This window comes from Nesoenas mayeri, assembly GCF_963082525.1.
Source record: "Nesoenas mayeri genome assembly, chromosome: 6".
Lineage (NCBI taxonomy): Eukaryota > Metazoa > Chordata > Aves > Columbiformes > Columbidae > Nesoenas > Nesoenas mayeri.
Genome location: NC_137545.1, coordinates 7,481,837 through 7,626,015, shown reverse-complemented (window position 1 = coordinate 7,626,015; position 144,179 = coordinate 7,481,837). Strand labels below are relative to the sequence as shown.

General features: G+C 44.5%; 2 protein-coding genes across 2 annotated transcripts; one reads left to right on the top strand and one right to left on the bottom strand.

Moving 5' to 3' along the window:
* Window positions 1-35,983: 35,983 nt before the first annotated feature.
* Window positions 35,984-88,655, top strand: KLF7 (KLF transcription factor 7; the record flags this gene model as incomplete). The annotated part of the gene is made up of 4 exons (XM_080347121.1): window positions 35,984-36,759; window positions 65,244-65,856; window positions 81,649-81,772; window positions 88,604-88,655. The coding sequence occupies exons 1-4, from the start codon at window positions 36,658-36,660 to the stop codon at window positions 88,653-88,655; spliced, it is 891 nt and encodes a 296-aa protein (XP_080203247.1). The 5' UTR covers window positions 35,984-36,657.
* A 34,730-nt stretch (window positions 88,656-123,385) lies between these two features.
* Window positions 123,386-136,070, bottom strand: CPO (carboxypeptidase O; the record flags this gene model as incomplete). Its single annotated transcript, XM_080346666.1, has 11 exons — window positions 123,386-123,654; window positions 124,881-124,965; window positions 125,890-126,092; window positions 126,655-126,745; window positions 127,205-127,315; window positions 127,927-128,031; window positions 128,777-128,878; window positions 129,838-129,952; window positions 132,499-132,623; window positions 133,011-133,086; window positions 135,991-136,070. 11 exons carry the CDS (start codon window positions 136,068-136,070, stop codon window positions 123,386-123,388), a joined length of 1,362 nt encoding a protein of 453 aa, XP_080202792.1.
* Between the last annotated feature and the right edge of the window lie 8,109 nt (window positions 136,071-144,179).

The following is a 144,179-nucleotide window of genomic DNA, read 5'->3' as shown; positions in this document are numbered from 1 at the left end:
GCCACCGGGAGTACGGCCACGGCCACTGCTGTGTTGCTGCCAGCATCTCACACTCTCAGGCACCTTCAGTGGTTGATGAACCTTTTGGGGAGTAACTGGGACAGCTGTACGGGATGAGAAGTCTGTACTTTGGTCAGACTGCGGTTTCCAGTAGCTCAGCTGGGGGATGCATTTGGGGGTGGGTGTCTGCTGGAGGGGGTTCAGATCCAGGGAGGCATCTCATTGCCAGTGTGCACGAGGTGGGGCTGCCTGTGCTCCATGGCACGCTGAGCGCTTTCCACCACGAACCAGACAATAAAGAGATAAAAGCTGAAAGGTGGTCTGCTAAAGGGCTATGGAATTCCTAAGTAGGCTGTTCTTTTCATACGTGTTGGCGGATTTTGGCCAAATCTGAGAGGCTGAGTCCTGCTGATAACCCCTGTGCTGCTTGTTCTGTGTTCCCAGCCTGAGTTCCCTGCTGCTGGCAGGGGTGTTGAAACAAGCAGGGAATGATCGTTTTCAACCAGCAATGATAATTCGGAGCCCTTTTCCCTGATGGGCGAGATGCAGCTCATGGCTAAAGGCCCAGCGATGTCTGTGGGGGGAGCCTGGACCAGCCCCGGCGTCTGACTGGGCGTCACAGCTGTGTGCTAGACTGAAAAAAAAAGAGCTTTTTTTCCACAATAAGTAAACCATGGCAGCCCACGATTTCCAGTAGGAATTATATGAGTGCTAGGGAGGGGATTTCCCAAGACTTCGGTGGCAGCCTGTCAAGGAGCTGATACTAAAATACCCCTTGGCATGAGCGGGGCAGAGCTGACCCCCTTGGTGAGGGATGGCGCCGTGATGGCATCGTGATGGCATTCCCGGCTGTGGGAAGGATTCTTCTGTTTAACCCAAAGTCCAGATTTCTGTGTGAGGGTTCCCATGGCAACCAGGCTGCGAAGATTAAATATTTAAAAATATGGAAGTGATGCCAGTGAATGCAAGAACTTTGGGGCAAGCGGTATCTCCCCGCTCCAACCCAAGGGAGGAGCGTACGCTCCTACAGCAAGCCAGGCGCTTATGGCGTCTTTCCAAGTGTGGCTTGGTCATGGTCCACACCGGTGTCCCATGGCCCTGCCACTGTCATCCCCCCTGCAAGGCTTCCCCTGGCTGGAGAAGCCACCCCATCCTTCGCTCCACTCATCACCCTGCCCATCAGTCTCCGTGGGGCATCTCCCCCTTCTCCATGTGATTTTCCACAGGAGAAAGTGCAGGGCATGAGGCCAACCCCTTTTTGGCCATCAGTCCTGCTGCTGCCAGCACTTCTTAGCAAAGGAGTGGGGAAAACGCCTCTGCCCAGTGAAACATCAAGTGTGGAGAACTTCGAAGTCACTCCCGACAATTCGAGGTGGGGAGAGCTGACCAAAGACTTGCCTTCGCTTTTACAGCACTGCCGTTGGAAAGCGCTGTTTAGGAAAAGCAAATGCTCTGTGGGAAGGGATTTGTTGTATGATATTTTGATGTAAAGTTTCTAATCTGCTGGAAATTGGTAGGGTTTGTTTTTTTTTTCCGGACATACTGCTTTACCCAAAGATCGTTCTTCAAACCTAAACGGTTCCCATCCTACGGTAAACGAAAAACCAGGAGTAACAGCGATGCAGGATCTTTACTGGGAGTTGCACATTTTGAGTTTAAGGTAGTCACCTCTTTTCCCACCAGTCAACATTAATTTATCGATACAGCGATTAATAGCGGTAATACTAAAGGAAGGCGGTGCCAGCATCCCGGTGTCTGCAGAGAGGTACAGATGGCGTCTCCAGACACAGCGGAGCTTTAACGGCACCGCAGTTTCAGCTCCCACCTCTGGAAAAGAGATGTCTCATTTCTGAAATCACTGGAAAGTTAGGGAAGTTGAGTTTTTAATGGCACCCACCATACCTATATCCACGTTTAACGTTTCAGCCTTGTCTCTAAGGTAAAGAAAAGTGAGGCTCATTAGAGCACTTTTTCTAATTAGCTGCTGAAAACAGATTTTCTTTTATAAATGCCTGAATGTAAAGTTATTTGTGTACCTAATTTCTTTTTTTATGTTACATTTATTTTTAAGTGTAATTCACTAAGGCTTAACATTTGTAATTCTTGCAGGGGCATTACAACCAACGATGCACATTTATTACAACCCCTTAAATTGCTGCATTTTATTTCCATATGCTTTTGAATTGCTATTGAGCTTGTTTTGTGCTCTTCCCGTCGTTAAAGTGTATTTTTTTATTGTACATAAATGGTAAATAATTGATACCTGCCATCTGGTGTTAATCATCCTGCCAGCCCTATGTCTCTACCTTGTCCTTTTATTCCTTCAAGCTCTCCCCCTTTCTTTCCCGGTTTTCTCCACATCTTCAGCCCTTTTCTCCCCAGAGGTGCTTGCAGCAATGTGGTGCTGAGAAATGCGCTGCCCTTCACCTCTGCTCAGCCCAAAGCCTCCTCCTCCTCCCTGACAACTTTCAGGGGAGGCAATTCCCCCCAGGGACGCTGGAAAAAAGCAGCTGTGCATTATAGCAGTTAATGGCAGCAAACCTCAAGTGCTGGTGGCTCTGGAGCAGTGAGCCAGAAGCCACAGTGACAAGGTGCTGTGAAAACCTCCTGTGTGGAGGACTACGGTGGGTCCGTGGATTCCCTGACGGAGGGCATGGGAACAGAAATAAGCCTTGAAGATATGAAGGCCTACCCATGAGAAAGAGGAGAGTAAAGGAGTATCCAGAGATGTTAAGGATGTACCCGTGAGAGAGAAGGGAGTAGAAGAGTAACATTGACGATAGCAAAAATAGCCAATGACATGTTGCTGCTGTAGCTTGTAGCCAATGGTGAAGAGACACATGAATTGGTAAAACTGTATAAAAATGCACTTGTGGCAATAAATGGCATCTACTACTTTCATCCTGGGAGAACCTGGTCTATGTCGTTTGTCCGTCTCAACCACGACACTCCTGCCCTGTCAGAGGAAAACACAAAGTCCCTCCAACCCCTGAGGTTGCTCAGCAGGGAGTTATATGGGTTATGTATGGTAAAAACCACATTTGCAAGGTATCCAGTTGCCAAAGCCAAAGTAGGGAAAGCCCAGAGCTGCCTGCAACCAGAGTGCGCTTTCCATGAGCAAAGCAATTTCTTTCTCTTAGCCTGAATTAAATCTTTCCAGACACAAAAAACTCCCTTGGAGGCAGATTCTTAGGATGGAGAATTTCTATCCAAACAGCTGAAAGTTCGGCAATGCTGTGTGTGACCAAAAGCAAGGTATTAAAACGGCAAATACCAGGGAAAATTAGTAGGCAGCATTATCACCAGTCCAGCCTGTAATAACAGCTTGCGCTGTGCAGAAATGTGACCATCCGTGCTGAGCTAATTGTTGATGAAATCCTAGGAGTTATAATTAGCCCTGGTGGGACTTCTCCTGCGGCTAAACCGAAATATGTGCCTCCCTGTTTGCAGAGGGGCTGGTGGCCCAGCACCCCCAGGGCACAGGATGTGACCCAGCGGTGCAGACCCTGCTGGGCAGCACCTGCCCCAGAGGAGGGGAGGACAGAGACGTTTAGGGGATTTGGGAATAAATGAGCCAGCGCTTCAACCTGTGCCCTCTTTCCCACCTTTGCACGTGATGGCTGAAATGGGCTGTTAGATGGCAATTTTGCCATTCTGCCCTTGCCAGAGCGTGAGCCCTCCCCCTGCCTCTACTGCCTGTGGGACAAGGAGGTTTTGGGATGCTGTACCTGTCCATCTGTCTGTCTCTCTGTCCTGAGCACTGTATGCCCAGCCCAGATGTGTGACTGCTCCTATCTGCCCTGGGCAGGGTCGCGGGTGCAGGTACATGGTGCCTGAACCCTCCAGCAGACCCAGGACAGCAATGTCTCTGGGGATGGGGCTCTGCGGCAGGGCGGGTACCAAGGGCACCTCAAAGGGTGATGGGTGTCTTTTCTCCCCTACAGTGCATACATCCTGGGCTGATCCCCCTGCAAAACTAGGAGAGGGGTGGGAGGTGGCAGGAAAAGAGAAGAGAGGCGAGGAAGGTCTGTGCCAGCGCTGGGGCTCAGGTAGCCTGAGCTCTGTGTAGGGGAGGTTGCTGCCAGCCATGGGTCAGAAGCAGCAGTCTTTGCCTCTGAATATTGATGACCAGTGGTCCTAGGAGATGGGAAATACACTGAGGGCTAAAGGCATCCCTCCTGATGGACTGATGCCTGCAGTGTGTTTAGTAATGAACTGAGCTCCTTTCCATATTACCTGTATTTTAGTGTACAGGGAACAGCCCTACCAAATGTGCCTCGAGCAACTCACTCCAAGAGAGATGCAGATGGGCTTTGCTCTGTCCTGAAACCCTCTTTTTGGAAATCTTGCTTCACTGAGGGAACCAATCGATCAATAATTAAAACATAGGATAATTAAAATCTCATTAAAACCTTCTCTAAGTCCTCAAAGTGAAAGGTATCAGTGACTCCACTAGCTACATCGCTGGTCCCGATTTTGTGACGTCCCTCAAGCACAAAGATGCGACCACGGTGTCTCGCTGCTGCAGAGATCTGGAGACAACAGCCTCCGGGAACACCAGTCGCTGGTGGCTCCCCTGGGGACCCTGATGCATTTCCAGCATCGGTTGCATCATTTGTGGTGCGGGTGCGTGCAGGGATGTGGGCACATGCTTGCCAGCTTTTGTTTGGAAAACAGGGCGGTTTTAGCTATTAATAGTTACAGCCACCAGAAACTGGAAGCCTTGGGTCCCCTCACAGTTGGGCAAATGCACCCGCCAGAGCAAGAGTCACTGTGAGGGTCCAAAGTCCAGTGAAATCCCAACACGGTGCAGGAAGACTAAAGGAATTTTACCTGTTTGCTGCCAGGTAGAAGGTAACCATTGTACAAGTGGAACCTGTAAGCTGGGTTCTTTTTTACGTGTTCACGAATCTAGTGATGACAATATATTTGCAGTTTTCCTACAGAAACACAGACTTTTTCTGGGCATCTAAATGTTAAAGCACATCAAGCAGCCTTTCGTACCCAGAGCAGCCCCGCTGCCCCTGGCAGGGCTGAGCCTCTCTGCCCAAGGACCCTTTCCCAGGCCTTTGAAATGCTCCAGCTACACAGCATTAGTTCACGGGAATTTCTTTAGAGGAAAAAACCCCTCTGTACTGGAGCCAGGCGCCACCAGTGTGTGATTAATAGCAAGCGGTGGGGTCTGCACTCGCCAACAGGGAGAGAGGCAGAAATGCTCTTTCACTCTCAAATGTCTTTGGCACAAACCTTGGCAGCTCTTTCTAAGCTTTTCCTGAAAACTGGCTGTCTTGCGGGATTAAAAAATGCTGCGGCATCAACCACTGTGCTTATGGGTGCAGGTAAAATGTGACGTTTCTAGGTTGTCTGAGCCAGACAGTTCCTGACCATTGCTTTGAGTGGATGCTAATTTTGACGGCAGGACCACATTCCCCGCATCGTCCAGCTGCCTGGCCACAAGCCCACCCTTGCGGGTGTCCCCCGTGGGAGCCGGGGTCCCCGGGGCCACATCTGCGCCACCCTACAGCCTCTGCATCCCTGCGGGACACGAGCATCTGGAGAAATGGCCACTGCTGCCAAGGCTGCCGGTGCCCAGAGCTGGCGCCGAGGCCACAGACATGTCCAAATCCTCCCCCGTCCCCAGCGAGGCTCCGCGATGGCAGCAATACCCGCCGGCATCGCAGCGTGCCGAAGCGGTACTCGCACCAGCAGGACGCATGGCAGCACCCGGGCTTGAATTTTCTCGCTCATGTCTGATGGGCTAATTTTTATTGATTGACATTTTTTGAGTTTTTAGGGCACTTTGGGGGGGAAGAACAGAGTGTGGGAAGTGGAATATGTTGACAACTTTTTCACATAATCCTTTCCAGCCCCCTCATTTTTCAGTCAGCCATGGAACGTGGCCAAATCGCTGGGATTTTAATGAAATTAAAAGCAAGCAGACCCAAACCCCCCTTGAAAAACACAAGAAGAGCCACAAGTGGCTGTCTCCCTGCTCTCCAGCCCCCATGCTGCGTGGCTGGGGGGGTGTCCCAGGGGGTCTGGTGGTGATGCCGGGGCACTGCTCAGGCTTTTACTCCTGGCCCCACACTGGGGCAGCACTTCCAGCCCTATAGCATCACAAACCCACCCTGCTGGGGTGCTTGGGTGGCCTCTGGTGTGAGCATCTTTCCCTCCCTCCACCCCTCTCTCCACTGCTTGCCACCATGTCCCATGATAAGGGATATTGATATGACTGTCCACCGCCCACACTAAGAACCGCATGGCATCCTCAGTGCTTTTACAAGTGAGGGAACTAGTGGTTTTGGTCCAGCAGCCCTGTGTGCTGAGCTGTCTTAAGCAACAATTCAAGAGCCACAGCTGCTGGTGTGTACTTATCCGAAACCCCAAGCGAAACCCCACTGGGAGCTGCACCTCATCACACACTGTTCAGGATCCCCAAAGGGCTTCAAGCAGGCTTGTTGCAAGAAAATAAAGGTCTTTGTATTAATAAGTAACAATCTACTATAGCTTAACGGAACCAAAGCGAGCAATCTGTATCGCATGTGCTATAAAGGGGCAGTTAAAGGTGGTTACAAGTGACAAATGACTGTGTACTGGACACATCTACCTTAGCTGCTTTAAATGCATTTGCACAAGTTTAAACATCGCTGCTGGAGGTAATGCTGGTATTGTATTATGCACAATGCAAACTGGTGTACAGTAAATACCTAATTAGCAAGCTGGATTTTAAACTGGCAATAAATTTTCCTTGGAAACAACAACCTGAACTCCTCGCGTGGCTGGGCGGCATCACTGCATCCCCACTGCCACAGCTGCCGGCGCTGGGCACCGCGATGTCTCCAAAAGATGCTCCCGTTCCACATTAATACTGCCAAGGTACAATCCAGGCACAGCTGGAGCTCTGGCTCCTATGAGATATTCAAATCACAGTCTGCAAACACACACTCTTTGTATTTTTCTCGGGCAGCCTGCTTAGCCTTTAGGCTTCCTGGGTTTTCTATTGACTCTGCCTTTTGAGTGGGAGTTTTAAGAAAAAAACCCCAGCAGGTTGAAAGCGAAGGAGCTGGCTGTGCTGACTAACCATTTTGATTTAAGGTGAATGTGGGAAATACCAAGCAGAGAAGCGAAGCCTCCGCTTAGTGAGCAGCACATCGGCAGCCAGCAGCAGCATGTGCTTAAAATGAATCCTGGTACCTGCCGCCCTCAGTTTAAGATTATTAATGTTACTTAACATAAACAAAACTGGATGGGAGGATTCTCCCCTGGCACGGATTAGTGAGTCAGGAGAAAAACTAAAATCAGCAGAAATCCTCTTAGTCATTTTTATCAGGCGTAGATTTTCACATTTGAATGTCAGCTGCCAGTTTGCCTGGATAATCTCAGATTAGCTTTAGTCCATGGCTTTTGTTTGTTTGTTTGTTTCCCCCCCTCCTGAATAAGTGCAGTTTTGCAGTGACAAAGGAGACAAACAATTATTTAGCAGAACGTCTGTGACATCTAAATAACAATGATAAAAACGTCCATCTAAAAACGAGCAGCTCGGCAATTTTGTTTCCCCCCTCCTCACTATGCATTATTCATAGTAGAGAACAGGACCCAATGTGTATGCTCCCTGTGCAATTACCAGGAGAACATATTCAAAGACATATGCTAGTGCCTCTTAGTGAAAGGAGATGTGCAAGTACCCATTATTTACTAGGCGCTGTTATAAAATCTGCAAGTTTGACTCCAAGGTTGGAGTTTAATTGACTCCCCCTGGTAGCTCTTGTCATCCATCTAATTCAAGCCATGCGAAAGCATGGTTGTTGTTTTGTGTGTGTACAATACGCTGGCTGCTTTGGCACACGCTGGTGGAAAAAATGTGGTTTGCATCGGTTGGCCTTTTTTGCAGCAAGGAGAATGGCTGAATGACAGGGCGTCTGAGAAATGTGTAAAACTTCGGTGCTGCACTCACAGCAAATCATCACTGAGGTCGTCCATGTTATCACCACAGCTGCCTTGGGCCCTGCTCCTCCCGAGCACAGAAGCCTCGAAAAGGATCATCATCTGCTCAGCTTATTGCCTTCTTGATCCCATAAGTATATTTCCTGTGAGAAAACCCTTCTGTGGGATTTCCTTAAATCAGCCTCCCCAAATTCACCTCTGCAAACTTCCTTCCTCTTCCTCGCGCACCAGTTCTCTCTGCATGCCATCAGCTGCAAGGATCTCTGCACTGATTCCTTTCCATATCCCCTTCCCAGGCAGGCAGTAACCTCTGTGCACATGGCAGTAATTTCCCTCCAGTCACCCAGACCAGCCCACCTCTTTTTCTCCTCGAAGCATGTCCCCCCTAGAGACACGTGCCCCTTTAGAAATGATGTACTGATGGGTGCTGGCCACCAAAAGCACCAGAGGATGGTGCTTTCCTCCATCTCCTTTCACAATCAAGATGAAGAAATCAGAGGTTATTTATTTTTAGCAGAGGTGTTTGATTTTGGTGGTGCTGCCTGTCACTGCTGCGCCTCATTGTATTTTATCCACCGCTCTTCTCCCTTTCGCCTCCCATTCAGCTTTGCACCGAACGGTGTTTCCCCTGGGCTGCCATCTGTCAGGAGGTTCATCCTCTGGCGATGCAGAAACCTGTGAGCCCCTGGCACCTGGCTCTCCCCAGGCAGGACCCTGCAAAAAAGCAGCAGCAGTTGTGCCGAGGATGCGCAGGTGCGGAAACGTGGCACCTCTTTCCTTTTAAAGCGAGAATATCCCCCAAAAAAGAAAGGTCAACAGTTAACCAAGTTTTGGGATAACAGTATCATACTGTTCCTTAGCCAGTTAAATAATGTGTATGGAAGCGCTCATCCTAATTTTGAATTAGAACAAATTCAATTAAACAGGTGTGTTTTGAAGACCTCGTGTTAAATACACACACTTTTTTAAAAGCAGCCCTGCTCTCTGCAGTGCTTTGGGATGTAAAGCGTCACTTCCAGCTTGCCTAGACAAGGAGGAGCGACAGAAGCGGCGATCTGGTGTGCTTTCCACGCGAATCCTTAATGTAGACATGCTGCAGCACCGCAAAAGGGAATTGACTGAACTGCAATTGAAGCGGGGCCTTAAGTGCTTTGTTGAACAGCAGCCGAGCTCTTCGGTAATGAACAACAGTGACAAAAAGAAATCAAGAAGCAAGACGTGGCAGCCTGATGTGGTTGCGGTGGAGTAGCTGTTGCGATGGTTGCTGGCGTGTGAGATGACATGTGAATACAAGCTATCTCCGCGTGTTGCTGCAGTCTTTCACCAGAGGCTAGTTTAAAAACCTTGAAGACCTGGCAATTAAGGAGACCTCAAATTGAAACAGAACAACCGTAGCATTTTAATTGCCATGCAGCTCCCCTCCAGAGCATCATGGTCAAGCGGAAATCCGAGGTTTCTACAAGCAGGTTTTTAAAATCACACAGAAACCATGGCACACGTGTTCTTTGCCTCCAGAGCGGTTTGCATCAGAGGGGAAGGGATTAGCTACTCCACAACACAAACGTCACACATGAGGGTAGAAAATCCACGCTGCTTCAGTGGGTGACACTTGCCCTGGAAACTGTAGTGTTGGAGGAGTGGGAAATGAGATTCTGCAAGCACTGGGCAGTTTAAAATGCATTAGAGTTGAGCCTCCTTAAAACAAACCTTTGGCTGCTAACAATTAGCAGCTGGACAGGGACAGGGAAAACGAGCGTTGTGTAAACTGGGATGCTGGTGTTCTGATGTGCCTTATGGAGGTGCTGCAGAAGGTCAAGTTGCATCAAAGAAACAGAGAGAACTGGAGGTCAGGATGTTCCTTCCCATTACCTGGGTTACCGTTTGGTTTGGTAGTGCTGACACAGAGCTCTTCAAGGAGACGTTCATTCCTCCTATAGCTGGGAAGAGAAACGTCGCAGCTAACACTTAGAATGATAATAAATGGGATTACAGCAACAGTCTCAGCCCAGCACAGAGTAACTATAACACTGCGTGACGTGGACTCTTTGGGGAAGGAGGGAGATGCTGGAGGCACTGGGACTGGTGCCAGTGTCCCCTGTGGTGGGTGCCAGGGCTTGCATTGGGCAGGAGCTCCTGGCAAATATATCTTGTAATATATTAATACAGTTTCATAGTTCCTTTCATCTCTGAGAGCCCCAAGACATGCCACAGCAGATAATCCTGCTGATTAGCCAAATCAAAGCTTTGTGAGCAAAAATTGCCGACTATTGAGGGAGCTGTGCGATATGAAATCAATGTATTGAAAGAGCACTCTCAACAGCGAGCACTGCTGATTCACAACCCCCTCTTCTCCGCATTTCAAGGTAAGCGACATCCAAAGAAATGTCGTGGCGTTGTTTGCCATTGCTAATTAACTGCTGGTCCTGGGCTGGATGGCACTCGAGACAGAAAAAACACCATCCCTTCCCCAGGGAGATGAGGACCAACGCACAGGGTGAAAACTAAGGCCACGAGAAAAAGTTTCTGCTGCATCATCTGTGCAAGACACCAATCCCGGACTTAAGCCATGAATACCTTTTGGAACAAGCCTGCGAAAAATGGTGAGCAGGTGCCTGGCATGAAGGGGAGAAGAAACACAGAACAATGAATGGAGAATAAAGATCTTTACCCAAAAGCCATATCTGGAATCTCAGTCTAAAACCAGGTGAAGCCAAAGCCCTCGGTGGGAAGATGGGATAGGCCCCTTAGTTTTGCAGAAAATAGTAGTAGGTTGAGAAAGGTTCTCCTGCCCCTCTACTCTGCCCTAGTGAGGCCACACTTGGAATATTGTGTCCAGTTGTGGCCCCTCAGTTCCAGCAGGACAGGGAACTGCTGGAGAGAGTCCAGCGCAGGGCAACAAAGATGCTGAAGGGAGTGGAGCATCTCCCGTGTGAGGAAAGGCTGAGGGAGCTGGGGCTCTGGAGCTGGAGAAGAGGAGACTGAGGGGTGACCTCATTAATGTTTACAGATATATAAAGGGTGAGTGTCAGGAGGATGGAGCTAGGCTCTTCTCGGTGACAAACAATGATAGGACAAGGGGTAATGGGTTCAAACTGGAACACAAGAGGTTCCACTTAAATTTGAGAAGAAACTTCTTGATGGTGAGGGTGGCAGAGCCTGGAACAGGCTGCCCAGGGAGGTTGTGGAGTCTCCTTCTCTGCAGACATTCCAACCCGCCTGGACACCTTCCTGTGTAACCTCATCTGGGTGATCCTGCTCCATGGGGGGATTGCACTGGATGAGCTTTTGAGGTCCCTTCCAATCCCTGACATTCTGGGATTCTGTGAAATCCCAATGTTAGGTGCTCCCGTTTGCAGTTGTTTTCCGCTGTGTGTTTCAAAAGTAGGTCTTGGTCCTCCTTGAGGGGAAGCAGGTGGAGGTGCTGGGGCGAGCAGGGCCCCTCAGAGCCCCCCATACATTCCCCACTTTGCAGCGCCCATGGGGACACTACCAGCACCCTTGTTTTCATCCCCCCGGCCCCAATGGCACCGTGGCAGCCTGATACTCTGCCATGGGAAGGACCTATTAGATAATTCAGTGTATCCCCTGCCAAGGCAGGAGGTGGTCTCCTGACAGGCTGTAACAGATATTAAACATACATCTCTTGATCTCAGCAAAAAAAAAAAAAGGTCGCTGGAGTAATTTTTTTTAACCCACTAAGTAAAAGCTTTCTAGCTAATATTAATAGGTTTTATCTGATGAAAATGGTCCATTCATCAGGGAAGGGCTTTTCTTTTTTTCTCTCCCATTAAACTTTCGAAGAAATGTTTTAATTTTTTTAAGCTGTCATTGATTTTTTTGTGAGCAAAAATGGACATGTTCAAGTAGGAAAAAAAAAATCCATTTCATTGTAAACCAATTTTCATCCAGGAAAACATTTCAGCATAGAATTTCCAATTTGGTCTTGTCACATCCTCCTTGTCCTGCTGTTACATGGGTCAAAACGTTACTGGAGATTGACAAAAGTGCAAAAATGTGAGATTGTTTTAGCAGTAATTGGAACTTTTGATTGTTTCCAGACAGTTTTGTCTTGCTGCTTTACTCTTTTTACATCAGCCCAAGAGACTAATGCCCTCAGGTAGATGCATGTTGGCGCCAAGCCCATCATGGGGAGATTGGTCCCTTTCCTTCTTCCCATTTCTAAACAGCCTCTTCAACCATATGGAGTAAGACCCGTACTCAGGTGAGCAGGCACCAGCACCACCATCATGGGTGATTCGAGCCTGGATAACGTCAGCCGCCAGGCTTTTGGGTATTGCAATGGCCCCTTGGTGTCGGTAGATATACCAGCACCACACTTTTTAGCCCTGTGTGCCTTGTGGCCTCATTAGCCCAAAATTCTGTACAGCCAGCTCCATGAGTGAGCCAGCCTCCAGCAGCCAGAGCTTCCCACTGCCAGCTCGGTGTCTCTGCCTCCAGCCTCGGATGTGTTTTCCAGTTGTCTCCATTCGGTACCAGCTGAAGGAAAAGAGGGAAAAGGTGAAAAGCAAGGAAACAGGCTCCTGCATTGTTCATCTCCGAAGGAGGGAAGGAAGCTGCTGCTATAGCCCTCAGGGGCACCGTCTGCCGTGAGTCAGCAACCAGCCAGATTTACTGCCGATTGATTAAATTAACATTTGTTATAAGCCAGGGAAGGGAGGAAGGGGGAGAGAAATCCTCTTCACGGCTCTTGAATTATTTATGCCCTGGAAGCCTTCACACCATGCTTGGGGCAGGCGGCAGTGACACAAGCTGCAAGGCCCCGTGCATGGGGACAAGTAGGACCTCCTGTCCCCTGACAAATCACAGCAACACAGGGTGGTACAGGGTGTGCAAGATGCACTGCTGCACAGGGCATTTTGCTCCTGTGATTTTGGCTATGAGCTCTGTTTTCCCAATAACAGCATGATGAATGGAAGTGAAGCGCTGCTGTATTTTTAATGCCCTCCACTAAGTCTTCACTGACTGGTGCAAGAGCAAGGGCAGGTTTGTGTGAGCTGGGGTGGGCAGGGAACCAGGAATGGGAAAAAAATACACGCTGAATTCCCACCAGTTCAATGCAATATTTTTTTTCCAATAATGAATCTGGATGGAGTCAGCTGGATGCTCCTTGATCTCAGCAAAACCTATCTCCATGTCCAGCATATGTGACATGAGGTGCTAAATTCGAGACTGGGCTCGTGCCACTCTGCAGGGGCTTTCTGGGCTTGGCATGTGCCTGGTGAAGAGGTGGAGAAAACGTGGTGGCACTGCTGAGAGATGTGTTACAGGGGAAACGTCTGAGCGGGCTGGACCTGCCAGGAGAAAACATCCATGCAAAGCTGGGTGCACAAGCTGCCAAGCAGCAAGGAGCAGGGGCTGCAGGTCTTTTGTTCTCGTGGCTCACGTTGGGTTTCAGAGCCAGCCAGCTCCCACACCAGAGCATCGCCCTGACCGCAGCGGCCATCTATTTGCAGAGCTGGCAGCCAGCCTGAGCGAGAAATAAGGCAACTCTTCCCTTTCTCCTACAGACTGATGTCCTCTGTGCAAACACCGTCAGGATGTGTTGCCTTTCTGCCGGCTGACCTGCCGTATGGGGAGGATGCCATGAGCCCCCCATTCCCCTGCAGTGTGACAGGCGAGAAGCGTGCTCCCCACAGGGATGGGGACACATGGAGGGGTCACAGGAGAGCAGAGGAAGGAAAGGAAGAGCCACCAAGGTGCAGAGGCAGCAGCGGGGGTGGCCCTGGGAGCAGTGCCACCCCTTGTCCTCACAAAGCCCAGCCCCTTTGCAGGCTCCCACCTCACAGCCCATGCTGGCATGTGGGGGCACCCTGGCCCCCCATAGCCCTGTACAGCGCCCCCCAAGCCACCACACAGCTCCCTGGCATCACGGCTGGGCCATGCAGCAGGGCGGGCAGTACGCCTGTACTGGAGAATAAATTTAGGTATTTAAACTCCTCGTTACAGTCAGCCATCAAGTATTCATAGTAACAGATAAATGAGGAGAGGAGGGGCAAGCCTATTGCACAAGGGCTGAAAAGGGAAATAACATTTTACAACCAGCCAATTAAGTTATAAATCTGGAGACATCCAGGATTTATTTTACGTGTTTTCTGGATGTAAGCACGCCGCAGTTGCTGGGGGAAGCCTCAGCTGCAAGCGAGAGGAGGAGGTGTGTGGTTTGCACAGCCCTGGGACAGGACTCAGGGAGGGGCAGCAACACAAGAAGAGGAGCCCAGTCCTGGGGGTACGGGCAGAAAGAGAGGAAATCTAGGAAAGGCCTCTCACTACACAGGCTGCGAAGGAATATGGAGGTGCATGGCAGCAAGGGGTGGCAGCAGGGCTGATGCCCAGCAAGCTGAGTGCCAGGCCAGTCTCTCCCCTCTTTCTGCCCAGCTTCATCCAACCTGCAGGACACTATAGTCCTACCTGCCAGGATTTATGGTGAGGCTCTGGTTGCTACTGCAGCACAAGATGAAGAAGGCAGCAAAAGCTGAGAGGTGGGCTCAAGTCACCGAGCCCTTTCCTACAGGTGCCCAAAGGGCCATTGCCCAAGGACTGTTTCCTACCACTGTCAGGCAAAGTGTCTCTCCCTCCAACTCCTGCTGTGAGAAACGGCCCTGCTGTTCTGGTTTGCAGTGGTGTGGCTTGAAATATTGCAGGGGAAAAGCCATGTCCTTGACATGAAGAAATGAGACATGGCACCAGGGTGGGACTGCATTCACTGGCACCAGCTGGAGGATGCCCAGGCAGCCCCTCTGGTCCCAACTGCACAGCAGGGGTGGTTTGGGTTCCCCCTGGCTTCTGAGCAGCTGCTCAGCCTGAGCACAACCTCCAGCACATGGAGAGACACTGGCAAGGAGCTGCTTCAGCAGATTTTCAGCTATCAGAGAGACGACGGCACGCAGAGGGAGCTGCCTGCTGTCTGCTGCAGAGTGCCCAGCAGGTACACAGCAGCCCCAGAGGGTGATCAGCAGATTTCCCCCATCACTGATAGGAAAAGGGGTGGGAAGGCTGTTCTCTGGCTGCGCACTCCTTCCACAGAACCCTCTCCCCATCCCTGCTTTCTCCTGGTGGCTGTGTCTGCTGTGGGGGCACCGGATGGCGCAGGAGCCCCACAGCGAGAGGGGAACTTTGCAAAGCTTATTTCTGTGCAAGGATTTTCCCTCAGCCAAGCCAGGATTTTCCTAACCCCCAAAGGCATTGTAAAGGTCAGGGTATATCTCAGCAGCACAACGCATCCGGCACGACGAGCGGATGCTTGGACCGCTCTCCCAGCAGCCAGCGCAGATTCCCGGACAATACTGTGTCATGAAGCTCCAGGTTTTCTGTGTCCCAGGGAGAAGAGCCGGCAGGGACGGTTGGAGACATGCCAAGGGGAGTTCAGTCGCTGATGAAGTTTCCAGTCATATTCTATTTTAATGTTGAGATCTTCCATTTGTTCAGTTCTTAAAGGTGACCCACAAAGGAAAGTACAATTTGGGCTCATGCCCAATGTTCCCTTCCCTGTGCTGAATAAAAAGACCTGGAAGTAGGTGTTTTTATAAAGCTACTTTTTAGCACTAGAATTGTGGATCCTTGCTTTACCTGAAGACTCTGGGGTGACAAAAGGACTCACAAACAATTCGGTTACAAAAATGATAACAATGTGAGCTGAGCTGCTGAGAGGTGACCAGAGCAGGCTGTTTGCTGTTCCGTGTTTCTGTTTGCTTTTGTTATTAACATCACTTAACTTCAATGGCCAACTGACAGTTTGGATAAAAGGCCCTTGTTAAAGCCTCAGCATCCTTCCCCCTGCACAGCCTTCACCTCCTGGTACACTTTCCATGGCCTCATCCTCTATCTGCTTCAGCAAAACATATCGACTATCACTTCCATCAGCTAAAAGAGCAAACAGGAAAAATCTTTAATAGCCTTTCCCCTCCAGGACTTTCATCATACAGAAAAGATACCTATGAGACAGCAACCCAAATAAGAAAAACCCAGCCCCAGGCCTCAGGAGCCATCAGAGCCGCCCCGGTTGCATAGGGCACTCTGCTCTTCCAGAAGCTGCAGAAATCCACTGCCAGTGGGGCGGACACCACTCTTCACAGAATCACAGAATGTCAGGGATTGGAAGGGACCTCTTCTCAAATTTAAGTGGAATCTTTTGTGTTCCAGTCTGTACCCATTACCCCTTGTCCTACCACTGGTTGTCACCAAGAAGAGCCTGGCTCCATCCTCCTGACACTCACCCTTTATATATTTATAAACATTAATAAGGTCACCCCTCAGTCTCCTCCAAGCTCCAGAGCCCCAGCTCCCTCAGCCTTTCCTCACACGGGAGATGCTCCACTCCCTTCAGCATCTTTGTTGCCCTGCACTGGACTCTCTCCAGCGGTTCCCTGTTCTTCTGGAACTGAGGGGCCACAACTGGACACAATATTCCAGATGTGGTCTCACCAGGGCAGAGTAGAGGGGCAGGAGAACCTCTCTGACCTACTGACCACCCCCCTTCTAATCCACCCCAGGTACCATTGGCCTTCCTGGCCACAAGGGCCCAGTGCTGGCTCATGGTCACTCTGCTGTCCACCAGGACGCCCAGGTTCCTTTTCCCTACGCTGCTCTCTAATAGGTCATTCCCCAACTTATACTGGAACCTGGGGTTGTTCCTGCCCAGATGCAATACTCTACACTTGTTATATTTCATTAAATTTTTCCCCGCCCACGCATTTTTCCCTCTTCCATGCATCAAGGTTTTCCTTGTGATGCCCTCACCTTTTCCAGCCTTTGCTGCTTGGCCATGGCTACTGCCAGCCCCTCCGTGCTGGCCTGGGCGGCTGGCAGGTGTGAGCGGACAGCAGTGCAGGGCTGGGGACGCTGCTGCGGCTCTGCCTCTGCTGACTCACACCCGCTGGATGCTCCTGCAAATCCCTCTGTTTCCTACGCCGCTGGAAAGGTACCAAGAGCATTAGCATCGCGAGCCCAATCTCTGCAAAATAAGACCGGCTGATCCTTGCAGTAGCTCCTGTTACAGCCCATGGCTCCCTTCCCTGCGTCCTCCAACAACCCATCTCGCCTGGGTCAGGCAGCCTCCCTTCGGTGTGTGCTGCGTGCCTGATGTTCAAAGAAATATCCTTGGGTCTTCTCCAAAAAAATCCTCCAGGCCTGGTAAGCTGCTGCCACAGCTTGTTTACAGCCTGTTCTTCCTCCTCCTGTGCTCCTGTACTCTGGCAAGTACTGATGGTTCCTGTCTATTTGTCCCACTCCCATGGCACTGCCCAGCCACAGACAACACTATGTCCATGCAAGGACCAGACAGATGCTAAAGTGTCCTTCAGCAACACCAGAGACCCAGATGCTGGCCTTTTGTTGACACTTGCAAGCACAGGGGAGGCAAAGGGACTGGCCTGTCCTGTGCCCCGTGCAACTCATAACCCACGATCTCCCCTTCTCTTCAACCACAGGCAAGTGATTTACGGTCCCCATGTCTTCATTCCCTTGCCTGGGACTCGAATGCATATCCATCCTCCTCCAGGCTGCTGTGACTATGGCTGTGTTTAAAGCCTGAGGTTCATGAACACTATGGCAACAGGGCCATACAAATACTTAATGCTGAGCCACCCTTTGTTTGGGGTTTCTGGAGCTCTGGTGTGAGTGATGAGCTCTCACCAGACCAAAATCATCTTGAGCAGGCTCTGCCTGGGCCAGGCTCCTCTTGACGTCAATAGGATTTGGACTGGGGCCCATCTTTCAGAGGAGGCAAAGCCAAAGCTACTTTTAAACCACGCTGTTTCTGCTGATGGCAGTGAGTGGGGTGCAGGTCCACAGCATCCATGGTCAGGTCCTCGAAGGATGGAGCTTGACTGAACCCCCTTGCTTTAGCTGACCAGCCCCATCCAGCAGTGATTAACTGCTGCCACCACCACCTTTCCCCCAGGACTCCTGGCATGTGGCAGCAGACCCTACATGTTCCCTGGTCCAAGAGCCTCAACGATTGCTTGGGAAGATAGGGCTTCCTCTGCCCAGCTCCTTAGGCATCACCCATCATTCCTCCACATCTTCCTTTCCAGAAAAGTTTTCTAAAGGGACAAGGTTCCTGCTACCAGGATCTGCTGACACCTGGGGACTCAGGGTGACTGAGAGGCCACAGGACCAGCTCCAGTTGGCATTTGCACTGTGGAAAACACCAGTGAGACAAAACACCAGACCCTGTGATCCCAAAGACATCTCAATACTGCAAATACCAAATAACCAGCAGTTCAGGTTGTCCCAGGGAGTCTCCCCTTACTGTTGGGAATCTAAGTGTGTCCCTCCCAGCCTGGGTCACAGAATCACAGAATGTCGGGGACTGGAAGGGACCTCAAAAGCTCATCCAGTGCAATCCCCCCGCCGGAGCAGAAACACCCAGATGAGGTTACACAGGAAGGTGTCCAGGTGGGTTGGAATGTCTGCAGAGAAGGAGACTCCACAGTCCCACTGGGCAGCCTGTTCCAGTGTCTGTCACCCTCACTGAGAAGTCCTTACTATAGTGTCAGAGACAAGGTGAAGGTCTGTGCACAGAAAGAAATTCCTACATTGGCCATCACATCTCCTTCCCAGCTTGTCCTCCCCATGCCCCAGGGCTGCCCTGCTCCTGGCTCTGGCTCCTGCTCTCCTGTCTTTGGTTTGCATGGAGGCCTTTCTAGGCTCTCCCTCACCCAGAGGCTCCTGGGGCTGCTGGGCCACTAGCCCATCCCCAGGGCTGCCAGAGGGGCAGTGGGTACCTGTGAAGGGCCCTATCCCGCAGCAGGGAGCCCAGCATTGGTTTTCCATGGGAAGGGAGCGCTCCTCTCCCAGCAAGGCAGTGTCCCAAAGGAGGTGTGTGTCCATATGCTTGGTGCTCACTTTCGCTGTCCCCCAGCAGCAGGACTGCCTGTCACCCAAGTTCTGGAGGTGCTGGTGCTCAGCGCTCCCTGGTCCCCCGCTGCCTGGGCAGAGAGCACGCCAACCACAGGGTGCCAGGTTTTGGGACTGGCACATGCTCCAGGTCCTGCTCCAGGCTGGAGGTTCCCGGGCAGGACAGCAGTGTAATTAACTGCTAATCTTCCTCCTCCCTGGATCTGTTCAGCTCTACTAGGTCTCCCTGCCACTGCTTCCAGGCATTTCATTGTCTCCTGGCTCCTTCCTGCTCACCCTCTGACCTCCCAAGGCTGCTCTCCAAATCCACCAAAGCTGCTTCTTGGGTCTTACACCAATTTTAACAAAGGCTCTTCCCTACCCTGGGGATTTTGCTAGTGTCTCTGTCAAAGCTGCACTTGAAAGCTTTGCTACTCATGCTCACTAATAATTTAGTGTTTGGCTTCTGCATGGCTTCCTACTGTTTTTCTGGCTCCATCACTCTCCCTCCTGCTTCACTCGACTTCTTCCTGGTGCAGGGTGGGAGCAGGAACCAGTTAATATTTGATTTTCCCCCTGATTGCCATGTCTGGGACGCACCAGGGGATCAGCCACAGCCGCCCAAGGAAGGAGCAGGAGCCCCCCTAGAGCTATTTGCAGCCCTCCCAGATGTCTCAATTCGCCGCGTTTGTGCCTCCTGATGCCCCATCCCCTTGTCTCTCCCCACATCCACCGCCCGAAGGTCTGTTCTCCCTGTTGATAATCCATTATCTACATTTAATGCCTCGCTGACGTCCTCCTCTTTGTCTGATGGTGAAACCCTGACCAGATGTGAAGCTTCTTCTGTTACTAATAGCAAATCTTTTTGCAATAGCCGGTTGGAAAATGCGGAAACTGTTTTTATGAAATAAAAATTGAAACACTGGACTCATTTTCATTCTGCAAGCCTCACAAAGGAACAGGTTTTGTTTGGCGTTATTTGTCTTTGTGCAGAAAATCACTCTTTAGGACTGTAGCTCAGAAGATAGGTTTGTATTGTCAGTACTTATGCTGCTAAATGTTTCCTTAGCTGTCCCAGTGTAGTTACTATTGATCTCATGGTCCACTTGCTTCTGAAAAAAATATAGAGAGCAAGAGATGGAAGAAAAAAATGCAAATATTCTGTTCTGTGTTCAGACTTCAGAAAACAGAGGTCACCAGTAACATTTCCAGAAACACGATTGCCCTCTGTGCATGCTGAGCACACCTGGGTGGACACAGAGATGGGCTCCAGGAAGGAGTGAAGGACGGCTCAGGGGAAGGTCTCCAGTTAACCCTCACACTGCTTTTATAATTCGGCATCATTTCCAGAGTGCTTCTACAATCTTTGGTCTTGCATTTGGGCTGCATGTGCTGGGATGTGCATCATCTTTTTTTGCTGAGACAGGTGGTAAGAGGAGATCCTGGACTGCAGGAAGCCCAAGCGCTGCCATGAAACTGGGAGAGAACCATCCTCCTGACCAAATGCTTATTCCTGTCACCACAGATGTGCCTATCTGTGTTTTTCCTTCAAATGTGAGCATTCATTTGTGTAGCTAGTCAAGAATTCACTGACAAATGCCAGCCTGAAATGTTTCATCTCCCATTCAGTGAACTGTCACTGAACCAAAAAAAAAAGATCTGCAAGGACATCCCTGGGCTCCTGGTGGCTCTGCCCAGGGCCAGGATTTGAGGAGCCTCCCAGACTTACTTGTGACATTCTTCCAGTTGAGGGAAAATCTAGCTAGTATTTGTGTTTCAGTCTAATTCAGAAGGATTTTTTGCTTTTAATTTCTGAGTACGACAACATATCTTGTGACCTGGAAGGCTTGTGCACTAGCAAAGCTGTGCATTATACCCATGAAGGTTCTTGTGTCCTTTCACTTGGGATGAAGAAGATGAGGAACTCCTTTGATACCCCAGCGCTGAAACAGCAAACAGAACATGCAAACCGCAGACACACAAGGCAGCATGAACATCTACGCATCCAAGAGATTCAACAGGAGCTGGTGCAGCAAAGGTGTTGGGTTACAGCCGTGAGATAGCTGGGAGAGCAGCGGGGAAGTGTGAGAGCAAGTGGCTGAAAGTAGCTGAGGAAAATAGAAAACAGGGAGAGGTTTGGGACCATGCACCAGTAAAATCAGCCCTGGAGTCATCAGTAAAGATGTTTTCCCCATGTGATTTTTCCTAGGTGGAAGGAAACACTTCTTTGTAAAGGTACAGCCCTTGCCCTTTTGAAGCCATGGCACTGCATGTCGCTCTGCTGCTGCACCCACCTCTGGCAAAGGCTGGAGATCTCTGTGGGGATGCTTGGGATCTTGCAGGTTCCCCAGTGACCTGCTCCACTCACCTGATTGATAACTGAAGCGAACTCCCGAGCCCAGGGCGAAAGCAAATTGCAAATGCCCGTTGCCTCTGCAGGAGCCCAGGGCAGCGCTCTGCCAGCTGGTGTGGCGCCCAGACAGGGGAACAGAAATCACCAAATGGGGACCCCAAATACGCGACTTTGCCCTGTTAGTGCGCCGGAAAATCACCCATCAGGCTGCTGCCTCCCAAAGCAGAAGGAGTGCTCCTTTGTTTAAGATGCTTTCTACTGGATGTGCTGCGGAGCCACCACACGTGCCTTTCTGTGATGCCCACTCCAAAAGTCCTCTGAGTATTTGTGGAGCCCAGAACGCTGGGCTCTGGGACGGGACTACACTTGCAGGTCAGGGCAGCAGAGAGGATTTCTAACTGCCGAGGATTTTCACCTGGGGTCTGCAGGCAGAAGGGCTGGTGTCGACATGTGGCAGTTTTCTGGGAAGTCACCTGTGACGAACCACATGTAAGGGAGAGAAAATTTAGGCTTTGTGACCCCCAAAGCAAGTCAACCCACAGAGACCATGGCTGTGTTTTGGCAAGGTGAAGGTGGCAGCCGCTGGGGCTGGGCAGGCAGGGGAAGGACAAAGACCCTGTTCCCCATAGCAGCTGGGGCAGGCAGTCCAAGAAACACAGACACGGTCGGTCCCTATTGAAACTCCTGTCCCCAGCTGCCCCCCTGCCCACAGCTCCCCCCATGCAACTTTTTGGGGGCTAAAACCAGTGCTGCTCCCTCCTCGCTCCTGGCTAATTGCTTTAATGCATCCCGAGGCACCCACCCTGCCTCCCTCCCACCAGCGGCTCATCATTTATTCACAGGGCTGAAACCCCCCGAGCAGCATCCTGCTGGCCGTCACGCTGCGGGGGGCTGATGCGGGGCGGCTGGCCGGCCATGGAGAAGGATGACATCATTTTGGTGCTGGGGCCGGGGGGAAAGGCTTAGCCCACTTATCTTCCGACGTACACCTACAATTTTCCCTTTCAATCTCCTTCCAATCTGGCTACTCCCACGTGAGTTACTAATATAGGACACGCAACGGGGCTTCTCCCTGCCTGGCCTATCCTCATCTATTCGACTAATTAGCTCAGTTTTGCTGGGGGGGCGGGCGGTGTGTAGAGAGAGGAAGAGGGGATGAAAGGCGGAGGGGGAGATGTTGTCCAAAATCCACCCTTTTGCTCCTTCTTTCCTAAGCCCAGCCTGGTTGAGATGAGCACAGCCCTGCTGATGTTGGCCAGCAAAACTCAACGCAGAGCTGGTGCTTGGTCGCTGTAAAGCTATATCCGATGCCTTGCAAATCTCGGGGGCGAGTTGGCCCCTTCCCACCTGCCCTGCCAAAATACCTGCCCTCAGCAGCAGCCCTGCAGACTTTGGGGCAATATTGCCCCTGCAATTACAGCTCCCGGCTGGCTGGCGAGGCAGGGAGGGAGGGAGGAGAGGAGCAAATAGCACTAATTTGTATTTCTTCTGCCCCCTCCTGCAGCAGATCCACAACAGATGGGGGGTTTCAAGGGATGTCCCCCCCTGGGAGGGAGTCCCTGAGCTCCCAGCACCAAAACTATCTGCAGCCAGACACACTGCACATGAGAAGCTTTATGAATCGTTCGGCAGGGAACGAGTGGTTAATTACTATGTGCCACCACTGTTAACCTCTGCAAATAAGTCTAATTATCACAGATTAATGAACAGAGCGCAGGCACATACAAGGAGCTGTCGCTGAGGGTCTTTCTGGGGCCACATTTCATTATTTTTCTAAGCACTGCCGTCCTGTTTCCCCCACCAACCCCCCATCCGTGAGCTCCAGCAGGTCCCTGAGAAATCTGTCCCCCCAAACCCCAGGGGGTGCGCTGGGGAAGGCACAAAATCAGGGTCCCCGACACCTCCTGGAGCTTGTGCCATGGACGTTCACTGTGGTCCTACAAGGATGCTTACGGGGTGTTATGGGGATCCCCATGATGTTTGGGTTGTACCTACCCCAGTGGCACAAAGACGATCAAATAAGATCCTCCTGTCTGATTCATGAAAGAAAAAAAATAAATAAGGCATGTTGTTAGTTCTTGTGGTTGCAGGGAAAAGCTCAAGTGAATCTCACAGGCTGAGAAGGCAGACAAAGGAAAAAGAGCCCACGATTATTGATTTTTTTATTTAAAAACCCTTCCCCCCTCCACCCCCAGCTTATGAGAGCCCATGGCTGGGCAGAGGGGGGTCGGGGCACCTGTCAGCTCTTGGGGCACAGCTGTGGGACCAGGCTGAGGATGGCAGGAATGGCAGAAGGCTGGGGATAGTACGGGATGCAGCCTCAAAACGAGGAGCATTAATAAATAATAAGATTTTACGATCACGTCAGGAAAGCTTACACTTCCAGCCTTAAAATAAATAACAAAACACTTTTTCTTTTTTTTCTTTTTTTTCTTTTTTTTTAAGCTATTCTGGCTTATTTTCAGCACTTGCTGAACGGCTGATGCTTTGTTATGGTTGCTTACCCAGCACTCAAGAGCATCCTTTCAGATTTGAACCAATTAGCCCACGCTCACCTCGACAAGCGCTGCTACAACACACGCACACAACTGCCACACCGAGCCTCCCATGCCAGCAAATCGATGGAGCCTTTTTTCATTACCCTGCCTGAATTTAAGAAGTCGCTAGTCCCGTCTTCACGTGGTCTGATGCCAGGAGGGATTCTCACCAGCAGAGAAAGGAAATCCACGCACGGGGACGTGATGTCTTTGCAACCGGCATCTTATTGCCCCCACTGGCCTTGGTTGCGCTGGGATCGAATGTGTCCCATCATCTCCCTTGTAGCGGTTTTGCTGCTGAGCAGCACAAATGCATCCCCGGCTTCGACGTGCTGTCGCGGGGAGGAAACCAGCAGATGCAGAGGAAGCTGAATGGGCAAATGAATGTTAAAATAATTGGAGCTACCATTTCAGACTCGATGAATATGTTGCTCAAATTACAGCTCTGACTTGAAAACAAAACAAAACAAAAGCCCCGATGAATGTAACATTAATTTAATAATAGTGAAACTTGTAAATAATGTAACACTCATTTAAATGGTTGCTTATGCAAGATCTCTAGAGAGGACAGTAAGGGACTTTATAATTTTGGGGCTGGGATGACACATGTTCTGTAAAACGCGATGTTTTATTCATCAGCTCCCCCAAGAGCTGCCGGGGCAGTGGGGCTGAGGTGCCTCCTCCTCCTCACCGGTCCCTTGGGTGTCCCCAGCACCGTCCCTCCCTGTTCCCGGGTGCTGGCAGCTCTTTTGGGGCTCCCCCAGCCCGGAGCCAGTCTCCACCTCATGGATATCTGCGACCCCCACACGTCTCAGATGTCTCTCCTCCCTTTGCTGCGGCACTTATTTAAATGTTTCTCTTATCCTTCACCCTCCACCACGAGGTGGAATTAAATTCACAGAAAAAGAACAAATGCAGTCCAGGGCCAAACTAGTAATCACCATCAAACCCAGAAAAAAACAAAGCAGAAATACTCAATTTGACTCTTTGTCCCTTACATTTTTTTTTAAGTTGCCCCTTTTTTTTTTCCTCTTTTTACTGCTCTAACAGCCTATTATCAGTGTCTACAACTTCCTTTCACCAAGGACCTGGGTTTTTCCCTGCCTGCTTCCTCTGCTTTATTTATTGACATATTCAATAATTCAGAGAAATCTTATTTTAAATGCACAGGGCAGAACTCGCCCCCAGGTTTAAAAAACAAATCCTGTCACATTTGGCAAACAGCTGCACAAAGAAGGCAGACATCAAACATATATACCCAAATATGTAGATTCAAAGAACCAACAGATACGGTGTATTCTTTATTTTCATTTTTCATCTGGAAATAAAAGCTCACGCGTGACATTATCATAATATTGCCTTATTGATTTCCTTGCAGTAAGGAGCATCCTACGAGCCGTGCCCCAGCGATGAGCTTTCCTCCCGGAGTGAAGGTCAGCCCGCTGCCACGGGGACCGTTCTTACACAACCAAAAACGCTTGACGGAGAGCTGATTTGCAGGGCTGGGCTCTAACCCAGCGCAACCCGTCCTCCTCCTCCTCCTCCTCCTCCTCCACCCAGGAGGCACCCAAGTGCCAGCTAAGGGGCTTCCAGTGCAGGTCCTGGTGACACGGTGGGCTGAAGCCTGTGGATCGGCACCCACCATTCATCTGCCCCAGTCTGTATTGATCCCGCGCACCTCATTTATTCTGCTCTAATATGCTATTCAGAAGGTTACGTCTCCTCTTTTACAGCCTGTAGTATACTTATTTTTCAGTTGACCAGAGCTCTCTAGACATCACCTGCCACGTAATTGCTGCAGTATGCTTGTAGATAATTGAGAAAGAAATGTAAACGCACCAAGATGATTAAGATACACACAGCTGGTGGCACCAGAAATGGAGAAAAAGGAGCGAGCGCAGGGTATGTACAAGGGAGCAGCCCGTGCTGTTTCATACTGACTCATCCAGGGCCGTTTGCCTCCAGATGAAGCCAAAGGCAAAGAAGCTGCATTGCAAAACCGCCGGGCTGTGCCTCTGGGATTTCTTCATGCATTATCATTTTCATCTCGCTGCTGTCGGTTATAAAATAAATGTGTACATCGATACAGTAGCGGCAAGCAAGCGTCTGTTTTGAAGAGACGTTGGCATTGTCTTATAAATGTCAGCAGCTGAACAGCAGCGGGCTCCGTCACCTGCTACCACTTCTATCGCTTCCCTTTTATTAAAAATACATATTGACAATACAAGCTCGAGCTAAAAAAAGAAAAAAAAAATAAAAGCCCCTCCCTCCCCAGAAGAAAGACCTTGCTCTGCTCTTCTGAGAAAATCTTTAAACATGTGCCCTGTGAAATGACCTTAGACATCTTCTCCCCTCCTGCGGATGCCATTGAAGTACACTTTTAAATCAGGCAGGAAAAAGTGAGGCTCTGGTAAGCGGTTTAATAGCAGCACTTCTCACAGCCGCCCCACCAGCAAATGTTTGAGCTTTCTGGTATAAAACACTGCACTTTGTCCAAACCAGCCTGTTCCCGGCCAAGCGGGTGGATTAATTTTTAATTGAAAATTATTTTTAAAAGTCACAATCCTTTTCCTTTCTAAGTAATACAGGGGAGAGAATGTAGAAAAGCATCCCATGAAAGCAAATGGGCTTTATTTCAACAGACCCTGCCTAAAATGTCACTATTTGAGTTTCTGTTTCTTTTTCACTGCTTTCCTTTGCCAGGTATCTCCAGGAAAGAAGGTCAGTGACATTTCAGGAGGGTGGTTTACTGTATACAGCCCACTGGGTGATTCTGAATCCCATGTGTATGTTGGGTTTGCAGGGGAGATGCTGTTAAACAGAAGATGGTCACGCCTGCACTTTGCATCTCTTTACACCCCTGAATCAGGAAACCAGAAAGCTGCAAGTCCCAACACCACCACAGAAACCCCAAGGAAAATATGTTGTTCGGGAACATGAGCACATGAACAACACCACATAAATGTCAATCACCGCGAATCCTAAACATCGGCCATTTGTAAACTATCTGACTGCGAGTCAAATCGTTTTATGGTTAGAGGAGCATTTAATATACTATGAACAGTTTAAAGTTAGCATTTTGTATTCAGTGTGATTAATGGCACCATATTGTATTTCAATTACTATGAGATACTTCCCCATAATAAACGATGGCAATAATATTCACATTAAGTCAATAAAAAGCAACTTCAAAGTGTGATGTATAAGTGCCATTATCACAGCCTAACGTGAAAGCATCATACAACAAGTTAGCAACACTGATAACAGAAAACCCAGCACCCGAAGGTAGATTTTTGCGTGAGGGAGAGGTATTGTCCTCTAGCTTGGGAAGCCAAACCAGGTTCCCCATTGCTTCTAGGTCCAACTTCATAAACTCCAACCGGGGAGCGGATGAGATGGGGATCATGAGCACCCACATCCTACAGTCATTTCCCAGGCACCACGGCTGAGAAGAGCTGCAGACCAGGTCACACCAGAGCCTTTCATCCTCTCTTTCTTCCTCCACCTGAAATCTCATTAACTGAAAAGGGAAATGATTTTTGCTCATACTGTTTTAACTTGCTTGCTTGGTTTTTAATTGCTAGCACTGATTTATCTTGAGTGCTCAAGAGCATACTGACTGGGAACAGCTGCTTTCCACAGCATCACACCTAGAATACAGTTCCATTCCCCGTCAGGAAGCAGAAAACTGAAAAAAACATTAAAACCCAAGAAAATATTTGATTGCATTAAACAGTGAATTGTTTTGTCTTGGCATCTTAATTTAATCTTGTTTCATTTGACTAAAATAAAAAGACACTTGGCTTAGATGTCAAAACACAGCGGCATATACCAAAAAGTAGATATGGTATTAAACATAATTTAGAAAAATATAATGATAATTAATAACTGTTATGAACACTGTATTTACAGCTGGCAGAAAATGTGGTAAAATGAGAAGGTGGAAGTAAAACATTCTTGCATCGTAGAAATGACAATTCTGTCTCTGTCAAAATGAGACACCTCACCGTTACCAAAACAAAACAGAAAAGCCCAAATGATTCACTTTGACTTTCCCGTTGAAAATCATGTCCAGATTGGTACCTTCTCATGAAATGCTTCAATTTCATTAAAAAGCTGCAGTTCCTCTGCTCACTGGAGGTTCGACTTAATAGTCCCTCTGTTTCTAAGGTAAAATATAAGCAAGTTTGTCTTCCCACTCCACAAAGAGCAAGGGTTGCCCTTTGGTGCTGCCACTAAGAAACAATGAGCAATGCCCAATAACAGTGATATTTCATAAAACTCTCCAGGGACTTTCTTTAAAAACAAAAAAGGGGGGGAGAGAGAAAATAAAACATTTTTCTTCACAGGTTGGCTCTAACATAGCTGGTGTGGGGATTGCAGAATGTGCAAACCCACCGCAATAACATCAGTTGTATTAACTGTCTACTCTGCTCTGAATGAGAAAACAGCAGCTTCTTCAGCCAGCCTGTATTTAAGGTTTTCTTCCCAAAAACCACTCGACTTTGCATGCCTGGACTTTTCTACCAGCTTGTCCAAAGCAGGAACAAAACACACATGAGAAATACAGGGGCTGTGCACCCTGACACACGCTCTGTCCAAGCCAAATTTAAAGTGGAAATTACCAGTAGAATACAAAGAAACCTCCATGGTTTACCAGTCCTAATCCAATTAATGTTATTAATGTAGGTTACTAATACTAGTACGTGGCTGTCTTCAACGCAAATCAAACTTTTATGGCTTAGTGCATGGCTGAGAGACGGAGGCAGACGTGGTAGTAAAACACAAGTTGAGTCTCCAGGTCAAACCAGGCCATGTCCTGACCGTACTGCTCCTCGCTTTTCAAGTTTCATATTATTCATCTACTGAAACACATGTTCCTACTTAAGCCAAAGGGAAATTTGCCATTGACTTCAAAGGGACCCGGCACGAGCCCCTGCAGCAGTCGCTCTCCTTAAGAAGAAGGACTGTGCACCCTGAGTTCTGGCAGGGCACAGGCAATCCTGCCGGCTTATAAAGTCATAGTCACACTTAACACTGCAAGTGCTGGGTGAAAGTTATTGCAGGAGTGCTCTGCTAACCTTCATCATGGCACCTTATGAAAAACACACCCAAATTAGTGCAGAATTCAGCAAATGGGCTCATAAAAATGATTAATAAAATATATATGGATGCTGCAATATCCTGGTAATGCCACTGTGTCGTGCCAGCAGAGCCTGAATGATAAACCAGAGCAAGGACTCTGGCCTGGAGTTGTTTGGCTCCAGTCTCTTTGTAGGAAGCCTGATCACTCCTGTGGGGTATGTGCGTGCTTGTGCCAAGCCAGGTATTTCATTCTTAATGCACGTCTGTTGGGGAACATGAAAAGCTGGCCAGCAGGCGAGCAGCACAGCCTGGACACCCCCGTAGCCCAGCACGACTTGCTCTGGCAGGTGAGCTCAGAGCCTCGGTTGCTTCCCTGCACTCCAGCGTTTCCTTATTAATTCACACATCTGTTCTTGACTGTGAGAGCAACATCTTCAGCAGCTTCTTGTAAGGAACAGGACTAAGAGAGAAACCTCAAGAGGATGTGAAAACAGCATAGTAAGAGTCTTGCAGCTTCCAGCTGAAGACAGGCTTTGCTTTTTGCATTTCCTTCATCTGCAAAAAGTCTCGGGAGAAAAACCCAGCAACATTGCTCTAACCTCTCCTTCCCGCAGGCACCAAGTGCTGCAGGTGTTTGTTGCGGTGCTGCAGAAGAGCCGCGCACAGCAAGCCCCCCCTTGCTGTGTGTGCTACCTGTGCTGCCATGCCAGCTCTTCTTAAAATGGCTCTTGCTGGCTAAAGCCAAGGCGAACCAATGCTTCGCCCATGGTATTGTATGTAATAACACAAGCCAGTCCGCAGTTACCATCTGCTGAACCATGCCAACATTCTTCTGTTTCATTGGAAGGTTTCCTATAAATTCACAGAATCCCAGAATGTCAGGGATTGGAAGGGACCTCAAAAGCTCATCCAGTGCAATCCCCCCATGGAGCAGGAACACCCAGATGAGGTTACACAGGAAGGTGTCCAGGCGGGTTGGAATGTCTGCAGAGAAGGAGACTCCACAACCTCCCTGGGCAGCCTGGGCCAGGCTCTGACACCCTCACCATCAAGAAGTTTCTTCTCAAATTTAAGTGGAACCTCCTGTGTTCCAGTTTGAACCCATTACCCCTTGTCCTATCATTGGTTGTCACCGAGAAGAGCCTGGCTCCATCCTCCTGACACTCACCCTTTACATATTTGTAAACATTAATAAGGTCACCTCTCAGCCTCCTCCAGCTCCAGAGCCCCAGCTCCCTCAGCCTTTCCTCACACGGGAGATGCTCCACTCCCTTCAGCATCTTTGCTGCCCTGCGCTGCACTCTCTCCAGCAGTTCCCTGTCCTGCTGGAACTGAGGGGCCACAACTGGACACAATATTCCAGGTGTGGTCTCACCAGGGCAGAGTAGAGGGGAAGGAGAACCTCTCTCGACCTACTAACCACCCCCCTTCTAATACACCCAAGTATGATCCAACTCTGTCATTAAAAGGCCACCAACCCAGAGACGCAGCACACAGATGTGTATTTCTCGTGTCTGCTGACAGCCGCACATCATCGCCCTGGGGTGCTGGGACCCCGTTACCAGGGTCCAGCAGCATTGCTGCGCTGTTAGCAACAGCCGCCCAGAAAGGTCTGCAAAGTGGACACCCTGTGTGGAAGCCCTAAGAGTCCAGCCTGAGTCCAAGACTCAAAGGTCTTCTTTGCAGCTCATTATTATTTATTATTTGTACTATAGAAGTACCTGAGAGCCTACTAATATGATCAGAGGCTGTTTCTGTCAGATGCTGAACACCAACGGAATAGCAATGTTAACCGTCCTTACCAAGAGGTTCAGAAATATACAGATCACTTTGGGCAGAAGGGAGGACTTGAAAGACAGCAGAGGGAATGGTTGGATCCAGATGGGTTTAGAGCTCTTGATGGGACCCAAAGGAAATCACATTTCCACCAGTAGCACCGACATTGTACCTCTCTTCCTCTGGAAGTTTTCACCGTCCTGCTCTGGCCATAACTGCGGTGCTCTCCTGGGCAGCACTGCTCTGTGTTCTGGCTTTGAAAACTGGGAGAGAGAGAAGACCGATGCTAATGCAAACAGCCACAGCCATAAGGTAAAAACGGTTACCAAAAATCCAAAGCCTTAGAGCACGTAAGCAAACCACAGCAGATGAAGACTCCTTCCCCAGAGCAAAAACCCAATCCTGTTACATGCTGAGTGCGCGTGGTGCCTTTTCAGGACGGGGTGTCAAAAGCCTCCAGGCCAGATATGTATCAGCCCCATTCAGCTATGATTTCTAACCTTCCCCTGAAGCTTTGTTTTTGTTTCAGTTCACAGAACTCAGCTGGATAATGTTTCTGCTTCAGGATGGGACATCTTGCTTTCCCACCAAACATCTTCTGCATCTGGCCAGTGAGCAACTTGCAAAGTCCACTGAGACTTCTGGATGCCCTAAGCTATGATTATGGGTTAAACCCATTCATTTCTAATCCTGGAGGGTGCTCATTAGCTGCCCTGCAATTAAACCCATTGCAATGTCCGCAAGGCACTGATTTGAAAGGGAAGAGGGGCCAAATGGTGCCTGTTTTTAGGAAGGAGGGGAGGCACGGGAACCTGCTGTGCCACACTCTGGCGTCCCTTTCCAGCGCTGCAGATCTGGGGAGTAGCTTGTGGCTCACTGGAAGCCAGGAGGCACCTCCACCCATGCAAAGCTCAGCACAGAGATGCTACCACACTGCTTCAAAGCATGTCCCCTCCATGCTTGATGTTTGTTGGGATTTTGGTTCTCGACAGACACGGACACGGATACAGATGCCCGGACACATTTGGGTATTGGCAACTCTGAACAGCAGGGTGGCTTTTGAGCTTTCCTGCTGTGCCTTTGGCAGCCTCTTCCAGCCATGTCACCTGGCCATGAAGCACCACGAGTCCTCCAATCCCCTGGCAATAGCTTTCTGCATCCACTCCTGGAGAGGGTGCAGCTGCAAAGCCAAGCACGGTCCAGCGAGCTTCTCAGTGCTCTCTTCCCCTTTCCTCTTTGCAAGGCTTTACAACCAGGCAGCAACCTCAACTCTACCAACCTGCAGGCACAACCTCTTCCTCTCCAGGAGGGACACTGACTGAACAACACTTTTGAGCATCCTTGTCACAGGTTTTCAGCACATGAAAGTTGTGTTAGCTCACCGTTTGAGATGGGGAAAGGAAGAGATGCAGCTGGCAGCCTAAAATGCAGATGTGATGGTAGAAGAATCTGATAACCTAGACACCTGGAGAAAGTGCTTTAGCACTTCTGTTGAGTACAGAGAACACTATGGGCTTTAAAACGGCATCATGAGCTGCATACAGGGGATCTCAGTGCAGTTGTTTCATTGGTACCAAAGGGAGTGTATCCAGTGAAAAGTTTAAACTATAAATTGATGGCATCTTGTCACTGTCCAAACCAAAGCAATGAAACACAAACCAAACACCCCAAAATCCCCTGCAAACCAGCCTTCCTTCTCAGGTCCCCACTATGCACCCCTTGCCATTGCTCCTGGGGACAGCAGGGCTGAAAATACCATAAGGGAAGAAATTAGAGTGACTAAAACTGTGGTTCTGTGCACACCACTGGCCTGCAGAGATCAAGTCAAGCACAGAAGGTGACACAGCATTCCCTGTTTGGAAGGGCAGAATAGGTTGTTACCAGAGGTCCTGGGATGGGCAATGAGAAATTCAAGCTCTTCCCAGAAAACAAAGAAGTCATCTCTTTCTCTAGAAGAGCAGAAGGAACAGGGAATATTTTCTTTCACTAGGATTAACCACTCCCATTGCCCCTTGATGCGAAAAATATAGCCTCTTCCCTTTTCCCAGGTGTCAAGACCCATTGGCACTATTGCACAGCCAGACTTACCACCTCACTGAATGTTCCTGACATTTCAGCAAGTCATGGGAATGACAATTTTTGGGGCTGACCTAAAAAATCCTCTCCCCATCCAGGCTATTCTCTTTACCCATTACGGGACAAGTCTGTGCTGTGGCTAAAATGCCCGTCCTTACTCCCTGCAGAACCAGCCTGAACACTTTGCCTGAATTTTTGTGTTGTCCTCTGTGCCCTTGAGCCCAGCTGTGTAGCAGTGGGGAGGGATTGCTCCTTCTCCACGTCTGATTGCGTTGCTCTCCGCAATGGGTGGTGTGATTGGGCCGGAGCAGGGAAAGTGGCCATCTGCCAACAGTAAGGTCAGTACAGCCTGGGAAACAAAAGAGAGCTTGGCAGAAATTGCCTTCTGTTACCTCTGGGTTAGCACAGGTAGATGCTACCTCAGGTGCTGGACCAACAGCATTATACCCAGTGTATTACCACATTCAATTTTTGTCTAGAATTTCTACTTCTGCCAAGTGACAACCCCATTCTGCTTTCTCAACTGACCTCCAAAGCTGAATATCCAAGACAATAAAAATGCAATGTCTGCCTGGAAACCACTCAGGCAAACGGCCAGAGCCGTAGCCCAGCTCTTCACCTCGAGGCTCACAGCCAAAATCTTGCCCTCAGACACAATTCCTCCCGAAGCCAGCCAGAGCAGCGGACCAGCATCTGCTCACCGGCCCCAGCCATCACTTACACTGCAACCTGGGCACAGGCTGGTTCTTCGCTGGTGTAAAGCAGCTGAGCTCTGCATCTGAGAAAAACCTTCACCCTGAGGGTGGAAAAGTGGCTGATCCTGCGGGATGTGCCTTCAGCAGAAAGCTCAAGATAAGATAGACAAGTAGAAAGATTTAAATTTATCCAAATGAGAGCTACTCAGCAGTAAGCAGAGGTGATCATCACAGCAGAGGGAACTCTTGGGCTGCCTGTATACACCAGGCTTTCCAATGAACCAAAGTGTGAGCAACCCACAGCTGCACAGGCCTCATGTCAGTGTTAGAGGGGAGCTTGGACATCAAAGCACGAGACTTTCTACGTATTAAAATGGTAGTTATGCTAAACAAGGCTAGAAGTAGAGCACCAAAATGTTTTTCAGTCACTGTGATGATTTGAAGACAAAAATGTATGTTTAAGTAGCTCATACCATAAACCTTTGCTGCTTTTGTCCTCTACTTCCTTGCCTAGGTCAGGAAAAGCCTCTGCATATGGCCTCATTCTGACAAGCTCTTAAGAATAAATGCTGATTGAAAGCTTTTTCTGAAACGTGTATTTCTTGCATAGCCCTCTCGGTACCTGAGCTGTGTTATGATACCCAAGTGCTGCTTCTTTCTAGATCTTATCACCTTAGTCCAGCTCTCCCCTCTCCTGTATTTAAGTCTTCTCTTCCCAAGGTGCCCAGGAAAGGCGTTGCTTTGCCAGATCGACGCATGCTTGGAATCGGTAACGACGGTCTGTGAGACCTCTCCAGCAGTGCTCACTGCACTAACCTTCCCTCTCCTCTTCCCACTGACACATACATTTACACATTTATGGCTATATTTATGACAAAGGGCAGTTTATTATTCACATCCAGCATCGCATCCAGATTTTTTGCAAAGTTAAAGGTGCCGGAGATGGTCGTGTTTGAGACAACCTATGGCTCCCTAGGCGAAGGCTGGAAAATACACTGTTTTCACAAGCAGCTCACAGGAGATAAACCATCTTCAAGGGGGCTTCCCCAGGACCACCCAGACCTGCAGCCTCAGGGTCAAAGCCTGAGCAGCAGCTCCCACGAGCGATCCTGCTGCACACCCAAACAAAAGGAGCTTTTGCAGAGGTGAGACTACTTATTTGAGGAAACAGCCTCTGTCCAGTCCCTCCAAATTACTGCAGTTCCTTCAGCAACAGCTTCATTTCCCCCTTATCCTCTAGACTTTGACTCCTCAAGTGAGAGTGTGATGCTTACTCTTGCTTTATTCTAGTTACAGCAGTGTTGCTTGCCAGCAACTATTATACAAATATTTGAGGTTGGTGCAGCCATTATCTGAGCTTTCTTTAGAGGTTTATTCTAAGAAGCTTTCTTCAAACATGGCTTCCAAAATTGTCATCACGGACCCAGTCTTGGAAAAGGCAGTTTGTCTTCATCATCCAGGAACAAAACATACCATGAACTAATTAGCACTGATGAGTTTTGCTGCCTCATACTTTCACATCATTCCGAGAGGGACACCTGGCATGAGATGTGTGTACTAGTGGCACTGCACCAATTCACACCAGCTGAGGCCTGGCCCAGGCACCCTCATCTGGTTGCAGAAGGAAGACAATAGTAGAGACATTTTAGTCACTTAGGGGAAAAAAAAGTGTGATGCAACTGCTCTAAAACCAGATAGTTTAACAATCCCTGGCAGCATCTGCCTGCCCTGATGCCCCATCCAACTCACACAGCTGACAACCCACCATAAAAGGGCACTGGGGGGATATTCATCCAGCAGCTCAGTGGCTAGATATAACCCTAGCAATGTAGCTGATGGGACTACAGGGCCCTCCAAATTTCAGGGCAACAAAGAGAACATATTTCTTCTATTACTGGAACTCCCCCCATTATCCTGAAATGAGCACACTCATTTCTGCAATTCTTCCGAAAGCAGAAATGCAACTGCGCACAGAGCCAGAACAATTTTGGGGAAGCTCTGCACCACACTAACCATTTAAGGTCAAATAACTCATTAGCCAAGCCAAACTAGTATTCAAAGAGGGCTCAGATCACAGCTAAGCCTGGTTCAATGCCACAATAGATGCCTTAATAAGCATGGGAGCATTTCTGCAGGTAGTCTGGCTAGGTTAACACTCAGCACTACCCCTGCCTTCGAGGTGGGTTGCTGCCGACTCCATGCACAGGCACCAAGCACTGGTGGTTACACTGGCTGCTCCAGCTCGGGGTACATTCCCACTCTCTCTCCTCCCAGCACTCTCAGCTGTGCATCTTTCCCAGCCATCTGCGACTGAGAGAAAAAAGCACTTTTCTCACTCCGGCCACCCTCAGCCCCCAGGGACTCCCGAGCTAGTGGCTGGAGAGCAGCACATGGCCGCAGACGGCTGTGCGCAGCAGGGGAAGCGCGGGCTGCTCGGCAGCCACCAAGTGCGCGGCTCCTTCACTTTCCCCATCCCCTGCCCGCGCCCCGGGGCGAGGGCTCAGCGCCCCAGAGCAGCGTTTTCCCGCCGACCCCGGTAACCGGGCCGGAGCGCAAGCGCCCTCACGGCCCCCAGCGCGCCGCGCTCTGCCGCTGCCGCGCGCGCCGCCGCCCCATTATATAGCGCCCTAAAAATAGCTCGGTGCGCACCGCCTCGCGGGCCGCGGGGAGGGTGCGGGAGCCGCGCGGCCGGCCAATCGGAGCCGCCACCGGCGGTCTGGCCCCGCCCCCTCCACCCTGAGCGGCGTCGCCATTGGGCCACAGTGACTTCAGGCGCGGCACGGCCCCGCCCCTCCCGCCCCGCCGTTTACCCTACATGGCCACGCGCTGCCTGAGTGGGCCGCGCGGCTGCGCGCGGGGGGCGGGGCTGCCGTGAGGCGGCCGTGAGGCGGCGGCGGCCGCGGGGGGGCCGGGCCGGGTTTGCCGAGGGAGGGTGAGAGGAAAACGGGAGGAGGGGACGGGGCGGGTGGGGGGATGTGATCTCCCGAAAATAAAGAGGGGAGGGGGCGGGGAGCGCGAGCGCGCATGGCCGCGGGGCTGCGCGGTGCGCGGCGGGGACGTGCCCCGGTGCGGCGGGCGCGGGCTGCTCGGTACGCGCCGGCGCGCTCGTCCTCCTCGGCCCGGCCCCCGGCCCTCGCCGTCCCTCCACGCTCATTCTCTCTCTCTCTCTTTTTTTTTTTTAAAGTGTGACTGAAACAAAACAAAGCCAAAGGGACCCTGGATCTATCATTGGTTGATTTTCCTCCTTTTTTTTTTTTATGATCAAAAACAACCCCCCACCCGAGCAAACAAACACACACAAAAGCAGAAAGAAAGGGTCTTGCTCAGCAGCAGCATGGATGTCTTGGCTAGTTATAGTATATTCCAGGAACTCCAGCTTGTCCACGACACCGGCTACTTCTCAGCTTTGCCATCCTTGGAGGAAAACTGGCAGCAGGTGAATCATTTAAATTACTCCTGTAAATCTCTTAAGCACAGACAGTCGATGCATTGGGGCTGCATTTCTGATTTTATTTTTGTTATTTAATTCAGAGCTTTTTGTGTTTTGTTTCGGTTTGGTGTTGTATTAATTTTTTTTTTCCACCGCGTGGGTAGACCTTTAAATCTCTGTATTTTTTGCCATGACAAACTGAGCAGTCCATTCAAATGTCTGCCTTCAGTCCTTTCTGAGCACACCCGGCAGCACCTGAGATCCGATGGCATTCTTTAGGGTTTTGTTTTTATGATGACTACTATTTTTATTTTATTTTTGAGCTTAGCTTTTTTTTTTGGTTTTTGGTTGTTATTCTTTTAAACAAGGCTGATCACTTCTAGCCAGTGCTGACAGCTGGCAGCTGCTGGAAACAGAATAGATCATTCTTATTTTCAAGTAATTAGTATATGTCAATAAAAATTGCAGCTTAAATTGGAGATGGGAGGTGGGCAGGTGTGTGGAAGCACTAGCAAAAGGTTTTAGGCTAAATTCTGTAACTAAGGAGGTGACTCTTTTGTTTTTTTACTTTTTTCATTTTTCAGAAGGTGGGGAGAAACACACACTTCTTGCTGTATCTTAAAACAATGATGCCTTAGGCTGGTTCCAGTGAACCAGCATGTTTTGAGGCACCATAGAGTTAATATGCAGACAGAATTAGGATACGCTGAAGATGGAAATCAAGTATCACGAATGCATTAAAATGATGGCTGGTGGCGTGAATAAATAAGACCAAGGAGAAGAGTAGGTTACAGAGAAAAGAGTTGTATAAAATGAACTATGAGCCCAAATGCGTAGATCTATAAATAGTTATCAGCTGGGATAACTGAGGGAAAAGGAAAGACAGGATTCCTCATTATGGCAGGACATTGTGAGAAAATCCTGTTTCTTAATGTGCTTTTCTGGCAGAGGCAATATGCCAGGCGGAATTCTGGAAACTAGTGTCTCTTTAAAAGAAAAAAAAAAGAATCTGCTGGTGGGTAGGAATAGTGGAGTGTGGCTGGGCTGACATGTGGTGCTAATGCAGCGCACGGACCCGCCAGTGGGTTTCATCTTGCCAGTATTTACCTTAGTCTTGGCTGGCATAAGGGTAGCATGTGTTAGGTCTCCAGTAAGTGACAGTTTGGGACGTTCATTTAATTTTTCCTTAGAAGTGTGTGTGGGGAGAAATGTGGATAGTAGAGCATTGTCATCCAGCTAGTCTGGGGCTGGATCTTTAAAGGTTTACCCTAATAAAATTGTTTTGGCTTCAGCTTTATGTGTGTATATGCACACACAGGAGAGGTTTATTGACAGCTATGGTGTGAACACATTCAGGATTTAATTTGCAGAATGACCGATCCAACTTTGCTGTATCTTCTGAGGGGGAGGGGATGCTTTTTGTTATTAATATTCAGCTCGCACATCCAAAATGGTCACATCTGCTTTCCTTTTATATTTTTAACATGCTAATTAAACTGAAGATGTTAATATAATTGCATTAAAAGAATTAATTTCGTAGCATCGGTGTTGTTGGATTGGTTGCATATTCAGTTGCATATTAGTAACAGTCCAGACAGTCCAAAGCGAGATAATCTGTTGACATAGCCAGCATGGTTTAGGCAGTACTGTGTGTGATACTCCGTCTCCTGCTGCCTTCTTTTATGCGTGGAAGAGCAGCAGCTTTACACAGCACAATGTACTTACCCAAGCCCACTGTTACTATTGCAAAATTTAAACACACACATGCCTGGTTAAACCCCACTGATTCCACACATATGTTTGAAAAGAGAAGTTGAAAATAATTTATTACATTTTCCCTTATTTCCCCTCAATTCCTCCAACCAGTGCCTGATGTTTCTTAATAACATCCTGTATGTACAGTTTGTTTTTATTCCTCTGTTGCTCTCTGGACTCTCCTTGCAAACAACGGGGAGCAAAACTGGTGTATCAGTGGTGGGAGCAGCCTGTTCAGAGCACACAGTCATGCAGGCTTGGCAGACCCACTGACACAGAGACCCCAATTTCATTCTTCTGAATCACTTGGAGATGTAGCCAGGACTTGGGCATTTATTTATTTTAGGCAAACCGTAGGTGCTTTGGGACAAAGGATGTTTGTGCGTGGGTGTGTGTTTTTAAAGGTATCCCTTAAAGCTGTCAGACTGCAGTCGAGACCCCAGGGAGGAGAGCTGACAGGGCAGTGACTGATCCCTGTGGGAAGCAGCAGCTTTAATTTTGGGTTAGAACACTTGAGTGGGTCTTGGTTCTGCTCTCATGAAGAGCTCTGGTGCCATACTCGAGCTCCACAGAGGCTCCAGAGCTTCCCCCAGCAGCAAAGCAGTGCCCTGGGAGATTGCTTCAGCCTCTTAAAAAGGGAGAAGTAGTTGTGTTGGTCAAGAGCATGTTTCCTTATCACGTTGTGAGCTTCATTTGTTTTGTTATCAGCAGGTCCTAGCGCTTGGTGGGGAGAGGTTAGTCTGTGCCAGTTCCTGCTCGCAGAAATGGTGTCTGCTGTGATACCGTAAAAGATGCGCTTGCCCCACTGAAAATCAGAGCCTGCCTTGGTCTGAAAGTGTTGACACAGTCCTGTCTTCCTTTTCTCCTGAGTCTGGACCACACTTTTGTAGCTGCTGGCTGAAGGATACACAGACGAAGCAGTTGCTCATATTTCCGATTGTGAAACACCCATCACTCATGGAGGCACTGACAGCACAGGCAGGTTGCTAAATGCTTGCGTGCAGTCAGCTGATTTTCTCTCCCCTTTTTCCTTCCCACTGCAAGAGAAATGTGAGCAGGTTTGGTATCTATACTTTTGACAATTAGCATTGGAGTTGAATGAGAGGGACTCAGCAATATGTACAACACAAGCAGATTTTGCGTAGGAAGAGATTGTCATCTCTTGTGTAGGTTTCTTTTTCAGGAGGAAAAAAATACAAACAAAAAACCCCCTGCACTCCACCCTGGACATAGTTTACATTGTAAAAGTAGAAATACCTGAACTGGAAGCTGGAATTGAATCCATGATGTGTTTCATGTTAGTTTAAAACATGTTGCGAAGGGAGGGCTAGGTTTTTAGGCAGCAAAATCTTAGCTTCCCTACGTCAGCTTTGGGTGTACTCCTTCAGGCAAAACACTTTTGAGGTCAGGAAGGTTTTTTCTTGGAGTGAGGAGGTCAGGATCTAATGAGCAATCCATAGCACAACTTCATCAGGAGAGAGGGAACTTTATTTAGTCTTTATTTAGCTTTTCCAGCAGCGTTGAGCCACCACAGCACTGAAAGAGATGAAAGCAAGAGGTGGGCTCTGTGCATTGGAAAATAAGGTGTCTGCTGTGCGTCAGCTGGCTGGTATCTCAGCATCTATGTGTTTCTGCCTGGTGTTTTCATCCTGGCTCTGACTGACCCGTCCTGGTTGCTGTCTGTCCCTGCGAGCTGCCTCTGCAGTTCAGGAATGGGGTGGGGGGGAGATTTCAGCACCTGCGGTGCAGCGGGAGGACCTCTGGCCGCACACACCATCGCTCAGGGGTAGCCGTCTGATGTGGCATCCCCGAGATTGGAACCAGACTGCTGCGAGAGACAGTGTGAGGCTGAAGAGCGCCTCGTTACCCTACAGAGGAAGGAAGTGGGTAGGAGGCTGTTTTTGAGGGAGGTGACTGCGAGGAGCGCAGACCGTGCAGCTGCACGTGGTCCTGCTCCCCATGTGCCACACTGTTAAAGACAGGGAAAGCAGGGCTGAGGGTTGGGGAAGGCTGGACGTGGGGCTTCAGCCTGTTCTTCCTGCTGAGACTTCACAGTGTCATTGGGGGGTCATTAAAAGATCGGTGTGCAGAAGGCATCTTTTGTAGTCAGATATGTCACCTCCTAGGGGTAATATTTCAAACCCTATTCCCACCCCTATTATCCTTCTCCATAGGCCCCTTGGAGGACTGTGGACTCACCATCCTTCTGTGGAGAAGGGGACTGATCAGGAGACATTTTGAGGCTCATTTTGTATTCTGTGGGGGTCAAAGGGCAGACTCTCGCATGACAATTCCCATCATGTCGGAGCACAAAGAACACGCAGATGCACAGGGTCACTGTGTGTAGCTGATGCAGGTGTACAAAATCAGATGGGCTTAGGTGCCAAACCAGGGTTTATTCTAAAAAAGCCAGTGTTTCCCACATGTGTCATCGGGTAGAACAGGTCTAATTGGCTGGCTAAAGTGGAAATAACATTGTATCTTTTGTCTGATAATCATTGCCCGATAACATTTCCTCTTGCCTTGGCTGACCCGGCTGCTCTCAGCTGCAGCAAACAATGATCCTTCCAGGAGAAATGCACGTTTCCTGTAAAGCACAGGAACAAGGAAGCCTTTGTTTTGCTCTTAACTCTGTCGTAGAGCTTTCTTTGCATATTTTTAATCAGGTCTTCAGGCCTCAGTTTCCCCATTTCTGAAGAGACTGATAACAATGAAGCTAAGGAATGGTCTTTGAGGGGCTGGGTGGCTGAGTTCTAACCTGCCCTGGCAAAGTGCTTTGAGATCCCTGTGCTGTGTAAGAGCAGAGTATCCCAAGGTGACTAATCTAGCAGAACTCTTACATCTTAATGCTGACTTCTGTTTGGCAGACAGGGTCATTTTCAGGCCTATAGGAAAAATTTCCACTGCTACTGGAAGGGAATAAATCACGCTGGAGAACATTCCTGCCTCCCCATCGTCTCCATTGTTCTAGTTTAATGGCATAGTTGGCCACTACATAAACTAAACCATCTCTTTTAATATTGCTATTTCATCTTGGTTCCAGTCACAGTGTAACACATTTCTTAAGTGCTTATAGCACATCGTGCCTCTTGAGAATAACTTGCAGGAATGGTTGACTTCCAAGAACAGCCACATGTGTGATGCAGTGTATTTCAGACTCTGTGTGCCGATGCATTTGTACCTGCAGGCTCTCTGCTTGCTCCATGTGCTGAAAGCATGCTCCTATCCCCTTACAGAAAGAGATGGAGAAAGACAGGAAAAAATAACTTGAAACCACTGTCTCTATTGCTTCATGATTCCTTAATTACGGAATCTGTTGTTATAAGTGATTATTTCTTCGCGTTATGAAAGTATAGAGCCCCACAATCCACGTTACAGGTCTTAAGTAGCTGATTATGTGTGTGACTCGTGTCAAGTGATTTTGAAATGGAGTAGATACCTTTAAGCAATGCACAATCATAACGTGGGTACTCAGCTAGAAAATATTTTCTCTTATTTAGCTGGGATGCTTTAACCCCTGCTCCCCCACGTCCACATGTTTCTGTATGTTGTATTGAATAGGCAATGCATAGATTAGAGTAGGCTACATAAAAATCATGATATATAGCTAGTCTGCAATGTGATACTTCTATGTGGAAATGGCAGAAGGTTATCAGTTCCACACAGTAGCTTCACACTATAAGCTCTACAGGGTGGAGGCAAATGGTATCTTCTGGATATTGTTGTATCGTTGTATTTTCTCTCCGCTGAGAAACGTTGCATATTGCTTCTCCATCCTGCATTGGGAAACATGTTATGGGGAGGTGACGAGGAAGCTGCTTCTGTTTGACTCTAGCTGCATATGAACAACCTGGATTGCAATTATCCTTATAAATCAAAAGGATTTTGCTCACTGGCTGAACAGCGTTGGTGTTCAGTACATTAAGCAATGGGGTAATAGTACACCTCAGCTCCTATCAAGTTTGTCACCATCTGCAGAGAGAGAGAAAAATAGTAGGCTTTTGATTACCATGCTCAAAACCTCATAAACAGTTATTCACAGGTATTGTAATGGGTGGCAGTTTTCTTTTTTTGATGGTAAACCTGAATTCTGGAGAGTTAATAAAGGTATTTTCAAGAATGGTGCTGAGTCCCTCTTACTTTATATTCTGTTTCCATGGGCTCTCAGGTGCCTCCTGCCCATTCCCTTATGTATTGATCTGCAGTGCCCCACCGCTTCCAGACTCCCAGGAACACTCAGGAGCTGCGAGTGCCATTGTTGTGGTGTCTTTCAGGCTCAAGTTGCAGGGATCACCCACCCGAATTGTTGAATGTCTTCTCCACACAGATCCTCTTTTTTTGGGTGCTTCTGCCTTGGTCCAAATTAATGTGGATTCACTTGAGCTACAGGGTTCAGCTGATTCTGTAGCAAACCTACCAGCAAGTCTCTCCTCCCAAATTTTCCTGAGTAGAGGACACATTTGGATGTTACACATGTACATTCCCCAGCTTGATGCTGTTATATTTGAGTCCCTACCAGTTTTCTTCAGTTAGCTTCAGTCATGATTAGCACTACATGTGTTTTGAGTGTCTGAGTTTGGTGCTCTCTTGGCTGTGTCTTCTTCCCAGCATTGCCGCTTTGAGTTGAAAAATTGTGTGCCTGGGTCCCAAGACACTGAGACTGTCTTTAAAGTCACAGACTTAAAAAAGAATTTGATTCCTTGCTTCTGAGCCACTCAAGATCTGCTTTATTGTCTTCTCAGAAATAAAAGAAAGGTGTGATATCCAAGAGTCACTTGATTCCCGCAGCATTAAGAAAGTGCCACTGTTGTGGCATTTTGAGAGCTGACAGTGCAGAGATAGGTGTGTATGTCAGAAGGAGCTTGTGTATCGCTGCGTTCACCAGGCTGTTTTTGCCATCCCTGCTCTGGTGAGCAAGGCTGCCCGACTCTTCATGGTGCTCGTTCTTGTGAGAGCAGGGTTCATGTCTCATTTTCCCTCTTAGAAGAAATCATTTTAGCCTTTGTGCTCAAAGATAGATACCTTGGGTTTCATCAGGACACCAAACCTTTGCCTCTCAGTCCTTCAATTACAAGATGAGTTGGCAGCTCTTCCGTTCAAAGAGGGCTGTGGCAAGGATTCATGCGATGGGTTTGGGGCGCTTGGGACGTTTGGGGCTGCCCCAATCCTGCTGGCGGGCCCTGAAAGCACCTGACAGCTCCTGCACGCCTAGCTCTGGGCGGGCTGCAGCGTTGCCTCTCTGAATAAATGACATTAAATATCCAAAAGGTAAGCTATCATAAAATCCCCCTTCCCAGAGATGTGTGTTGTCTTTGAGACAACCTGTGCAGAGCAATAATTTGACCCCCTTCTCTAGGTTTTTAATAGGTGTCAGAATTGGGTGTAAGAAGCTGAGGCAAGAAGGCATGGATTTTTCTTGTTTGAAAGGTTTAATATATCAGCTCTGGTATATTAAGCTGCTCTGATGCTCTTAATCCTTTTAAAGCAGGTGCCCATCCTCTTCCTGTTCTTACACGTGAAGGATCCTTTCCAATCCAGAGCATTACCGCTCAGTGCAACTGTGTACCCATTACATGTGTTATTGTTTGGAGGACTATTAAGGTGCATGTGATATACTTTACAACATACACTAAAGAGGCCAAGTCATTTACACACAGACTGCATATTAATGCTTGCTGAAGGTCTGGCAGGCGTTCTCAAGTGTCATAACAGTTTCGAACATGGTGCTTACAGACCATGTCTCACTTGTCCTAATCCTCTTGGTTATTTCCCAGCATTGTGGACCTGAGTGCAAAGCTGGGGTTTAAATCATACGTGGGGGTCAATAGCTCCTGCTCTGCAAGGGGTAGAGAAGTGGGCAATGACACAGGTGAGCTTGGGAGACAGTGGGATTGATGGGGAGGGATGCAAAGGAGAGGAATGCTGGCTTGTGAGAGGCTCTTCTGAGACATTCCAGTTAGTGTACCAATTTACAAATCCTACCCTTAAACCTGAAGCCTCCCAAGGTCAGTTTTAAAGGGACAGTGGCATAGGGTTGACATTTGACCATGGTGGACCTTTGTAAACCAACATATTTTGACAGAAACTGCAATCAATTAAAGAATCTCCATCTATATAATTAAAAAAGCCCTGGAAGCAGACTTTGTGTTTTTTTGGATGGGATCGTCTTGCCCACCTGCTGCCTTTGCGGCTCACGTGCTGCAGCATCCTTCCCATGCAACTGAAGTGATGGGAAATCAAAGTGAAAATGACTGTTTGTTTGGATTATGCGGTGAGGAAGAATGCATGCAGCATAACAAGTAAATTAGATTTTAAAAATGCTTTCACTACTAATAGGCTACTATGCTGTTAGGCATTTGGTTTTAATCTTGACTCTCAAGTGGGCAAAGTTCATTTTCAAGCATAGGGAAAGTTCTTGGGTTTGTAAACATTTGCAGTTTCTGCTGACTTGTCTTCACTCCAGCCCAGGAGGGGAATCAGCATTGGGCTGAATTGCTTTGTGCTGGTGGGGATGAAGTGGGAGTTTGCCTTTAATCTCCTGCCTTTTTTCTCTGCCGGGGCTGGATGGAAAACAAAGGTTCCAGTGAGCGAAGGCCACAATGAAAACATGTTCAGTGTGTGGAAGAGTAGAAGGGGTGAGAGATGATTGCTTTTTACACCCAGAAGGAATGTTGGCCACTTCACAGCACTTGGGTGTGATGTTAGACACCCAGATTTGAGTCCCTGCTTTGCTTGGTTCAGATCTGCCCTTCCAGATTACACCTTGGATGTGTGAAATTTCAGTGGATGACGTTGTAGCTCCAAAACCAATATATTCCAATAAAAAAATTTAGATTGGCCAAATGTTTTGTTTTGTTTTTGAGAACATTTGGTAGAAATGTTCCAACCAGCTCTACTTTCTAGAAGTTTTCCGGGGTGCCTGGCCTTGTTTTTGGTGAGAGACTTGGTTTGGCTAACATCTTTGTCTTTGTTATCAATTTTAGCCTTTTGTTTCAGGGCTTGCACCCCTAAAACTCGTTTCATTATTTCCCAACTATTAGCAATTTGGCCAGTAAAAGGTATCCACACTCTCTGTGTCCTGTGGCTCTCTTGCGTGTTTCAAGAACTGCAGCCACAACCCTACGCGATGCTGTAAGCAATGTCTGGATAACCCTGGTCTCTAACCTGGGTTTCAAGGGTGCCAGCCCTGCAGGGCTTGCTGCCTGCTTCGAGCTGGTGAAAAGTAGTAAATAATCCTGTTTTGGGGTTTGGTGTTTTCATTTCTTTCTTTTGGCCGCCCTTGTCATCCTAGAAAATTTATGCTGCTCTGAAGAAAATATTCCGCTCATCTGCAAGCTACTACCGCTGCCATGTGAGTAATACAGTATGGAAAGGAGGAAGGGAGAAGAAAGATGGGAGCTGGTGTTTCATATGGAAAGCATCAGCCTAGAAGTGGCTTTGTTTCTGACACGTGGACAGTGGAGAGGCTGTTTGCTGCTGAATGGAAAATCTGTGCTGGTGAATAGAAAACCTCCCTCATTAGTGACTGGATCAGCTAGGGAGGGACTTTGGTGTCTCTTGCTTGTATTTTGAAATTTGTCTGCATTTTAAAATATTAAGGGAGAAGTAACTGATTAGATTTGAGAATACAGCCGGTTTGGGCAAAATAGCTCTTTTCTGTCTCCATCTGATACTGCTGTCCCAGCTCATTCTGGTGTTCACAAGCTGTGCCAGCAGCTCAGAGTGGTTGTGAACATCTGAAAGTTGCTGTACATCAGGTTCTTAGTAAGGTGCATGTTCCTTCTGTTTGTTTTGAGTTTCTGGGGTAGTGTGAAGTCATATTTGTAGGCTTTCCTGCCCAATCGAAGAAACCAGAAGCTTGATTTTGGTGCTGAGAAAGGTGGTTCTGATGTAACCAGAAGCCTTTGAGAAAGCTGTAAGAAACATGGGCGTTGCAGCTAATTAATGAGTGGAAGGGGTGTTTCTGTCTGATCGACCAGAAGAAGGAAGCACTTATAGTTTTGGAGGTCTCCAGTACGTTGGAAGAAGAGGCAGACTGCTGTAAGTGCTGATGTGACCCAGTGAAAGAGCTTATAAGGGGTTTCTCTTGCAGGTTTGAGAATTTTAGGGTAAGTGGGGCAGTGTCCTACTGTTTACCAGAGGAAGGCAGTATAGAATTCTCTTATCAGCACATCCCTTAGGTCTCCTGTGTTTTTTAAGGTGAAAAGAAAGATTGTTGTATATAACGTTTGAAAATAGAAGGGCCTGGTTTAATCTGTGAGTTTTTTTCTAGAGGGAATGAGTCTGTTGGTGTTCGATTGTACAGTTAAGGTCAGGAGGAGCTTTGCTGGTTCTTCCATTGATTACGGAATGAAACCTTCCAGACGCAGGCTGAGATCTCTGTGTCCAGTGTTTCCCTGGATGAAGATGTTTGCTTGAATTGGTCCCTCAGGAGCTGGGGTGCTTCTAAGTTGGCTGCAAAGCTCATGTTTTGTGCAGAGTTACTTTCTAGTGTGAAGGACGTGGTAAACAGGTGACTTCCCAGCATAGTTTCCCTGTGCTGAGAAGGATACCAGTAGGTGCATAGAGCCCTACAAAGGCTGCAGTGGGATTTCGTTTTCCAACACTGTAGACATTCATGTCACATTTCTTTGAAGAACAGCAAAGGAAGCAAAGCCCAGGTGGGTTCTTACTCCCAAATACCTCCAGTGCACGTGACTTTTAGAAAATGCTGAATACTCATCTCCAAAGTCTTGAGCCCCTGGTGAGCTGGACATGGAGTGGATGGCCTGGGTTGAAGACTCCTCCTCACTGAGCCTGTCTCACATGGATGATCATAGTGCACTGAGACCTCTATCAGCTGCAAGGCCTTGTAATTCGGTCAGAGTTTTGTTTGAGCAAGGTGCATCTCTGCTCAGATGTTGTTGCACTGTGGTATAAGATGGGAATATCTGCCTCCTTTCTACTTCTTTGTGTTTAAGTGGAAAAGGTCAAGGAAACTTTTGACATTCAGTTCTGGATCCTTTTTCTCTTTGTAAATGGGTAGGATAGTACCCACATCACGCTGGGGATTCCAGATCAGTGAGTCAGATCCTGGGCTGATACAAACTGATGCAGATCTGCCAAAGTCGCAGCGGCGATACATGGATTTACACTGGCCTGGTGTCCACATAGTCACTTGACACCTTGCAGTAGAATGGTCTATACAAATCCCAAGTCTTGTCAGGATGTGGAATAAATATCAGGATGTGGGCAGAAAACAACACACCCATTTTAATGATTTGATTAAAACAATATTGCAGCTCTATGGCTCTCATAAATGTATTTCCACTGGTGTGGGGGGGGAGGAGATATTCTCAAGTGCCATAATGACAGAGTACCTTTTTTAAAATGTTGCACAATAGGCCACTAAGTTGTGCTCTAGCTATATTGGCTTATTTCTGTTTTATAGTGAGCATGGCCTTAGGCATCCTATAAATACCATTTCTCCCCCCACCTTCAGCTAATAAATAATGGAAACTGTACCGGAAAGACATTTTCTTTCCATGAAAGAGTGGGAGGTCCTGAGCTGCCCTCTATAAACCAAAAAGGATGTAGCATGATTTGTTTTCTTTGGTTTTTCAAGTGAAGGAAACGTGGGGGCGGGAGGGAAAGAGAAGACGTTTCTAAGCGCTAAATGTGCTTTCCCCAACATTGCAAGGTAGGATGATGTCTGGTGTGGGCATTGCTTCCCCCAGGACAGTCATCCCCAGCTGTGAAATGGAGACAGATGAGAGACATTTCTGAACAGTCTCAGTGCATAGGAGGAAGGAAGGATCCCATTCTGATTTACCCTTGGGCTTTCATATCCAGCAGTGGAAGCCAACCTGAAAGTGGGTGTAAATGAGCATCTAAAGGAGCCCTTTGTGTAATTCAGTGGGCTGTGTCATCCAGGGGACAGATTAAATTATCAGAATGGCCCTTTTTGACCTTAAAATCCACTTCTGTAAGTCTTCTTTGAGATCTTTTTGCTCTGTTTTAATGATGTCAAAATGCTGTCGTTTAAATGTGAGTCATGAAGGGTCCCTGCGTGTGCACATACGGGCGGCCAGACACGTTTCGCTTTGAGAATCCATCACACGCGTGTTGTGTCAGGTTGGAAACGTGTCTCAGAGGAGAGACCAGATTTGTGGGGGTGGGAGCTTCCTCCTGTGCTGACTAGAATCAAAAGTCATGTCATGTCATGTCATGTCACGTCATGTCACGTCGTGTCACGTCATGTCATGTCACAGAGAGGGTATGGAGCCACATTCTGACTGCAATTTGGACTCTAAGGTTAGAGAAGGGTCAGGGAAGACCTTGTGTTCAGCAAGTGGGTCTTTCTGGCTAATTTTGAAGGCAAATGAGATTCTAGAGCAGGGTGAACATTTAAAAAATGTGTTTTTGGTTACTGCCTTCATACAGCAACAATAAACTGTGCATATCAGCAGATCTGGTCCAGAAACAAATAAGATTGGAAATTAGCACTGTTAGATCATGAAATTCTTCTGTCTGGGGCCCATTTCTTATTGTATGCCTCGGTAGCGCTTTCCAGTCTCATTTGAAATCCACATAGCATCCTTGGAAGCACGTACTGAAGCCTAATTTAAGGGAGGAATATCTAACAAGCTGTTCTCTCTCCTACTTGAGTCTAATTCCTCCTTCCCTCCATGTTCTCTCTCTTCACCATGGCAAGTCCGTTGCTTTGTCTGGGTTCACGCTGTTCATAGCTGCATAGCCTGTGACACTTTTCCCCATCTTTATCTATATTAACTCTTTCAGGGATTTTTATCTAAATGTAAAATGAGACCCCTGCTCATGGACTGGAGATTACAACACTGACTGTGGAACACTCATGATAAATAGTAATAAATGTGCATGTCCCTTTCAATTTTGTCGTACTTTCCATCTCTGTGTAAGAGTGTGTCCTCAAAGTTATATTGCTCTGTTCTAGGTCTCTTTTCAGCCATACTGGATCTCTGCTTTGTATTGAGCGTGCGTGTTGTGTTGCTGTTTTTTCCATAAATGCATTAATTTGTCTTTTTCCAAATTAGTCTCAAGGATTTATTTCCTGCCCCTTTGTGGGTTTCTTTATATACTGCCTCTCTCTGCTGGCATCACAAAAAATTTTAGCATTTCCTCCTTAAGCTCTTTTCCCTGCTTTTCTTCACAATGAAAGCTTTTATTCAGTTTCCTTCATTTTCTGTTTAGTTTTTATTAAGCACCTTTTTATAGTAAGGACTGGGATCCATCAAAGTAAATAAACAAAAAAAATTGATGCCAAATTTGTATTTGTTTGTTTAATGAAACAGACCAGACTTTAAAGAGAATGGAGTCAAATTGGTGCTGATTACTTGACTTGGAAGGGGAAACTATCTATATGCTGGTTAGTTAGTTGAAGACCACTGGTTTTGTAGTTGTTGGTGTGAGGTGAGTGATAAACCCGGATAATGGTTAAAGGGTAAGGGTTTTTGCTTGGTTCTGCCTCTGTGAAAACCCTTCCCGGGAACTGTCATGTTTCTCCTCTTTGTTCAGCAAGCTCTCAAGCGGTGGGTGTCCGTGAGGGGTGTTTGTGTCGAACAAGAAGACGGGATAGAAACAGCTCCTAAACCATGTGCTGTTGCTGATGATCCTGCAGAGCAGCAGGTGCAAAGCCAAATGTTTTAATGGAAATTAAGGACTAGAAATAAAGGACCTGCTATGATGAGGCACCACATGGCGCCATCCTTATGACTTGATAGCATGAGTGCGTCGGTCCACGTCCTGGGTATGTCTTCTATCTAATGACTTCCTGGAAGAGTTGAAAACAGAGGGGTGTGCAGAATATCCACCATCCATCCAGATGTCAATCAGTATGGAAGTCAAAGTTCAGAGGTAAAATATGGATGATAAAATTGTGGGAAAGCAGTACTCTTTGTGCCCACTTGTATTTCAGTAACAGGGACTGTGCGGTTGAATTTGTGTAGTCTGGAGTAGCAAAACCCTCAGCGTTACCCTGATAAGTCTGAGCACTTGACACCTGCAGTCTTGAAAGCAAAACTTCCAAGTTGCCTTTTTGAGCCTCAAATTTTCCAAGAGCAATGGCAGAGCTGTTTCAGCAGACAAAAATGCATATCCTTTCATCCAAGACCCGCAGGTTTAGAGCATTCAGACGTCTGTTTGATTAGATGGTTGGGCTCGGAACAGATAGGATGCTTCACAGCCACTGCCCTTACCGAGCAGGGAAGCTGGACTGTGCCCATTTTATGGGCTGGGAAATTGGGACACCCAAGCACTAAGTTGTTGGAGGGAGGAAGTCGAGAACAGAGTTTGCAAAGGATACCAGCTCCTTGATCTCCATTTTAATTAAATTCTTTCTGCAGTTGTCTTCCCTGGCAGTTTAACTGGTGGAATGTGGTCTAGCGGAGGAATTTTTGGCTGCAAACTTGACAGGAATATTTTTCTGGGCCAGATCCTTGCTTAGCGTAAATTAAGATGACTCCACTAGCTACAATTATGGTGCTAACAATTTACTCCCTCTGAGAATCTGGCCCTGGTTTGCAGACAGTGGGCAGTGTCGTATAATTTGTTCTTTTTAATTTTAGTCTGTCTAGACAGTTTTGCAGCACCCTTTTCTGGGAGGAGTTTGTGCCAGCAGCTCTGGAGCTGCACCACACTTCTCTGGTGAGAAACACTTAGACACAACGTGGAGGTGGCCTGGCGTGCTCAAACTCAGCTTTTCACCTCCTTGTGCAGGATTTGGCTTTAATAGTGTTGATGTTTTTTTTGATGGAGGGGTGGTGGTTTCTTTGCTGTGGAGGGGGAACAAGTGTGACCAGGAAGGCCAATGGCATCCTGGGGTGGATTAGAAGGAGGGTGGTCAGTAGGTCAGAGAGGTTCTTCTGCCCCTCTACTCTGCCCTGGTGAGACCGCACCTGGAATATTGTGTCCAGTTGTGGCCCCTCAGTTCCAGCAGGACAGGGAACTGCTGGAGAGAGTCCAGTGCAGGGCAACAAAGATGCTGAAGGGAGTGGAGCATCTCCCGTGTGAGGAAAGGCTGAGGGAGCTGGGGCTCTGGAGCTGGACAAGAGGAGACTGAGGGGTGATCTCATTAATGTTTATAAATACGTAACAAATATGTAAAGGGTGAGTGTCAGGAGGATGGAGGCAGGCTCTTCTCAGTGACAACCAATGGTAGGACAAGGGGTGATGGGTTCAAATTGGAACACAGGAGGTTCCACTTAAACATGAGAAGAAACTTCTTGATGGTGAGGGTGTCAGAGCCTGGCCCAGGCTGCCCAGGGAGGTTGTGTAGTCTTTTCCTCTGGAGACTTTCAAACCTGCCTGTACACCTTCCTGTGTAACCTCATCTGGGTGTTCCTGCTCCATGGGGGGATTGCACTGGATGAGCTTTCGAGGTCCCTTCCAATCCCTGACATGCTGTGATTCTGTATCGCTGTTCCTATTTTTGATGGTGTATTATCCCAGCTGAGTGCTGGAGAATGATGGCTGCTGCTGATACAGCATTTCTGTGGTAGTTTTTCTTTCCAGCAATGGATGACACACCTTTCTTTGTGGGTAAGAAGGTCTTTCTTCTGGTTTTAAGGCCATTTGCTGGTCTTATGTTTATTATTACAGTCGGTCCTTCCTCCCATGCTGTCAGTATTTACCACTCAGCCTTCAGCTTCTCTGCTGTGTTTTCTCCCACACCTGGCATAGGGCTGGTGCCTCTGTAGCCCTCAAACTCATCATGAGGCACACACTGGACCCAATCCTCAGATTTGCTGCCTGTGGTTAAGCAGGGACTGTTTTTCTTCCCCTTCCATTCTCTTACCAATTCCCAAGTTACTCACTAGGATTGTCTATAACCGTGCTTGTCAAGAGCCAAGCACAGAAAGGCTGTGACTCTGGCTGGGCTCAGGAATGGCAGCAATATATACCCTTTTACTACCATTAATTCTGCTTGAATCCAAATGCACTTAATGCAACCCCTAATACTCATAATTATTTTACAAGATTTGCTAATCATAAAGTCCTACATTTATGTGTCTGTATGTACCCAGCCCCCGGATGGAAAGGTCTTCATGGCTACAGGAAAAACCCTAAAGGTAGAGATCCTAAAGTCATTAAAACCAAAATTTATTTTTGAGAAAAACAGAAAGCACACACTATTTCTGGGTTTGCACCTGAGCTTGATCAATACTAGCGAAGCAGAGCTCTCCCAAAAAAGCAGATTGCATGGAAATAGGTAAGAGATTCTTTGTGCAATCTTAATGACTTTGAGAGAGATGTTTCCCCTGTGAATTGCTGTAGGAGTTTGCACCCCTTCCCCCACTCTCAGCAGAGGCAAGAACATATGACTATCCTCATGTAAGGTAGCGCAGTGTTAATAATGCTGCTGTATTGATCAAATCGGGCTGGCTTTGCCACCAGGGACATCTGCAGGGATTTATTCTGACTCCTAAGGCTGTGCCTCCTACACTGCATTTTCCAGTCCCTTCAGTAGGTGAAGGGTGTTGTGTTTTTTTTTTCGCCTGCAGGAATGACACTTTCCAAAGATTTCATGGTGTCCCACCATCCACTGCCTCTATCGTTTCTGCTCTCAGGGCTTCCACCTCACTCCCACTCAGAGCTGGACTTGTCTCGAGTTCAAAAATGTGTTGCAGCGAGGTCCAGTTGTTTGCGCTTGGAGAGCGCCCGGAGGAGCAGCCGCTGGCTGCTGGAATGTGGATAAACAGGGTGACGGGAACAGGAGAGGCTTCCTTTTTGCTTAGAAAGTGAGCAAAACATCAGTAAGAAAGCAGTGTAGTAGGAAAAACGTGCAGGGTGGTTTTGTTCCCTGCCTCCCCCGCCTCCAGGCTGATATTCATGACCTTGTTAAAAAGATCGGTCTGCTTCAGAGGCTGCACGTGGTCATTTTTAAGTGTAGGGACAAACCGAATGTGGCTTTTATTTTTCCATCTGATAAATTGCCAATTGCAGGTTTTACTTACAGAACACTCTGAGTAGGCTGAGGAGAACACGATCACCTTGATATTATATTTATGAGTAAAAATGGTATGAGGCAAAGAAAGCTCTTAGCTTGCATGTAAAGAAGAGTTTTAATGCAGTTTCTGCTTCCAGGAGTGCACCATTACTCGTGGTGGGGAAGGGACACATTAGCAGTCTTGACAGGAGGGCTGAAATGCCTGGGAGCACTCACGGGCTTGCAGGGACAATTTGATATCATGCTTCTTGTGACAGGTGTCACGAGCTTGGTGCTGGGTAGCGATGGGACGTCTGCAGAGTGGGGAAGGGTTAGAGACATTGGAAATGGAGGAAAACCCCTGGACCTTGCTCTGGTGATGGTGGGGCCACCTCTGGGATGCCCTGAACTGAGCCCACATGTTCAGAAGTGCTGCAGTGTCTTCTGCAGGGGCTCAGGGTGGCAAACAAGTCACGAGTCGTGCCTGGAGAATTGTGTCTTGGACCCGTAGGCTGCCAATAGTGCCCGCTATAGCTAAAGAAGCAAGATTTGAGTGCGTTTCTCTCCCTTCTGAGTCCCAGTTCCTGGACTGCTGGGACTGAAGCAGATCCCTCTAGCAGCTCTAGCCACCACAAGGCATTTTGGCTCTCGCTTTAGCTCTGGTATCATGCAACCACTTGGGAAGCAGAGCCGGCTGGAGGCGAAGCGGCAAAGTGCTCCCAGGAATGTTCCCTGCAAAGCACAGACTCAGCCTGTGGTCTCTTACACGGCTCCTCCTCTCCCAGCATAAAGGTTACCTTTGTATGTTTATAACCAAAATAAAATTGCGGCTCCTGAAAGCTGTAATTTGTACTCGGGAGAACATAATGTTTGTGTTTAGCTATTGCAGGGATTGTACCAAAGCACAGTGACAGAGGTCTGGAAGTGTTTGGGATGATGATAGCTGGCGCTGGAGTTTGGGGGCTACTAAAAACAGCTTTAGTTAAGCACTATCAATGATAAACAAAATGCCAGGGAGGATTGGTTGTGCCTCTCCTGCCGTGGGAGAGGCTCTCCTGCCTCTGTTCCTGCTCTTCCCCTTCCCACAAACCAAGCCAAGAGGGGCTGGCTGCGCTCTTCCAAGCCCTGACATTGGAGACTTCCATCCCATCTCAGAAAGACAATAGAGGGAAGGAGTGGTATACAGCCAACCCCTAAGGCAGGCTTATCTCAGGAGATGCCTTATAGGCTTAAATAGACGTGGAAAAGGGAAATTGGGGAAACGGGGACACCTGAGGTAAACTAACTACATTTTTTTTAAATGTCTGAGTTGGAGATACGCCAGATAACATATCCACTGTTGGGACTGTAATGGCTACAATATGTTTCCTTTTTTCCTTATTGGCAACTGGGTTTTGTTTGTTTCCTTTCTGGAGAGCGGTGAGGGACCACAGCTCCCTGCAGTGCCTGTTTGGCGGTGAGCTGGAGCTGTCTATGGCGGTTTAATTGGTAAGGCCACAGTGCCGTGAACATGACATCTTCTGATTCCCAGCATCATCATTTGGGCCTTTCTTTCTCGGGGAAAGATGCAGTGTCGAATTTAATTCGGTTTTTGCTCCAAAAAGATACTTAAGGATGGGGCCAGAAAGCTGAAGGCCTCATGGAGAGCCTCTCAGCAACATGGGTGCGGCACACGGGATGTTAAAAGCTTTGCCAGCAGAGAGGTCCCTTCATCTGGTGTCATCTCTGCAAGGGGGTGCAGAGTGTTCTGTTCAGTGATGTACCTGGAATTAATTTGGGACCCCTCACCAATTATTTTTTAGAGGGCAAGGTGCCAACATAAACTTGAGGCAAGGTCTGGCAGTTTTGCACAGTATTCTCCAATACGTTTCCAGGGATATTTTGCCAGGAGAAACAGAAGGTTTAAGAGAGAGCATTGAAAAGGGACAGTGACTTGCCTTAACAGCGAGGCTCCTGCCCAAGTAGAGAATGTTGCTGAAGACATGCAGTGTGCAGAAAGAAGGGAAGGAGAGAGTACTCATAGGGAAGAGAGGCTGAAATGAAGAGCCTTTTGGAGGTCCTGGAGTCAGATGGGTGTCTGAGCAGGGCTCAGAGAGGTCCCATCCCATCCACCTTCACTAGTGCTTCTCCTGGCCTCTGTTTCTGCTGATGCTTCATCACAGCATCCACCCTCTGCTTTTCACCAGCCTGATCAGAGTAACAAAATGCCACCCCTTGAGACTTTCTGCTTTGTAATCTTTGCAAACTTGAGAATCTGCAGGTACCCATGAAGGGCATTTCCATGAGGGTCTGTCACAATGGCTTATCATATTGTTAGCTCCTTTAACAAAAGACAGAAACATCTTGAATTAACCATGGTGGCTGCTTGGATGCTGGGAAGTCATTGTATCTTCCAGGAATACCAAGATATTGCATTCCTTCTAGGCTATTTTCTGGCTGCTTTGCTATTAATAACTTTGTCCTCAAATAGCACTTTCATATTGCAGCGTATTAAAACCCATAACAACTGGGTGGGTGTCCACAGTCAACAGACTGAAGAAAGCAAGGCTGCGCAAGGGCCCTGACTGTGTAAACGGGCCCACAGAGGTGTGTGCTGACTCCCAGCAGCTCATGGCCTGACCTGACAAGCTTTCTCAAATCAACACATGGCAGGGCTCTGAATGGGAAGGTCTCCTGGCTTCCCATGCTGTGCTGCAGCCGGTAACCATCCAGCCCGCTGGAAACCGTGCTGACACGAGACTGATTTTGTGACCCTTTGAGGAGTCAGCAGTGCCTCGTCTGTCCCTGACAGTGCTCCTTGAGTTGCTAGGGACATCCACAAAAGACCCTGCCAGATCTCCTTTTTGTTCAATCTGATGCATTTTGGGGATACAGATCTCCTCAGATCCCCGTGGGCGGCCGCCTGGGTTGCTGCTGAGTGGTTGGGCCAATACTGGCAGGTGCTTTACCAATGTATTACAGCAAATTGCTTTTTAAAGAAGACCGTGCTGCTTTTATCAGGGTGTGGAGCAGCCCAAGTGCACTGCCTGTGAGATCTTGGGCTGATCAAAATCCCTGGTGGCCCGAGTTTTGGAAAAGCGCCTTGGCAGAGCAGTGCAGGAAAAAAAAGCAGTGGAAAAACACCCCTGACTGTACAGGAGCATCCTTTGGAGGGCAGGCAAGTGAGTGAGAGGCAAGTTTACCTGCAGCGGGCTGTTGTTTCTCTGCATAGATGATGAAAACTCTGCCCTAGAAGTGGCAGAAACCAGTTTCTGAATACCTCCATATAGACTGCCCAAGTTTAAAAAAAAGAGGACAAAAAAGAAACACATCCAAGTATCAGGATGTCTGAAGTTGATGTTGTTTTTAAATTCTTCCCACTTTTCCATTTGGGTCACATTGTTCCTAATAAAGTAGACAAGATTTGTAATACAAAATAACCGTCTCCAGCCGTCAAAGAACATGTCAAATTCTGTTTCACGTAAGCCACAGAGTTAAATGGCGCTAATCAAGAGCAGAATTTCATGGAGTTTTAGTGCTGGCAAGGTCCTCAGCTGATGTAAACAGGAACCATGAAATCAAGGCTGCTCTGTGCTGATTTACCCCAGCTGAGAATCCGGTTGTGCTTCTCATCGCTTTGTTTCTTTTCTAGTCGGATTTTTTGTTTTCTCAGTGCAACAGTGAAACTCAAGTCTGTTGTCTCCTCTTTTCCTTGCCCAGACTGGCATATTTATCACAGTAGCACATGCATCTTCTTGCTCTTGTAAGATAACAAATTGTCCAAATGATTAAAAAAAAACAAAGTCAAAGAAAAAAGCAGCAAATTTCTTTTTGTAAATGTGCTTGGACAGTTGCTGTGCTCATGTTAAATTTAAACTTCAGCCAAACAGCCCACTGCTCCCTGCATGGCTGGAGGCAGGCTTTGGTCCTATATGTTTATTATCATTTAGAAATGGTATAAATGATCTTTTATTCTTTTTTGTTCTGACCTTATTCTACAACACATTCCCCTCCTTCCTCCTGCTTCCTGTTTCCCAGACAGGTCCCCACCGCTTCCTCCCCACAGCCAAAAATAATACAAAAGGGAACACACAAAAGGTTTTTTGAGCCATGAGATGTGATAATGAATGGGCATCGTGTATGGGGTAGATCCAGTAGTCCCAGTGTAAAAATGTTGAACACGCAAAGTCTAGATGAGGTATCGCATGTTTTTGGGTTAGGAATTCAGTGTTGTGCATCCTCTTGTTTAATATGTTTTTAGGTCAGAGCAGAAGAGACAACTCGTGACCCAGGACTCTTATGAAATGTAGCATGTATTGACTGTCTTGATCACATCTCTTCTCCAGGTTTGATGTAATAAGCTGATTGTGAAGGATTGTGCTCACGAATATGCTGTTGTCCGAGAGTGTGAGAGCACAACTGGTGTGTACATGTGTGTCAGCTGCTGCGGGAGAAATGTTCCGATATCTGTGGATGTTAATGAAACATCTCTAAAGAGTACATTTTTTTCATTCATCATCCTATCCAGAGTAATTACAAGGAACCCAATTCTGCTATGTAACCCCACTGCAGTACTTTGTAAGGATGAATCTTAATTGAGGATCGAGACCTAAAATATTGCTCTGCTTTGTATGTTCCACAGCCGTCAGCATTTGCTCTCGCATCTCCATTTCCTGTGAGAAGTTTACCACACTCTGGGGCATGCTTTGAACCTGATCCTTTGATTTCAGTGGGAGCTAGGACTGGCAATTCAAGGAGCTAATTGTGCCTTTTTGCTATTTATAATGCTAAATTAAAGCTGCTTCCAAACTGGACGGCAACAGGTTAAATCCACATTTGAAGAGGTTTGGGGAAAAGTTTGCAGTGAGGGCCATTGGCCAGCTCACTCAAAGCCATCTAAGGTTGTTATGTAAATAAATGATCTCTTCAGAAAGATTTTGAAACACACCTTACATATAGATAATTTCTCAAATTGTCACTGTATGGCTGCTTGCCGTCTGGATTGCACGGCAGCATGCGGGGCATGTGCTGGTTTAATAACACAATGGGCTGCCTGTTCTTTCAAATTCTTGATTTGGCTCCCCTTAATCCTCTGCTGACATTTGTGCTATTTTATGTTGTTGTGACTGGTTGCAAATATTTTTTTCTATCTTTATTAAACAATTGAAAAAAAAAAAGCCCTCCAAAGCCCTTGTTCAGTGTTTGCAGATTTCTTTCATCCTTTTTTTATCTAGATGCCTATCAAATCCAGCCATGCTTAGCTGCAGTCCTTTGTTCAATATCTCACAACCAGTGCACTGAAATGCTCTATCCTTAGAGCCCGAATACCACAGATTTTTAGTGAACAAGTTTGGCTTATCCATTTAAAACAATATGTTAGGTAAGATATAGTTTAGTATCGCTAAGTTTGGGAACAAATCTTGATTTTGACTTCTTGGTTAGAGTTACAGGTTCAGACTTCTTTTTTCTTTCTTTCCTGTTTGAGACATTTGTTTTACCATTTATTGCTGGTGGTGAAAACTGCGTATTTATGGCAAAATTGATTTTAATCATTTGAGCTCCAGCGGCTGATCAAAGTCTTTGATAACCCTAGTTACATCATGCCCCAGAGCAACAGGAAGATGGCTGGTGTTTATATGAAAAGGCAGGGAGTCTGTCCTTCAAATCTGCAGAATCTGGTGGCTGGTGAGACCCATTTAGAGAGGACTAACCTGGTGGCTCAGGCGTACAGTGAAGTTACCACAGGAAAACAAGTCTTTGCGCATCAAATTGTCTTTGATGACTATGTGTGTGCCTGCTTTTTGCTCTTGGCAAAAGCCGGCTTGTTGAGCGTACAGTTAACTTCATTTACTTCGTATACACAAGAGATTAAGAACACGCATGCAGATATTTACCACGAGTTAGTTGTCATTGTCTTATTGTTGTACCTGCTAAGTGGCTTCAGCTGCCTTTTTTTTTTTCAATGAACTATGTAACATGTAGGTAAGATATGCTGGCACATGACTAAGAGCTTTGTCTTAAATCCTTTGCAACAGAAATCATTTGCTATTGCCTGAAACTTTTTCTTACTATTCATTCATTTCGGACCGCAGTTTTCCCATTTCCCCAAGTGTATTTTGCAAAACTACTTATTTTAATACTAAAATTCTGTTTATTTTATGCTGTTCCAAATGTTAAGCTTCTGATGTGCTGCAGCTTTTTGACAACCAGCAACTGCCCAGTAGAGGCTGCCAAGAGGAAAAGCTGGAGGTTTTGGCAGCTGGGTGGGAACAGATGACAATCTTGGAATAGATGGACGAGAGCACTGGGTTTTGTTGTTGTTCAGGAAGTAATGAAGGTTTTAAGCACTGGGAAGAAGACGCATCTTTCAAACCTTGTTTCAGGGTTAAGGACAAAAATAGCATGGCATTTCAGGGAAGGCAGATAAATTTTGAGTCTTCTACTCCTCTCAACTTCAGGGCTGCCCCGCAACACCCGGTTCAATGTGTAACTCCGGCATCAGCAACGCAAGTGCCACCATAGCTCAAAGTTTTGCTGTTCTGCTGGAGGATGAGATACTGACACTGAGCACGGGGCCTGGTGCCGCTGTCTGCTCTGATCTTAAGCATCGCTGACCTTAGAATTATTGCTTTGGGTTGCCTTCTGGTTGAGGATGCTTTCTCTTCCTTTGCAGTCTTGAGATTTCACAATTCCATAAAGTTAGATATGAGGCTCCTTTTTTACATGCCAGTGGAAAGCAACAAGTTCATGATGAAGGCTGGAATTTGACCTTCACTATTGTCTGTATAATTCCACTTTGCTCGTATAAATTGTGCTGCAAAGAGAATCCTTTCAAGTATTGTAAACAGAGCTGGTAGATCAGACCTGCTTGTCAACCACATTCAACATACTCATTCTCTGTCACAGGCTGATCTAAGTATCCAACTTCTTAATTAGGTTTTGGATAACTTCCAAGATTGGTGCTTGATGTCCAATTATATCTGCAGTAAAAAGGCACTTAGAAATCACTGGCACTTCCAGATAAGAACTTCCCGTGATCTGCTAGAAAAATTCAAAACCAAGACGTTATAAAATACTTCATCATCAATAAAAGAGGAAGCCAGTGAATCTCTTGATGAGGTGTGTTCCCTGACTTTCTGCCCTCAAATCATTGTGAGTGTTTAGGGTTTGTTTTACTCTTGACAGGACTTTACTGTTGCCACACTGTCATGTCTTTAGTGCATGAAACTCCCAGGAGTTTGAGTGCTGTAAAGACTTCACAGCATGGGCAGGTGCTTCTGAAGAGACCTGTGATTTTTAGACCAGTTCTTTGCAATTCACTGGGACAAGTTTAGATTTATACCCTGGGAACTGAGAGTTCATTTTTGGGTCATCAGTTGGAATCAGATTTTCCAGAGCTGTCTGGACCTGAACCCAGATGCCAAACTCGGCTCCCTGTAGATGCCTCTGACGTATGGGCGCATCTTTCCCCCACCATTCTCTAAAGAGGAGACAGAGACATCAGATACCTCCACTGCCCTAAGACATGACAGTGGTGGTCTCATCTAGAGCCTTCCTGCTGTTTGCTCTCTGGGGGAAGGTCATGAAGTCAAACATCAGCATCATGAGTGCTGACTCCGGCTCCTTTATACCTGGATTTTGAATGTTCTGGGTTGCACTTTAACCTGGACATCTGACAGGCACGCTAAAACTGTGACAAACAGAGTATCTACAAGTCTGGGAGGGATTGGAAAGTCTGAGGTTTTTCTTGTGGTTGCAGTTAGTACCAGAACTGTCTTAATTTCTGCTGGCTGCACAATTAGGTGAGTGCCAAGCTCTGCTGAAAATGGTACACGTGTATCACATCTCTGCTATCAGAGGCAAACACTGGGTTTCTCTTTTTCATAGTGGTGAGCACACATGATGTATTTGGTAAATAATCTTTACTTTCAGTAGGTGAACTATAGATAAATTCCAAAGGTAAGACTACAGGTAGATTACAGCTCGTACCTTTCTGAATTGACGGACATACTGAACACTGAATTCCCCTGGATCAATGCTACCGCAAAGTCTGAAAGGACTTACAAGAACTAGATCCTTATGGGGCATAGGATAATGCCACAGTGGTTGTCTTGTACTGTCTGAAGGATCTGGTGCTGCCTATGGAAGTGTCATGGGGTGTGTGGTTTACATGTATTCTGCTGCTATACATGCCCCAGTCCTCTGAGATGATACGATAATGTGGGGAGCGAAGAGATGTTATGAGTGGCCAGTGTGTAGGCAGGAAACACAGAGTGTTTCTTGCAGGTGATGGAAACGTGCCCTTGCTTGGAAAGTGAGCCTTTTTGCAGCTGTATCCAAAGCTGAAAAATCAGACGGAGGCCTTGTCAGGATTGTGCCATCCTTTTCTAGCTGGCTTTCTGCCAGTACGTGGGGTCTTGCAAAGTCACATCCTATTATTTGTCAGCCATGAATCATCATTTCTTTTAGCTGGCTAAATTGAGGAGCGAGGTGCAAGGAGAGTGACCCTTGTTAATCAAGGCAGATGGGTTGAAGTCGTGGGTCACTTTTTATCCCTAGCCTGCGAAACCAGCTTGACAGCAAACAGCAATCTTAGGGATCTTCTTGTGTTCCTGAAGGGAACCATCTTCCTCTTCCCACTGCAATTTTTGTAGTCTTTCTTACCCGGTGCCTGTAGGATTTACAGCAACAAAGTTTAATACCCACGAAGTTGCCTGCAACATAGCAACCAAAGGGTAGTCATACTTAGTGTTGCATATGACATGTATTAGATCCGTTAAACAAAGCTCCCTGTCTCTTGCATGAGTGGTCAAGGAGAAGCTGGACACCCAACAGAACTATAACAAGAAGAGCTCTCTCCTGACTTATATATCCATGGAACATTGTCCTTCCAGCCTGGTGGTGGAAGTAGGAGATCTACAGAAGTTCGCCATCATCTGAATCCAGCAGTTTGGGTTTGTATCTCTGTGGGTAGTGGTCAATAGCCTACTGCTCCCACAAAAAATGAGTAGTTTTTGATGTCCTGACTGGCAAATGACTTCGTGGGAATGGAGACCAAAGAACATTCCTGCCCCTCCTCATGGCCCATTGGGCTGCAGTGGAGAACCTTGGTGGTCTCAGCCTGACTGGTTTCAAAATCATCTTGCTGGGGCAGGAGTGAAGAAAGCCGGCTGGTTCCAAAACCCTTCCTCGCTGCTCCCTGGCTGGTTTGGGCCAGGAGATGGAAGGTCGCATGAGGTACTTGGCAGAAGCTGGGGAAGTGCATATGGGGAAAGATGCTTTGTTTGTGCCGGCGACTGCCCGCTCTGGCGAACGCAGCAGCAGGTATGGCCGTGGCAGGGGGTGAAGGAGGCGCTGTGGCCGTCACCCCTCGCCAGGCTTTGTCTGCCATGCAGATTAGGTGGAGGGCTTTTCTGGCTCAGCGTTGCTAGGCTTTTCCCCCCTATTGACTTGGTGGAGATGCTGAGGGGGGCGGGAGGCAGGGGCTGCATTATATTGTTTCTTTGAGTTGTTTTTTTTCTTTCCCCCTCTATGGGGAGATGGGCTTGATCCACTGGTTTTGGATTTCAGAGGCAGAAGGCAAGACATGACCAGCTGGTGTCTTGAAATGGCACAGGTGCAATGGCTGCGGGAGGGGGGAGCCAGGAATAATTACAGGTTTCTGAAGCATCAGGCTTTGCCTGAAAAGGGCTCATCGAGAAAGTGCTCTTTATGGAAAATTAATGGTGAAGCTGGAAAAAACTGTCAGACCCACTATTGTTGTCATGGGGTAGTGATGCCTTAAAGGAGCAGCACCTCCCGCTTGCCTCCCCTCCATGGGCAGCCTGGAGCCGGCACACAGCTTTCTGATCCCACAGCAATTGAAATTTCATGTCACTGTCATCAGATTTAATGGCCTTGAGTCCCTGTCTCTTTCTTCCCCCCGCCCCAGCCTCGGTTTCCATCCCTAATTTGTGATTATGCTTGCTCTTTCCCTTGGAAGCCTTTTATTTATTCAGCCCCCAAAACCTGTTTCTGCCCCACTGGGTGAAGGCTAAGTGGGCTAGAAAGCCGAAATTACATGATGTGGGGAATTAAAAAGCATCGCCTCTCTTGGTGAGGGGGATTACTCCTGAAAGCTTGTGGAGCACGTTTGGAAAGCAGCCCCTAAAACCTGTTAGGATTCAGCTGGGGAGAGACGAGATCCCCAGCTGAAGCTGGTCCTTGTGGGCCCAAAATTGCACTTTAAAAAGAAAACTGCAAGGTTGCTTAAGGCACGAGCACTAACTGGTAAACGTCCCACTCTGTGTGCAGGCAGAGCGTCTATACAGTGTCATGCCTCTGAAAACAACCTACACGCTAAAGGATGTTTCTGTTGCCGTTTTATTGTTTTTTGTCCAAGTCCATCAACAGCAGATAACTGTCTGACAAATTCCATTCTGAACTCTGAAAGTCATCCCGGCAAATTGTACCTGCAGCCAGCAGTGCTGCTCCCTGGGTACATTGGAAATAATAATCCTGAGTTACCTGATAGCTCCTAGAGAGCTGTGAGAGGGGCCTCTTTACACTCCTGGTGATGGGACCTTTGTACCCAGGAGGAAGGAGTCTCTGTTTCTCCTCTAGTCATACAAATCTTTTGTTTCTTGATCAGATGCTAGACTCTTCAGGTTGAGACATAGTTGGGTCACCAGCTCCCATAGACTAAACATTTTTGCCTAAAATCCCTTCCTTACTATCTCTAGAAGTGTTCTCTGAGGAGTAGTTTTTAGAGGTTTCTAAAAAGTATTAGTTAGAATGTCTGTTTCTTCAAGTCTTGTGAAATTGCAGCGGTGATATTAAACCAGCTAGCCTTTCGGGCAGTGAGAAATGAAAAATAGCACTAATAAACTCCATCAAAAGCTCCTGAAACTACAGCAAATGGTTTTCTATAAACAATAAAAGTTTATAATGTTGGTTACAGAGAACATTGGGCAATGTGATGGTGCCTGGAGCTCAGGGCACCTCATCTAGGGTACATTGAAGTAGGAAGCTCACCCCATCCTCATGCTGGTGATCACTGCTGTGGCGATGCAGGAACATGTTTTGGTGTGGCAACCTCTTTGACTGCATCTTCACCTACTTTTAAATAAGGAGCATGTGTGTGTTTGCGTGCAAGTCTGGCATCTGGACACAGGAAGCCCCATTTGACCAGATGTGTCAAAAACCCTCTAAAACTGACGGTAGGTCTCTTTTTTTTCCATCACATCTTTAGTTGTGTCAGGCCTTTCAAACAAGCTGTGGTGCCACTGCAAGTTTTTCCCTGCCTTCTGTCTTAAAACGCTGTGCTTTGGAACTGTGCTGGTTTGGGAACAGATTGGGCCCCAGCCAAGTATGCTGAGTTAAATTTGGAGTGAAAGTTAATGTTTGTGAAGGAAGAGAAAGCGGTTCTTTGGAGAGGTGACTTTTTGTTGGTATGTGGCCAGGCCATGAGGCCATTGGGTGGTTTCATACAGAGGTGACTGTTGGGCAGATTACACTTAAAACTGGGAAGAACCTGGTATCCATGGATAATGTAGACATTCATTAAAACGTAGCAGATGCTTTCTGGTTGTCGTATCTTCACTTCTGCCATAATACCCACTACTCTATGTGGATATTCCCACACGCTGTCTCAGAGCAGCGTCAAATACGTGCCAGATCCTCATGTCTCCCAAAATGTGACAGTCTCGTGCGAAGGTGCTGGTATGTGTGAATGGTGTCTCTGAATGGCACTGGACCACGTTGTTGTCCAGCCCTAGGTGGGAGCAACGCTGTAATCTCCCTCTAACAGTGGTTTCTCTCCCTTCCCCTTCTGCAGACATGCCTGGAGCTGGAGCGATACCTTCAGACTGAACCGCGGAAGATCTCAGAGACTTTTGGAGAGGATTTGGACTGCTTCCTTCATGCCTCCTCAGCCCCAGATGCGGAGGACAGTATCCGACGTCTGGACCCCATCCTTTTACCAGTGGAGATGAGTACGTGTGACAAAAGCGCCAATATGGACATTATCCTCTCACGGGACAAGTTGCTGTCTGAGACGTGTCTCAGCTTGCAGTCCACCAGCTCTTCCACTGAAGGCTACACAGCCGTCAACCAGGCCCAACTCAATGCAGTAACCTCATTAACACCCCCTTCTTCTCCGGAGCTCAGCCGCCACCTCGTAAAAACCTCACAGACTCTCTCAGCGGTGGATGGCACGGTGACGTTGAAACTGGTGGCCAAGAAAACTTCACTCAGCTCCGTGAAAGTGGGTGTAGCAACAGCGACTGCGGGGACGATAAAAAGTGGGCAGAGTGACAGTGAACAAGGAGGTACAGGGGCAGAGGCATCCCCAGAAAACAAGAAGAGAGTTCATCGTTGTCAATTTAATGGGTGCCGCAAGGTTTATACAAAGAGCTCCCACTTAAAGGCTCACCAGAGGACTCATACAGGTACTTGTGTAGGATGCTTCTCTCGTCTTGTCCTCCTGACACCTAACCGTAACCATCTCCTTTTGTTCTCATTTAGAAAAGCAAAAAAATCTCTTCTGAAAGTCCAAGCTCCTATGAAACAGGGCAGTGGAAAAATATGGTAGGCCAGCAAATGTACACATTATTCAACAGAACGGAGGAGTTCACTGTCTGTCATTAACTTGCTGGGGTTTCTTTTGTCTTCTGGGGCTTGATGCAGAGTAATTTTAGGATGCCAAAGGGATGTAAATGTATCATTCGTGTTAAAATTCTGGGCATGCCAGTTTGGGTTTTTGGCACTCACTTCCCCAAGACAACTTTAAAAATGTTCATTTTAGTCAAGCGTTAATTGCTTTAAATAGAAAATAGCATGGGTAGGTTTTTGTTGCCTTTTGTATGGGGGAAAGAGAAAAATGTATTTCAGATCTGAGATATGTGATTTAGTAATAATGCGTGCATGAGAGAGCATGTGTGTAGATGCAGATTTGTAGGTACACAGTTACACGTACCCTTGAGATAAAATACAGTGAGAACAAATGAAAAAATGACATGGAGCTTGAATGGAGTAGCATTGGTAGAGAGGGGATAGGATGTATGGAAAGATGTCAGGCTGATATTCTGTGTAATATTTACTAATGTTGCATATAAGCTCCACTGTGTAAGCTGCTTGAATTGGCTTAGGTTTGGCTGTTTGGGATCCCCACTCTCCTGTCAGTTGTTCATAGTGCCGGTAGCTTTTCGGCTGGTATTCATCGGCAGTAATAGCTGTGTGGTTTGCTTACGTTGCTGCTTTGTTCTAAGCTTCACATGTGATGAGAGATGATAAATTGCCATTAGCACTGTCTTATCATGTGATTATTCTTGTTTCCAGAGGGATTGCTGTAATCAGTTTTCTCAATTTTACTGTAAAATGTGTGGTCTCTTACGATAACTGCACATTTAATTCACGATCTTATCATGCAGGCAGATTCCTAGAAGCAAGGTTGTTCTTGCAAGGTAGAAAATAACATGTTGAACCAGTGCAGTAAATCAAATGAATGTGTGGGTTGTTAAGAGAGCTGCATCCATCAAATACTAGGCAGCCCCGTAAAAGTTACATGGTCTGAAGTGTAAATCATATTAAGACATAAAAGGCATTAGTTTTGATCTTTTTATATGGGCTTTCTAGTGCTTTTACTGGGGATAGCCACCTTGCCAGGAGTGACCTCACTTGTGATGCAGTGATTTGAAAGCCAGTGAAAGTAGTGCAGTTGTTTTAAAATCTGCAGCAAGGTGGTCAGGAGGCTCCTCCAGCCAGCAGTGGGGCTCCCTTGAAGTCACCAGTGCAGAACGTGAAAGCTGTGGACGCAGTGGGCTTGTCTGTCCAGGTGTGACCCCTGTGATCCTACTTGGTGGGTGAACTTGTGCAGTTTTTCTGGTTTTGTCACCCAGTAGGTGGGGATGTGGACAAGGAGTCCTGAGAGAGCACTTTCAAAAAGTACTACTCTGCCGATACCTCCACACTTTGGAGTCAAAATCTTGCAAGCTTTTGCATGCTTTCGAACTCACCCTGGCTGAATTTTGTATCTGAGGTCAAAACCTTTCCCTTCGCTAACATCAGCATGTGAAAACTTGATTTACAATTAATCCTTGACAAGAAACATTTCTTGATGGCCCTGTGATACTTCTGTTGACCAGCCTTAGACTGTCCATGATGCCACTGATGTGTATGTATGTGTCTGCCCACCCACAGCAGTGAAAAAGGTGAAAAAGGCAAATCCACCTTTGCTGGCAGATGGGGAACACCCATATCAGATGATGAGATGGCAGCTGCCTGGCTGCAGTGCCCACACCTCCCACACCCAGCACCTCACTGAGTGGGTTCGGCGACCTCTCTGATCTTGTCAGTTAATCCATCAGTGGTTTAACCATCCCCCAAACGGTCTAGTAGTTTATGGGAGTGATCCTGTTTCCATCCACCAAGTCCTAAGCAGATAGTGTAGGTTGTTAAGAAAGCAGGAAGGCAAAAGACAAGAGGGAATACGAACCTGGATGAGGAGCTCTCCTGTCTTTGCAGCCATATAACCACCCTGCATGTGAGCATATCCTGGCCGCGCGTAGCTGTGTAGAAAGCACAGTTTCATTTTGCGATGACGACTGGATGCAGCCTTGTTGTTAAAACACATCTTTGATGTGGAACGTGGGAGCAGGTAGGCACTCGGCTCTCATTTTTCTCCCTGGAAAGCAGATTGTCTAGGTACCTTTGAACATGTACATCTTGGGTGCAATCTGAGTGAATCAAGGGAAGGGGTGTGATAGACTTATCTAACTAGGTTATTTGAGTCCAGAGAACAGAGTCATTCAGACCCCTTAACCTGCTTAAGTGCTCTGTTCCCTTAAAAATCACTGACTGTTGGATGCCTTAAATCAGATCTGGTACAATCAAGACGTTAAATCTGTTAACGCTGACCTCTGCAGTGGGGTTTCCCTGCAGGGAGCTTCTGCCTCTGCTAAAAGAGAGGGACAGAGAGGAATAGCTATGGAAATTTGGGACTCAATTATAAACGGCAGGGCTGCCTTCTTTTCCATGTGCGCCTTCAGGGCTGTGGACAGGGAGCCCTTTTTTCCACTAGTGCTTTGTTTTTTTCACACCGTGAGCTGAGTGCGCTGTGGGTTGCGAATGCACCCAGCAGTGCCAATGGCTGGTAGCCACTTGGCTTAGTCAGCGGCTGAGCCAGAGGGTCTGAAATGATTGTGAGATATTTTCCTTTGGCTGGTGGCTTGTTAGTATGTCATGCAAGAACTGTCTGCCAGTGCGGGCTCTGTGTAAAAGGATGTTGAGTGCCCTGACAGACAAAGAGCTCTCAGTGTGGGGTTCACAGGCCGGGAGGCAGATGCAGGCTGGTCACCCAACTTGCATGTGCAAAGTCCACTTGCTGGATCAAAGAGATTTACTGCAGTGCGTGAAAACAAGAAAACCATGGGCTGGGGAGCTTAGGGGTGGAAGGCGGCAGAAGGAGGCTGCATTCCTTTTGTTCGTATGTAAGGCTGACCAGACAGATGCTGGCTGGCGTTCCTCGCTGCTGCGTGATGAGCCAGGCTGGGCTGGAGGCAATACAGACTGATAGCAGCTTGTTAAACTGGAGCCTATCTTAGGGCTTTACTTCTCCAAGGAGCCAGAGACGGTCAGACCCTACATGGCGCTTGGTGCTGTACAAGCTTCTCTTGTTACTCTCCCAAATTTTCATCTCTAAGACAATAAGGACAGCGCTGTAAGGCCCATCAATGCTTGAACTGGTTATGAAACCACCTTCTGGATGACCTTTGGAGAGGGAAAAACAATCATCTGTGTGGGAGAGAATTTAATCTGGAAGGGAAAGGGAAAAACATTGTCTGGATGGAAAGGGAAATGAAAATATTTGATTGAATTCAAAGTAAGCTGGGGCATCTTAAAGTGAGGGGTGTGAAAAGGAGCTAAGAGCGGTGGTGGGACTGACTGCCAGAGGGCAGCAAAAAAGCCACTTGGGATAAATATCGGCTGGACCTGTAAACAGGAGGAAAAGGTGAGCTGTAGGTTTGCAAAGACCATGCTGCCAACGTGAGGGTAAGGTAAAAACAACTAAAGAAGGAGCTACCAGGACTAGCACGGTAATCCAGCCCTGGCGCATTCTCTCACACTTATTCATGGAGCAGACATCAGTGCAAACAATGACATTTTGTCTCTTTCGAGAGACAGAAATTTTTGTCCAGCCTTCACACATGCATGGAGATGAATTGCCAGTGTAATGGAGGGTGGAAAGGAATGGAGTTAAAATGAGCCAAAAACCATGTATAGTCATCAGTACTCCCTAAATTAGAAAACAGGACATTGCTGCTGAGTGTCTGGATGTGAATAAGTTTTAAGGGTGAGCTGAGCTGGCCTGTGACCTATAGAAAAATTAGTCATGGGACATTGCCGTGTCTCCCAGATCAAAGACCTCTAGGGGAGATTTCTATCTCCTGACAAAACCGTTAGTATCAGCCTTCCTTTCACTAATGTACAGAGGAAGGTATGAGATGGCATGGGTGCTTTCTGGCCAGAGATAAAGCATCACATATAAACTGACCAGGAAATCCTTAAGATTAGAATAGTGATAAAAAAATGACCCTTAGGGGATTCTGCTGGGGTTTGCATTTTATAAGAATCAGAAGGTTTTGGGCTTTTTTCTTAATCCGCCTAAAACCAGGATCTGATATAACCTAAGCTCAAGTCTGAGAAACAGCAGCTGGGCACCTCGCATCTATATTTAGGTTTCTGAAACCTAAAACAAGTGGGAAATACTCGTGTAAATAGATGTTATGAATCTACATGTGATCTTAAGATAGCACTTATTTAAGTGGAGTTTGTTTCACATTGTCAGAACATCTTATTTTAAATTACATAGTTCTTTGATCCAAAGTGCTGGGTGAGATGAACAAAACCAAACAAATCCACCCTGCAGGAAAACAAATTACTACATTTGCAAGAAAAAGACGAGAGACACAAGAGTATTAGAAAGAGCATTAATGAACAGGAAGGCTTTTGAGATGGGATTTAAAACAACAGAGAAGAGCTTTCCCAAAATGTTGGAGATAGAAGAGGAAAGGTAGAGAATTTGGAAATGATTGTAAAAGACCAAAATGGAGAGAGTAGGCTGGATGATAGATAAGGACAATTAATACAAAGTAAAGGCAAAATAGAGCAAGTAAGACGATCTGTGTCAGTGATACCACATGAATGGCAAGCTGTATTGCTGTGTTGTGTTAGTGTGGTTGCACCCATGAACAGAAAGCCAATGAAGAGAAAGAAAAAGCAAATAGCCAAGCACAGCACCAATTCTGCAGGGTGCAAGATTTTGAATAATGACTTAGGGAAATGCATTTGGGAGAACAGTGTGGGTAGCACAGGAGAAACGAAAGCCAAAGCCCAAGATGTTTTGCTGTACAGAGACGCGCCGCTTCATAGCGAGTCCCCAGCTCTGTCAGGGCTGCATCCTGGTGAGGGGACACGGAGGGACATGGAAGGTGCTGAAGCTCCTATGGCAGCAGCTGAAGCAACAGGTGAATTCGCCACTGGAAATGAGAGCAAGGGAACTGAGGAAGGAGGGGGGTGTGAGGAAAACCTTCATTGAGGGCTGGATTTGTTTGGGGTGCAGTAGCATCGCCAAATTTGAAATACATGTTTTGTTGTGAGATTGGTGGTTTTTGACGTTTCTTGGGTAAAAACATAAAAAGTGTTTATCTAAGCTGATTAAAATAAGCCCAGCCTGATCATGAGCTCTTTAAAACTTTATGGTTTTGAAGCCTTTTAGCCATTTGGCAAGTTTGGAGGGGAGTGTTGTGATTTCACTGTGGAGGGCCAGAGCTTCGCTTGGTTATTACAGCTAGAGTTTAGACTGAGGAAACGAGCTTTGTGAACCTCCTAGGCAGCAGGAGGACGGACCCTGCCAAAAGCAGCCCTTACCATTTAAAACATTAAAACATTGGTGTTCATCCATTGCTTAGTTGCTTATACCTGAATTCTCAGCCCCATGCTTCTGCTCCATCATTTGCCAGATCAGTAGCACAGGACAGTCTCACTGCTTGGGTTTGAAAATGTAGATGGGTATTATTTGCCATACAAGATGATTTTTGGCACAAGGGAGACCTGGAAAGTGGTTTCTGTCTGTTCAGCAGCTGCAGATGGAGACTGCAGGCGCCTCCAAGCATCATGACAGGCAGGAGCCATCTCTAGTTTGTCATCTAGTGTTTTCTTTATACCTATCTACCGCCAGCCCCTGTGAGGCACTCGGTGAGGGGCTGAATGACAGGGATCGCAGAGAAACACTCAAGGGAAAAATCCACAACTTGTCTTCTGCCTATTTCCCTCTGTGTTGCCACTGTCCCACACTGGATACAAATGGCACGTTAACAATGAGAAGCTGTGATTGTGTTGTGCGTTTGTCGAAAGCTCTCGCATTTCTGAAGTATTTAAGCTCACGCCAGGCCTGAATCAGAGATAGGCGCTCAGTGATGCTGGTTTAGGCTAAGGTGAGCTGGCTGGACAATAAGGGGCTGAGCAGGCAGGGAGAGCTGGAGTCCTCTGGGCAGGAAAAGCCAAATGTGCTACCTCTCCTCTCAAAAGCAGGTGCCATGTTAGGCTCTTCCTAAGCACAGTTTGGGCATTTGAGCCTGGGTCACATCTGGACAAGCAGCCAGGAACCTGGATGGACATCTCCCAATCCAGAGCAGACACGGTCCTGCAAACCTGCGGACCAGCAGACAGGAGCAGATGAACTTCAGGGCTTTCTGGAAGCTGACCTAAATACAGTGAACCTAAATATAATGCCCAGGCTCCTGGCAAGGCTAATGTGGTCCCAGATAAAACCATGGGCACCATGGTGAAGGTGGTGCTCACCATACAGCACAGACCAGCCGTGGGTATGGGGACCAGCCAGGCCTGCGCTAGGAATAATGGCTGAAAAAAATATACTTAAAGATAGTTAAAGGGCAAATGTGTAATGCAGAAAGTACAGGGTAGATTTAATGAATAAAATTGCCTCTTTCTGTTTTGCTGGAGTTTAGGAGAACGTGTATTTGTGTCTTCAGAAAACAGCTATCTAACCCCACTCTCAAAAGCCAGTTGGTTACCACGTGCCAAGCAGTGAATGGTAAAGCACTGCAGCAGATTGAAATGAATGAGAGGCAAGGACGTCAAGTGAGGGCGGTTTAAAGACTAGTGCAGCCATTTTGGAAAGGCCAGGACAAAATACTGCCCAGGACCTGTCTTGTCCACAGGTCTCTGAGTGTCCAAAACTTTCGTCGCACTGCAGAACCAAAATCTTCCCATAGGTCAGCTTTATACATAATAAGGCGGCTTAGTAAGAATTAAGAACCTTTAAAACGTTGCAAGCCAGTTCACATTCCCAGCAGTCCCCAAGTGCCCACCCAAACGGCATTGGGCAGATTTGTTTCTGAAGGTGTCTGTCCTTCCAGACCTGGGACTGAAAGCTGGGGCTGCAAAAACTGATCACTGAAAAAACATTTGCAGGCGTGCTAGTGAAGTTAACAGTGACAAGCATGTGTTTCAAGATAAAAGTTGATCCCCTCGGCTGAGTTCTATAAGAAAGGTGTCTTCACTGTATGGCAGTGCACGTTCAGAGGCTTAGCAGGGATTTATTCCTTCCTCCTGTACGTCTGGTCTCTTGCCACCGACAGAGAGAACTTAATAGATTAGTTGGACAATTTTGCAATGTCATTCTGGCTTTTTATGATGACCATAAGTGATCATTAGTGCACTAGAAGCTTGTATTAGTTCTTGGAAATGAATGTCATAAACATACAGGCGTGCACATCTGCATCTACTTTTGTTCAATATGTAACTGCACGGAACTGTACGATGGTTAATTTTGCATAAACTTCCATTTGGACGTCATCTCGTTGGTCACTTGAAACTTTGCAAAGCTTTTCCTTCTTCAGAGCGAGATTTTCCACATTTGGTCTTTTTCCAGTGTGGTTGCTGTTTGTTATTTTAGAAGCAGGAGGAAAAATATTTATTTTTTAGGAGAATGTGGCATGTGTGTTGTGGAGGGGCAGGGAGAAAAGAGCTGTCCTCAGTGCAACAAGTTTAGCTAAAATCCTGGCCAATGTCCTGGAAAATAGTCTTTGAGTAGAAGACTTCTATCTGTGAATATCTGGATGAAAACTAGCTTGAATGGGCTAAGCTATAATCTGGTGCAAAATGACTTTCATATGAGCGTGGTACAAGTGATTCAATTTTATCATTAGTTCCTTGCAAAACCCATAGAATCCCAGAGGTGATTCTTTTTCTGGGCTTTGTTTGGTTTTGAATGTGTGTTAGGAAATGTGTTTCATGCAGAAAATCCCTCTGATTTTTAAAATGTTCTCCCTGAAGATGCAGCGTCACCCAGCAATGGAGTTGCATGGTACCTTTGTGCCCTTCTTTAGTTACACGTTACCCAGTTTCCAACTGGGGCTTATCCCTCCCTTAGAGCTAAGGACAGGTGATGTATTTTGTTTTGCCCTTGTGTGTTATTCCTGTGCTGTCTTTGCCAATATGTTTTTTGTTTGTTTGTTGTTTTTTCATCTTTCTCCAGTTTTTGAGTGACAAAAGGGAGAAAACGAAGTAGCACGTAAATGGTGAAAAACAACAGCATTGTAGTAGTTTGAATAAGCAAAACTCCACATTCATTAGCAAAAATATGGAGCAAAACAATTTCAAATGTTAGCATTTGGAAACAGGGGTGTGTATTCCTCTTAGGGCTGTTTTGTTTTTTATCAGTTCTAGTCACTGATACATGTGTCTTATATTTTGCTTGGAATTTCTCAGAAACTCATGGCCTAAAACATGGCTGTCCAAAGAGCACATCTTCTATACACCACTCCGGATTATGGAAATAAGTGCCACGTCCCACAAAGGGCTGTCTTCATTGTACACCCTCTGGGATAATTCACCAAAGACAAACGCAAAAATATATTTCAGGGTCCTGGAAGAATCTGACCCAGTGAACCACTGCGTTTTTCTCCTTTTTCATCTGTTCCTTGTGCCGCTGCTACCTTGCCTTGCATCTTTGCAGACACTCACTGAATCTGAAACTAAAAGCCCTTATTAGAGGAGATTTTTTTTTTTTGTTGAAGTTCTTGCTGCTCCTCTGGGGACCAAAGTAATGGCAGCTTGAAGCAGCGGAGAATGTGTAATTAGGGCACACAGCAACGCTTGGCGTGATGGGGAGAAACAGGCGGAGAGGAGGGGAACGTGCGCGAGCTGTTACCAGGAGACCCCGGCACGAGATGCAGGCGATGCAGGGCGCTAATGGGCCAGCCCGGGTACCAGCCCGACCTGCTGCACAGCTGCTTCTGCCCTCCCGTTGCCAAGCAACCCCATCCTTCTTTTTTTTTAAATCTTCCTCCCCCCCGAAACGTATATTCGGGAGGTTTAATTGGGTAGTTTTGCTGGCGGTGTTGCTGCCGGGTGCAGCTCTGCTGCTGTCCCCAGGGCCTGGGGCTGCAGGAGGATGCGCCGGCAATTAATGGAGCAGAAGCGCGGGTTGCACACCCGGGCTGGCGCCGGTGTCTGTCCCCCAGCCCTTCTCCCCGCCAGCCAGGAGCTTCCTTTGGAGAAAAGGGGTCTGAAAGCAGAGCAGTGTTTCAAAAGCTTTATCGTTCACGATGCATGGAGCTGATAAGATAAAGCGAGGCGTTCCTGCTCACCTTCTATGGCGACAGGCATTCGTTAAATGTGTCCCGTTGAGCAGAAAACAGAGAATTTCCATTTCTTTGAATGTTGCTTCTCAGCTGGGCAAGTGGGCTTTGTGGATGTGTGGTAGGCGCACGTGTAAGACATAATGCTGCAAAACATCGTTTCTTTTCACGCGTTCGGTGGCCACACGCTGAACGCTGCTGCTGGCTTGGTAGACGAGCTTTGGCAAGGCCCTTAGGGATTAATCCAGGGCTTTGAAGTTTGTAGAAAGACTGATTGCACATTGGGTCTGGTCCTTAACCTCTTTTCACCCATCTCTAATAAATACATGATCAGAGCCATCTCTCTATGAGGGCACTGCTGACCTTTTTGGATGAAAGGAGCTGTACCTTGTTCATGGAAATGTGGCGTTTTACACTTGATCATCCCTGCCCATCTAAAAATAGGTACAACCTTCTCACATTGTGTGTTTCACAATCCTCTCACATTCCTCTTCTGCCCCATCTTGTCTCCTGCCAGCTTTTCTCTTGCGCTTTGTCACCTTTTCAAAGGCTTTTCCATCTTTCCAGCAGGTGGCAGAACCCTGAATAAAATGCCCTTTTTTTCCTTTTTTCTCTTTTTTGGACAGAAAGCATTGGTGAGCTACTTAAACACTGACCACTGCCCCCCCTTGCATGCCTTTGTAATAATAAAAATAATAATTAGGCTTTCTATTCTCCAACAAAAATCAATTAGGAGTATATTGAGGAATGAAAGGCTCAGAAAAGTATCTGAAATTGATTTTTGTAATTAGTTTTACTGGTTGATGGGTTGCAGGCACATACGCTTAGATGTTAGCATTGATCTCCAGAGGATGTGTGTATTGAATAGCTTGCTCTTCCTTTTCTGCTGAAGAAATGAACTTATTAATCTTAAAAAGGGGGTGATGTTGTTGTGCGCTGAACCGCAGCTGCCCACGAGCTTTTCTGCCTGAGCCGTGTGATGGTAACGTGCTGAACCTGGTGTGAAAATGGGAATATTTAACATGCAGCAGGTCTTGGGCTGCTCCTCTTCTGCGTCTCGTGTTTGACGGAGCGTGTGTGTGTAATGAGGGAGGACAGCACAGGTGGGAAGGAGACCTGTCTGCTTAAGCGATGTCATTTTTCCAGGAGCCCTTAAAACTGAATGTCCTTCAACATGTTTCTATTAAATATCACGTAACTCTTTCCATAGGAAGAGAGTGACCGGTAACGTTTTTCTGTTACGCCACGTGCTGATGTTCAGCTAATTAGAAGAATTATGGCTCGGCTTCATTGGTATGCCATGTATGTAGCTTGTAAAGCTCTCAGGGACCCTTGGAGATGAAGAGTGCTACATAAATATAAAATATTGTTAATGTGATGTTCCACATTAAGCGTCCCATTGTGCTGTGGCAGGCTTTCGTCATAAAATGCAAAGCAAATACGAAAGCCTGCCTGGTGTTTCTCTGCAAGGCGATCTGGGGGGGCTGCTTCTCATCAAAAACCCCACCAGCTTCTGGCATTTCTGAGCGACTTGCGGCTGCGCTGACGACATCCCCGTGGGCACCAGCCTCCCAATGATGCTTTGGGTCGTCCCATGGTGACACCTCCGTGACGGTCCAGTCCCAGTCGCCAGGAACAGCAGGTCCCAAAACGATTTCTCAGAAAGGGTGGCAAGGAAAAGTTATTAAAATGCTCTCTTTAAAAAGCCAGTGAGACTACTTGATTCTTCACACATTTCTTGGGCCCCCAGAGCTTTATGGGAGAAATCCAGGCGAGAAATCTTGGATTTAATACCTTTTTCAGTTGTAATTTGCAGCTTGTCTGGTTCTCCAGGAACACCAGTCTTGGAGCAAGTGAAGCTAAAGCTGTCTTTCAATACATATTTTTAGACACTGAGGCTTTTAGAACTAGTTTCGTTTTTGAATAGTTTTTAAATCACAGATTTAAAAAGGAAGGAAATGTTTTGTGTTTCTTTCTTATTTATTTTTTTTTTTTAAATATCCTGGAACTACATGCAAATAATTCACGGTGGATTAGAACACATGGTGATTTTTCAGGGGGTGTTTCTGTTGTTTTCTTAAAGATTCTTTTGCATGCTAGTTTTGTCTAGTTAACATGATATGGTATTAAGAAGCTCTTAAAACATAGTACATCAAATGTCTTAGTTAAATGACCTTCAAAACACACACAAAGGCAGGATTTCAGGTTTTTTCCTCACTTTTTTAGCACGGAGAGATGCCAGCAAGGATTCTGACTGCGATTCTACACTGTCCTTTTTAGGGCTGGTCTGTCTTGCTGAAGTTCATTGCGGGACTAGGGGCTTAAACTACTTGATTGTTTTACTAAGTGCAGTGTAATCAACAGCTGTTTGTGCTGTGGTGTTAAGATGTGGTGCAGGGGAGGGATAAGGAGATAGATGCAGATGGATAATCATAATATCTTTGTTTGCTTTTAATTCTGTAAAGATACAGGGTGAAAATCAAGCCTTAATGGGCATTTTTCCAATGACTTTGATGGAGCCAGGATTTCACACCACAGCATTGTCAACTCATGAGGTCTTCTCATGCACATCCCAAAATCTTGAGGGTTTTCTCCTTAAAGTCCCCGCTCTTGAAATCCATGGAATAGAGGGCAAACTGCTTTCTCTGTGTTTTGTAATAAATGTTTCGAGCCTGCAGGGCTGCAAAGAGAAGTTTAAAATTGTGGCTCTAGATTATCTGCAAAGCAGAAGGCAAATGATCTCTAAATTTTATTGTTTTCTTCTTTAAAATGTCATTATTTCTGTGGGACTACGACTTTTCAACCCTTGGGGTTGGCAATAAATACTGCATATATCTATTAAGATTATACATCTTAATGTATAATAGGCACAGTGTCCATTGTGCACCGTAGTTTTGTGGTCTTGCCAGTGTCCTCAGCTGATCTTGGTTCCGTACCTCTGCATCATCTAACCTGATGTGTCTCTGTTGAAACAGCTGCTGTGAGGTCTGTAAGCAAACCTGCCTTACTCCTTGGACAAAAGAAATACCCCCAGGACCCCAGGGTGCCTGCGGGGTGTAGGTGGCAAGGACAGGCAAGGACAGATTTTGAGAAGCCCCCAGGACCAGTGCTGTGTCTCCAGCATAGAACCAGCCCAGCTCTGTCATTCGTGTTTTGCTGGGAGCCTAATGCATGTTTACAGCAGCAGTGTTGTTGGGATTGTGTGCTTGACTCTTCCATATTTTCAAACGATAAATTTTTGGCTTTCGGGAGGAAGCCCAAAATCTGTATTGGTGGCTGCCTGCCCTTCCCAGGTGCATTTGTGGATGTGTGACAGCTGAACCAGCCCCATGGTGTGGAGCATGTTCTGAACTGGAACAGCTGAGTGTTTAACAGCTGTATATCTGGGTATCATCTTCCTTTTGCATATACCTTGGCTTCTCCATTGAGTGCATTTGTATAAATGTGGATTTATGGATTTGTTTAAGTGCTGTACAGATCCTTGTGTTGGACTTAAGGTGACTTAAGGAGCAGAGCCTCCTTCTTGGGAGGGGCTCGCAGGCACAAATTTTAAGTGCGGTTATTAATTTTAAGGAATTAGAGCCTGAAAAAAAGTCAGTGTGGCACAGCTCCGTGATGTTCCCATTTTTAATTGGATTTTGAAGCTCATAATTAATTTGTTAGAAAGAGAGAGATCTTGGCCCTGTAGAAGTGAGTGGGAGGTTTGTCATTGCTCTCAGCAGAGGAGCATTTCACCATCTATCTTTTGATTCCTGCTAATCCCCTGCAACAACAGAAAAGCCGCGTGGCACGTGGAAGGGATCCTTCCCATTTCTTCTCCCTGCCATTGCCAGGAGTCAGCCGGGAGGACCCTCCCATTTCTTCCCCATCCCTGTGTTTCTACATATGCACACCTTGGCAAGATGGGCTTTCGGCTTCGGGTAAGGTGAAAGCAGCCATTAAAGAAGCAGTTTGTTCTCAGTCTTCATGTGCAGAGGTACGGAGGTCTCTCTCCTGCCCTCTCCTCTTTTTGTGTAGCTGCAGGAGGGCAGGAAATCCAAGTTCTTTGAGGTCTCTGGGTCAAGGAGCTGTCTGACGTGGCTTTAAAGGTCACCGTGCCATGCGGAGCACTGTATGCCAGCGTGCTGCCTGGAGCACAAAGAGGTACTGTCTGACATTTAGTGAAACGGGTTTGGGTTACAGAGGAAAAGCATCTGAAAACAAAATTCAGCTCAGAGCTGTGTAAAGCCAGACCAGGAACGCTTGAAAGAGGAGCCCCTGCAGCAAGAAACAGAGATACGTGGCATCCCATGGCTTTACCAGTAATCATGCTTGGCATTTCTGTCTCTTGTAACCTGCATATGGCACTGTACATTTTCAAAGCTCTTGGCAAACATTAACAAGCCAAACTCAGCTTCAGCCCTAATAGCCCTTGTTTCAAAGAAACCCCAGGAAGTTTCTCCTTCACCCTTGTGCTCTGTAGGTGACTGTATCCTTCACACTGGCTGTACCTGCCAGATTGCGCTGAGCAGTCAGTTGTCTTCTGCAGCTGCTTTGCAGCGAGTGTAGCAAACATACTCTGCAAGGCGGTTTGTCTACTCCAAGGTAGGCACTAGAGAGCGTCAGAGAACCGAGGAAGCTGAGTTATCGTGGAGGCTTGTTTACTGGCAGCTTTCAAAAATAATGCAGGGACTGTTGAGGCAGAACCGGCGTGCCATCATAGACATGAGCAGGGCTGGGGGAAATCCCTTTTCTCTGAGAAGCGGGGAGCAGATGCAGAATGCCAGGTAGGGTGTCAAGGGCTGCTGGGGGAGAGCTCTGGTGTCTGGGGTCAGCAATGGTGACAGTGTTTGAATTACAGATGAGTAACCAGCACAGAAACAAGACACCAGCACTTGGCTCACTAACAAGAAATTTCTTGCCTTCCCCCCCGCCAGCCCCAAAGAAATCCTATTGAAAGAAAAAAAAGAACAAAAGGCAAGTCTGCAGAGATGACCAACGGGCACAATCTAAGTGGGGTGGTGTTATTGTTGGCTCAGTCCTTTGTCCTATTGGGCATTTTCTCATGGTCGACTGTGGCACACAACAGAGACATCCAGACTGGCTTTTCTGCATTTGGGGACTGAGAAACAAATGGATATTTTGGCGAAGTCTTGCCAGCTGCTGCCCCCACTTCATTGCTTCACCCCAATGAATCCTTTAATTGAGCTACTGAGCCAAAGAAACTTCTCAGAGGGCAGTAAAATGGCTCAGCTCCAGTTTACATCTCAGCCTACTCTGCTTTTCTCTGCAGGGCAGATGACCACTGTGAGCAGAGCTGGCTGTGCATAAGAAGTCTGCAGAAACTCACTCACTAAAGAGAAGCTTTTTTGCCATGTATTTTGGTGCAATTCTCTTGCCCTCTTCACTTTTCTAGCTCTTCTGGCTTCTCCAGTTTGTCATCTTGAAATACGAAGGTCTTCCATAATCAGATCTTACTCCTTTACTTGCTGAGTGGACATGCTAAATATAGAAATCTGTGTCTCTGCACTGAGAAATTTGTCTGTGTGGCCAAGTGATTGTTTCACGTGATTGGCATAGAGGGGTTGTATAGTCTGCAACTTCAGTTTCATCAGGGCTGGGTTTTTTAAGATCACTTTCTTAGCAATTTTAAGATCAAATAAATAAATAATAATCCCTTCTCTGTTTATAATTGCCGGCTTAAAAGCTTGGTAGTAAAAGTAATTTCTTGTCTGCGTTTTTTCTCAGCTCCCCCGTCTTCTAATGCATCCATACGGTACTGACAGTGTGAGGAAAAGTGACATGGGGTTTCTATAGGAGGAGATGCGCTAGAGCATTTGTTCTGGAGGGAGATGATAAATTTGCATGCACACAAATATATGTGCACTGAATAAGAAAAGGGAAGGCATGAGACCTTGGAATTCTTCATCAGAAGGTGTTAATGACTCCAGGGATGTTACACCACGGAAGAGTTTGACCCACAAAGCCCAGGTTGCATGACAAAACAGGTAGACATGAACACGGCAGACCAGAATCTCTCCTGTTTTATCACTGCACCGTTTCACTGCCTTCAGTGTATGGTCGATATTTTGGGGCAGAGTAACAGCTCATCAAGGTGTAGTGCAAAGAGCCTGAATGACCAGGGGTAAGGCATGCAATGCAGAGGTGCTGGTCACTCTGGTGCACACCTGCAGTGAGTTCAGGTGTTAGTACAGCCACTTACAGGTACCACAGCAATTAATCTGGCAATGGCAGAGTGAACTGAAAAGCTGACTGAAAATCAACATCCAGCCACACCGCAGAACAAGCATCTGGGGATGTTCTGAGGGCTTCTTTGAAGAGTAGTTGACTGGCTCTGTTAGAAATGGGAAATAAGGTTGTGCGGGAATTTTAGCAGCGGTAAAGTTTGGGCTGGACCCATCCTCAATACAATGTGTCACAAGCCCTAAATTGTTTTCATCCCACACTGGCCATGAATTGTGTGACGGGCTAACCTGCCCAAGCGGGACAGAGGTGAAGTGGGAGGACACAGGGCTTGCAAGTTGAGTGCTCAGTAATCCTGCTGCCACGCTGACTGTTCTCTCCTCCCCTCTGCAGGTGAGAAGCCTTACAAGTGCTCGTGGGAAGGGTGCGAGTGGCGTTTTGCACGGAGTGACGAGCTCACGAGGCATTACAGAAAGCACACGGGTGCAAAGCCCTTTAAATGCAACCATTGTGACAGGTAATGCAGCCTCCTAACACCGTGTTCAAGCAACATGCAGTTGTGAGTAGCTGAGAGCCTCCAGCTCCCCCAGACAAGAGCCCTGGCTCCCAGCAGAGGCCCCTTCGGGCCTCCTGTCCCACTGCCTCCATCCCCGAACCGAGGAGGGACCCTGCGCTCTGCCCCTGTCCTCTGGGCTGGCAGAGCTGCAATACTTCTAATCCCATAGCACACAGAGACGTGGCACCATGTGTAGGTCTGACCGAAGCCTGTCGTGGGCACAGGATTCAGTCTGTACAGCAGCTCTTGTTAACACTCTTAAAGCAAAGACATCCAGAGGGCCCTGGACCACTTCAGTGATGGACCGCTCGACAAAGCATCTCAGCTTTCTGTCTCCTGGTCCTGTGAGTGCTCTCAAAAAGGCAGAGCAGCCTCTATTTGCTCCACTTCAAGGGCTACCCAAAGCATTGCTACTGACTGCCCGTATTTTGACAGGATGGGCCTCACAAAACCAATGGGCCTCGCAAATATCTGGGTATACAACACCGGGGTGGAGAGTGTGTGTGGCTGTTGTGCCACAAATCTATAGGAAACTCCTAGGAGGAAAGTACTTAATTTCTCTATGATTATTGTCTTCTCTTACCACTAAGTCCAGGGCTCCCTGCTTCCCCAGATGCAAAAGTCAGTGAAAGACAAGCAAAGGCCTTCATTTTCAAAAGCATCGGAGCGATTTGGGCACATCTGACAATTCAAGTTTGTGGGACTGTTTTGTGTAGGATCAGTGATCTCTACATATTGCTGCTAATTAGTGACTCTTGTCCCACAGTTTTAAATCTCACCCTTGACATCTATTTAATGTGGGAAATACTCTGCATCATCATTCTGTATGCACCCAGATTTAAAAGCCTGACAGGTGCTCAGAGCCTTCTCTGGGCACTCAGAAATGAGGGGCTGGTTTTGCCTGGTGAGCTTGTAAGGAACAAACCACCTATAGAACTATATCATAAGAAAATGCAAAAACAACAAGCTGAGCACCCAGCAGCTCCCAGCGAGAGCCACCACTGCTGCTGCTCACCACCGATTCCTTCTTGCAGTCCTCACCGCTTTAGCTGCTCAAATGAATGATGAGCTCGTCTGAAAAATCTAGTCATCCTTGCTTGGTGCTGGGCGCTTTTGAAAGCTGTGTTCTTTGAATTTAGAAAAAAAAAAGGAGAAGAAAACCCTGCTCCGCATCTCCAGTCCCAATTGATAAGAAATCAGGGTGGAGCAAAAGCCCTGTAATGACTCTTGACAGCATTGACAGGATGGAACAATGAGCACTTCTCCCCCTTGCCACCCCCCCAGCTGAGATTGGCAGTGCCCTGGGTGAAACCTGGATCCACTATTGAGTAATCAAATAATGTGCTTGCATCTGAACATGTTATCCAGCTAATCCTATTTATATATATTTTTAAAAGAGGCTTAAGAAAATTACCCATCTTTTTAATGCAGCACTAAGGTTCTCTGCTCTGATAAGGAGACGTTTTGTAATACAATAAAGGCTCTAGGAAGCCTCTGGGTACACCAGACCAGCAGCAAACATGCATGGAGAGAGGATGTGTGGGACATAAACAAGGGACCCCATCCTTTTATGGGAAGGAAATTAGATCATTTTCACATCCTGCCTTTCCAAGAGCTTCATCTCCTTAAGTGCTCCTCTCTCCTTGTCTCCCTCCTTCCCATCCCCCTTCCCCCACCGAGGGCTTCCTCTTGGATTGTCTTTTGTTTTAGCCCCGGATTATCTTTTGTTTGCTCAGAATGAGGGACAGGATAAGCCAAGTAGGGACCTTGGAGTTGTGCTTTTGTATAAGCATCTCTGTGAAGGAGAACAGTTATGTTCTCCGTTTTAAATATGAGGCATTGCCCTTCTCTTTTCTCTCCTCTGAAGAATAAACTGACCATCCTGTTCCCACAAACACACACCCCCGCCCCCCACACATACACAGAAAGCCGCAGGGTTTCTATGTCAGGACAGACAATATTTTTAGCAGAGATCTAAGGAAATACAGTCAGTATTTTCAACTTCTCGGTCTCTTTCAGCCTTTTGTTAAGTATTCATTCTTCTCCCTCTACGTATTATCCCTTCCTACCCAGGTTTTTTTCTTTGGCAGCCAATGCAGTCACTGCAGTCAAGAGAAAGATTCCTGCAATCATCTAATGCGTTTTCTGCTCTTCACCTGAATCTGTAGATGAAGGAAAAATATTTATTAATAAGTTAAGAGTACCAGAGATTGTGCACTGTCACATTCCATGCACATACCATCTGTGTGTGGTGGTAGGAGACAGATTTGTCTTTACTCTCCCAGTCAGTTGTTGCAAGCCTGTAGAGTGACAGTGCCCGTTCTTCTTTTGGGCCACTCTGCCATACCGTTATTTTTCCTTCTTTTCTCTTTGTCAGATCTCTCTCCTACCACCTATTGCAGATATCACCTCAAGCAAGCACTGAAACATGTGCCTAAATCTGTCCTTATCTATTTGGGCAGGCTTACAATGTTAAATACGCCCCTTCCTGAGCCAGGGTTCCCAGCTGCAGAACAGCTTCTCTCTGTTTGAACTGCCAGCCTTGATTGCACCCACCATTATTGACAGGAGCTGTGGTCACCCTCTCAGACATCCTGGTTTGCTAAACTTTAAGGAGCCTTTTGGAGCTCTTTTAGCAATGCCACTGTAGCACAAAGCATGTGCCTGTTGTTGTTCAGAGGTGAAGGCCATACCTTGGCAATCACAGCATGGAAGTGGTCATTCAGATAACAAAGAAGAGGAATGTTGTGCACACAGTCTGGCTGCGATTCCCTTCCCAGGCTGTTTTCAGATGCGTTTGTATTTCTGACCTTCTGGCAGACATCAAAGGGGTATTAATGTCCTCTGTGTACAGGTCAATTTTAAATCAAAAGAGATAAGAAGGCATATTTCTCTCCTCTTGCTGTGCCAGCCATATCCCAACACCATGCAGCCCACAGATCACATTGTTAGTTATAGCTGGCAAACTACCGCTGGTTTGAGTAGCACCATATGTACTGCAAATGTTGTGTGGTTTGGTGGCAGCAGGGGACAAAGGAGAATCAGCTGAAGTGGTGCAGAATGCAGCATCCAAGTCCCCATTGCCTTCCAGAGACCAGGGATGTGCTGGTTATTAGCAGTGCTTTTGCCAAGAAAGGTGGGACCAGATGATCCTTGTGGTCCCTTCCAAGCTGGTACTCTGTGATTCCCCAGGAACTGTACTTTTCAGAAACGCAGGGTAGGGTTATGTTCCTCAGGCAGTGCAAGCCCTCAGCACTCCAAGGGGAAGAGGATGACAGGGTAGTGATAACTCGCTTGTTCTGCCTAAATATATGTTAGGAGATAGCAGCTTAGTGCCACACTCTTGGGGTATATATTTCTCTGTGTGTGCGTGCGCAAGGTTTCCTTTTTGATGTGAAGCTAAGAGCACACTTAGCTGGAACAAACACATCCCACAGTGGAGAATCCACAGCTGGTAAGAAAGACGGCTGAGCAATATATTCTCTTATCATAGTCACTCTTCCTCTTGCAGAGGCTTCAATGCCGAGCAGTACTGTGTTGCTAAGGAGATAGAGCAAAAACAGAAAGGAAGGAATCATGTTTGGGAGCAAGGAATTTGTGTTTCACACATCACTGTTTGACTCTCAGAATTAGGGCATCCTATTGTAGCATAAACAGTCCTTTCTAGGAAGAGCTGGGCTTGGGGAGGGGTGATGGAGAAGGTTGTGATGGGCCCACGTACAATGTGCAGAGCTGGTAGAGGTGTAAAGCCAGAGGTGTGGAGCAAGGTCTTGTCTCATGGGCAGGACTAGAGACCAGCAAGCTGCTGTTTCTTAATTTCTCAAGAAAGGAGTTTCCCTTGACAACTTACCCTGTGGAGCCTCTTCCACCACTGCCTCTAGTCCAAGATGGGGAAGAAAAAATAGTGTCCACTGATCAATAGCTTTTCCTGACAGTGTGATTTAGCTGCACAATTTTGTGGGGACTGTTTTAGTGTTGAAAATAAATGTCCACGTCCACCAGCCTTACCAAGAGACAGAACTAACCAAATTAGTCAGCAGGAAAATGTGAGGAATTAGTATTGTACCATTTTATTAGCTACAAATTAGCAAATATGATACCATTTTATTAGCTATAAAACTATTCTAGGGCTGAAAAATACACTAGATGCTAATACTGTGGTTATTGATGTAAAACAATGTATTGGATCCATATTTTTAACAGATCTTGCTGTACTGTGACTCAGCACACTTCTTGCTGGGTTGTATCTATAATAGGGACAATCAGAGAGAAAAAGCCTGGGTGGTGGTCTTAGGACTAATCCTAGGCAGAAGTGCCAGCTGGTGCGTGTCTTTTTGGCAGCCACTCAAGCTGTTGTTTTGTTTTGGCAGCCCTTGTAGCCAGCTGATGCTGCTTTCTCAGTTTAGAGTGACGAGAGAGATGTTGGTCCAAGGGGGTATTTTGGCACCCTAGGGCTAGAAAATTCGAGCTGCACTGAGCCTGTGGTGTTGAAAGCCGAGTGTCCATTGTCTTGCTGTGCTTCACATAGGAGCTTGGAGGAATGCAGCCTCCGTCCTATTTTGCAGTCTTATCTTCTTAATTTTTGCCGCTCTGAAGGTATTAACCCCCTTGTAAACTGCTACAAACCAGCAGAGAAGAGCTTACTTGAGCAGAGCTCTGTACATACACAGAAGATGAGTATCTAGCTCTTCTTGCAGAACTTGTCTTACTATGAAGTTTTTTTGTCTTAAAAATGCACCTTTCAATCACTCATCTCTGCATGTAGGTGCAGCAGGATTGCTTATGCAGGGAAATACTGCAAAGATCCCCTAACTATATAAAACCTCTTCATTTTTATAGTTCTCAGCCTTTCTCTGCTTATAGTATTTATCCTCTGTGTGTTTAGATTGTTCTTTTTTTATCTTTGCTTTTTGGCGTTTTTTTTCTGAGTAGTTCAAGTCATTCTTTTACCTTCTTTCTGAAAAATACAAAATACTCAACTACAGCTTTTTGTAGGAAATACATTCAGTAACCACAGATGAGCTATCCAGATTCTCACAATAAGCCATTTGGATATTCTTGAGACCCGTATTGGTGGCTCTTTTATACTCTAAATCTGTGGGGCAGTGAAAAGACATTCCAAGCAGGTCAGTTCTGGAAGTAGCTTTACATGGTGCTCTGGGAGGCAATAAAAACAGTTTACTCAAAAGCGGGTTTTTGTATGATATTTAGAATGTATGTTTTTTGCTATTAGTAAAAATAAATCAGCCAGTGTCTTATGGCCTGGGGTGGAAAGAAGGCAAGCCAAGATTTGCAGAGGACTTGGAAACCTTCTGGTTTTTAGTGCTCAACTTGAAGTATCTAGTAGAAGTTTAATTTCTGAGAGTGTCTGAGTCCTGCTGCTCTGACTCCGTTTCAGGACTTTGGGGTGCAGTTTGCTCTCTGGTGCCATACGTGTCTTTAATGACACCGTGATGGTGGGTGTGAAATGAGTTGATGGTTTCAATCCCATTTCTAATGGGTATAAAGTCAAAAAAACTATTCTTGCTTACTGGCAACCTTGATAAAATGGGGCTTATATTGAATGACGAGGAAGAAAAGCACTTGTCCTCCTGAGAACTTTTTCCTCTGATCACTCTGACAATATCTTGGTGGTGTGAAGTGCCTGAATTTGGCACTGTTCCTGCTGCTGTGGGCGCCCTGCAGCACGTCTACCACAAAGCAGCTGTTCTAGAATAGTGATTCCTGATTAACTCTTTGTGGCGTTGCTCTTCTCCTGTGTTTTATTCTGAGTATCTTAGCCCACTTCCCAAATGTCTTAAGTTATTTCAGAAGGCGGCACTCATAAGCCTTTAGAGAGGAAGTTCATCAAGAATAGATGCTTCATTTCAAATTCCTGCCCTACCTTATTCTCAATTAACTGCGTGTTTAGACCAGCCTTAAAACTCTACTAGTTCTCTAGGGCTGCCGCTCTAAGTCCATCTCATCAGCATCCATCTACATGTTCAGTGTATCAAAACATTGCATATTCTTATGAGATGGATTAAAATGGCTTTGTGGATAAAGAGCACAAGTTGAAAGCTGAAGTCCTGGCATATTTTTTTCTGGTTTTACTACACTTCTTGTGTGATTTGCAATTTCCTTGCCTTCTCTGTCTCTCAATTTTCACTCTTACAAAATAGGCATAATACCTTATCTTCTCTCAACACCCGTCAGGGAGATAGCGTTCATCAACAGTCACATATTGCCACCCAAATTCCCAGCAGAGAGAAAGGGAGAGATATGTAGCCTGATGGATTGTCAACCTCCAAACTCTGAACCAGCTTTCCTTCCAGTCTGGAGTTAGAAATGAGAATTCAGCTTTCAAAACTGGCATCATAATTCAGTGCTTGTTGCAGGTCTGGGTACATGGGAAAGCTGGAGGTTTTTTCAGCAGGTGTTGCTGAGTGCTTGAGCAAAACTGACTTGGTTTATTTATTTTTTTTATATGCATACACACACTTATACTAAATATATTATTTTATACTATAGGTGCATAGATGAGCACTCTTCCCTGATGAAAGAAGTGAAAGAAAAAGGAGGGAGAGGAACAGAGAAAAGAGAGGTCTATTTAGCTGCCCAGGAGCCAGGATAGTTGGCCATCTGTGGTCACAGAGGTCAATTGCACAGGGTTTGGTGGCGATCCACGGATAACCTAAGGAATGTCTTCAAACATGGATATATATTTCCTCCTGTATATAAGGAGGAAGGAACAGGAAACTGGCTTTTCCAAATCCTGTACTTATTTCATTTCCCACTTACTTTATTTTGCAGGTGTTTCTCCAGGTCTGATCACCTTGCCCTCCACATGAAGAGACACATCTAAAATATCAGTCACCTTGCCATGGATGTCACCTGAGCTCAGTGTTGTGAGTTGAAAGTGGAACTCAAGTTACAACGCGCTGCCTTGCAGAAGAGAACTCGATCACGTGTAATCCTCTGTACAGAGACCACACGCTCACACCGTCAGGCACCTAATTATACTTCAATACGTACATCGGTTCTTTATGCCTTGCCCCAGCTGGATGGGAGAAGATGCAGGCGAGGAAATGGTATAGAGGTGAAGTAAATGAGAAGGAACAATTGCTTACAGTACTTCGTCCCTCTCGGATTTGTTTCCTGTTTTTGCCAGTGGAAATCAAAGAAAATGGAGGAGGTTTCCCTGCAGGTGGATGGCAGGAAGAGGGGCTTATTTAACTCGCTTCTCAGTGCAACTCAATAGGAGAATAAATCGTCTTGAAGTTGCATATTTGTAGCACTAACTTTATTTTTAAATAGATGGGGGGAAAAAATGACCTAGAAAACCAAATCCCAGTTTGGTAGCCAAAATTAACCTCTTGGTTCATTTGTCCTTTGTCTGAGAATTCCTAATGTTCAGTGCATCAGACTTCTCACAGACACTTTGACCTGTCTTGGTGTTGGTTCTTCTTCCTAGAACTGAGCTATTGAGATCCTTTTAAGTCAATACCAGTGGCCTTAATGGCAGTAGACTGTGGAGTGACACTTGTGACACAGATACCCTTTTTTTGGCCTGAGTTTATGTAGACTTCACGGAGGACTGTATTTTTGTTGGTCATTTTTATTTTAATTTTTGTTTTGGCTATTGCACAACATATGCACTAGGGACTCTGGAAGCTGCTGCCATGATGGCCAAGTGGCCAAGGGATAAAGCCCTGAGAAACAGCACCTAATATCTCTGTAGGCCTCACCTTATTGCCATAGCTAGGACTTCTTGTTTATTTGTTGAACAAAAACCTTTAAAAGCTTATTTGGAAGCTCAAACATTTTTTCTCTTTTCTCCACGAACAAGTGATCTTCAGAACTCCTTGTCTTCACCTGGATATCGGTCTGGGACTGGCCACACAGGCATGACTACAGGATTCCTTCCACATCATGTGAGCACGTTAGCCACGACCCACAGTGACTTAGAGATGAATTATGTTGCTTTTTCTTACTGTTCTTCTATTAACCAATTTAAAACATTAGACTTTTGTTTGTGTAAAAAGCACCTGCAGACGTTTTAATTTAAAGCTAATGTTTGTTGAGCATCTTACACACAAAAACAAAACAAAAGAAAACAAAGCCAAAAATCCTACTCCAGTCTCTGAGTGGGAAATCGAGAACTTCTTCCAAGTACGATGGCTTCATTCAGCTTTAGCCTTTTAAAGAAATTATCAAAGTCCTCCTTTTCCATTCATCAAGTTGATGCTGTAGCCCACTCCTATATGAAAAAGTGTAACAGTATGAACGGTAAAGGAAGGGTTGGATTTTCCATACAGCATTGAGGCTTTTCCAAATGATTGGTCTAAAGCATTGCTAACCTAGAGGTCCATTTGGGCCCACTCTATCAACCATCCAGGAGAAGTGGAGGTCTCATGCTCACCCTTCAGTCCTATTGATAATTTGATTTCGTTGGCTCAAAGTGGATTAAAGTCTTCATTACAAAAGAAAAACAAAAAAAAAATGTATCTTACCATAACTTGCATTTGAAACTATTTGGCACTGGCCCTGACTCCAAAGACTGCATTTAGGACCATAAAAATGGCCTATGCAAGCAGGCAGGTGGTCATTAGGTTGTATATTTTGTATATTCTGGGACCATCCCTACAAGATGTGTCTAGAAATGAAACAAAATGGCGCGTGGTCCACAAATGATTGCTGCTTTTTTATACTGTATTAGCCAACTGCCCTTCTTTGACTGTTTTGACTCATTGACTGTTAAATATTTCCCTTAATTTATGTTTTGGGAGGTAAAACTGTACTCTTAGGGGAAAAGTAACAAACAAGAAACTCGATAGATGTTTAAGAGCTGTCACCGGGATCCTTGGCACTTGAATTCTCAGCTTTTTGCAACCTTTGGTTCCAGTGAGAGATTGAATTTACTCAAAAGATGCTGTTTTTCCTCACAGTTTTCACAAAACACTGTGACTGTCAACTGAACACTTTGGGGACAGGGGGGAAATACGATGTCTGGCCCATATGGTATGAAATATGGACCAAAATCTAACCATCTTTTAGGGACAATGATGTAACATTCGTGATAAGAGCATGAGAGAGATCAAGAGGGAGAGTGAAAGAAAGAAAGACAGAGAGAAAGAGAGAGAGAACGAATATTGAGTTTATTCCAAAGATTTAAAACTAACCCTACTCTATATGTGTATATATATATGCTTATATATATATATATATATGTATGCATTTAAAATTATGGAGCACTGCTTGCTGACAATCTCGTATTTCTCTACTTCTATATTTGCATACTTGTAAAGGCCATTCCACCCAGCTGTTCCACTGGGACTGAGGGCCCTAGAATCCAATTTGTGTTGGAATATATAGAGCATCCTGCCAGATGTCTAATGGGAACTGAAACCTCAGCTGTGTGAAACTGTAGAGGATCCAGTCAGTGCATTAGATTAAAAAAAAAAAAAAGGTAAGAGAGTCCTAGAATTTCATTACTGTAGTGTCCTAAAGTGTGTTCTCTCAAACCCCCCACTATCATATTCATTGGCTGTGAACCTGCATAAATATCCTCCTTTGACCTCTGAACACACCTGCCTTTAGACGTGCTATGAGCAGTCTACAAACCTTAATTATTAAATGACAGTTTAAATATTGGACTCTATTTAAAATGGGAAAAAAACCCAAGCAAGACTGTTTATTTACTTCCAGTTGTTATTTATAGTCTTGTTGACATCTTATTTAAATATGGCGGAACAAGGTCCCTATGGGAAAAAACGTGCTGCGATGTCTGATTATGTTGTTCTAGAGGCAGGCCTACAACTAAGTTGTGGATACAAGCAGCCTAAAAAACGTAAAAGAAAAGGGGGATAAGAGACTGAACCAGATTTCAGATTTCTCAGGCTCTCTCTGTAGCAGGTCTTGAACTCTGAAGCCAAATTTTGAGCTTTGCGACTATCTCTTCTATTGTAAATGGAGATATTTTTCAACTATATACATGGTGTACTCAATCTCTGGACTTCAATTTTAGGGTGCTCATATGCAAGTGTCTTAGTCATCGCTGAAATTTTGAACCATCACTGGTGTTTTGTGGAAGAAAGCTCCGTTTTGGAAAGGCGTAATTAGCGACACATTCCAGGATTGTTGTTTACAATGCCCAGTTTTGTGTCTTCACAGATATTTTAAGCTGTGCACTTCAAACTTGTATAATCTGTAATAGCTATTTAGGCCTGTGTCTCCTTGCTAAAGTTGTACAGTTGTCGTCTCTTTGTAAACTATGAGTAGAAACAGGCCAATGAGGAAAGGCTAATCCTCTCCGTAAAGCTTTTTGGAAGCGAACCCATAAATAGATGATTTGGTGAAAGTTGAGGACCGAGTGATGCAGCTGTAGAAAGGAGAAGCTTAACTGTGTTTCCTTCATGCTAGATTTATGCGTATTTGCAAAAGAGGAGCCATTATAAAAAAGTCAGATTGTGGTTTCCAAGATGACGAAAATATAGGATGAGAACAAATTGAGACACAGGTCTCACAAAATAGTGTATGTAGAGAAAACATCTAAAGCAAATGTGAGGGTTTGTGAATAGCTAAATAATATTTTGGAGCAGAGCAGTCAATCATAGAATCATGCAGGTGGGAAGGCACCTCCAGAGCCAATTTGGCCAACCTCTAACTAGAGTTGGTTGCTCAGGGCCATATCCAGCTGAGTTTTAAATATCCCCAGGGATGAAAATTCTACAACCTCTCTGTGCAAGCTGGTCCAATATTTGGCCACCTTTACAGTAAAAATAAAAATGTTTAAAACCCGTGTGACAAGTAGGAGTTTTCCATGTTCCAACTTGTTTTCGTTGTCTCTTCCATTACGCACCTCCAAGAAGAGTCTGGCTTCTTCTCTGCACCCTCTTAGAAATTTATAGATAGCAATAAGATCTACCCTTGCCCTTCTCTTCCTAAGACTGAACCCTGTCTCTCGGCCTCTCTTCATCCATCGTGTGTTCCAGAACCTGATTTCCATGGTGACTCTGTGCTAGGCTGAGTCCAACGTGTCAATACTTTTCTTGTGACCAGGAAACCAAAATTCCAGATCAAGGGGTACTCCACACGTTACAGTGTTGATATAATTTGTTTATTCTAGATTTTCCCATTATCTAATTGAGACAAGCTATACTCCATGGTGAGGTTCATTTAGGAAACACCAGTATCAAGATTTTTCTAATAACGTTTGTTGAATCTCTGTATAAAAATATGCTTATAGAAATATGCTTTCTATACGGCCGGATTGAGACCTGGCAAGCAAAATTCTGTTTTGTCAACATAATCATTGCTGGTTTACCTTAAACTAAAAAAATATATTGTTTCACTCATACTATATTCTGTACAAAGACACATGATGCTGTATTTCAGTCACTTTCTAGTCAAAAACAACACTTCAGTGCATCTTTGTTCTGTTTGGTTTTCCCCTCAGGAGATAAAGCGCAACCTAAAATACCACATTTATTTTATAAAGATTGGTCTAACAGAAGAGAGGATTCCGGAGTCCAGAGTGTTTTTCATTATCCCAGAGTTGTCCTTTTTCAATAGCCAGTACTCAGTCTAGAAAATTGTGTTACCTGGATAAATTGGCAAATGAAGAGAGGACAGACTGAAATCCCAGATTCTTTTGATGTCTTGGGCAAAGCCTTGAGCAGTCCATTCTAACTAAACTGTGTTTTAAACCAGAGATTGAATTAGGGGACTTCTAGAGATACCTTCCAACATTAATTTTTCTGCATTTCTATGATTCATTTCAGAGCTCTCACTCATTAAATGTGAACTGGTTCTAGTTCTTTCCAGTCTTGTGCTGGTGGAACAGACTGTAGGGTTTCTCTCAAACTCTGATAGTTTCATCCTTATTAAATTTTATAAGGCTTCTTCATGAGAGAGACTTGGAGAGGAAGAAATCTTAAAAACCAAACCCAAACCCTTAGCAAACCAGTTTGAAGCAATGTCATACCAGAAGATGTGTCACAGCTACAGGGACCAACCAAATATTATGGAGATAAGTTTGCTAGTCTGGAAGACTATGGTTTCCAGGACCTGAAATCCAAGCCAACATATATTTCTACAAAGGTGAAGATTCTTTTTTTCCATTTGTTCTTATTTTCCTGAGACTTTTTGGAATTGGGTTTACTGTTTTTTTTAGGCTAGCACATTTTTGCTTAATACATGGAAAGCACTGACCAAACACAGATGGGGAAGAAGAACCTGAATGCAAGAGGAGCCCCCAGGTCCTTGCTTTTTGAACTGTTTTAACCTGAGGAGAAAAAAGAAAACTAATCACTAGGGTGTATGGCTAAGTTGCAGCTGATCAATATGATAGTTGCAGTGATTGAGCGTATCATACCTGTGATCTGTCTGATATCTGCAGAACCAGGCTTTCTCCCTCATTTTTACCTGGCCCTAGACAATTTGGGCTTTTTAGCTGTCTCTAACACAAAGGTTGCTCCTTTTTAACGTAGTTTATCTGTGTACAAAAGATGTCATAATCGGTGCTTTTGACAAAACTGATGAAAATCCAACTTGCTTAAGTGTTCCTTTTCTTTGCCTGTTCCCTTAATGCGTGTCAAAATCTTTAAATTAAAAAAAAATTAAAAAGACGAAAATGTTGTAAATAATGTTACCAGGCCAGCACCCAGTGGCTCAAGGGCTTTTATTCTTGATTTCATTCAGGACTTGGCACATCCCATCATACCATCCAGTAAGACTGTTTTTAAGCTTTCACATTCTGGGTGACGCCTCTAACCCAACGCTCTTTTAAAGTACTTTTTGCTGATTTCAGATATAATTGCACTTGCAAAGATCCCTACATGCCAAGAACAAAAACAATGACAATAACTCTATTTAACTCCGTCTTGAATAAATGAAAAGTATTTTCTCCTAAGATACTACAACTAATCATTGACAAGTCTGCCCTGTCTTTCATTAGCACTAAATCTACACCTTCTTGAATGATCATTTCCAGATCAAGCTTGAATATTCTTCCTTCTGTCACATTTGTGTCTCTTTTTATCAATAGTTTAGGGATGACTACTGCAGTCTTTCCCCTCCACAGCTCTACACTGACTTCAGTGACAAGATTTAGCATTGTAAAAACCAGTAAGATCTGGCCTACCAGGTACTAAGATCTCGTCTTGTAAAGCCAAGACTTTCCTCCTCTCTTAGAGGAAGAAGTCCAAGATGTACTATATAAGTTATATATATAATGATGTATATATAAATTATATACCTAATAATGTGGACACAGGAGGTAGGCTGCCTTTATCACCTCAAGAATGCGTTTCCCTACCTGAAAACTTCCAAATGCAGGTGTCATTTTTCAAACAGGGTTTTTATAGTTTTCCTTGATGCTTGTTAATGGCATTTTTGGTGTAATAATTAAAGTTGGAACTCTTTGCGGTTTTCAAAATGAAAGCTTTGATGATTTTTTTTTAAGTGCTTTGGTCCTAACGTCTATATACTGCCAGAAAACAGGTTCTCCACGCTGTCTCTGTGTGGGAGTGGCTGGACACCAGTATATACCATATATACCTACACAGAAGAGGAGACTGAGCTACTGACTCACAGTTTGTAGTAGCCAACCGTGCCTATTGCTTTGATTTAGGGAGGGCACTTACTGTTGCCACCGCATTTTAGGAATCATGTCAGCTTCTGTAGGCAAGTTTTCGACGATGCTGGGAAATACATGTTGCTGTGTACTGTGAATGAGTAGGCTGCAAATTTGGGGATGGGGAGGGGAGGTGGGAAGGGAGGGGGAGGAGGGCTTAGCATGTACACACTAAAAGTGAGCTAGAATGGACAGAAAGGTGACAATTTTAGCCTTTATTGTTGGGCTGTTGGGGAAACGAAAAGCTACCACGCAGTCCCTGGAAGGCCTGATGGCTGAAGGGCTGATCTTTATATTTTGCGACATCCATTTTACCCGTTGCTCTGTATTTTAAACCCCAGGCCTGTTGGATTCTGGAAGTACATCAAAACACTGCTTTAAACACTACTTTGTTACCAAGGCCGTGTCTCTACCAGGGAAGCTGCCCTATGTTAAAATAATCGGTCAAAATCACTTTGCAGCCGCACCTATTACTCCATTGCCTGGACTGAGTTTGCGTTGGCATCCTATGCAGTTCAGCTAAAGTGTTAAGAAATGCTTCAACCAATTAAGATACCTCTACAGGAAGGTTCTTGCACCAATTCAAGTACCTATTTTGAATTCACTGCATATAAACTGTGACAGCTTTTCTATTAGAAACAAGGCCTTAGTTTAGCATGTCTGCACATCTAGTTGAAAAAATAACAATGCAGGCTGGTTTATTTATTTTTGGTTTGTTTGCTTTGCAAAGTGGCCTGTTTTCTTTCTTGTGCTTTGAAACCTTTCTTGTTCTCTAATACACATTCGATTTTTGTTCGGGGGATTTTTTAAGCAACAACAACGACAACAACAAAGTATGAATGCTCCCTATTAAAAACAACAAAAAACCAACAAAAAAAAACCCAACACAACATTGCTTGAAGGACTTTCATTTTGCACTATAATTTTTCTTTTACCAGATGTGTCTGATAAGTGCATTTTGGAAATGCCCTCGGTCACGTTCTCTCAGGCCTACTCTGGTATTTCTAATATATCACAGAAGTACCCAATCTTGTAGCCCTCAGTTCTGCCTTTTTTTGACATTTTATTTTTTTTAAGCTTTTTATATATATATATATAAATATATTACTTTGTCAGTTTTTTTGCTGTACAAAAAGTCTTAAGATTTAAAAATATTATTTGTATTATATGATGGTGGTATGTTAATGTTACAAAATTATTAATGAAGAAAAAATTTATTTTTGTTACTGGTCTGTTTCATAATTCTTTTTTAAATTGGTATATTGTAAGATATCTATGCAAAAATGTTATGTGACGCATTTTTATTTAAGAATGTAATATGTGTAATAAACAGTAGAATGTGTTTGGCCCGAGAGTGTTCAGCGTGCCTTGTATATTATTTCTTTATGAAAACTTGTGTGAACAGTGAAATGGCTTTTGAATATCAGTTAAGGCCGTGGTTCTCTAAACTTCTAAGTACGCTTTGGCTTATCAGAATTACATTTTTGATTTAAATAATTTATTTGGTTGTAATGTATTTTATAGCAGTTAAGTGTAGCTCGTATTCATACCCTATCACATGTTGCTTTTGGGAAAGATGCTCAAGAAGGAAGTTCTTATTCCTAAAAGCCGACCAGCTTTCCATCTAGCTTGTAATCCTGCTTCTGTTGGAGCCAGTGACCTCTGTTATCTGACATATTACACTGGTTGAAGATTTTAGCCGGTGTTATTTTTGTAAAAGATGACAGAGAACACTTGCACTGCATTTTCCATGCTTTGCTTTGAAAACATTTATCGGTCAGTGGTCAAAACAGGACTAGACTTGGAGGCTCCTGAGCAGCCTGTCTCAGGACTGTGCCGCTGTTCTCCTTCCCTTTAACGTCTGCAAAATTGCGAGTGCAATTGAATCCACCTGGATGCTCAAGTACTAAAAATGCATTTAGGCAGTAAAAACAGTCATTCTGAGCACAATTACTTTGCAGCGTCGTGGCATAAAATGAAATTAATTTTTCAAGTCAGGCCCTTATCCCTTTAGGGTTTTGCTGCCGTGTGCTCGCACGCTGCAGCAACATGAATGAGCACTGCACATGGACACCCTGTGAGGCTCATCTGACACAAACTTGCTTGTATTTCTGGGACGACAGGACTCACTCGCCTTGTTGGGATTGTTAGGATGGTTTATATCAGACAGAGGGTAGGATTTCCCTCCTGACATCTGCGTCTAGAAGCCAGATGACCATTCTAACCTACTCATTTATGCTCCCTCTGTAGCTAATGAAGAGAGACATATCCAGAAGGGACTTACTCCAGGGATGAGCTGGATGCAAAAGATCTGAGGTGATGTCAAGCGTTTCTGGAAAGCCACCTGGTGAGTTGGAAGAAAAAAGTCCCAGTGATGCCCATGGCTGCTCTGGTCACTCAGGTTGTACCAGGTGTTTGATGATGGGCGTAATTAGTAGTGTTTGGGTATATATAGCTCTTGAGCACTGGAAAAGGGCTCAGCACTGGTCAAAATTTTGCGCTTCTGTTCCAAATTATCAAAAGCACATTGCTCTGGCTCCTTCAGTGTAGCAGTGATATCTTGGTGTCTTTCTTAGCGTGAGTGAGGCAGTCAGTTGTCATAGTGGTTTTGCAATCCTACCGTGAAATTACAAGGCTGAAAAAAAAGATCTCTTTGTTGTAGATTGAAGTATGATGTAGGTATGAATGGAGTTATGTATGACACAGAATGCTAGCTGCCAATAGAATTTTTACTTTATGGTGTTTATCTTCTAAATACAAGGTCCAGGTTCCTTCACTTTCTCTCTTCCTTTCTTTCTCTTCCTAGAAAACCTCTTGAAGCTTTTAGCATCTCACTGACCTTGAGGTTTCTGACCATTATATGTCTGTATGTCTAGACAAAGATCCTCCTAGTGTAATTTAGTCCTTTGCTCTCCACCTGAGAGAGGGACTTCCAGAGAGCTCTGGAACATCCTTCTTGAAGGAAACTTTGCCCTGTATTCAGCTGGTATGAATTGGAGGGAGGATTATCAATTACAGATAAACACATAACCAGGAACTTTCAGAAAATACACTTTCAGGGTGTGGAGTTCTCTAAGGAAAGAAAAGAAGAATTTCTTCACTTCTAGGGTGAGACTGCACATGACCATCCTATTGAGCTCATCTGATGCAAATGCATCATGTGCAAACTATGTCTGAAAAGTCAAGCAAAGTTTGCCTGTTTTTACAAATATTTGTAATAGTCTGGGTTTAATTATTTCTTAAAATATGTCAGTCAGTTTTTTATATGAAAGAAACAGTTTTTCATTAACAGTTTCTGACCACCTGGCTGGCAGTCTTTCCGGAAGCCCAGTCACAAACCACATCTCCTGACTGATGGCTTGTGGGCCTCATTGTGTTCCTCTGTGGTGCTGAGAGCTGATGAGGGTTATTGGAACTATTGCTTCTAGGGGCCTTCTGTGTATATGGCTTGTCCATTGACTTCAGTTTTCTGCAGCCCTTTTGTCTGAAACTGTAGAACATATCGCATTTTCAGAGGCCCTTCCTTATGTACCGCTGTGCTTGGTTTCAGATTATTTGCCTCTCTTCTGCGTGGTTAATGTTCAGTGATGGAGAGGCACTAAAACTGAGCAAGATGAAGCTGTGCTGTACCTACCTGGTCTTGAGTTTAAAATTTCAGAGCTTTTGAGACTTTTCTGACCTCAGTCAAATTTACTTCTATCCACTGGATTCCCCCTGGAATTTTTGGGGGTGCAAAATTACCAAAATCATCTCAAACAGGTGGAACAGAATCATTGTATCTCAAATTCAACTTGAATTCCTCAAATGATATAGAGTGTGGACTGGAAGACAGAGTCCTAATCCAGGCAAATGCTTTCTGGTCCACAGCTCCTATCTAATATTTCTAATTTACTGAGGTAATCAAAAGGCACTTTGCCCCTCAGGATCCAGCCTAGCTGATATTAGCAAATCTGGGACCAGTACTACCAGTTCTAATCGGTACAACCAGTACCAACCAACTTTACTTAACCCTGTAAGTAGAGAGAAGTATGGTTGAGTGATACCATTTTAAAAGTGTTTTGGGATATCTAGGAAGGATCTTTGAGAAATACAAACTTTTCTACAACAAAAGCTTGTTACCCTTTTGACAGAAAGCTGCAGAATAAATACACGTTCCTAAACTTAAGTGATGAGAATCTTTGCCTTCTGAGGTGAATATTTTGATCCCTAAAATATATGATTCTTTCCACCTCTTTCCTGTGACTCTGAAATACTGTGGCTAGCTGACGATGCAGAAAGAGATGCTACAAAGAAGGTAATTTGGAAGAGGAACGAGGGCACAGCCCTCGTAGTCAGGACAATCACTAACGCTCTGGGAATCAGCAAGAGCTGCCAGAGTGTAACGTAAATGTGTTTCACAAGCTGTAGCATGGGATGGAAAGCCTCAGATACAGATCGTCATCTCTGAGAAGTGTGGAGATGGTCCACTTAACAGAAGTTCAAACATTAGCAATAAGTAGTGGGGAGAGGATTTTTGCCAAGCCCAAGGAGGATGGTGTGAAGTATCATTTGTTATTACAGAATTCTGTGCTAAATCCAGATGTAGGAATTTATAGCCTTGTCTGCAGAAGACTTGAGTTTACTTTGACACCAAATTAGGTGTCAAAACCAAATCCATGTAACTAGCCATTGGTCACAATACCCTTTGTTGTAAGTGCAACAATCAGTTTTCTCTAAGACAGAGAGTGACTTCATTATTCTGTGTGTTGATTTTTCTGAGAAGAATTTATAATTAGTTTCAGAAAAATCCATTATTTCAGTAGAAGGATATGACCCTCAGACAGCTCCATAATTCGTCTTTGATTATGGTGCTAATTATCTTACAGTGCGATGAGACTGAAAACAAGAAGCATCTGATGCCAAAATTACTTTCTGCTCATTATTGTTTTGGTTTTGCTTTGTTTGGGGAAAAAATATGGATGGTGAAAATACTAGATAAATCGAGGATGTTTACGATTCTTCCTGCACATGCCATGTGATTCATCTCTGACCCTGAAGAGCTGTTTGAAATGGAGGACTAGAACAGTCTCTGCACCACTTAAATTCAAGGCTTATTGATTCTAACTCCCTTTAGTTAGAGGGGGATTGGACTAAACGATCTTTTGAGGTCCCTTCCAATCCCTAACATTCTGTGATTCTGTGATTAGTTGTGCCAGGCATCGCCAGCTGTGGATACACATCTATTAAGAACCAGACCAACATCTATTTTGTGTGCTGGCAGCTGTCATCGCGAACACATAATCGCCATCAGCGTGACTGCTGCTTTATGTGTTGTCCCACACATATACGTATATATTTATATATGTGTAGATGCATATGTGTTTAGGGATATTCAAGTTCTTATGTTCCCTTCTAAGCTTCGTGGTGGTACTATAATACAATCCTTAAGAACATTCTTCTGCCTGTTGTTTGGTGATGTGAGAGGAGGAGAGGAACAAAGCTCTTCTGAGTGTGCTGTAGTGTTAAGACGCCTCGTCTGCCAAACAAGATACTCCTGTGATACTGTAAATCTGTCACTTTGATCCAAATTCAGAGTTGGAATTCAATGCCTAAACTCCCTAAACCAGGAATGATAGCATTCCCCTACCAGGCAGGAGTACCTGCAGGAGTGAGATCATCAGATTGCAAAGAGACAGAGGCCCCGGACGGACTCCCCTGATCTCACCTGTCCGCAAATCTGTTATAACATCGTGTTGTTCCTGGTTCATAGTGCCTTCAATCAAGTTATACCCTATTAAACACCGACTTCTCCTTCATTGACTACCAAACTGTGAAGTGACAGTGGCAACACCATGATATTCAAACACAGTACGTGAAAGTGCTGTGTGACCGTAGGTTTCCTCCCCTTGTTTCTTTTCACACAAAGACATGTAAATGTAAGGGAACATATATATCTGAGTTTGGGCTGAGGCCATACTGATGTGATACTGTACATACTTTGTGATGCTAGTGCACCTTCACTCTCATGTAGAAACTGGCGGCAAAACTAAGAATTCCTTGACAAGAGTGACTGTGGGGACCAAACGTTTCAAGGCAGGGATGTAACTGCTACGAATGTTATTTGTTTGGTAGCAAGAGGATTTTTTTGCTGTATCCCTGAATCTCTATTGCCACAAAAGACAAAAATGTTTGATGGTTCTGTAAGGAACGCTGAGACCAATGCTAATACACGGTAAAAAAAGCAGGTAGATGTGGAAAAGGTATGCTGTACATCTTTGGGAGAGCTTGAGAGCATCAGTACATAATCCAGTCTCTTCCTTTCTTGGAGATTGCAGATGTTAAGGTTCATAGTCCATAGATATATAGGGGAGGAAAAAGGAAACTAGACTATTAGGTAGCAGTTAGTCACTCTGTTTTTGGAAAGAGATCATCTCCAAAGAGAGGAAGACGTTAAGTCCCAGTGTGTGTCTGAGCAGATAGATTTTTATGGATCAGTCTTCCAGGCTGAATACAGGAATAAATTCCTTCTTCTGAAAAGCTAACCCTAGCCTGGTGTCTGATGTAAAGACCTTTAAGCTGCTAGGCAAGTTTTCAACTTAAATAGAGGTTAGGTTGCTACCTTAATTCTCAGTCCTGAGTATGGAGATTTTTTGATTCATGCCAAACTTATTTTATTTTGCCATACAATAAAATAGATTTAAAAAAAAAGGTGCTAAAAGACAACCAACCTCATTATAATATTTCTGTTTGCAGCCGTTCTTTTGGCCCCAAAAGGAGCAGACTCCTGCCATGGTTCTGTTCTGCCGCAAAGTTCTGATTTTAATAAGAACAGGAGGAGGCATATAGAGAGCGTAACATTTTCTGCAGGGGACTAGTCCATGCTCAGCATTAATAATGTCGCAAATTAACAGTCTCCTCTAAGAACTGCGCTGTTGCATGATGACAGCCCAGTGTGCTATATTTCCTACAAACCCGTAGTTTATGACTAATACTCTGGTCAGATGTTACACATATGTTCATGTCACAGATTACCAAGTGGCTGTAACAATAGCTTTACATCGACTTCTTCTCTCAGTTTATTTTGTTTTTAAAGTTAATTATCAGTCCACCTCGACCGCTGCTTTTTTCTCATCCAACCCCCAGCCCCCTCCCCACCCATCCCGCTGTGTGAAATCTTTCCAGCAAGACCTAAAACCATGTGATATTCTCTTGGATTCGTGTTTCATGTGGAATCTCAAGCTGAGAGAGGCCTCAGGATAGAGCACTAACTGACAGGGGGACGGCGAGGCATTCGGGATCGCGTAGGCGTGCAGAGATGAGGAACCGGCGCTGTTCAATATGTTTTTAATGAAACTAATAAATACAGCCATCGAATGAATAGAGCTGATTGACACTGGGAGTTCCTAGTTCCCCCCCCTTCCATCTGCAGCCTTTTCAGCAGCAGAATAGAATGAAGAAATTTAAAAGGATACTGGGACACGTATTTTTCAAAGAAATGTTATACAGAATTGCGAGCAAAATGGTGGATAAAAGAGAAATTGTTCTTTTTCTACAGAAAGCCTCACAAGGTTTTCCCATGTGCTTTCCACAGAAAAGAATCAAACCCTCTCTCACAGTTTCCAGTGAGCCGATGGAAAGATCAGTAATGGAACAGCTGAAAAAAAATTCCAAGTAGAAATTATTTTTCATTATCATTTTTGTGACAGGAAAAAATTGCTAGAAAAAAAAAAAATCAGCTGTCCCCCTGCTTTCAAAAGAAGAAAAGTGGGCTTTGAAATGTCTTGATGATAAAGAGAGAGCATTTCCAAGGGAAAATGTAGCCCTGATCTAATTATGGAAAGGGGTTTGCAGCCACACAGCGCTGATCTCATTGCACCGTGCAGGATCAGGCAGGATCAACCTGAAATCATGGCGATGTGTCCTGAAACAAGCAGTGAGGCAGGGAGGTTGTTTGAATATAGGTAGGTGGCCAAAAAGAAGATGCTATCAATGTCTTTTTAAAAAAAGCTTAAAAATAATACCAAGTGAAAGGCGAGTGTATGGCAGGGGAAGGAGAACTTGACGTAATGGGTATTTCTGAAGAATGAGGGAGTGTCAAAAATCAATGCCTTGTTGTAATACGTACTATAATCTGTAGACCAAGGACAGGTTAGGTCACAGAAAGAGGAGACGAAGGGAACTCTGCAGCTGCAAGACAACATTGGATCTATATAGATAAGATTTTAGTAGGTGAAGAAAACCAGATAGTAAAATATTTGTCTATTAATGATTGACAAGGAGCAACTATATATTAGGAGTAAATAAAAGGGACCACAGCATAACCTCCTCTGGGTAAGAAGCATACCAAAGAGTAGCTTGCCAGCATTAAAATTGGAAAGGAGGAGTTTTCTTATTAAAAATACAAAATCAAACAGAGAAACGAATGAACAAGCCATATAGCTGTGAGTGGGGATACTTGGAGTCTTAGGCTGAGCAAGGAGTTTTACGCTGAGTAACTCACCGTGATCACAAACCACATAGAGTCCATTTTAAAGACTCGATTATCTGATGCCTGCTTCCCTACCCTCTCGCCTCACACCCTAATATTACACTGAAATATTTGCCATGATATCATTCCTTCTGCTGTTCCCCTTTAAATCTCCTTCCCACTGAACTGTTATAGCAATAATCCAGCTGTTTTCTTGCTGCTCTGGATATATGCAGAAGGCTCACACGCCATTGTACAGATGATAGACCAGAGCGCCTCGAAGCATCCCTGAGCTGCTTAACCTTAGACATGCTGAAATCAATGAATCCACAGACGTTTAGGTCAAACATGTGTACAAGTCTTTGTACTGAGCCTCTAAATCACCTGCAAAAGTGGAAGAAAAACCCAAACAAACCAACCCCCAAAACCATAACAATCCAAACAAGCCCAAACCAAAATAACACCAAAACCAACCAACCAAACCAATATTTTTATTCCACAGCTAGGTTAGTTTGCCGGCTCCCTACTGAATCCCACGAATATCCAAATTAAACTGAAGTAGTTCAGAAGAGATCTGTAACTCCCACTTCTCACGCTGGGTCCTGAGTACACAGGTGCTCAGCAAAGCTGAGCTCTGACAAGTCGACTACAAATGCGTATTCCGGGATCAAATTCATTGGTATCAGCGAAAGTTTTGTCTTAGCAGTGAAAGTGAATCAGAGTCCCCTCTGGGCTAATCTGCTGTGAATCCTTGTCCTGTTGATTCTAGGAGGATTAGTATTTCTTTGAAGTAAAGAAAAAGGAGTCAGGAAGAAAAATAATGGTAATAGCACAAAAAAAAATCATTGATTAACCCCCCCTCCTGATTTTTACTTCTTTGTACTAGGGGGCTGTCTATTTAATCAGGGAGTTTTAAATGGATGAGTGGTTTCGGCTGTCACGAGTGTGGCTATCAAGCAATATTCTTCAGGTTTTATGTATCCTATGGATTATCAAGCTGGAAACCTTGTGATAGAATGAACCTTCATGAGTAACCCTTAAAAGCACATGAGATTGTCTTTAAGGAAGTGACCAGACCCCTTGCAAGTATTTCAAGCAAAATACACCCAGCCTGAGATCCTCCAGTTCAGGAATCACATTCCTAGAATTTTGTTCCCAAAATTGGAACTGCTGCCAACCTTGGGGCTGGATCATATTTCCGTGAAAACCAGAATCATTGCATTGGCTTTACAGGCAACACACGCAGGCTCTAAATGTCTGATTAAAGCATGAGAACTCTTTATTCAATGATTTTTGAAGTCTTGGCAACGTATTTTCACATTTGCAACAAGTGGGAATGTTTTTTGCCATGGTCACAAACACATAAAGGATAAAGTTTTGCATGACTTTTATTTTTTCCTCTCTTGTTCTGTTTTACTTGCTCTTTGCAAGGCTCCTTGGTGCTCATTCATGGTTTTCAAAAACATAGTTAAGTAGTTCATTTATACAATACAAACATCAATTAAAAAGCCAGGTTTGGTCTTACATATGCTTAGACCTCAGGCTCACAGAGAAATTGGAATTATTCAGAAGGACATATTCCTGTTCAAAACCAGGAAAGTGCTGCTATTTTTATAACCTATTCCCCTGTCTTGTTATTTAAATATTTCCCTCTTACAGTCGCTCACCCACCTTATTTAGGAAAGACAAGAACTTTGCACAGATGCATCCTAGATCATGGGGAAAAAAAAAGAAAAGGTAAAAGGTGGAAAAAAAGAAGAAATGGGAAAAGGAGGTGGAAAAAAGAAGAAAGAAAAAGAGAAAAAAAGAAGGTGTTAATCTACAGAGCTGCAGAAGACATAGCCTCCAGTTCAGGAAAGGCTTCCTGTTCCCAAAGAGGTGATTAATCATGTGCTTGAAATTAACCACACACTTATGTGCCTTGCGAAATTGGGATATAGGAGGAAATTGTGTGCTGAGTAGAACATCCTGATTTTATTTCCTAAAACGTCTTCTTGTCTTTAAGATGTTGTCTGTTCTGTCTGACGGAAGAATTGATAATCACGAGACAAAATCAATGTAGGCTCCGGAGGAACTGATTGCCAGCAGTTGAGCTGAAGCATGTCCTGTGCTGAGGACTAATTGGTGGAGTTCTCCAGTTGTTATGGAATCTGCTGGGGAAGACTTTGAAACCCAGCGTGTGTATATCCCATTTTATTAGTACAGGCACAGAAACTGGGAACAGATCCTCGATCTTAATATTCGTCCTTACTTGCAAGTATCTGGGTGCTAGCAAAAAAAAATAAAGGATGGATTCTTATTTCTATTCTGGTACCTTTGTATAGCTGGGGAGAAGGGCCCTCATGTTAGAATCAAGAAAAAAATGCACTGAATTATAACATGGTATAAATAGCTTTTCTGTAAATGTGAATCTGACCTCAAGTATTAGGAGCTCTGGAGTGAAAGAACAGTATTGTTAAAACATAAAGAGGCAGAGAGGCTTAAGTTAAGGCATGTAATTGCTTTGTAGACATGCACCATGCAAAAATAAAAGGAAAAAACTTGTTAGGAAAAGTAAGACAGTGTGATATATTTAGATATTTGACCCTCGGTAAATCAGGAGTAGTTCTCCTGAAATCAACAAGCTGGTGTAAATTGAGCCTGGAGCAAGATAGGACTCTGAGATATTCTAGCATTTGCTCAAGTTACCTCTCTTATTATTGGGAGGACTGTGGGCTGCAGCCACAGTCTATGTGGAGCTGCAGCACAAGAGGATAAAGGGAAAATGCTTGAGAACTCATTAACAAGTTACCCACTCAGTGGGTTTCATTATTTTGAAATGTAAATGCTTTTGTTGATTAAATCTGGACCATTAGCTCTGCTCTGGGATAGAGGAAGTTTCATCAGAAGTGAAAGAAGAGGAAGCCAAGAGCTTTGTGGTGTTGTGATGGCCATTGAAATAGCTGATCCATTGGGGAGTGTCCCAAGAATGTACAGAGAGCTGAAAACATAAGCTTTTATATTTGAACTTATCCTCTGCAAGTGGAGCTGTGAGAGGTTCTTATTCTTTCAGATTATCCGAAAAGGGGAAACATGACTTACACTGACCAGCAGTTACCAAACTGTCAGTTTAATAGACAAATTCCTGTTCAGCAGGGTGTTTCATATAAACCTAAGTGCAGAACAGGCAAAAGTTTCTTCTCAGATCCTTACCATAGATCTTTATCTACTCCAGATGCCTGGAGTTCTTATTGGTGAAACTAGAGTTCTGCACATATAAAAAGACATGTGCAGTGGATTTAGTCACCTTCCCAATTGACTTGCACAAGAATCATCACCTAATATAAACATCCACTGAAAGGCACATTTTTTATATACAAGGTCAAATTCTATCCTGATTATAGAGCAGGACGAAGGGAAAACATTGAAGTTAGCAAAGCAACCGCGGGTAACAAAGCTGTCCTTTCAAAACTTCTGGTCCTGTGGTGTGGATTTCTAGATCTGAAGTTGCAGTCAACCTCCAACCAAACTCTTCGTGACCCCTATCAGGGAGCCAAGACCATAGCGTTTGGATTTTGCAATCCACTTTTCTTCTGCTGTCTTTCCAAGCACAGCAGGAGACTCCCCAGGCGTTTCAATACCAGAAATCATAGCGATCTTCTGTCTACCTTGGGACAGCGTTATATGAAATGCCGTTACCTATATATTGAATGACCAAAGGACCCGTAGGTTCATCTGAAGTTTTACTCCACAGCTATGTAGCTTAGTCAGCCTGTCAAAAGTACCACACTCTGTGTACTGCAACTCTCACGTAAATAGCGAGCAGTATTTTTCACCAAGTTTGTGGTGAAGGCTTTGGATAAGCTGGCCAAACCTGCAATTATGGGGTTATCTCTAGCTCCAGTACACTGGTTATTGCTCAAGTTCTTGGACTGCAGAAAGAATCTATGCGGTATTTGAAAAGACGAGCCCCGGGAATGACTGGAAGGCCTCGTTGTATTCTGTGTGGAGTAGAAAACCCTTCCTCCTTCTTGTTTTACAGGAAACCACCACCTACTTTTCTCCTCATTGTGTCCATTTACATGGTCAGGCTTTACTTTACGCATTCAAGAAGCAGAACCTTCACCTCTAACATGAAAACATAGGTTTGTGTCATGGTAGCACCAAGAAGAACTAGTTAGGGGTAGGATAAAGATGTCAACTTGTAGTTTAAGAGAAAACATCAGCATCCAGGGTAGAAGGAGATGGGGAGTCAAGGGAATGCATGGAGATATATAGAGAGATGAGCTTTGTGAATGTAAAATGGGTAAAGATTTTGAATTCTTGCCCTTTCTGAACCTGAGGCCCCAGTAATGGGATATCAATAGGACAGGTAAAATTGTGTTCCTTTGAAATACCTTGTCTTGTCTTCTGGCTTTATCAACTCACTGGTGGTTGTTTTCACTGCAAAGTAAAATAAAAAGTGGAAAAAACCACAGATTGAACATACCAGATGTTTCTCATATGTGTTTAATTCAACACTAGTAGAACATTATCCCAAATGACTTATACCCTCTCAAACAATGATAGCTCTAGGAAAAAGCAAATATTGACACTCCAGTAATGTTTGCCCAGCAATCGGTGAGCAGTGTACAGCCCTCAGGGCATCTTTGTTACAGGAATCAATTAGGAAAATGGAGAACTGAGGTCCTCCAATTAGAAGTATATAATAAATGCTGACATTATTGAAAATGTCCACGCTGCGAATCTTTCTGAAGCTATGCATTTATTTGCTTCCCTGCCAGCACCACTTGAAACTCCCACTCCAGCTGACTAACTCCCAGTATCCATACCTTCTATTTTAACATTATCTCCCACTTGTGGAAGTCAACGTTTGTCACCCTGGAACACCCTGTTTTGCCTCCAAAAATGATCAGTACGGGCTTTATCAGAGGACATGATCCTGCAATGCATGGGATTGAACTTCATGCAGAGGAGATGCAGCGACCGTTCCAGGCAACTCCATCAGGGATAGCTCGTTAGTCTGTTTCCTGTATGCCATGTTCTGATTCAGTTAGTGTTCACAAATGTTTCAACATCTAGCATTTTGCCGTTACAGTCTCTATAATTTGTCGCTGCTTCTCCCAGGACAAATATTTGCTGTGGAAAGATGAATCTGATTAGCTTGTTTTTAAGATTGTAGCTTTTTCTTTTCCTTCTTTTCTGATAGCTTCATTATTGGTTTTGGCAGCTGAGTCACAAGAATATGTTACACAAAGGGTATTTACAGTATAATGAGGTTCAATGGAGTTGAAAGCTAAAGTTCATTAGCCTCACATTTAAGACTGTTAGAGCAGGGAGGCTGGAGTGAAGCATCGTGTTTGTCATTTGCACAGTGTTTCTGAAAAGCAAACAGCGTAGATTCTCCAGACACTTCCTGGCTTCCTTTCTGGCCTCCCAGCTGATTTTCATTTGCAACAGAGTCCAATATTGCAGAATGGAGATTGATGGAACCATTCAGCACCGCGTCAGCAAGTGTGTGCAACCTCTGCTCTGACCATCACCAAAGTTACCAGGAGGATGAATCAGAAAGGATTTGAGCAGAAGATGTGTCAGCACCATAGTGACCATGCAGTTGCTAAGGATGTGATTAGGACTCCAATTGCAGGAATGGGAGAGTTAATTGCTGTGTCCTCATTCTGTTTCTCTAGGGAAATACCTGTTTGCCAATTCTACAAGACAGAAAAAAAACCCCCACCACTTGATTTTACAGCATCTGAGGCCAGCACCTGTTTGACCCTGAGCATTTCCGTTGTGAAACTAGGATACATGACTTTTACCCACTAAGTGCAGAACATGCAATGTCAACAAATGTCTTCTTTTTTGCTATATTCCCACACACACACCATGCAAAACATGCACTTACTTGCTCACTTGCCTTTATTTTTATTTTTTTTCCCCCCTGTAAGTCTGAAATTCAGCTATTAAGCTGAAGAAGTCTCAGGGAAATGAACTGAAATGTCTACTGAGAAGAAAAATGGCACTGTAAGGATGTGGTAAAAAAAAAAGCTCAGGGTAATAGAGATTGATCACTCAATCTGTCCATGGCCTCAAATAAAAGAGAGTGAATTTAACACGTTAGGTTACAGTTAAGAAGCTGAGCTGTTTCCGTGGATATAATATAGTTTCAGATTATCATTGGAAGCCATTTATTTATTTTTGCATTTGTGAGACATTTAGGCAGTCCCTTTATGTGAGTGAAGATACATTTAGTTTCCCACTCCCTGCTGTTGTGTATTCTATTAATATCACGCTAGTTGAAATACATGGGCACACTAGAAACTATTTGGTGTTGAATTTGTTGTTCAGATTTCTTTTTCTCTTCTTCTTCAGGCAGCTGTTTTTAGAAACCAGTTCAAAAGCCCCCAGGCACTTTTAATACAGGTTTTCCTCTATTTTTAAAACACAGGGCTTAACCCTGCAATAACAGTCCACAAGGATTCAGGAGCTGATGTGAGGTTTGTGATGTCTTTCATCCCTTTTAGACAAGACAGAGGTGACACTGTATTTCCCCAGCTTTCCAAAACAAAGCATCGGACACTGAGAAGTGCCCCCAGTTCCAACTGTTTGGTTTAAATAAAAGGAAAAAAGCTAGAAGCTGTCAAAAGAGAAGCTACAGTAGATAGAAAAGGAACGTTGCTGTGAGATATACTTGTCTCTCTAGTTTGCCAGCAACCACAATTATTATCTCGTCTCCCTCACCGAGGACTTTCCTGGTAGCTGCTGCCACAGATGCTCTTGCCCCTTTCCTCATAGCAGAAGCTAATGGGATCCTGGTACATTTGGCCCTTTTTATGCTTCCCACAACCTCTTGGAGGTGCTTCTCTTTGCTCTGCCATTCCTATGACTCTGTTTGGATTTTAGTAAAGCGTGGATGCTCCAAGCAAGGATCTGGTGCCATGTCCTGATTGGTGCTGTATGACTATCACAAAGATACTGAAGAGCTTTCACCTGAGGAGATGAGGCACAAAAGGTTTACAAAGGAAATCAGTGGAGAACGTGAATGTGAAATGGTCCCAGATGAGCTGAGCAGTTCCCAGCTCAGGGAGGTGACAGATGAGAGCTCAAACTCCAGGAGGACAAGCCAGAAGACCTGATTTTCAAATCTGACTCAGCTGTTCTTGCCCACATTAAAATGATGGGGGATTAAAGCACCCCTACTTGATACAGATACCCTCCCCTTGATGGAGACAAGGGGATTCTGCTGGGGGCCCCAGGAAGTTATCTGTGGGCTCCTGAGCTCACATAGTCTGAATTGTGCTATTGCTGCTGGCTGTAGCAGAAGCAGGATGGCCCTGAAAATGAGACCCGCTTCACACCCTCAGCCAGCATGACCCAGTGAGCGTGCAGCAGCCATCAATCAGCATGTTTCCCTCTGCTTGTGACTGAGCAGCAAGTCTGCTCTGGTGCCCCCGGCTTGGCTCTTGCTTTGCCCCCCATTTGTCTCCCTGTTACGTGTCACTCTCCTGCTGTGTAGTGTCTAGGTAGCAAGGTATGTGCACTGTGGAAGTGGCGCTGCCTTTGTTTTAAATGTCACCGTCATACCTTGTCCAGCATGGCCCTGACCCCTTGGTATTGGTCTTAAGAGTGACAGAAATATAAATTAATACATAAATCCTTCCCCCTTAACAATAAAGAAAGGGTGGGCTGGTCACGACCCCGTGACGTGCATTCCTACCCTCTTCACCCTAGGTTGTCACTCCACTATGGAACATATATTACTGTCTTTGAATGTAACCTCACCAGATTTCTCCTTGTGGGAAAGTGCCTCTGTCTCTTCGTTCTTTCTTGATCATACATTTAGTTCATACACAGCCCATCTTATGTCCTCACCTCTACCGGTGGGAGGGCAATAATTTTGAAATGGCATTAGCAATCTATCATTTCATATGTGCTTTAGATAGATCATGAAAGTGCCAGCTCATCCAAAGATACCACTGGGCAGTAAGGAAACATGACGTAAAGCTGAAGAGCTACACAGACTGCGCCGCTGCCTTAGGCAAACAGATAAGAAGACAGTAATAAGCTTCCCAGAGAGGGGATCTAAAAAGACCAGTCACAGGGAGCAAGAGGTAGGAACAACAGATTGGACAAGAAAGCAGGATATTAAGGACGGCTACATGAGTGTCAGTCCTACTTTCCTTGAAGTCCGAGGGAGATATGTCAGCATCTACAAATAAAAGCAAGATCAAGGCATGAGAACTTATCCCCTCATCGGCTGCCACTTGCGTTGAACATGCTGGTATTATCTACTTTCTCAGTCACTTTATTCAGCTGAGGAAACAAGCCTGGTAAAACATGCCATATGTCTTCCCCAGGAATAAGTCCGCAACATCTGAGTGGTTTTGATCTAGGACATAATTTTCCTCTGGTGTTACTAGCAAAATCAGTGGTATCGCCTTATGAGTCATCTTGTACAGCAGCACTTTCTGAAGTTGTTCTTCTTTCTAATGCTGCATATCTTTTAATAAGTCTTTTTACGAAGTCCTCAGGCCTTAGGAAGCCAATTTATAACACATCTCTTTTTAAATACATGTGCCAGAAACCCACACATTCAGCATGGCAAGCACGGGAGCTTGACAGTAAGTTTTTAAACCTGTGGCTGAGATCCTAAAAATAAGAACCAGAATTTTTGAGGGGGTTGAAATCTAAAGAACTTCAGCCCCACATCAAGAAATTATGTATTTTGTCCTTTTGAAAAGCCAGAAAATAAAAAGAGGCAGGGCTTGCAATGCAGGACTCATTTTCTAGCCTGTGAAGTGTTCTACAGCATTTTACACTGGTTTCTCTTTAGAGTGGTGTCCATCCATTAGAGGACCGGACCAGGTTCCAGGAATTTTCAGCATCTCTTATTATTGACCTGTTCTCTTGGCTACAGTTTCTATAAAATGAAAGGTGCGGAGGGAGGATAAAAATGCAAGGGGAAAAGAGGAAATTATGCTGACCAGAGTTATGAAGCAGATTGAGATCTCCTGATGAAAACAGAATACGAGAGGCAGCAGTTATTATGGAGCACCGTATTCATACCGGACTAGAATGTGCACAAATAGGCTTGGCAGAGCCTCCCCAGGAAAACAATCCCTGAATTTGTTCCTATATTTACACAGGAACATAAGTATAATTATTACAGGACTGCACAGTCCTGATGGAATGACAGGGAAACTGCTGCTCTGTTCTACGACTCTGTTGTGTAACCCACCCTCTGCCCCATAAATTGTTGCCCGGTTACATTGATCTGCTGGAGAAACTTCTACTACAGCCTTGAAAATATCAAGAATAAGTTTGTACTACCTGGCTCTTGGAGAACAAACAGTGGCTGTGCCTGGAAAATCACTTCCCTGGCAAGTCTTTTTACTAACAAAGCAGAACCTGGGATCACGGGGGCAGGTCTGGGCCTTGGGGTTTTTGTTTTGGTGCTTTTTAGGTTTGTGTTTTGTTTGGGTTTTTTGGTGTTTGTGGGTTTTTTTTGGTGGGTTTTGTTTGTTTGTGTGTTTGGTGGTTTTTGTTATTGTTTATTGTGGTTTATTTTGTTTTGTTTTGGTTTTTTTCCCCCTGTGACTAGCAGTCTCCTAAGCAACAAAATGGGTAAGAGGAAAAATAGCAACTAGGCTAATAACAAAACTAGGGGAAATCCCAGCCTGAGTCATTGTAGGAAAGGGAATTAGCAGTCCCCTTGAGCTTTGTGACACTTATTCAACAGAAAAAGTTGCTCAAGATTATCATCCTGTCACCTGGTGCAGATGTGGGGTATGTCCTTAGCGGATCTTCCTAATTGTGGAGCAAAACTCCCTCCTTGCCTTGCTTTCCGCTTGCTTTTAAAAAAGCAATGTTTTAACAATTGAAGGGTGAGACAGCTCTCTTTTCAGCAGGAGATAAATTTACCAGGTTTTGTTCCCAGATTGGCTTTAAATGGGAAAAAAGCCTGGCTTGCTCTGGCTTTTCAAGCCACAAATGGGAGTGGAATCTGACTCTTCAGTCACTTCCGTAAGGGCACCTCCTGCATAGTTTATAGATTCCTCATTTTTCTACGCAGGTCTTGTCTGAGATCTCTTCTATCCAAAGGGTGTATTTTTTAGGGCTGACTCTTGCTTTATCTCTAAGCATTTATGCTGTTGCTCTAACCATATTCCTACAAAACAGAAAGTTGTTCGACTTGGTTCCTAGAGAGTACAACGGACAGTTCTGAGTTAACACTTCCAAAGGCAGGTGGAGTGCAATAATAACATGTTTTGGTTTGTCCAACTTCCCAAAGGATCAAAGAACTCTCAGAATAACCTTTGGCAGAACTCAGGTATGGCCAAAAATACACACTCATTTATGTAGGTGCCACCCTTGCTCTAAATGCCCTGCAGATTCTTTCCTATTTCCGAGGGCTTTTGGCATGTGCATTGCTTTAATTAATATGCAGTGTAAGTTATATGCTAGTATTGGCTCTTACTATGTATGACTATACAGTACATGGCTTCTCAGCACTTGAGCTTCTTTTCTCATCATCCTCTTGTGGTTTGGTTCAGGCCTTTTCATGTTGGTAATGTAATTGAGTCAACTATGTCTAATAATCCTCATCATTTTCACAGAAAACAATAATACAGCCGAGCAGCAGAATTAACAAAGTCTGGCTTCCTCTGAAATTGTGTCCCTGCCCACACACAGTCTGTAATGCACTTCTCCTCAATTTCCATCGTAAGCGTGCCAAAAACCACCCTCAATTTCCTCTGCTCTCCTCTTGAAGAGGCCCCCCCTTGCTCTTTTCAAACAAGACCTAATTACTGACCTCATCGCACACCCCTTTCCCTCTTGAAGACACTAACATGGGGTCTCTACTCCACGCAGCCAGAGCTTGTGGGAACACGTTGCTTTTTTGGCCTCTTTCACATTGACAGTTTGGCTGAAGGCAGCCAACTTGTTCCCGAGTTATTAAGAGGAGGCTGAGAGATAAACATTATGATCTCTCAGGCCTTATTTCTTCAGGAAAAGAGGATAAAACCACAAAGTGATTAGAGCTTAAGTCCTTATGTCTATGGACCTAGGTTTTTGGAGGCGTCTTTATCCCACAGAGCTGGTGATATTGTTGAGGATTTATTGTATATACTCCTGCATATTATCTAATAATTACATCTTACCATCATCTACTGAGGACAATAGAAATGTTTTAGTGAATTTGTCTAGTTGGCTGTGAGAGACTGGGAACTGCATTTAACCAAGGCAACAATTCCTTTATTTTTGAAACGGCTTGCAAGTTTCCAGAGACCTTGTCTGACTCCTGGTTTCCCTCCTTTACTGTTCCCCGTCTTCTAAATCGCCACGTGTTGCCAAAAGTGCCTGGTGCCCGAGGAGCGGGTGGCACGGCTTCCTGTCTGGCTGTCAACACCGTTCTTTAAATCAGTCAGGGATTTGTTGCTGGATGAAAGAAATCTCCCCCAGACATCTTCCAAGTGAATAGTCTCCACAGAATTCCCACCCCAAGTTGCCACGGGAAACTGGGTAAAAAGCTTTTAGAAATCAAGCTCTGGTCTCAAGCACATTCAGATTTACAGGGTCAGATCCAGCGTCACTAAGGCCAGGAGAAGTTTGACTATGGGCTCAATGAGAGCCAGATTAAGCCCATTGCCACTCAGCTACCATGGTGACAGAAACCTTAGAAATTTCTGAGACATTGCTAGTGTGCTGTACTAATTTCAAGCTTAAATTTGGAATAGTCTGTACAGCAAGCTTAACATTGCCATTTAAATTATAGCCAACAATGTTTTCTACTAAAACATTAAATAATATATATATTTACATCTTGGAGGAACAATGTGGGTTTGGATATTCTCTTCTTTTTCATCTAGAAAAAAATGACAGCTTAACAAAGAGAATGATTTCCATTAAAGCAGCTTCTTTTTCCACTCTTGTCGCTGTTATGTAGTGAAGAGCCCTCTGAGACTCTCCAGCTTTCTGTGGGGTCAGAACTCCTCACTTGCTTGCTGCAGTCTGCTCCTGACACATCATCCTCTTCATGCTCCTGGTGGGTTTATCTAAAGTGTGTGTGTTTTGGAGCTGAGGAAGAGGTGGAGTCAATAATTTCACAGACTACTATAGCACCATGTCAACATTTGGTTTTAGTGCTCTAAGTAAAACCTGCTGCACTTCGTATAGAAATCTAAGGTCTGTCTCAAAAATATGTGACCTTTAAACAGGGTGTATTTTACTAGACTACCTGTTAAACATACTATCAAATGCTTTTCATGGCTTTTCTGTAGAAAATCAAAATGATACATTTGCACTACATTACTAAAAATACTGTGTAAGAGAACTGTGACAGGCAGAAACCATTTATTAGCTCTAGAATGCAATATGTTTTTAAAGTAGACCTGTGCTTAGAAATTATTTCTTTTGCTTTGAAGGCATTTTTCATGTAAAAGCTCTGCGGCTCAGTTTGAACACTACAGGGTAGTAAGTAGGTCACTGACTGGGACTCCAAAGCCCGTTCTGTGTTCTGCAGTCCATCTTTTAGATACCCTTACACAAGCTGGTTTTCTTTCCTCTCAGTTCACATACACTTTGTTGAGTAGTTTCTCTTGCTCCTAAGACTGAGGCTTCCAGTGTGGGCCTCACTGGAGGCATTATGGTCACGGGTAAGGTAACATTTTTGCTGTCCAAAAACACAGAACTCCAAGATAGTTCTGCAGTAGGTGCCATTGTATTTGATTGTACAGGGAGGTGGAATAAATGGTGTCTACCCCTGCAAGTTTACAGTGTGGGAAAGTGCCATTTTAGCCTATTCAGAAAGGAAATAGCTTGTTCTTTCCGGTCAGTTTTGCATCACATAGCCCCTCTGAGAGGAGCTCAGATTCCTGGTAACCTGGACAGAACCCACAAGTTACAGCTGAAAAAAACCCAACAACTTCATTAACATCTTATCCATATATTCTAAAGGAAGTGACCATTTCTGGAACCTACTTCTTTTTCAGTCCCTGGGACATCGTGAGTCACAAGATAGATCATTAATAGGTGAAGCCAGTGGCTGGATCCTTGAGAGTCCATGGAGTCCATAGAAGTAACTAAGACAAGTAAGACTCGCTAAACTAAACAGGTATATATATATAAAATACATAGATATTTGAAATATTTATTTCCTGTGCTGAACAGAGTAATACGTATTGGAGAAGTTTGAAAACTGAAGGTAAAAGTGCAACTGCACAATTTGAACGTGGGCACGGAAGAGGAGAGCTTGAGACTTAATGACTCATCTAGACAACCACCCCCAGAAATGTACCCCAGAGGGCAATCCTAGGAGATAGATAGTCTTTCATTAGCCTTTTTTTGCATTTCTAGCTTCTTTGATTCCGCACATTTCCATGTCCTTTAAATAGAACAGGGCTCCTATCAATCTCTTGATCTATTCTCCTGGCACACGCAATGACAGTCCCACGTGCAGATGGAAGCAGGGGACTTTTACTGCTTTTTTTTTCCCTAAAAAACATGTCCAAACTGCATTTGAATTCATTGCTTCTCCACCCCCATCATTCTGTTACCTCTTCCCATTTCTTTGCTGCTTATATTGCATGACTTTTCTCCGATATATGCTCTATTTTATAATGTTTCTCATGCACTAAAAAAAGTGCTAAGTCAAGCAGTTACCAGAGCTGGAAGATCTAACCTTCTTCCAATTGGCACAGCCGTCATGTAATAGCCATCATGTTAACTTTAAGTATAGATTATTATTATTGAGCTTGTATTACCTTGGCTGTTTGCCCAGCATGTCCTTGATAACTCAGGGTCACAAAAAATGAGTAATACTCCGGTCCTACTCAATAAGACACAGGATCAGCATGATGAAAATGCCCTTAGCATTCAAGGATCCTTTAAATTTGGCACTCCAAATTGAATTAAAAAATGGTTTAGGTTGCTTTCCATGAATAATTGCTATTAACCCTTATTCCCCTTCTTGCCCCTTCCCAAGACTATTATTGATTCCCAGTTGCTTGCATGTAAGAATATCCTTGGATAATGTTTTGTGGATTTAAGACATTAACGAGTTTATGAAATTAATGGGATTCTGCAGGTAGCAGGCAAAAGACAGTTGGATGGATTTCTCCATGTGCAAGTAGCTTGATACCTGCCTGTGAGATGGGAGCAGTGCCAAGTAATGCATTTTGGCTGTGCACTCTCGTGCAATCATTTCCCCGATGGAATTACATTCTCCTGGGGTGGGATGGTTTTGTCACCCCTGAGCATGATCCTTTTATAATATTTCCTGCTCAACTGTTTGGCACAGAGCTGGCTTTCCCAGATTTCTGCCTCTAGGTAATGAACCCTTTAAGTGTTTTCAAAATCACAGCATAATTGGGTCAAGTCGATGTCGCAGGTAACTGGAGAAGCAAACAACAGCGAATTCAGAGACAGTTCCAATATCGTAAGTGCTCGGCCACAAGGGACGTTGTTTATCCCAAAGAAGATTCATTTTCCAACTAGAAGCTAAAGCATAAGCTCATCAAAACCAACCAACCAACCACAACAAAAACCTCTTTGTTTGTTTCTAACTAGGTAGCTTGGGGAAAAAAACGTAACCAAACAAACAAACAAAAAGACCCAAACCAAAACAAAAAGCAAAACCAAAAACCAAACCAACACACAAACAAAACCCAGGACCAAGTTGTAACATGCAAATCTAAAGAATATGAAGAAACAGTGACTGAAGTGAGAAGAGAGAATTTAGTGTAAGGTGGCCTTTCTCATAGATTCATAGGTTTCTGTTTTGTGCTTAGAAACTAGGAACACAGACATTGAATGCAAACTTACTTTTTGTGTGTTAGATGATGGCAGTGGATGGGAGATCCTTGCTACACTTGATTGACCTGCCCTGACATGAGCAGTAAATGACTTAAAAGCCTATACTGCAATCTCAGGATGGAACTTCTGTTATGTGACTCCAGCAAATAGACTTTTACACCTAATTATCACAGAGTGTGCTGCTTACCCGCCTGTTCCTTGCTGCCAAGTTATGCTTGTGCTTCGGATCTCCCTCATTAATTTTAGTCCATCTTCCGCTCTGTGCCTCACTAATCAGAGCTAAGTAACGTTCATCATTAATCCTTTTCCTCCTCAGCCCTCTCCCAAGTAAAGCTCTATGGTTGTTGGAGGACAGGAATCGTTTGTATTTTCAAAACAAGGGCTGTCTCTTTTAGACACGCAGAAAAAGCTGAAGCGAGGGAAAATGGCATTATTAGTCCACCTGTGATCTACCCATTTCCTTTTTCCCACTGCTAAAGCCAGCGTTACTTACCTCTCTGTCAGCACAATAAATTTCCATCATTTTCACAAATGCTTTCCCTCCTGTAGGGATTTTCCATTGCCGTTGGTACAATGCAATCTTAACCACCTCTCCCGAAATGACATCACCTTCACTTGAGGCACTCCCACACGACAGGGCACAGCTGTGCTGGGATATACCTTGGGTCAGGACACTGAGGTGAATTAAAAGGTGTGAGCACGATGCTACATTTGCTCTTTCTGGTTGCCTGGTGAACAGCACACTCGTAGTGTTTGCCAGCTTGCAGAAAAGAAGCTGGTTTTATGAATGCCTGCCATGCGCATAAACAGGCACCGTGAGATTTGGCAGACAGGATCAAGTGATGACAGGTTGTCATCAAATTATTCCTTTGTATTTTATACCAGCAAGGATCATCCGAATTCATTGGAAGGAGGATCCAGGAAATATAAAATGCATTCTAATGCTAATTCTAATGCCCAATCATAACCTTGGTTTATTTTTTCTTATTATTGGTCCCTCTCAGCGTAGTCGTCATGAAAACAAAGCAGCCTCGGCCAGCCATTTAATGTGGAAGGAAATGGTGAGCACAACATGGCTCATCAAAGCAATGGGCTCTGCTGTGTTTCTTGTGTAGGGTATAACTGGGCATCCTGTCTAGTAAAGAACACCCAGCTCTGGCTGAAGCCAAAGAAAGGCACAGGGAGTGAGACAAAGCTTATCAGGACTATGAATACCTACAGGTTGTAAGCTGAGGGAACCCAAGACCAGCTCAGGATACTTGGATCCCATTCAGAGCCTGACCCTTCTGCCTGAAGTAGGTCCCAGGCTGCTTTGGAAAACATGAGGTTTTGGCTAAAGGGATTTGGGACACAAATGGTTGGGTCTTCAGCTGTTGTAAATCAATACATTTCCATGTACGATAATGTCTGGAACACACTGAGAACATCTTTCTGTGCTTCTGAGCAGGTTTGTTCTGGTTAAGACTGCTTCCAGTTTTCAGACACAGTCTAAGATGTCCCAGTCTGAAAGTTTTTTTTGTCTGGAATAGAATCTGCACAAAATAATAACATTTGAGTGGATTTCTGGAGCATAAGCAGTTTGTCAGGAAGTAACAACTTGCATTGCAAGTGCTTCCCCAGAAAGGCCAACAGACAGAGGTGTTTCCCACACTCCTCTCAGAACTTCAGGTTTTTTGCTTTTCCATCATGAAATGAGGCTACACACGTTCGTTTAATATTATAGTTCCCTCGTGATATCTTAGTTTTCCTTAATGAGGGCACTGTTGCTAACTTGTTAAGGGGCCTGAGGACTGGATCAAATTAACATAGCATGGAGAAGAAATTAACAGAGAAGAGCTCCTTGCATGAAATGGAATGACATCACTGATAGCTATTTCTTCAATCTTTATTTTTGTATTACAGACAAAATGTTAACAAGGCTAATATAGAACACTGTTACTCAGAAAAGGGATGTCCTTGTTTTTATTCAGCAACCTGAATGACCAAAAGTAAATAATCCTTCACAATACTAATTATATAACAAAGCAAGCATGATTTGGGTGGTTAACTGTGAGAAAGGTAAGGCGCACGGGTCTTGGTAAAATTATTCGGGAGAAACAACAATGAATAAAAAAACATTTTAGTTTTACATGATAACACTTACTTTTGCATGAGTGTTACACGTGAATGTTACACATGAGTAGATTGAAAGTCACACTGTTGTCTCAATAGGCTAATGCTGTGCTTCTCGGAAAGTGCAAGAAGTCAGAACGCAGCTCCTTCCGTACTTCATCATAAAGCAAAACCCGGCAAGGGTCAGAGAAAGCAACAAAGGAATGCAGGAGAGATAAAGCCAGACAATGGATTCATGAAGTAAGAGGAGTTTCATAGAGATACGCACACTACGGTTTTCTTTAAAATTTTCCTTTGCAAAAACATGGCTGATAAAATATACACTGTATTCACTTGTGGGTTCTCTGTGCAAAGCAGGCAAGTCATTGCTGACAGATCCAAGGAGCTGAGAGCAGCAGACATTCTTCTAGATAATGATTATGGCCCAATAACTCATTTTTTTTCTGGCGAAGTCTTCTCCATTTCCATGATTCTTGGATGCTGGGAATGCTGGAGGCAAAATCTCCCCTCATCCCCCTGCCTCGGTGACACCTGCGGTGGCGTCTTCTCCTGCCCGATAGTGGTTATTACAAGAGGAGCTAATGAGGGATTGAGCCAGTCTACACAAACCTGCTAATTAACTTTGGGACACACCTGGTTGTGTCTTGTAGTGATAAACCGTTTTATCAGAAGGTACACGAGATCAGCAAAAGCAGCTCCCTTTCTCTCTGGCTCAGGGCATATAAGGTGTGCGGCACCTCTGAATCCGGTGAGTGCTCCCTGACAGACAGCATTTTTGTACCAGAGTAATCACAGGTTACTTTTGGAAAGTGCTTTGTGGCAGCCCAAGCTCAGGTTGGCTTTGGCAAGGTGAGCGTGTGGGCATCGGTCCCCAAGGGCACTGCCATCTGCTGCTGGTGGCACTGGGGAACTTCACTGCTATTTGCCAGCAAATGGCTACGAAACACTCCTGGTCAAACCCCACTTGCTTAAGGAGAGGTCACAGTCATGGGCTAGATGGACTGCTCTTGCTTCTTACAGTTCCAAGGACACAATATACAAATACAAACATAAAAACTTACAAGTCCCATCCTAAACTAAACGTAAGTTTGAGGAGTGATGCTCCTGTGAGGAGAAGTGCTAATCAGTGACACCTTCTGCTACAGAGCCCAGTGACAGACGGGACTTACTGTAAATGAGTGGCTGGTCTGGAAGGACTAAGCCCTGGGGAACCTGCAGGAGTTAGACAGATTTAGCTACACCAATTGGTAATAATCTGTGGACAATGAACACAGGAGATAAGATTTGTCAACTAACAGTACAGACAAAATTACAATAAGATGAGCTTTGGAAAAATACTGCAAGGTTTTATCTTTTCTTTTTTTTTTTAACAGTACCATGGTTAAGTGTTGTGCGTCCTTCTCTTGGAAGCGTTGGAAGAGAACTGGACAAAATAATTTTCCAGGTTCTGCCACAGACCCTCTGTGAGATCATAGTAAAGTCAGAGTCTCCCTGTGCTTTATAACTTGAGGAAAGTTATATTTCAGTGCTCTCAATGTCCTTTATCTATGAGTTTTCTGGCAGAAGCTCTTGATCTGCATTCGCCTTCAAGAAGTCACAGGAAAAAAGAGCATTCTCTTCCCCAAAGCTGGAAGTATTTTGTCAAAAATCTCTGGTTAAAACACTTCCAATTTTTTAGTGGAATCTTGAAATTCACTAAGAAAATTGGACATTTCATACAAAATAATTATTTTATTATCTGTAATAGCCAAGCCTGGTGGACTTATTTCTGGGATGCGAGACTCCTGGATTCAAAAGCAGACAGCATACAGCTAAACGAGGTGTTCTCTGTTTCAGTGAATGCCCTGCACCCTCTGGTGTTGGCTGCCACAACACAGAAGCTCTTTCCTTGCTGTTTCCTTCCGGGTGGCTCAGTTGGAGGGTCCCTGCTCAATGGGCTGAAACGTTTCCTTTCCTCTGGTACCCAGGTGAGCTTGCAGGCTCGCAGGAGGATCACTGTTCCTTCCCCTTTCCCTTTTGTATTTTTGAAGGATTTGGGCAGTTTCTATCTTCAGTAACCTGACTGCATCCAAGTGACAGGGCCACAGCTCTGTCCCCACACGCTTGCGTTAGCTCAACTCTTCAGCTTGTTTCAGGCTGGTGTCGATGGTTGCCTGATTATGACCTTCACCAGCTTTTGAGGCCCTCTCTTTTCTGGTAAATGCCAATGTGGCAGTTTAGGGAAGGAAGGTGGATGTCAAGGAAGCTGTCTGATTTTCTGTGGGGTTTGGGGACATTTCAGTGTCACAGGCATCTTGCTACTGCCAGCAAGACCCAGGGTGAGCCCCTGAAAACATGCTCAGAACCCAGGGAGTGCTCTGTCCCTGTGTGTACTCATCTGGCTTCTTGCAGAGCCAGCAAGTGAAGCTTGGGAAATCGCCACAGATCTCAGTCCTTTCCTCCTTCCCTGAAATGCAGCGATCACAAACACAAGTGGATGCTTGTGTTTTGTGGGATGAGCCTTTATTGAAATATTTGACATTTAGTTCCTCTACTCATGTAATTTTGCATTTTCAAAGGGACATTATACTTCGCATGGGAGTCTCTTGCTGGGTTCTCTATGCCTTTATTAAGCAACAGCCCATGTAAGTACAATACTCAGGCTTAGGCTCAGACCCAGGCTGCCGGAGGTCAGCGTCACAGCCCCATCTGGGAAGTACTTCTGATCAATGTAGTCTATGATAGTTGTCACAGCCAACATAGTTTCCTCACATGTAGGTTGGATCTGTGCAGGGGGTAGAACAAATCCGTGAGTACCGTTGTCTCGTAGTTCAAATGTGTAGGAGAAAGGAATGCCAATCATGTGAGCCCAGTCCCGTGAGGAGCCTGAGTTACTGTCTGTGAATTAGAAAATAGACGAGAGATAAATGTATTAACCACAGTTCTTTGAAAATACTTCTTGCTATCATTAATGCAATATTATATATTGAGAATCTCAGAACTAAGCAGTAACTGTTTATCACTACGACATGGGGAACAGGGTTTCTAGGTGATGCACTTCTTAATTATACTAAAAGTCTTCCATGGAGTTTCGTAGGTGAAACAATCCTCCGTAAGATGGTATTGCACAATAAAAGGGGATGAGTTCCAGGGATTCTGTGTTTTTAGCATTTTACTGTGGTAAGTGTGGGATAAAAGATATATGGTCATTTGTCTGTTCTGCTACTTCATTTGCTGCAATGACACTGCCTGCAATTTCTTTGTATATTTGTTTTTATGCATAATTTTGGACAAACCTGAAAAATTCCTGGCCACTCCATGCATCGCTGATAATCTGCTTCGTGGATCTTTTTTCCTACCTTTCATTCTAAGCACAAACCTTGTAAAAATGCAGTAACGTGGACATGGTACCTTGTATTATACTCACACCGCATTACTCATGCAATTGGTGACTTGTGCGACTCAGGGACTGGCACAGACAGACACTGTGAATATGCAAAACTGCATGGGTGCTGGAGCCAACTACCCACTGTTCTGATTGACTAGCGTGACTTATTGCTTACTGGGAAAAAATTTGGTTTATCAGGCAGTCTCTAGGGCCCTCTAGGTCTCTACATAAAGGCTGTCAACTGGTATCAGCCGTGCTGGTGTTTTGGTGATGTGGCTCTTCAGTCTGTTGGGAACAAGGCTGAAACCAACATATTTCACACAGAAATGCAAGCAGCTGCCATGTGATAATGTCTGATGGAGTAACGATAGACCTGATTGGGATTTTAATTTTTGCTTGACTTCAGTGAAGACAAATCGGAGTTTTGCTGCTGACTTCAGCAGGGTCAGGATGATCTATCACCAATCTCCTCCTGTCCTCTGTGATGGATCTGTGAGGAATTCATGTAGGAACTAGCTTCAGATCAATGCTTTCTTCCTTCCTGCAGTCAGCTTTGTAACATACAGTGTTATCTTGTATTCAAATGACTGCTGCTTAGATGTTCCACTGAACCAGCCCATTAAATATTACTCAAAGAGGAAACTCAGCAAAACAGTGCTTGCTGATGCCTGTGACACAAGAATGACTCTCTCCTTTGAAAAACAGAGCAATCAAAGGGAGACATAAAGAAACTTACATAAAATTAAAGAGGTTGATCCTACTTCATAGCTGGTCCCGTACTTTCCCATCAGGGCAGCAGCTGCTTTCTCTGCAACATACATCTGTAAGTTCAAAACAGGAACAGCATTGTCATCAGTGCCAACACGTTTGGCAATTATTCTGAGTGCACCAAAATTTTTGTCTCTTTCAGCTCTACATTTATCAGCTTTAACTTTTGATATTACTAGTTCAGGACTTCAGAGAAACCCATTACCAATGTTTGGGCAAATTGTTCTTGATTTGTTTTAACGCAAATTATGTTAAAATTTTTGAAATAACCCTGCTATTACGTAAAGAAGACATGTGCTTTGTTTTAAAGCTAGAAGGCTGTATTTTGGAAAATGAGAGTCCATGCTGTATAGCGTACTGAGACTGACTACAGCACTGATGGATCTATTATGTTTTTTATGCTTAGACTCCGTTTCCCACCATCTTCAGAAACTGGGACACAGACGCTAAGTGACATTTCTAACAACTCCTATGAAATCCAAACCTTAGTCCCTCATGCTCTTGACTAGTGCTCCAGCTACTGGAATGTTGATAAACATACATGTTAATGAACTCTAATTAGAACACTCAGAAACTGTGGGCAGCAGTAACCAACAAGTAGTTGCCTGCTTTGCTCCCATTCTCCTAATGAAAATCTCCATGTTTGGAATACCCTTTCTGGACAAAATCATGACAATCACACATGTACAATGTGCTGGCACCCTAAAGTGCAAATACATTCTTGTATGCAGCAAGAACACGCTGCTCTTCTCCACTTGCCATGCATTGCGGTAACCCTTTCTGTAATAGTTCAATTTTCCTGATTTAAAATGAAGGATTAAGACTAATTCTGAGGTAAATAAACCTTGCTGATACTACGTGGAGTGGCTGTAACTCTGAGAGCCAAACCCCTGAATATGAGTGCAAATAGAACTGTCTCACATGCCACCGCCTGTAATTGTTCTCCACAATTATAAAAGATGAATGTTTTGCCCTACCAGTTCTTCATTGTTACTTGGAGGTGTAGTTGTGTAACCATACGGAGTGAGGATGTACTGTCCATAAGAGTGAATTGTTAAATAGCACAAAATGTCACTCTTCTTCCTTTCAATAAACTGAGCCACAGCTCTTGTCTCAGGCTCTGATTCTGGTCCAGATCCACAGAAGGTTTGACTGCTGCAGTTATAAGAAACACCAATAGCTGGAGAGGAATACAAAATCAAATCAAAGGAGAGACATAAAACACCAGTTCAGAGACAACAGGGAAATCTACCTTGGAGTGTTACAGCATGTATTTATGTGGGAAAGGAGCTCAGTGGCACTTTAACATTTTACTCTGTTGGTAGCAACTAAAATTTGCTACAAGACTGAAATATTTAACACTCTTTTACAGCCTGGATGCAACAAAACCATTCTGACACCACCACAGTGTGCCACCTGCCAGGGAAGCTCTGCAGACTCCTTGAAATTCATGGCAAACACAAATATTGGCTATTAAGTGACTAACTCCCACACTGCTGCCTAGAGCTGATGCTGTGAATTAGAGGTATAGCCATATAAGCAGCATTTTTCTGCTCACAAAGACAAATGCCAGTTGAAAGTCACTGACTTAGCATTTTTACAAACCAGGTTTTTATTTTTACGTCTGTCCTGATGCCAACAAGATGAGCATTCCTTTCTTACAGGACTTTGTCTTATTCCAGAGACTAGTTATTACTCTTACTTTACATTTGTGTTGCTGATCTGAAATACTTGGAACTTACTGCCCCAGGAGGAATTGAAGTTTCGGTTCAGGTCTGTCCCGTAGCAGGTGCCATTCATATGCGGAGAACGGTTTTTCCTCCACAAGCGATCCTAAACAGAAGTAACTTCAGATACATAACAACAACTCAATAATCCGTAGGACTTAGTGATGATATGGTGTAAAGACTCCTTTATTTTAGACCTCTGCATTTGAGTAACTCTTGCATTGTAGGAGGGCAACTCTATGTGCAAAAGTGATAAAGCTTAATGATAGAACATTTTATCTACTCTTAGCAGGCAAGTCAGTCTATCTTGAGACACCCAAAAGCAACTGATCATGGGGTTTTGTCCTTCTGTCTTCCCAACACTTATGACATTTGCTAGGAATTTTTAGGCCTGTAATTTCAAGTGACTGTTGATTTACCAGAAGAAACAAAACTTCTCTGCCACGAGAAGATTTGTGTGAGCAATGGTTCTGTTACCGTTCTTTGTTTAAATATAATTGGTATGATTGTATCTAAAATTAACAAAGCATACTTTGCACATCTAACTTTCAGTCTAGTTCCTTACGTTTTCCCAGGAGTAGATGTAGCCATCAACATTGAGGACTGGCAACACATAGAGGTCCCAATTCTGCAGAAATCTGCTTGTCTTTGGGTCAGATTTGTAGTTTTGAAGAATCTGAAAAGAAAAAATACATAAATGAGCAGAAAATCTAGTGGTAATCGATGGAAAGAGCCTGTTTAGAACTATCATCAGTGAATCACTCTCTCCTGGATATCACCATAGTATACAAGATCTACTTGATCCCCAGATATGTTGAGATATCTAGCTTTTGCCATTAATGAAGTGACAGGGTATCCAGTTATAGTGTATTTTGTATGGATACAGTCTTGTAGGTATGAAAGCTGCATGATAGCATAGCTGTACACCAGGTACTTTCAGTACATGTGGAACATTGCTATACCATATCTTGGGGTTTAGTCCAGGGGGACTGTGGTTTTGTGATACAAAGAGGCTTGATCCAAAAGCCACTGTGGGAAATGGAGAGATCGCTATCAAGTTCAGTGGTTTGGGAATCAGTTCAGGTGGAAGAAACAATGTGCTAACAAATATCACCCTGTATCTCACCTCAAATTGTGATTTGGACTTAGGTCTCCACAGGTATTCATTTCGGAAATCGTATTTTAAACAGAAAAAGCTCAATACTTGGTGTCACAATAGAGAACTGAAGTATCCAAAGTGATATTTTATTTTATTTTAATTATCTAAGTGGAAAAGTGAGCACTCACTTCTTTCACAAACCACTGGCAGAAGGCTGGAGAGATCCATTCTCTGGCGTGAATCCCACAGTCCATCCAAATAATCTTCTTGGTTTTATCTGATGGTTGACTGATCTGAAAGAGCATAAAAATGATCATTTGAAAAACTGATCCTTTACAATAAAATAGCCAAGTGTAATACAGAAAGAAAAGGATGTGCCTTGATATGCTGTTGAGCTGAGATCATTATTATTGCAGACATCATTGTGACAAGCTCTCCTTCTTAATAAGCCCTTCTCTGTAGTATTGCAGGGCAAGAGTCTTAAAGTGTCTGTTGAGCAGGAGTGTCAATAAAGCAATTTCTTTTTCATTTATATTAGCCATTCACAGGACTGGTTGTTCTTACTTGGAAATTCTCCTTGTTTTTTCAGAAAGGAAGGCGAGGAGTCTATTTCTACTCAATAGTAGGAACAGATCAGACAATAACTAACCCAATTATTAAGACTACATTTTTTACTAGAGCTTCTGATAAAAAAGGTTGTGGAATACTCCTAGCAGAAAGATTGTATGCTGGAAAAAGTAATAGAATCAACAAACAAAACTCTTTATCCTCACACACAGCTGTTGCCAGGCTAGTTTCAGCTTGATTTGTATTTCTAAACAAGACTTCAGATAAATTTGCATAATAGCAATAGCAAGATTATGGTGATAGTGTATATGGAAGTTGGCAAATCTTCCTGTGCCGTAGAGGAGTGAAACCATCTCCTGTTATTTCAGTGGCCTGGGATGAGCAGTGCCTTTGGGAAGATCTGAATCCTGTCTTCTGTGTGCTTTTTAGTGAAGATAAATATTATTCATTTTAAGACAGATCCTCACTTACCTGCAAATAGTATATAGGTCGATTCTCAACTGTCATGCCCAAGTAGTGCTGAGTCACCAGCTCCCTGTTGCTGTTCTGAATCTGAGTCATCCATTGATAAATCTGAAATAGCCACAGAGAATTCTCGGTACAAAGTAGGAGTTGCCTTCTCTTTCCCAGCTCTGTTTCCAGATTAAAGCATTTTCTTTTGCTTAGACAAGCAATGTTTCCCTCATAGTTATTTCAATCCATGATATCACTTAATGCTCTTGAAAGGCTTTTCACTGGCCTCTGAGCAAACACATGGTCATGTCTCACTGGGTGTTAAAAGATAACATCACGGCAGTATGACACTGATACTCTAGTCTGGATCTCTTTCAACACGCCCATCCTATTGGGCATCTTTCTGTTGACTTCACTGGCCATGGAGCTACACCGTCAAATTTTCAAAATGGTATTACAGGCTCTTTCCCTATCAGTACTGATTTTCCACGTCTGAGTTCAGCAGCAGCTCAAACAACATAAGCTTGGGGATTGACTCTGCTCTTTTACTGCGTCAGGAAGGAGGAAGAACAGCACCATGTTCTGCCTTCATCCAGGCTTACCCATTGGGCTCTGAAACATGGCACCGAGAATAACCCTTAAATAACTTCTTTCTACAGATCTCCCGCTGTTCACCTCTTCTTCCTCACTGCAATAGTCATTGCACTTCACATTTGGCTCAGCAGCAAACATACTGGGGCTTAAATGAATAAATACTAGAGATAATGATGAAGCATAATAGAGTAGAAAGGTAGCAAACCAACCAACTGAACTCCAGGATATTATTTGTGAAACAATATGGCTGCTTCATGCATGGTCAGGGAGGAACAGGGGGTTTAATTAAAATCAATGGCAAATTCATGTTTGGTTCAACCCGGCCAAGATTCTAGTCAAAGAGTAAGGAATAATCCTGCAAAGAAGAAAACCAGAAAGAGCTCCACTGGCTTCACCTGAGCTTTCTGCAAGCACGGGGTTGTTTGCTGTGGCATTCACAAAACAGCAGTAACAGAGCAAGCAAGCAGAGCTGGGCTCCTCTTTACCTCTTCCATTGGATGATATTCGCTGTAGACATAATCTCCTGGGACCTCCCTTTGGCTTCTCCTCTCCCCTGCCATGCTCTGAACCACAAGATCCTGTACATCAGGTATTAGGACCCTGAGGGGAGGGGAAGGGGAGAGACAGAAAAGAAAACAATCCCTAACAATTAGTGTGGAACTATCATGGTGGGTCCACTGCTTACATCCACACATGAAAGGATTTAGCTGCTTCTGTTGTGGACTGTCTGGCAAATTCATCACCATCAGTATAATGGTTACTTTCATGTAAGATGGTGTTCAAAGTACTGAGATTTTCCCTGGATTTTAACAATGAAGTAATAATTTTGCTATATATATATCTATTTTGCTATATTTGCTATATATATATCTTTTTTTTTAAGATTGAAAATTGTTCGATATCTTTCTTTTCTTTACCACTTCTGGGCAAAACTCTAAGCCGCCACCTTTTGGGAAAAAGAGGGGAAAGTGAAAAAAATTAAGCTTAGTGTTTCATTGTATTTTATGGAGACACTTTTAGTCTGCAAAGACTTCACAGAAGTATTTGTTGCAATTTGCAAAAATCGGAACAAACCCCCTTTTTCTTTCAAAAAGCTCTTCTTGCTTTTTAGCTACAGATTAGTTCAGAAATGAGTACAGAACATGCCTGATTCCCTGATCGTGGGAGTCAATAAGACCTTTTCCTCAGCTTCAGAGCATTTTGGATCATACCATGTACTTTCTTACTGCAGTCAGTCCCTTGTAACGCTGTTGCAAATCTGTGCTCATTGTAAATACTTGCGATAAGACAATTGCCAAGGTAGCTTAAACATGGTTGATTTCAAACAGTGGAAGTGCTAATAGGCTATTCTGCTGACGGTAGCACTCATCATTTCTGGAAACTGCACATAAGAATCCTTTAGGAGTAGTTACAACTGACTTTCACTCTGAGCTTTGATGTTTATTCTCATCTGAACTTCAAACTAGAATTTAGGCAGTGCAAATTCCCATGAACTGAAACCACACACGCAAAATGCCTTCTCAGAGCTCTGGAGAAGTGAAATCTCAGAGTCTGACACAGTCAGAATATTGATGTCCTGATTATAATTTGTCATTTATGTCTCTAGTGCCATATACCTAACTGTCACGTTACCTTCCTTGCATGTCAGCTGCCTTCTAAAATGTGATTCCTGCTTTGAGTATGTTATAGAACTTTAACTCTGACATCGCCATATTTATCTCTACCCTTTTGCAATACAAAGCCAAAATTTTAGCTTGACTCTTAAGTCCTCTTTCTTTAGGACCCCATGCAAGCTGGATATAGTTGTGGTACCAATCCAAGGGAAAAACAACAACAATTATAACAACTATTAAGCTGCCAGCTTCAGTTTAGTCTTTAAATTTCTACTAGAATCACTTGAAGCCATCAGGAAATGGAGAGCCTTGATATAGATAAGAAGTTAAATATCTTCTGGATCATGGTCTAAATCCTGAATACCTAAACCTAATGCTAGATCGTTTGTACTGGCTCCCACCTCATCTGTTTCCATCTCTGTTGTCAGGGCATCACACTTACTGAAAAGAATTTGTCAGGGAAGAGGCAAGGATGTCAAGATCAACTTTTACTCTAAACAGCTTTGAAGTGGCACCAATCCTCCTTTAACTTATCTTTGATTGGTAAATGTCAGTGTATGTCCATAGGCCATTTGCCACCAGTCCTGAATCACTACAGGACTGTTTATATGAAAGATAGCTAGCAACTGGTTACCTGAAAAAGTCAGTTGCAGATGGAAATGGGACTATGGGAGGAATAGATCTTAATTAATCCCATTTGGCTTTATAAAGACTCTCTGTGACTGGATTAGATCTTCTGGTTGCAAGTATTAATAGAAGCATGGCAGCTAGTGACGATGTGTGGCCAGGCAGGTGTGATAAAGCACCAAGGGCCTCTTGCAGCTCGTGGCTCTCAGTTGTGTGCTCAGTGGGGACCTGCCTTTGTCCTGGGGTGGGATGTCTCTGTTTGGCTGGATGGTACCAGGAAATGCTCCCCAGCCTGGCAGGTGGGTGGATAGGGGGAGGAAACTGCAGCTTTGAAGAAACCCACTGAATATTCACTTTGAAAGGGCTCTTCTGCAAACCAGAAGGGCAACAAAGGGCAGGGAAGGGAAAAGGAGAGCTACAGAGACACTGATTAAACCTTTGGGCTCTCCAGAGTACAGAGGACCCTGTGTTCAAGTATCTCTGCTTTCCAGGAGCAAAGCATGCTCCTATAAGTAGTGGTTGTACCAAACTTAGTTTCCTGCCTTTAGACTGAAAAAACTGAGCCATACATCTGAGTGCCATCCCCTGCCACTGAGAAGGCAACAGCAGGACACAAGACAGATTAGGCTGTCTCAGATCCCAGCTCTAAATTCTCAGTCCAGGCTAGTTGGAAGGTGAATAAACATGGCATAGAGGAATGTGCTTTTAAAACTCAAAGATGTGTATCTGTCTATCAAAAGCGTCTGTGCATTGGGCAGGTCAAGGTAAGCTGGAGGCACTTGAAACAAAGGTTATGTCCTATTGTCAGCACTTGCTGACTGTTTGTTGGAAAGTACTAGGTCCTTTTGTGATAGCAAAGAAGATTGTTAGAGCCAGCCTTTCCCATCAGGAGATTAGAGGTCGTACTTGTAGGAGATCATATGCTGATCTAAGCTGTCTTTCACCTCCTGCACCAGAGGGGCTGGCACCCTTATGTGCAAGTCTTCTCCAGCTTGGATGTCTTCAGGCAGCCAGGGCTTCCACAAATCCAGCTGTGCAGAGAAGAAAGAAATGTAAACATCAAGATAGTGTAGCTTTGTATCAATAAATGGAAGAAGTTTCGTTCAAATTATCCCCTTAACCATTCTCCAACCATCTGTTCACAGAGCATGCAGCAAAGGCTGAGTGTTTGTGGTGACTCAGGCACCACTGATAAGGAGCTGCACCCTCACAGAGCCATGCAAGGAAACTAACTTCTTGCCATAAAGTCCTACAGGTAGTGGAAGGACAATTCCACCCTACACCTAAAAAAAAAATAATAGGTAAAGCTTTTTAAAGTTTACTTTAACCTTCATTCTTCTCCAAAGTTACACGCAAATCTGTTTTACAGCCCAAAAGCCCACTCTGGTTTTTGGGCACACATAGTTATTCCTACTCACCAGTAAAGCGCTGCAAAGATGCTGAAGGTGCTGGACTTGCTGAAATGTTTCTGGCACAATATGCAAAAGCTGATCCCTGCAAATTTAGCAGAGAAATAAGATCAGTTTTAATGTCGGTTAAAGTATCCATGATTTAGAAATCAAAAGGATGTATTTTGTTGTGTAGAAGGAAGACAGAGCACATGCTCTGTTCCAACCAAAACATGTCTGAGTGATGAATTCCTGTGATGTTTTAGCTATGAACAGGACTAAATGATGTAGGTTTGCTGCTAAAGTGTTATGTTAACTCTGCTTCCTTGCTAGCAGCAATTCTTTATTGACCATACCAGCTTCACTGAAGCCAACTGTTCGCATGAGCCCTGGTGTGTGTTTCTGCCTTTGCAGGACCAGGGCCAAAACAAGATCATTGGTAATATATAATATATAATAAACTAGTCATTTGATGAGATGTCACTTTTTTTTGTCTTCCTGTTTTGGAAATTATTCAATTATTCCAGATACACTTGGTGCTTTGCTGATCTACTTTAGCATGCAAAATCATTAGGTAACCATGATAAATGAACATTGCTGAGAGCCTGAGATGTTCTCAAACTACTTGCCATGAGAATATCAAATTTATTGCACAAATAGTGAACAGTATGGTCTTCAGAATTACGTATTCTTACTTAATCTCAGGAAACAAAAATTTCTAATACAGGATCGATCATTTTATATTTCTAGAAAAGACACACAGATCCAGTGTCTGAGTACATATTTTCATGAGGCCTCATGAAACTTTCATTTACTGCAGGCTTAGTCTGAACAAAATATTGAGAGTTTACAAAGAACAAATTTAAATGGTTAGAAATGCAGAAAAAGCAAATCTGTATATTCAATTAAATAACTACTTTTTAATTGTCCTTTTTTCAGTTTTCATTCAGATCATCTTTGGCTGACACCAAGTGTAACTTTTCTAATGAAAGGGTTTCACAATGAGGAGTGGATTTTGACAACTACATTATATTACTCAAAGGTGAGATGGCAGTTTTCCACTACCGATGTAATAGAATGGGGAACCTGAGAGATGTTCGTATTTGTTAGTAACCAATAACTGCTGCTTCACAGTCTTCTTCATTGGTTTCAGTGGGTCTTGGAGCCTTTTCAGGACAAGTTCAAAAAAAGAGCATTTTCAAGCTTTTGTAACAGAAATTCTTTTTGTAAAAGCCTTGCATGGCTCTTTATTAAAGCCATGGTCATCATGGTCATCACTGTGATATGCTGTCGTCATCTGAACTACAACTGCTATCTATTTGTGCTTCCATACACAAATGTACAATGATCAGCTTAATATACATACACATATAATTCTCTATTCATTCACATTATCCACTGAAAAACAGAGGAATTTTGGTTTGGTTTCGTTTTTTGGGTTTTTTTACATCCCTCTTGGAAATATCACCTTTGCTGACAGAGAAAAGTAGAACTTGATAGTTAAAATGGGCTGTTTCCTACTTGTTCAAGAGGTGCTGTTAGCATATAGGACCCTCATCTATGGGGCAAAACGATTACATTTGCATTGCTAACAATTTGGTACAACAGCCATGATATCTTTGTAATAAAACCTTATAGATGCAGGATAAACATCTTTGCTAGGAGAATAAACATCTCAGCTGCAGTTCAGAGTTTATTCTCTCTAAATGCCTGGGCTTGCTTTGCTCTTTGTCTATCAGGAAGGGAAACAATATCCTGTAATATCTTTCTATCCTCATTGACATTATGTCTTAATTACACCAAATGAAAGAAATGCCAGACAGTCAGATTGCTGCCAGATGGCCAGCTCTTATTTACTGATAAACCTTTTACAATAGCCAGTGTGGAGACAAATCAGTTTTAATAGTAAACTAAGACTAGAAAGCACACACTCGTTCATGATTATGGACTGGGTGGAGAAGTGCAAAGTCAGCCCACGTGACCACGTGAGAACAACAGTTTTTTAAATGCTACAGTTAAGCTTTCTTACCAAATTAGAGGACTGTTCTCAGCACGAGCTGAGTTTCCTTGGATGCTCATAGATCGCATAATTCATTAAAGTTGTTGAACAGAGCAAATGACAATAAAAGTGGCTTTACTAGCATTTCATCTTTGCGCAGGTGCTGCACAACCAAAGTCACACTGACCATCCGATGAATAAATATTAATATTAACATTAATGTTACTATTAATATTAACTGCGTTTTTAAATCCCATGGAAGTACCCAACAGGTTCAGTCCAGGACAGCAATTAGAAACAAAAATAAAGACTCCATTGCGAAGGGTCTGTTGAATCCCATCCAGTGAAATGGACAGAGTCTGACTGCGTCCCTGATACAAATCTAAAGGCTAAATATTATCCAAGGCAAATAACACATCTTATAAAGCAAAACTAGACATTTCATACTTTTAAAAAAAATTAATCAGTAATTAAAAAAATGTGATAATCTCATTCTCTGAACACCTTGGGAGGAAGATTGTCTGGATGAACTCCATTAGCCCTTTTTTTTGTTATTGCTACAGGTTTCCAACAGGGGTTCAGTATCTGAGTTGCTCTTGAGAGACCATCTTTTTCACATAACCTCAGCTGTCTTTTATTAATGGAAAGAATTTTGCTCAGTCATTCCCCCTGCTTTATACTCAGACAAGGCATTTTATCCCTACAGATTCTGATTTCATAGTTCATTATGAAAGAGGCCAAGCCAAATAAATTTCAGCTAATGGAAGCAAAGTATCCTGAGGTACATTTGAGGGGCATTCTGTGCATCCTGCAACTACAGCTATATCTTTGTTGTCTTGGATCTGGTTCACTCTTTCTTCATTTCCCATCTTAATGTTTTCTTTCCAAATCTTACGAAGCCTACAGCTTAGTAACCCTATCTCCAGTTCATCATTGTTATTATTATTCTTACACCGTTCCTGGGAGTTTCACTGCCTGCACAATACTTCACGATACCCCATTCACACTCACCCATCGTATTGCAATTTCAAGCTGAGTTTTCCAGGAATCAGCATCACTAGCCAAAAGATGGTCCCAGGAAAACGCCACATCTTTGTTCAAAGAATCCAGCCCCAGCAGGGCAGGACTAGAGAGGAGGAGGATAGATATGGACTGAACACTTTAGTCATACAGTTAAATAGGCTCATCCTGAAAGGGAACCTGCCCTCGTTGAATCATTAACTTCACTTTAAAATAGTTCTGCTTTTTCTTAATTCTCCAAACTGTCTTCCACACCCCAAAACACAAACAAGTACAAATAGCACCATTCTCACTGAAGCACTTCTAGGAGGTAAGAAGATTTTTCTATATGTCACCTTCAAATCTTTGAAAAGCTTATGTGACAAAGTTGGTAGTCATTGAAGAAAGGCTCACCTGCCAGGACCATGGCAGCTAGTGAAGATTAGCTTATCAAAATCATCAAGATGGGAAGAAGAGAACAGTGGTAAAACAAGCTCCATCCTTGCTCTGTTCCTGCCTGTGTTTGTGTCTTTGGGGGGTACTTCTTGGACCTCTCAGCGCAATCCTGTGCTGCCAAAAAGGAGACATGAAAGAAACAACCAACATTCCTGTAGAAGGGAAAGATGTGGACATTGGGGTCTCATCTGAACCACTTTCCTTTGGACCAGATCAGTCTCTGGCCACAGACTATGAACTTTACACTGTCATAGAGTGGTTTTGTTGCATACTCAAAACAGTGGGCTGGTTACTATCTGAAATATTTAATTTCTTGCTTAGTTCTTATATCAAAAATAAACAGTTGAATTCTTTCCTTAATAGACTACAGTTAGACATACAACACAGTTCTTCAGAAAGAAATTGTTTCACCCAGCTTCTCTCTTGGATTAAAGGTATCCCATGGTGATTTAAGCTTACACCTCCACACTGAAAGCAGAAGCTATTTATTCTGTGGTGGAAACATTACTCCAATGATGCTGAATAGTTATGAAGATAGATGGTGTCGTTTTGCTTAATGGGCATAGGATTCAGAAGAAATGACAATTGCTTGCTAGGTCTTTGATTCAAATTCCTTTGAAGTCTAGTTGATTTTAATGGGCGTTAGATTAAAGTCCTGTGCAACTAATCATGGGCATTTCTCACTGATGTAAAAATGGACTTCTTTTGGGACTTCAGCAGAAGATTTGTTCATAAAAGACAATACTTAAGTATGTACTTAACGTTCAGCTTGCAAGCAGCACTGCTGAATTCAGAAGAAAAGCCATTAGAGACATTATTCTGCCACCAATGCAAAAATATCTTGGGACAAACAGTTAACTTCAACAAGCCTATTGCCCTCTTGGGCATAAATAATGTCTCAGTAATAAAGTCTGTTCTTTGGTCAGATTCTTATTGGCAGCTGCTTATCTTTCTAGCAAATGTGGAAGGCAGCTTAATCCATTTATTCCCTCCTTGAAAACTGTGTTCAAAAAGGCACAGGACGTTCTGGGGCGAGGAAAGGGCGTAAACATACGGCACAAACATGCCATATGAAACCATGCCATGTCTTTCGTCCAAACAAGTTTACTTTGCAGTTTTTTCCATACATTCTGCTTAGAGCTTCAGAACATTTTTTTCAGCATCAGTTTAGCCTCTCAACTGCCCTGTGAGACAAGCAAATATTGTTTCCACTACTTAAAAGATTAAGAAAAAAGGGGAAAAAAGTGACTCCCCAAGGTGACATAGGAACACTGCTGCAGAGCCAGGAATAGAATTCACATCTCCTGACTCCCTGTCTGGTGCTTCCTTAAATATATGACCATCTGCTCTCCTGCTGGAAGTATAGATACTATATGCTGACTCCAACAAGCTGGCTGCTAAGCCTGTTAGTTTATCCTCTTTTTATCCCATACTGATATCATCTCAAGCTAAGCTTTTGGCCTGGAGTCAAAGTGATTTCCCGTGTTTGAATGATTCGACCTGCTTGTTATTGTTTTAACCTTGCACCACACATACGCTCGGCTATTTGTGACGTATCTGCGTACAGTCTGTGTAGCAACAGCCACAAGCTACAACTGTTTTGTTTAAAGATTCTATACTGAAGCATACCACATGTTTTAAACAACTGTCATATAGTGGTGAGTTTGATCCTGGTAGCTGCCTGCACCCGGATTTCCTACTGAGCCACATGTAACTTTCAAGGACAAAGATCTTATTAAAAAGATAAAAAACTCACACACTTCTGTGTCTCCACAAATGTCAGTTCATCATGTTAAGCTTTCCCAGTTTCACAGCCAAATCCCGCGCTGACTCCATATGAACTAAAAACCAAACTAGAGCGAGATGGAATTCGACATGATCAGCGTTTTTTAAAATCATCACCTTGATTCTTAGAAAATCATCCTCCAGTAAATCTCCTTCTTTCATTGATGCAGAAAACTCACAGTATGTGTCCAAGACAGAATCACCACTCAGTAGGGTCAGTACAGTTGCATGCAGACTAATATTAAGTCCTAGTGTTCTGCTCTGCTGAAGAAGGGGGCTGGATAATTTAGCTGTTTTACTAAAATATTCTCTGGTTATCGTTGTGGTTTTACTTGGAGGAAGCACACAATGAATTGCCAGTTCAGTTTCCCATTGACTGGTCATAGGAGATAGCTTATTCTATAGGTATTGTCTTTTCTTAGGAGTACTAAATTATATTTCTGTCTTTCTGAGCAGTGTTCAAAATATTCCAGTTCATTCTACAATATTAAGTGTATGGTGTTAATTCTGTAGCACACGAATATTCAGCAATCCGTTGTGTGGTCTGCAATGTGAATCTTTGTTCTTCTCAGAATGCCAAGTTTTCAGCTTTCACAGCGTTGTGAGATAAAGGTTTTTCTGAAATTATCTGGGCTTCATTGTGATTTGACAGGGCACACTCTTCTCAAGGCCCAGGAGCTCCAGCAACAATCCCAGCATAAGAGGGAATACACAGCAAGCTATGCTGAGTTACGGTAGTTCTCTTCTAGAGTCAACTTGCTGAGTTTTCATAGAATCATAAAATGGTTTGGGTTGGAATGGACCTTAGAGACCACCAAGTCCCAACTCCTCTGCCATGGGCAGGGTCACCTTCCACTAGACCAGGTTGCTCAAAGCCCTGTCCAACCTGACCGTGAACATTTCCAGGGATGGGGCATCCACAGCTCCTCCGGGTAACCTGTTCCAGTACCTCACCACCCTCACGGTGAAGAATTCCTTCCTTATATCTAATCTAAATCTACCCCTTTCAGTTTAAATCTATCACCCCTTGTCCTGTCACCACATGCCCTTGTAAAAAGTCCCTCTCCAGCTCTCTTGTAGGTCTCCTTTAGGTACTGGAAGGCTGCGAGAAGGTCTCCCTGCCAGAGCCTTCTAAAGGCTGAACAACCTCAAGTCTCTCTTGCCTGTCTCCACAGGAGAGATGCTCCAGCCCCCTGACCATCTCCGTGGCCCTGCTCTGGACCCCCTCCAACAGGTCCATGTCCTTCTTATGTTGGGAGCCCCCGAGCTGGACACAGAACTGCAGGTGAGTCTCACCAGAGTGGAGCAGAGGGGCAGAATCACCCCCTGACCTGCTGGTCACACTTCTCTGGATGCAGCCCAGGACAGGGCTGGCTTTCTAGGCTGTGAGCGCACATTGCTGGGTCACATTGAGCTTTTCTCTCACTCTCTTTCTCTGAGATTACACTGAAAACACCCCATTAACATGACCTTCGGGATTTTTAGGTAATCGTAAACCAGAAAGAATTCCAGCCAATATGCGTGAGATTAGAATGGCATTACTAGCATTTAAATCTTAAAATTAGTTGCATTGTCCTGCAGATCATCAAATGATGTAGGATACTTAAGCTTTAGGTTAGTGGAACTATTTTGACAGTCAGTACATGATCTAGTAATTTCAAGAGACACACATTTCAGATACTTTCAAAGATTTCTCCATAGTTTTTACAGCATTTATAGACATGCATACTCACATATTTAGAGCCCAAACTGGAAATATCCATGCAGAGCAGCTTCCTCGGACACCATTTTCTTTAACCATGGAAGGAGAATATTATTAGGGAATTGTCTTTCCTCAATAACAGATGACCTGGGTGGTTATTTTTCCTTCATCCTTTAGACAGCAAAATGTCACTGCTAAGGAACCCTGAGCTGATCCTTTAACATACAATCTGAAATCAAGATTATACTTACCACCTGTTACAAAAAGGTACCAAACAAAATTGGTTCAGTTCTAGGAATGAGGGGAGGAGTTGTGCACAAAATCCTACTGTCTTTATGTAAACACAATTCCTGTGGGAATTTATGTAAGAATTGTGCAATTTAACTTAAAAAAAAATACTAGTAGTATATTTCAGGTGCAGCGGTAAATTGCTGAACGCAAAGTCCACACATACAAGCCGACTGAAAAATACCACCCTTGTAATTTGAGCAAAAGAGAGGTTCTATTTGCGGACAGTTTTTAATGTGCCTGAATCCACTGTCAAAAAGAGCAGTTAGATTTTCTCACTCACCTTCTCCAGTCCTGAAATCTTTCCTTCATAAGAATACCTTCTGATGACATGATTAGAACTTCTCATTTCAAAGGTATTGCTCTGGGGGAAAGGGATTTTCAGAAGTGTTTGATCCTATATTGATGATCTGAGTGGGCAAGAATTAGGCAAGTGTCCTTGATTTTGTGAAGAAACAAAACTTCTTGTAAACCTTTAGGTGCCAAAGCTAAAGTTTGTTTTAATTAGGCATTTTTAAAGAAACCCGTCTTGTATTTTTACATCAAATAATTACTTTTGTATGTAAATAAACTGGCATTATTTTATTTCTACTATCAGAACTGTAAAGAATGGCTTACAGGTTTCTGTTACTGCTTAATGTTTAAAAAACAGCTTACTGCACTGCCTTCTAGAATAACCAACATTATTTTAATGAGTTCTATTACAAACACTGGAATACTTTATGATTATGCTTGCATACAATTTCTTCAACGTAACAATATGCACTATGTCCTCTTTAACTCAAGTAATTAGCTTTTGCAGCCATAAAACAGGTTCATATTAACCTTTGGCCTCCCTTCTATCAACGATACACATACTTAGCTTTCTGTGTAATACCAGCACTGCTGAGCGTACCAGTATGGCCTACAGTTCTATATGTGTGTCTATGCAAGGTGAGTAATACTCCAAACCCCCCGACCAGCATGAGGATCTGTTGAAAATGGTTATGATGTCCCTGAGGAATCTCAGTGATTATTAATGAAGTCAATAGTACCCAACTGAAGATCTCAAAGTGCATCTTGTCTGGGCCAAGCAAGTCCATTCTACGTAACATGCTCAGTAGAATTCCTGGTGTATTTTTGCAAATGAGCCTTAAAGAATTTATAAAGTGTGCTCTGTATGTGTGGGTGTGACAACGCAGTAAAAACAGCTTGTATTTTGGTGTCTGGTTTTGTAAAAATATAATTGCTGCTAATAGTATTTGGGGAAGGGACTGGTTAGTGTAACTCTTTGAAGCAATCGTGGCAGAGCTGGGTGGGTTGGCAATAAGGCTATTGATGTGGCTTGCATTGCTCACAGGTTTTGGGGTTCTTCAGCAAAAGGGGCTGCTTCTTTTACAATTTTATTCTGCATCAGCAGAAACCAAACTAGCCCTAATCCTCCTCAGTACTACCTTTTGGGGGGAGTACTGCCTACTGAGAATTAAGCCGTCTTGCTGACATCAGTGAAGCACTCACCATTTTGTACTGTTCCTTGAGCACAGACCGGAGCAGAGGAAACCCCAAAACACATATGCACACACGTATTTTGTTGCCTGCTTAACTTTACAGATCTCTATCACTTTTCTTAAATTTATACAGAAGTGACCCAGCCTGGAGATTCCTTCAGAAGATGGAGAGCTCCTGGGACAAACTGTTCATGGGCAAAATCGAGCATATTTTAAGCCAACAGAGACAAGTGCATCAGCAGTCTCTGTCCTCTTCTTGCCTCATACACTGCAGTGTACAAGGGGGTTAGGTTGCTTTCCTATTTTCTGGAGAATTCCCTACGTCACAGGACTGTCTGTTGCTCTCCTAAAGCTGTTATCTAACTGCTGAGCCAGCACAAAGGGCAAGGAACAAGCCAGTATTGCTCTTCAATATGTATATTTTAAAATGTTAAGTAGTCTTTTATTATGTGACTAACATGTCCAATGTGGGGTCCATGCTCAGTCCCTCACTACTGTGTGCAATAACATCTTAACATACAAATAGACAATCTCCTCCTATACAAGCCACTGTATAGTTCCTGAATCTCATCTGTGCCAATACATATTGAGACTTCAGTGACCATCCTCAACATTTACACCAACCTCAGTGCAGTCAAAGTAGAAGGAGAAAACTGGGCTCACATAACAGTTCAAGTTTTCTGCTTTGAAGTTGCAGAGCCGCAGCCTCAGCTGGTGCATATTGCTGGAGTGCCCTGCAATTAATTTAAAGCAGCTGATGAGCTACTCTCCTTTCCCCACACTCCACACACACTTCCCCGCCTTTCTAAAGGGTGGTCAAGTCCAGCTGACATCTGGTGTGCAGCAGAATGTGGACCATGAAAATCAAGCAGGCAAATACAGAAAATATAGCAAGTGCCTCACGTGGATTGAACTGGTGTCAACTATGGTGTGTACTCAGGAATGGCAAAGGGTGTTGGGTAAATTACCTCTTTTGGGAAGTGTGTATGGAATCCTTTACCTATAGTAGTGAAAAGAAATTCTCCTGTTTATAGAAATTTGCATCTTGCTACATAAAGCCAGAGCATATCTGGGGTTTGATGGCTGCCATGGCAACGGTGTTTCTGGAGTAGAGTGGAGGAGGATTCTCAGAGAGAGGGAACAGGATGAAACAAAAAGCCCACTGGTTATATGTGGACACAAGGACTTTTGCTGCATACTCGAAAGACAGATTCTCTTTCTTCTTCTTCCTGGGTGACTATTTACAGTTGCCACTACATTCATACTTTCACCTTATAACTGCGGTTGTCCAGAAATAATAAAAGAAAGGAAAAACATGCTACAACTAGAAGGACAGATCTTAAATATAGTTCAGAGATCCATTTGCATCACTTAGAAGAATGCAGAACTACTACAACCACTGTGGTTACTAGCAAAGAATGAAACCATTAGATTACATGTTTGGTAAAACCTATGCTTAAGTACCATAATTGTTTTAAAAGTAGGCATGTAGAGAACAACAGATAACTGTGGCTCTGCTTTTATTCTGAATTAACTAATTTCAGCTCATTTCACCTAGGAGTGAATGTTCCACCTTTTTTAGATCTACAAAACACCTGCAATTCTTTTTTAACTCGGATATTCTAGTGTCAGTAAAGGTATGTTGAAACTGGAAGGTCATGCATGCAAGCTTGTGTGCTCTGGGGTTTGTGTGCAAACAGAATAGCTTTACGTTAACAAACAACGATATTAAATAACACCTATGCAATGGCTGGCAGGGGGAAGCATTAGAGGGAAGTCCTGGTGTTTTCTTCACTTTAGCAATTGACCAGAGCCACATCTTTTGGTCTCTGCATATCCTTATTCAACCTCTTGCCGATGCAGAAATAGATGCAATACCTGAGAAACTGACATTAATTCTCTAATTCCAAGCTCTGGTTTATTCGGGTTCTGATTTCTTAAGGAAACTCCAACTCTTGCAGTGTACCTCAAGCCCCTCCTTCCCAGTCACTTTGAATGTCTTGGCCAATTTGCGACCAAGGTGGAAGTTTTGAAGAGAGTTCCTGGATGTTTCTTGTGAATGAGTCACTGGGGTATTTCATACCCTGAGAATGCTGGAGTTATGGCTTAAAAGTGGTTTTAGACATAAGCAAATCTAAGCAGATTTAGACCTAAACAAATCCAGCTTATGGATTTGCTTATAGAAACCATTTGTTTTTCCAGATCCTCACTGTTCTCATTCTGCATTACTTCACAAAACTCATTTCATTTTTGCTCAGTTGGTACTAGTTTATTTTCTGTTCACACAAGAGCCTTCTTGACCCTTGCAGCCCACGTCTTCTGCCTTTTTGTTTCTTGCTCTGATTTTAGATCTGTTTACACATCCTGCAGTGTGTAACATCGTCCTTGGGCCAGTGAAGTTCACTATATAGCCTACATTTGTAAGTCCTTCCCAGGATGTTTTGTTATTGTGTGATACATGACAATGATCTGAGCTTGTCACC